The 123,288-nt window shown below is 40.5% G+C and overlaps 8 protein-coding genes across 9 annotated transcripts in view; 4 read left to right on the plus strand and 4 right to left on the minus strand.

Moving 5' to 3' along the window:
• adra1aa (adrenoceptor alpha 1Aa) overlaps positions 1-3,840 on the plus strand; it is an 11,273-nt gene extending 7,433 nt beyond the window's left edge. The window contains exon 3 of the mRNA XM_075468599.1: positions 2,493-3,840. Within this exon, the coding sequence (XP_075324714.1) occupies positions 2,493-3,034 (542 nt within the window). The 3' untranslated portion in view covers positions 3,035-3,840. The remainder of the gene's footprint in view (positions 1-2,492) is intronic.
• Positions 3,841-6,513: 2,673 nt separating this feature from the next.
• On the minus strand, positions 6,514-13,893 carry dpysl2a (dihydropyrimidinase like 2a). The gene is made up of 14 exons (XM_075468600.1): positions 13,562-13,893; positions 11,442-11,530; positions 11,166-11,350; positions 10,866-11,030; positions 10,635-10,696; positions 10,417-10,497; positions 10,268-10,336; positions 9,997-10,117; positions 9,762-9,918; positions 9,370-9,511; positions 9,070-9,240; positions 8,732-8,911; positions 8,430-8,622; positions 6,514-8,347 (listed from the first exon to the last, which is right to left on the minus strand). The coding sequence occupies exons 1-14, from the start codon at positions 13,601-13,603 to the stop codon at positions 8,256-8,258; spliced, it is 1,749 nt and encodes a 582-aa protein (XP_075324715.1). The 5' UTR covers positions 13,604-13,893; the 3' UTR covers positions 6,514-8,255.
• A 640-nt stretch (positions 13,894-14,533) lies between these two features.
• bnip3la (BCL2 interacting protein 3 like a) lies at positions 14,534-18,711 on the minus strand. The gene is made up of 6 exons (XM_075468601.1): positions 18,614-18,711; positions 17,335-17,602; positions 17,157-17,238; positions 16,967-17,073; positions 16,707-16,856; positions 14,534-16,343 (listed from the first exon to the last, which is right to left on the minus strand). Exons 1-6 carry the CDS (start codon positions 18,663-18,665, stop codon positions 16,295-16,297), a joined length of 708 nt encoding a protein of 235 aa, XP_075324716.1. The 5' UTR covers positions 18,666-18,711; the 3' UTR covers positions 14,534-16,294.
• Positions 18,712-19,263: 552 nt separating this feature from the next.
• On the minus strand, positions 19,264-30,516 carry ppp2r2aa (protein phosphatase 2, regulatory subunit B, alpha a). Its single transcript, XM_075468602.1, has 10 exons — positions 30,218-30,516; positions 29,767-29,844; positions 28,468-28,565; positions 28,126-28,291; positions 27,824-27,936; positions 27,263-27,445; positions 25,638-25,797; positions 24,877-25,046; positions 24,692-24,783; positions 19,264-23,767 (listed from the first exon to the last, which is right to left on the minus strand). Exons 1-10 carry the CDS (start codon positions 30,222-30,224, stop codon positions 23,488-23,490), a joined length of 1,347 nt encoding a protein of 448 aa, XP_075324717.1. The 5' UTR covers positions 30,225-30,516; the 3' UTR covers positions 19,264-23,487.
• A 3,956-nt stretch (positions 30,517-34,472) lies between these two features.
• Positions 34,473-40,343, minus strand: vps33a (VPS33A core subunit of CORVET and HOPS complexes). The gene is made up of 13 exons (XM_075469118.1): positions 40,223-40,343; positions 39,911-39,976; positions 39,634-39,761; positions 39,336-39,522; positions 39,010-39,126; positions 38,730-38,904; positions 38,249-38,442; positions 37,528-37,654; positions 37,124-37,191; positions 36,864-37,001; positions 36,602-36,739; positions 36,357-36,525; positions 34,473-35,198 (listed from the first exon to the last, which is right to left on the minus strand). The coding sequence occupies exons 1-13, from the start codon at positions 40,322-40,324 to the stop codon at positions 35,005-35,007; spliced, it is 1,803 nt and encodes a 600-aa protein (XP_075325233.1). The 5' UTR covers positions 40,325-40,343; the 3' UTR covers positions 34,473-35,004.
• Positions 40,344-41,478: 1,135 nt separating this feature from the next.
• Positions 41,479-60,163, plus strand: LOC142382579 (rabphilin-3A-like). 2 transcript variants are annotated; one of them, XM_075468603.1, is made up of 18 exons: positions 41,479-41,897; positions 50,764-50,853; positions 50,971-50,982; positions 51,205-51,330; positions 51,470-51,599; positions 51,706-51,789; positions 51,870-52,038; positions 53,652-53,834; positions 53,946-54,116; positions 56,248-56,327; positions 56,473-56,547; positions 56,796-56,905; positions 57,030-57,156; positions 57,244-57,300; positions 57,413-57,567; positions 57,661-57,742; positions 57,857-57,953; positions 58,050-60,163. In XM_075468603.1, exons 2-18 carry the CDS (start codon positions 50,780-50,782, stop codon positions 58,178-58,180), a joined length of 1,863 nt encoding a protein of 620 aa, XP_075324718.1. In that variant the 5' UTR covers positions 41,479-41,897; positions 50,764-50,779; the 3' UTR covers positions 58,181-60,163. The 2 variants fall into 2 exon arrangements, with proteins under 2 accessions (XP_075324718.1, XP_075324719.1); XM_075468604.1 differs by having other exon boundaries at positions 41,881-41,962.
• Positions 60,164-69,772: 9,609 nt separating this feature from the next.
• On the plus strand, positions 69,773-83,877 carry LOC142383048 (uncharacterized). Its single transcript, XM_075469165.1, has 7 exons — positions 69,773-69,947; positions 70,418-70,550; positions 77,404-77,538; positions 79,179-80,131; positions 82,048-82,177; positions 83,343-83,465; positions 83,590-83,877. Exons 1-7 carry the CDS (start codon positions 69,773-69,775, stop codon positions 83,768-83,770), a joined length of 1,830 nt encoding a protein of 609 aa, XP_075325280.1. The 3' UTR covers positions 83,771-83,877.
• Positions 83,878-85,378: 1,501 nt separating this feature from the next.
• Positions 85,379-121,120, plus strand: hectd4 (HECT domain E3 ubiquitin protein ligase 4). The gene is made up of 76 exons (XM_075468605.1): positions 85,379-86,057; positions 89,282-89,835; positions 91,323-91,412; positions 91,517-91,644; positions 92,271-92,379; positions 93,433-93,571; positions 93,914-94,084; positions 94,192-94,384; positions 94,507-94,668; positions 94,972-95,085; positions 95,192-95,332; positions 95,420-95,655; positions 95,763-95,905; positions 96,038-96,108; positions 96,197-96,302; positions 96,413-96,533; positions 96,642-96,770; positions 97,136-97,260; positions 97,502-97,655; positions 97,776-97,879; positions 98,093-98,291; positions 98,407-98,526; positions 98,604-98,708; positions 98,814-98,977; positions 99,150-99,395; positions 100,172-100,364; positions 100,690-100,794; positions 100,904-100,996; positions 101,078-101,246; positions 101,549-101,684; positions 101,768-101,912; positions 102,026-102,192; positions 102,352-102,498; positions 102,594-102,778; positions 102,889-103,042; positions 103,157-103,437; positions 103,614-103,800; positions 103,898-103,979; positions 104,097-104,299; positions 104,486-104,621; positions 104,780-104,962; positions 105,116-105,280; positions 105,381-105,550; positions 105,702-105,817; positions 105,904-106,007; positions 106,332-106,493; positions 106,584-106,732; positions 106,896-106,975; positions 107,199-107,362; positions 107,490-107,727; positions 107,853-107,989; positions 108,079-108,205; positions 108,609-108,746; positions 108,916-109,052; positions 109,129-109,289; positions 109,375-109,556; positions 109,662-109,867; positions 109,960-110,090; positions 110,196-110,401; positions 110,480-110,659; positions 111,417-112,810; positions 112,911-113,118; positions 113,211-113,434; positions 113,929-114,074; positions 114,182-114,285; positions 114,777-114,900; positions 115,116-115,306; positions 115,495-115,641; positions 115,771-115,890; positions 115,996-116,151; positions 116,252-116,355; positions 116,614-116,835; positions 117,680-117,846; positions 117,984-118,179; positions 118,409-118,631; positions 118,924-121,120. Exons 1-76 carry the CDS (start codon positions 85,911-85,913, stop codon positions 119,058-119,060), a joined length of 13,353 nt encoding a protein of 4,450 aa, XP_075324720.1. The 5' UTR covers positions 85,379-85,910; the 3' UTR covers positions 119,061-121,120.
• Positions 121,121-123,288: the final 2,168 nt, after the last annotated feature.

A 123,288-nucleotide genomic window follows, 5' to 3' on the forward strand; every position in this document is an offset into this window, starting at 1 on the left:
CAGAGGTTCCTCCTGAGGACCATTGGGAAGCATAAAGTGAGCTGTTGCTATTTATTTAATTTTTTTAAAGAAGCTTACTTTGGTGCCCTTATGGCATATCATATTAAAGCACTGATAGAGTTCACGTGTAGAGGCATGTGCATTGCCATCTAATGTTACTACTTCTGTCAAGGTCCTTGGTTTTGGCATATCCTGCTTTATATTGAAAAGTCACTTGCCTCATATGTTGTATACTTCATTCTGTATGATTACTTTCTGATGTGAGTGTAGGCTGTAATTGAGAGTGAGTCCATTGCTGTGACCTGTGCTTATAAAGAAATAACTTATTATGTTTCTCCAAATGCAAAGAAGGATTCTTTCCTTGCCTAAGAGGGGTGCAACTTGGAAGTACCGTTCCTACCAAGAAACAATCCTTGACTTTGAGAAGCAGCTACTGTGTGTCTTTCTTCACTTGTCATTAGGTCATCTGTGTTTGTACCTCCAGGCGGTTTGTCTGCCTCAGTACTGCATTTGTGCTCCTAATCCATATGAGTTAGGATGTTTAAAATATATATGTGTAATATATTTGAAAGTCATAGTGCTCAATGACCCTGTTGGTTTGTAGTAGAGAGGAGTGGGGTGAGGACATGGCAGCGTGAAGTGATAGATTTGTTTTTATTGTCCACACACCTCACGCTATCAGTGATGTTTACACAGCCTCTGTCAAGGGGTTACAACCTAAAGGCATCCAGAACACAGAAAGATGAGATGAAACAAGGAAAATACCGACACAGGAGAGTTTGTGCTTAAATGTCTCCTCAGACAAATACACTACAACAAGTAGGTGTTAAGAAATGATTGAGTGGGGTTGTTTAATTAGCTTGTAAGACCAGCATCCTACTGAATGAAAGAAAATCATATTAAACAAGACCATTCTCAATGCTCTGCACCAATCTCCTAGGTATCCAGAGGTTGCATAGCTACCACACAATATGACAACGCTAGCTTAGTGGCTTCAAATTCCCCGTGATGGCACTCAGAATGAGACAACAAACCATCAAATCCTTTCTGTCTGATACATTATGATGGTACAAAGGTGGAAATGAAAGACCAAGGTGATGCCAAGTAGATCTATTTCAGTGACACAGCCCTGTGTAGATGATGCCCTGTGAAGACTGGACAGAAACACTACTACATTTGCATGGTACTTTTCCACCATGTCTGCAGGACATGTTGAATATGACTTTAGAAAATCACCGTATGTCTGGGTTGCCAGTACCCTGAAGTAACAATCAAATAATCAATCAAATAATTCTGTTTAAAATCACTTTTCACGAAACAAGGTTCTCTTTTTATATTTGGCATTACAATGAATGCTGTTTCATTGTTCAACAAATCCCCTCCCTTTGTATTTTGTGTTTATCTCTCCGAGACAACATGTCTTTGTGGTTGCATGATTGAAATCTCAACGGCTATGACAAAAAGCCCTCGTGGCATAACAACCACATGTTATGCAACAGATTTTTAAGGGTCTCTCTCAGCTAAAACCTGTTGCTTTTTTGTGAAGGTTACACATAACTGGAGCTGGAAAGCTATGGATGCCTCATTGATTCTGAACTACAAAAGACATTTATCTAACAGATGCAATACCCTTGTTTTTTTTGTAAAAAACAAACAAAAAAGTATCTGACAGGGGCACTGGCAATAATGGAATTGTGTTTTGTGGTGCAGCTGGGGATAAAGTATATGAGCTGTACAGACAGGCTCAAAATTATTTGCTCTCAAGCTCTCCCTAGTTCTTCCATCCATCCATCTCTGTATCACCATCTCATTTTTCCAAAGCCCACGTTTTACCTTCTGCAACAGCTCGCCAAATAAAGCATTTCTCCCCTTCTACCTCTGAAAATAGATGACAGAGTGAAAGATATAGCACAAGAAGTCAGCCATTAAATTATTTTAATGTTTCACTGGCAGCCTCTAAATACGTGACGAGTCACCTACATTTACAGTGACTAACAGGCCTGCATGCAATGTGCCTGTTAAGCCATTACCTTTGCTTCTTCATTAAAGATCCCACTCACATTCATGAGTGCTTCCTCTAATCAAAAGGAGCACAGTTTATGGCTGCAATTTTATTCAAACCTCAAGAAGGGAGCAAGTACGAAACTCAGATTCAGGGGTTACTGGATAAATCATAAATAAAGTGTCTTTACCAGTCACTCTGTTGGGAAGCTTAATGATGTGTCTATCTATAGTTGCCTCTTCTTATTTCACAGAAATTCATCCTCATCCTGAAGGAGGCATGACAAAGAAATAATGAAGAACTAGAGTGCTAAAATTCAATCTAAATATCTTCATACAGGCTGACAGCATGTCTCATGGGACTAGTTACCACTTCAAATATAGAATCCGTCTAATTTGAGGTTCCACAGATTAAAGCCCAGCATGTTAGTATTTTCACTTGTGCAGATTATTGTTCATTCTGCTAAAATAAGTATCCATTGTCACTACAGGTTCCATTTTCCCTGCATATAGACCTTCAGACACTGTCTTCAAGATCACCTTCTGGCTCGGTTACTTCAACAGCTGCATCAACCCCATCATCTACCCATGCTCCAACCAGGAGTTTAAAAAAGCTTTTCAGAGTTTACTTGGAGTTCACTGTTTGAGAATGACTCCCAGACCACACCACCATCATCTGAGTGCGTGTCAAAGTCAAACACAAGGCCACAGCCAGGGCCTCACTCTCAGCCTTGACAGCAGGGGGGCTCCCTGCAGGCTCAGCCCCTCCTCCTCTGTAGCTCTGTCCAGAACTCCTTCCTCCAGGGACAGCAGGGAATGGAAGATCTTTTCTGGAGGACCCATAAACAGCGGACCTGGACCAGCTGAAACAAGCAGAACTAAAGTGGCCCAACTTTGCAATAAAAGCCTCCATCATAGCTGCTGTTGCATCATTAGTGCTGAAAGTCCCTCATCAGAGCCCCCACCTGTCGGAGAGCTTCCTACCATTAAAATCCACCAACTGTCTCTGTCAGAAAAAGGAGAGCCTGTATAACCACTGTAGTCATTCATGCATTATTTATGACTTTTCTGAGGTCAAAGATGAGAATATATTTCTTTTTGCTGTGATCGAACTGCGCCTGCTTTGAGGTTTAAATTTCTAACATTTCTAACAATTTCTCAGCTTGAATATCTTTCCCTTTTTTGTTTTTCCTTTCTGGATATAAGATTGTCACACACCTAGCTTCTACTAAAATGGCTTTTTGGCTTTTAAACTCTGTACTGCAGAATGCAGCTGTACAAAGGTGAAAATAAGGCAGCCGAGGTGGACCAACTGTTTTATGTACATATTTTATATATTGCAGAAGAGCAGATTAAATGTGTAAAAGTGTAAATAAGAAATATTCATCTATTGCTCGATCTCACAAATCATGTAGAAAAGTGCTGCTGCTCCTGTTGTCTCCAAAGTTTGTCTGATACTGCTCCTGTTGTGAAAATGATGTTTGTACATGGTTAAAACCAAGGGACCATGGGTACTTCTGTGTCACTTACAATAAATTTGTAGAGATATTCTCAAGAAAGGATTAACGAGGATATTTCTGGATTTCTCTTGTTGATTTTTTTGCTTTGTTTCCTGTTTTTGGATTGATTCATTAGATAAATTCCCCCCATCAAAACATGTTGTTCATCCACCCACATTCCCACCATTTCATGTACCTCTGAGTAGTGCCAGATGGATGTCTTAATATACTTCTGTGGAATTTTAACTGACCTTGTGGTTGCTGGCCTCAAGCCTCTTAAAAAATACGCCAGATTTAGAGATGTCAAGATAAGTCTACAGTCTCAGACATTCTTCTCTCAGGCTGCACTCCTCATTTTTGATAACCAACTACATTCATTGCCTCAGCCTTCATCAGCGAAGTCCAGAGGTGAGAAACTGAGAGAGTTTAGTGTGAGTTCGAGACTGCAAAGTGTCTCTGTTTACGCAGCAGCATCAAAGGGCAAGAGGACAACTGCTGCCAACTGTATCGATTTATTTTCTCCTGGCTACTCCCTCTGTAGCACCAGGATGCGCTCCCTTTCTGAGTGTGGGCGGAAAGATATGCAATCGGCATCGTTAAGTCAGCCTCCCCTTCTCCAGGTTAAGTTCAGTCATAGAAGTGGACTCGACAGCTTTCCCTGCAGGGAGGGACCTGGAAGAGCAGTGAGAGTGCATGCTAGTGTCCTCATTGTCATTGACTGGTATGTCTGTGAATCTGTAAATCATACCATCTGTGCGCAGATGCCATTAAGAGAGGAGCAACCGGCTCCAGCAATAAATTACAGATGGTACAGATTACCTAATTCATTCCCTGCCTTTATTATCTCTCTTTATAGAAAGTGGTGTGATTATGAATAAAACCCCACAAATACCTGTGTGCAGTGCTTTATAAAGATATGTAATGTGCTAAATGCAATAGCTGTAATGAATACTATGATTAGATGTGATGCTCCACCACAGTCTGAAATAGAGGGAATCAAAGCTGCAGCACCCCGCCTTTTATCTAGTAACATATTGTTACGTATCTATAATCTACATTTACAGTCATTCTTAAAGTGAATTTTAGCATTTTATAATGTTATATTACTTTGTAATTCCAAAGGTAATGTATTTAAAGCTTACAGTCTCATAACATGAAAGACTGTGTCATGACAGATCAATTGTGAGTGTATTCATGTGTGGTCTTACACAGCAGTTTCTGTGTTTCGCTGGACTGAAAGTATAGCAAGTGGTGCTGGTGAGTCATGTTTGCGCACTCCCAAGAGGCTTTAGCCTGGTAAAGCCTTATTGATGGGTTTTTTCTTTCTTTCTCTTTTTTCATAAGCTTTCATCAGTGAGATAAACAAGATAACATTGTAGGAATCCTATCTCTGGCTTAATAAGCGCACTCATGTGCTGTATCTTAATTGGGCAACTGTCAAACAGCCAAGAGGCTTCACTTAAGCTATTCGCAGAACTGTGCTGATGTGTGTGCTCAGTGCAACGTAGTGCATGTCTTGTTCTGTTCACTTCTCTGGCAGCTTCCCCGTGAGTGTAGCACACAAGAGCATCAAAATGCTGCTCTCTGTCAGAGATTCATCGCCACAACTCTCTGCCTCCACCTAGTGTCATTTCATCTACTTTACTCACAGCTGGGATCCAGAGTCACTGTTCAGTCAGTACGCTTGTAACTGATTATTCCAACTGATTCCTCATGAAACTAAATGAACATTTTAATCTCATAAGAGATAAGTGACACCTTTCCTTTAATGAAGGAAAGGTGTCACAAATATAGTCTGCTCTGTTTACCACAAAAATATTCTATTTGTGACCATGAAAATAGTTTATTTTTCATAGTAATTGTTTCTAATATTTGAAGAAAACGTACTTATTATGTGCCTCTGTGTGTGAGGTTTTTAAATTGCTCTTATGCGTCGAACGGTGACTGACAAGCCTATCATAGGTTCATTTTAGAGGTAAGCAATGAGAAACTGTAAGATGTGTGTGAAAATGACCATTTTATGTATCATTCATCACACATATAATTCCATCATTTTGCTCAGAAACTGTCTTTCTGCAAATCTAACAATACAGAACAAATAATTAATTTTAGAGGGAATCTCACCTGTGAAAGATATCCATCCACACCTTGCTCAGAGTTTATTACTTTAATGATCTGACAGAGATCATTAGTTATAACAAACTGGCCTGTTAGTGACCAAGTACTGGATTGTTAATGTACAATTATATATTCACAATTTTATATTTTCACTCAACAACAGTCATGGCCAAACAATGACAGTAATAATGCTATAAGTTAAATGTATTTTCCTTTGTTTAATGTGTTTTGTCTGTTCATGACAAATTAAATACACTCAAAAATACATGTGTGGGGAGGTGGACCGAGAGCCTCTCACCATAACTGACTAAAAGCATAACCTGCTAAAAGAGGAATGAACTGAAACATTATTACTCAAGGTATCATCATATTTATACTTTTGACTAAATGTATTTTTTATTTGAGCATCATGGTTATTGTCAATACCATAGACTGTATTCGAGTGGACTGTCTATCAATGTTTATGGCAAACTCCACAGAATGTGGTTGTGCATCATAAGAGAAAAGTGGGTCATCTAAACATGAAACATGTGATTACAGGCCAAGAACATAATTGAAAATGGGGAAACTAAGCTTCCAATGAGAAACATTTATCAGGGTTTAAATGGACCTCTGCTTTCCAGTCACGTAGAACAGCGCACACAGAATTTGTTGTGGAAAATCCTTAATGACTCCATTAAATCAATCCAACTTAGGGGTGTCAGGTTGCTATACCCACAGATAGGTGACAAATTGAAAAGAATTACAAAAAAAACAAAAACATACATGATATATAATATATAAGTTAGGTGTTGGGCACATGATGCCAGAACTTTCAAACTTCCCAATGCTTTAAACATGTGTTAATAATAATTCAACAGTTGATAAATGCTTTGAAAATAACCACAAAATTCAGAACAATACATTTGATTTTTATTATTTTAATCCACTGAAGTCAACACAGAAGGTCAAATGCTGACAGGACCAATGATTCCATTCAAAACTCTGGTATCCTATAAAACATACATGAGCAAGAATATCACAGAAGGTGGAAGAGGGCAAACAACAGTGCTCAACATTACAACTCAATTATAATTTCCAAGAATGCTCCCAAAATGTAAATCACTTCACATTATAGCCTTTGCATACAAAACCAACACTTGACAAGGCAATGAGGAAGAAATAATCCAGTGTTTTGCTGCATGGCTGCACAGTTGTGCATGACTGACAACCTGTTGTGTTTTTGGTGAGTACAGCGAGTACCTTAAGTGAATCTGGTGTAAATGAGAGTGAGCAAATAGAGGAGTAAGGGAACAATATACAGTATCTGGTACTTCATTCACAACACTAACACCAAGAACAGCGGACACATCATCAGCACACTGTCAGGGTTGTCATATACATACAGAAACTATTTTCATCAGGTCTCAAAAATCATCATGTCACTTCTTCAAAGAGCCTTCATAGATACAGTGTGCTATCAATATCTTACACAACAGGCAGGCAAGTAGTTCAACACATATCCAATATCCAATACAAACAAAAAGTTGCAAGCTCACATACACGTTTACCATTTGGATTGTTACTGGTGCAAAACAATTTCTGTCAAAACTGGGTAAATGGTGACTCTACCCTGGTTGCTATTATTACAAAGCTTACACGACTGTTTGAATGTGGACATCATCTGCTCATTTACAGCAAAGGTCAGATAGCACCAGGTGCAGAGAGGCTGTCAGCAGACCTCCTAAACTTCTTTGTAGTGTCGGTCCGTTTCCTGAACGACATACGTCGGTCTGATTATTGGAGGCTAGCTGCCCTGACAACCTTTCGAAACACACAAGGAAAAAACACGATGATGAAAGAAGGGAAAAGGGTCATGTTTCTCCAACAAAACGTCACGATTCAGCCAGTCTCTCCCCGGCAGTTTCAGGGCAAAGTTGAATGAGTGGCTTAATGCCAAAATACCCTTTCGTTCTCTTTCAGTACAGCAAGGGCTTTACCAAAACGACCCCGTGAAAAATAAAAGTTCAAACACAAAGAAGAAAGTGCAACTATAACATGAAAGGAAGACATGGGTGAATCGCTCAGCTTAATACAGTAACAGAGATCAAATACTGCAAACTTCAAATAAAATTCAAAGCTATTGAGAGATTAGAATATTCTGCTGTCTAATATTTCATGAGTAATTTGACGACTTAAATTAACAGCACAAGAAAAAAATAAAACTGTAAACAATTGCTGCTGCCAAAACATCACGAGACTGCCTTTTCTTCTGTTTCAGGTTTCTAATCCAAGAAGGACACCTAACAGTTTAAACATGTACAGTAACAGATATATATATATATATATATATATAAAAAAATGTAAACAAATGAGGTCATAAATAATCAAACTGGTTGAAAAAAAAAAAGAAGAGAAAAAGCTTCTTCCAATTCACTCGATCCTTCCTCAATACTGGAAAATGGCAGGAAGAATGAAACAACATGGAATAGTGCCTCTTATTTCTTGCATGAGGTGACATAGTGGTAGTGTGTGAATAGGAATGGACAGAAGGTGCAGGCAGAGTCAGAGGTGATGAGAAATGATGTGATGTGACATTGGTATTTGTGGGCTCTGTTCTCATGCTGCCCTGCACCGCGGCTCAGCCGAGGAAGTTGCTTAGCCAAGGCTGGTGATGTTGGCTTTCCCACCAGGGGGCGCCACTATGCGCTGAGTTGTGCGACGAGGAACATTGTCATCAACTTGGGCGCCTTAGAAAGAAAAAAAAACGGTCAAATAGAAATTAGATGAAAGAAACCAGCAGCTGGGAATGACATGGGTGCTGTTACTCACCAGAGAGGCTGAAGCCAGACTGGTGAAGGTTGCGCACAGGCTGGGGGGTTGATTGCTGTTGCTGCTGCTGCTGCTGCTGTTTGGCAGGGGAGGTCTTCACAGAGGAAACTGTGGACATCACCTTGGGAGTCACAGACACTTCGCATACTGGCCCATCATACTGGCCCCTGGGGACTCCTCGTAGCTCTGTGAGCTAAACAGAGAGGTCAACAGACCAAACTACATGAGACCAAAACTATTTTTTTTCAAATAAATAAATCACTTGGAGACAGCCAGCTCGGCAGCAGGCTATGACGACTCACCACGCTGCGAGCCTTTATCCTCTTGTACACTTGGTCCGGGAAGGGTTTGCGACTGATGTAGCGCCCACAGCCCTCTATGGTGTGAAGGTTGCCATCTTCCAACACAATCTTGCCCTGGCTGATCACCACCACAGGACCTCCGTGCACTTCTGTCCCCTCAAAGATGTTATACTCAACAGCCTGGGAGAAGAATAGATTTGATCAGCTACTGTTCCTCAGTTAGTAACAGAGCAGGTTTAGCATGACATGGGTGTACCAAGGCATCACCAACTCTCTCTCGAGAACTTGGTCTCAGTATGCACGATACATTGTGACGTAAAGACTAAGGAACTACTGACCAGGTTGTGGCTCTTAGCCGAGATGATCTTAGTCATATCAGGGTCCCACAGCACCAGGTCAGCATCAGAACCCACAGCGATGCGTCCTTTACGGGGATACAGGTTGAAGATTTTGGCAGCATTTGTGCTGGTCACTGCCACAAACTGGTTTTCATCCATCTTTCCAGTCACCTTTTGGAACAGCACACAAATCCTATGCTAGCAGCTACACACACAAAACGGTTTGCAAAGTAGCTTGCTCTAGGTACATACATTTCTGAATATTAGCAATGTGTTAAAAGAGGGTCGTGCAAAGCTCACCACACATTTGTCCCAGATCAGGGACATCCTCTCCTCAGTGCCGTTGGTGCCCTCTGGAATCATGGTGAAGTTATCTTTGCCCACTGCACGCTGAGAAGTCTGAAACGTGCAGTGAGCGCTACCAGTCACCTGCAAATCCCCACTAAGGAGGAACAAAAAGAAAGAGCACTCTTTTTCAGGAGGGGGATTTATTTTTGAATAATCCCAGCAATGACAACAGCATCATTTATTTGCCATGTGTAATACCTATGGCTTATGTGTCTGCAAAAGGTATTTCATAATGCATGTGGTAACAAAAAGAGATTTAGTTGGGTAAAAATAAAACGCAGCAGGAACACATGTCATGACACTGTGTTCCAGCCATCTTTAGGTGCTGGCCCCAGCACACCTACCACGACAGCAGAGAGTTGAGATAGTCCGGGGTGGTTGGATCAGGACTGAGCGGTGGAGAAGTGACAAAAGATGCCGCCTTGGCCCAGTTCTTACTCCAGTAATGGGTACCGTCTGTGCCCAAGCTGGCAGATATGGGCTCTCCATAAACCACAGCACCTACAGGGTCAGACAGGTAGATGTTAGTGAAAAGAAGAAGTATCAGAGTACTGGCATAGAAAAACTTTCTATTCTTACCCCTTTTCCTAGCGAGGGCAATGACATCAGCGGCGCTCTTGCTCATCACCTTGGTGATGTAGAGGGGACAGTTGGTCTGATTGGCTATAGTGACAGAGCGATTGACTGCCTCAGCCTCTACCTGCAGACAATGCCAGACAGGAACACAGCAAAGTCAAGCGCACACACACACACACACACACACACACAGGCCTGTCCTCTGTTGCACACAGTATTCTGGATATAAGGCATCGCCTCTACTTATTGTACAACAGCGCAGACTGAGTCTTACCTCTTCTGGACGGCTGAGCACATGGCCTTCAGGGCCAGTGATCCCCAGGTCTAATATACGTCTCTGCTCCTAAATACCCCCACGAGAACATTACATAAGAATATAGAAGAAGTATTGCCAGCAGAAACCTGACTCAGTGATTCTTTTACCTCTGCAATAATGTCTCCATTCTCGGCGTGCACCTGCGCAATGGCTCCAAGATCTCTGATGACACTGAACACCTCGTAGATCTGCAAGAATGTGATACACAGCGGTCAGCCTGCGGGGCAGTCATCTGAGCCGACGACATCCAACAGCCCAGAAAGAATATGCTATGACAGACGACTAAGCAGAGATCCCACTAATACTGACCACAAGCCAAGCATACCTGAGAGTCAGAAAGTTGGAAAACATCCTTATAAGCCAAAAAGACCAGGAAAGAGTTGACACCTGAAGATAGAAAACTTATGAGAGAAACTGGCCAAAGACGGAATAAAGAGAGCAAAGGAAGAAAGACCAGGAGCGAAGGAGAAAAGTAAAAACAAAAGAATAATAAAAACTGCCAAGCGGAAGCATTCGGTTCAGTTACACACATAAAATGACAAGGTTTCCAACATACCATGATCCTTCACAAGTGTCTCCATCTCTTCCTGGGTGTTTCTGTGCCACTCGGTGATGTCCACGTGCAGAGAGTAGTCACAGCAGGACTTGCTATCGGCCCACTCTCTCCACTGTTTGAAAGCAGCAATCAGGCCGACACCAGGCTCGGGCACCACATGGTCGACTAAAGGATTTGGGATGGTATACAGGTAAACTGTTTAATTTAATCATATGCTTGACAGCACGCGCATCTGCAAAGTTATAATCACCGCAACAGTTTGCTGTGAGTTAAGCCGGCTGAAAAACAAGTGCTGCGTACCGATCATGGTTGTGCCCCCAGCCAGGGCTGCCCGGGTGCCCTGGTAGAAGTCATCTGCTGCCACCATGCCTCGGTCGGGCATCTGGAATCGGGTGTGCACGTCAATACCCCCAGGCATCACCATTCTTCCATGGGCCTCTATGATCTTTACTCCGCCTGGAACAATGAGGTTGTCTCCTATTTGCCTGAAGGAAAAAAACATGAAGAAATTAATTGTGGACAAAAAATAATTACTTGTGAAAAGTTGGGTACTGTTTATTGTCAAGTTGACCCTACTTGATGACTCCATCTTCCATGTAGATATCAGCCAGTAAGGACTGGTCATCGTTGACTATCTTTGCTCCTTTGATGAGAAGACGATCACTCTGAAAGGAGGAGACATGACTTTAAATCACCCACTGGTTATGACTCTTCTCTGCACAAGATCAGCAGAAAAAGAAATCACTTAACCCAGTAACCAACGCAAATTTATCTAATTAAAAAGAAAAAAATAAGGCTTGGTTGAAAAGAAAAAAAGTTCTTGCACAACTCCAAACTTTACAGAGCTCTGTGTTTCTTCCACTTTATTCAGACACCTCTTCCTTCTACTAATGCACAAAGACGGCCACTGACTCTAAAATTACAAATGGTTATGCTATTGTTCAATCCAACCCACTTTATATCCTGTGGAAAATGTGATTAGGATTACTCAGCATGATTTCTTATCAAATAACACAGAATCTGAAGGGGGAGTAATCCTTGATCAAAACTCTAAAGTAACGGCACAGATTCCTGAGAGGCACAATTAGCTCCACCTGAATGAGATGAAAGGAGAGCGTACCAGGCTGGCCTATTTCTCCTAAAGCCTTTCTGGGGTCTCTGAGGACAGCAATGAGAGCCAAAGAAGAAGAAATATGGTATACTGCGGGGAAATACTTGTTTTTTTTAATATTCCAGAGTGGGTTGAAATGCACAGCCGGAATGCATTGTGTACAAGAGTCACGGACGTGCTGACATGATGGCACAGGCCACTGCTCTGCCATAAGTGGGTCATATAACCTAAGCCTTTTATGGGACTGAGTGGTAGGCAATGAGTGCACTGTGGTCGCACACCTTAACCTAAGTGCAATAAAGACTTAAACAGCCTCACTCTTTGAAGATATGCTGTCAGAATGTAAAGGACAGAGTATGTGGACCTCCTTCTGCTGTAAAAACTCCTGTGATTAATCCTATGATCTGCAGTCATTAAACTATGCAGATTACTATAAGCTGAATATACTCAGAGACGAGCCAACAGTCAAGCAGCGTAGTCTTATACTATAAATGTAAACTGGAACTGTTGGATTCAAAGAATCGTGCTTGATTTGATCACGTATGCATATCTGCAGTAATAATGCAGCAGTCCTGTAAGAAACCCTCCTTTCATGAAGATTCTAAAGTTGAGGCTTTTCCAAAACAGTGGTTAAGAGGAGATCCACATAAGCACATGACTTATGTGGAAAATACAGAAAGGTTCTTCTGATATAATAATTTAAAGACTATAAACATTACACCATTCACGCTTCACTCACACAGAGTCATCAAGGTTCAAAGCTCTGCAGAATAAAAGTATCTGCTTCATTTGGGACAAATAACAGTGTCTGACTGTGTGAGTCTGAAGGCCCGGGGCACTGCTGCAGACTTTCAGTTGTCTGCATGTTGTGTCTGGGATGTCTGTGCTGCACGTTCACAGCCATGCTTCCTGTGGTTAACCTGACAGCCACCTAGACTGTGTGTACTAAACTTAAAGCAGGTGCCATCTATGTGCCTCAGATCTATGACTCTGATTTGGGTTTAGGTGGGTGCTCTCTGCTCACCTACTTTATAAAAAGGTTTTGCTTCTGTACATATATTCACTTAAAGTTTTGCATGACACACCAACAATGACAGTATCAAGTCAACAATTGAACAGGGCTAAATCGCATCTGGAAGAACAAAAAAAGAAAACAACAACACAGGTGAGGAGCTTCCAGAGGACAGAAGGTGGGGAATGAAAGATGAGATGATGAAAGTGAAGGAACGTGTGTTTAAACCTGTTAAAAAGACCCTGGGCTGACGATGCTGATGAGGCGACTGAGGAGGAGAGATGATTGGGCAGCTTACACGAGCTAATCTTTTAGTGCATTTCAGAGAAAAAATATAAAAGGTCCAAATGATAACTTGTGAACGAGCTTGGAACAGACCGGGCGACTAGTTGTCATTGTTCATCTCTGATTATTAATGTGTGGAGCTGAAGCAGAGCTGCGGCTGCTGACAGCGTCAGTGTGGATGAAAGGTATACGGCAGCTAAGCGCTAGCTTTCATCTAATCCTGAGGCACGTTCACAAATCACTACGACTGAACAACAGATAACTGCACAATGACACAATAATACTCACCGTGATTCGTGGGATGTTCTTCTTTCCTTGATAACCGGACATTTTGAAGCTCCCTCTGACACAGCTGCCCCTGCCTTTTGGCTAAAGCTAGCTAGCTAGACTAGAAAACCTCAGCTGCCAATGAAAGGATGAATAGATGCTCTGCTTGATGGCCAGTCGACGCCCTGCTATAAAACAGTGCCCGTGTCTGAAAATTTCTGTCGATAGCAAGTTGAGTTTGCACACTGCAGCCAAACAAATGATGTAAAATGAGAGGTTATGTATTTGTCTAACAGTGATATCCTTGGATTTACTGCTGGAGCAGGTCTTTAGAGACCAGACAACCACCAAAAAGGGCCACAAAGAGGTATGGCGCATGCGCATTGCCCCGCCCTACTCAACCATAGATCCATAGCTTTTTGATGTTTCATTTTTCAGTTTGGATTGAATAAATCGAGAACGACTTGACTACCTCATTGTGCCAGGTCAGTTCTGGAGGATACCTGAACAGGTCCTCGGGGGATAAAGTTCAATTTAAAAAAAAAAAATAAATCCCAACTTCTGTCAGTATTCAGTTTATACACATATTACACTGTACTTGGGTTAAATCATTTGGGAAGTCTGTGCGATCATTATAACTATAAGTCGCATTTTTCTGCTTTCTGAAATGCAATAGTTTTTTCAGAAATGTCGCGCTCTGATACCCACCAAACCCCTACATCCTTTCCCCAGAGCAATAAACCTTGGCACTACACTGTCAATCAGCCGTACTTTGCGTTGCTTATGAATAAGAAATGTTTGATCTGTTAGGTCAAGAAAAGCAATCGATTACCCTGACATATCTGATGGAACATAGTAAGTGGAATAAAAAAAAAATCAAGAATTATTTTCAGTAAATGTGGCTCACAAAAAAATTCTTGCTCCTCATCTTTCAGGTTGCACACTCAGTTGCTTTGAGGGTTTCTTTCACACAAATAACCAAGCAACAAAAAATGTGTTTTAACTTAATTTTTTAATGTTAACATAGCTGGTTGTCACAGGAGTGTTGTTCCCAAATGTGATATATTGTATCTGAAAACCTACAGATATACAGCAATCACATTCTTTTGTACCTATGCTGTGCTGTTTCTTTGTTAAAACATGAAACAGCGTGTCAGTTAATATATTCATGTCTCAACCTGTGCTTTCAGTAGAATCCGGAGTTCACGAAGCCCACTGCTGGTAGCGATACAGAGGTCCATATGTGCCTCTCAATAATAATGAATGAAAATGGAGCTCTATTTGATCCTTCTGCATTTATATATAAGCCACTGTATACAGTGCAAACTTTATTCAAATAAAAAAAACACTATGTATTGCACACTGATTAACTGCACATAAGCCTGCTAGGACTACATGTACAGTTTATGAATCAATATGAATTACATCATGCATTAAATATAAAGCATAGATGAGTGATTTCAAACCAACACAGCCTGTACTGTACATTATAATTGATGGTTTTTCAAATTATCATAATGTCATCCATTTACAAACACTTTCAGAGATGTCATGCAAGCAGCATCAATGTACAGAAATGCATGCACTTTCCTCAGGAAATTATCTCTATCCTCATACTGGATGTTCAAGAGACACTGTACATTATTTGTCGTAATATATTGTGTAATATTATTGTACAGTGAAGCCTACGTTAAAGTCAGAAAACGTTCTTTAGAGAGACCCCAAACCCTCCTTTGTGGTGCTGGTTTCCATCACTGAAGCTTCAGTGAATAAGCTACAGCAAAGCGCATTACTAAAACTGCCACAATGCATCAGATATAATACGCATTATTATCAATGAATGAAGAAATCGTACAATGTTGAGAGGTGTCTATTACATGGGGCAGTTCACAGCTTAAATTATTTCTCACATCTACATTTTTAAGTACCAAAACATATGAGAAAACAAAAACAAACAAACAAAAAAACAGCCTAAGATAAATCACCAATGTGCAGTGGTGAAAGATAAAAATTTGGCACTTTGCTACTGCTGTTACATTAAATGTTAAAGAAGATATGTAGGCAAAAACACATAAAAATACCATATGGCCCGGTATATTGCCTTCTGCTCTTGGTTCCACTATTGTAATACACTCCCAACAGTCACATAGTGAAAATTCTGGACCTGCATACCAGATTAATGTTTAAGCTTCCCAACCTTCAAAAAATAAAAACAAAGCTCTTAATAGGAAACCTTTCGCAGTTAGCATGATGCCATTTCTATCCAGATAAATGTGCAGAATTTCAAAATTGTTTCAAGTGGGCAGAATCCTTCAGCCCTAACCCCATATTCACTGCACCTCAAATGTTAAGCTCAATATGTCGAGGCAATAAAAGTCCCTTCTGTTCCCAGAGCCTATTTAATCAGTTTACACTGCAGATATAGCAAAAACTACTGGGTCATATTTTCTGTCTTTTAAGACAACAGAGGAGAGATGCAGCTTGGGGTAAGAAGAAAAGGCCAGATATATGATACCTTACAGCAAGACAAAAGAAACTTCAACTCTCTGTTGAATATGTACAACAATATGGCCCCTATGTCAAAACTTTACGGAGAGCAACTACACAATGACTTTGACTACATCTACAATGTGACACCAGTTAACGTGGATTGAAAGGGAGATGAAGGTGTACGACAGATGCAGAGAGAGAGAGAGCCTGCAGGAAGATGGTTGAGAGACTTGGTGAACAGACAGGCACTGCTTAAATTTAAATTCAGTAGGAGCTGGTGGAGGCTGTGGCGATTCTCTTCCCAATGTACACCCTGAAACAAAAGGAGAAAGGCAGAAAATGCATGAAAGCTGAGCATTTAGGTGAATGCTAAACAGTTATCGATAAAAAGGAACCTCTGAATCTGATGTTATTCAACAAACTGTTCCAACTTGCAGGTGACCGTAGCCGCTCTATCAGCTGCTTGTTCCTAAATCCTCAGTACGGAGGGGTAGTTCTTTTTATTGCCCCAGTCAGAACGAACCAGAAAAAAAGAGTCTATGGACTGCTTTAAATGCACGTGATGATCAATTTACATAACAAACCGGTGCAAGCAGACAAAAAGCATCGATCCATCTTGAAAAAATATGGCATGAGGCTATGCAACACAGATTATACAGTATAAATTCTTACTTACCCAAGGCCAAGAGCCAGCATGTGTGAAATGAGCAAAGAAGGGATGAAAACTTTGAGGAATTCAGCAGAGAAGATGCCCCCTTTCTTCATGACCCCGCTCTTTCTCATACTCAGTGATACAGAGCGGCGGGGGTGCCTGAAGTGGAACTCCCTGTGTAGAATAACCACTCAACTGGTTAATGTGAAACTATTTTCAGAGGGCAATTGAGGGCGATCTTGTGATGTGCTAGTGAAAGATTCTGGAGGTGACGGTGTGCTTACTTTGGCGGAATGTTTTCAGGTCTGCTGGACCAGTCAGCAACCCAATCGATTTCTTTGTTCATCAAGATATCATCCTCTCTGTCCTTGTCTGCATAGTCAACCTCTGACTGGAAATATTAACACAAAAAAAATTAGATACAGCAAAAAACACGTCAGGGTTTGCTTTTCAAAGATATATGTGTAGCTTTACCTGACTACCTCTTGAGCTGGACATCTCCACATCAAACATAATTTGTCCCTCATCCTGCTCTGGACTTGGTGGCCTGTGAGGACTGAGTCAACACGTGGAGATAAAAATAAATATCTAATTTTAACAGTCAACCTTTCTGTCTAAGCTTTACAGAACAAACAATAGCCTTCACCCCTACCTATCACAGGTGGAGTTACTTGGGCTGGACTCATGCTGTGCATCCAGAAGAATCCTTTCCATGTCTCCATTATGGATAGAGGAGGATGATGGCACATGTTCTAGTCCCCCAATCAGGGTTTCATCAGTCTCAGCCACTTCCAAGGTCTGGATGGTTTGACTCATGCCTGTGTTTGCGTTCATTTGGTCTGCAGAGGGCGATGTCAGCTGATTGGTCTGGCTACCCTGGGCCCCTGTATTCCCATTCAGCTCCAGCTCTACCCAGGAGCCTTAATCAAGATTATGAAAAAAAGAGGAAATTAGCTTGTTGTGTTAAATAGAAACATAGTAGCTGTTTTAACACCACCACCACCACCCCCCTTTCATATTGAAACAGTTGACCTACATTGCCTGGACCACCGACACTTGGATTGAAATTAACTGGCTGGCTGTGCAGAGCATCCATTTCTTTGTGCCACTGCCCCACAAACAGAGTTATGTAATCTCCTAAAGCCCGTGGGGCCTGTGCGAGCGAATAATGGAAACCGCATGACAGCGTGAGACGTCCATTTCCTGATTTTGGCAGCAGACATTAAAATACGATCAATGTAGTTTTGTATCTTGGTCGAAAACGCATTTTCCCACATCGTTGCTCGCGTGGGGTCTTGCATAACTGACAATTTGCCCAGACATGTCGCTGTTCCAGCTGTGATGTTGTCAACCTACAAAGCGGGAAACGGCCCGCTTTTCGGTATGACCTCTCGTTAAGTAAACTGCATATTCAACCAGGTCTGAACATACAATTTGGTGTTTAAATTGATGTCTTCTGAGCCGTTTGTTAGCAGGCACAGTTATCAACATCCGACCTTAGGAATTGACTGTTTAAAAATGGCCTTTAAATCAAGAGACAGTTTGCCAACATATCGAGTTTGAGTGATACGTTTCATTATTGCACTATTTGAGCGAAAAACACTACGATCAGAAAAAATACCAATTTCATTCGCCTTTTGTCCCAAACTTGTTTTCATTTTGGATAGAGCCCACCCAACCCAGACTTTTAAGCGCAATTGGCTGCTGAGGTGTCGATCAAACATTTAGCACAATACAATTGGCTACATGGCGAATGACGTAAGACAACATCATCCTCCACCCCTCCCAAGACAAGGAAATTCCATCCCAGATGTAACTTTTACACTAAAACCTCCAGTACAACAATATTCTGAGCAATGCAGGTATTTATGAAGCACATATAAAGTGTTATTAGTAAGAAGGAGCGTGGACTAGCTTCCGGCCCGACGTACCTTGAAGCCCAGACTCTTCGTTATTGTTTTGAGGAGCTGCGGCGGTAGACATGTTGACTACAGCTCAAACGTTCAACATGACACGCAGACAAACTACGGTGTGCGCATGCGCATAGTCTGGATTCGAAGATTGACTAATTTTGGCAAGGGCATTTTCATTTAAATAAACTTATTCAAATCAAAATAATAATTTGTTGCTAATTAAATAAAAATAATAAAAAGATATAATAAAATGCAGGATTTAGCGCGATACTTAGCCAATGTATCCAAGTGTTTGCACGGCAAAATCTAGTTTAATTACAAATATCATAAAAAAATTGTGTTGTCATCATGCTGTTGAGTGACTGTAGTTGCAGCCTCTTTTGTTAGTGTAGGGCTGGTCCCTGTGACCCATCACTCACTCGGCACAGCCTTGTTGGACAGTCCTGGCTGGACTGGTTATTTGCAGCAAGGCACATCTATCAGCAGTGTTTATTGTGGAGAAGTAGAGTTCGAGTCTAAAATAGACATGGTGCAATCTTGAAAGCCTCGTTTTAAAGAAAAATAGTACAGTTCTTCAAGTCCATACCAGCAGCATTTTCTGAAGTGGGTCCAGATGTCAGGAGGGTTAGACAGTAACAAAAATATCATCATAGTTATAACATTCAGAGTTCAGATTTTTAAATTCTTTATTTCCTTTTATCTAAACTGTACTTTATTCCATTTGACAAACATTGCTGTACAATTAATCCTTCCCCCCCATCCAAACAGATCACCAAACCTCTATGTATGTGCCCCTTAAAATAGAAAACACTAAGAATGAATGAAATTCACAAAAGTAAAAGTGCATTTTGGTTTTAACTCCTGTGATACAAATGCTGCTGCAAGTGGAAAAACCTTATAACTCCAATTTAGATGCATTCCATGAAATTTGGTGATGCGTTCAATATATCAAGCTCAGTTGACCCAAAGGTTTAGTAGTCAAGCCATTACACAAATCTGGGTAGAAGAAAAAAAAAATTAAAAATAAAAATTATTACCTAGCAGTAAATTTATAGTTTTTGTTGGAGCCCTGAAAAGCTACTTTCTTGAAGGTATAAGGTTTAGATCACAGAGCAGCGTTAAATTCCCCTGAGCCGTCTCATGTCTGGTGCGTCACAAACTTTAAGAAACATAAGTGATTATCTTATTTCTTCTTAATACTGTTAGAAAGGCAACAGGGTTCTTCTGAGCATCTTTGTGGTTTAAACCATAGCGTAGAACAGCCAGTGTACAAACACAATATGAAGGGATAGTGGAAAAAGGTTGTTAGTTGTTTATTCAGCTATTAAACGAAGGTCAGTGACCGTTTTTCAGCAATCCCTACAAAATATTTGTAAATGCTGATGTACCACTATGATGCATGTATGCTCGATTGGGTACTAACTGATCAGAGTTTTGACAATTGAAGGGAACAAACAAATACAACGTTCATAAATCAATGACATGAGGCAAATGACATGACTGACTCTCATACAGTTTTGCATTGATTAGAAATTATCTTATTATTTTTTTTTAAAGGCTGCCAAAAAACAGTAACATAAAATAAAGTAAAGACAGTTTAGAAAAGTATCTCATCACTAAAAGACATAACCCAAAGCCCTGAGAGACTAACAATTGACAGTAGTTTACCACCATCAAAATGAGACGGGTGATTGTATTTGGAGTGACACTTTTTAGACAAATATGATCTTGTGAACCAACCGCGCCCCGATTTAAAGGTTTACACTTAAGAGTTTATGAAGCGGATAAGTGTGCAGTAATCACACCGTTTGCTCCAAAGGAGAACATACTTTCTTCACGGCAAACATCTTGATTTTTCGTAGAAAACATAAATCAGTTCCATCAAGACCTCCAGGATGACATGACATTGAGCCAGAATAGATTAAACCTGGAACTAGCTTGCATAAATGCAATGCAATGCGTTCTTTTTGGCACCCGCATCGTTCTTGTACAAAAAAATCCAAACTGTCTGCTCTGAGAAAGTTTTTTTTTGGTAGAATTTAACTGAAAGCACTGTTTCTTTTTCCTTAAGTTTTTGCCACCCTCAACAGACCTCCATATACAATCAGCTGCGCACTAAATGCTTCAGAGTCTCCTTTTTAAATAAACAAGTATGTGTAGGAGAGCTATACAGGTCAGATACGAGAAAACATTTCATAGTATTAAAAAAAACAACAACAAAAAAAAAAAACAGCCTTGTTAACCAACTTTTTTCAAAACAATACAAACTAATGAAAAAGCCTTCCCAATGCAGACCTACAAAGGCCCAGCCTTTCACAGAGAGCACAACTGTTCGTTAGCAAAACCATGGCACATAAAACAGGATGTTAAGATCCAAATGAGCTCTGAATCTAACCCTGAAGCCATAAAGTTCATTGGTCAAAAAAAAAAGAAAAATGAAAGAAAGAAAAAGTTCTAGTGCTTTGCAGGGGGCACTGAAAACGTTTCTTTGGACAACCCATGTCAGAAATTACACACTTCCTTCATGCCTACAAAAATCTATACCTGCCAGGATTAACTAAATGCCCCCAAAAAACAAAAAGGGATGCCTGACTTTCAAATAACCTTCTATCTAAAGTCAGTCAAAGACAGACAGCTAAAGAAGCTACAGTGATTAGACTGTAATCCTATTGCCTTAATTTATATAAAAATAAATTGGCTATAGCGATTATTATTTATCAGGTACAGTACAAAACATCATATGTATTTAAAAAAAAAAAAAAAGTCTGCAAACATAAACCAGATCCAGAGTGTAAAAGTAATCAGTCTGCAATAACATAACAAGCTTTGAGGGGGAGCTGGGAGCAGCACTCCGTTTCAGTGCCACAGACCACTGGAAAAGAAAATGGGGCCACCTCACATCCTTATGCCCTTTCACATATATATGCCTTTGTCCTGAGCTTTATATGGTTGTTCATGTGAGTGCAACGGTGACCAGCTGGACCAGAGGCGTGTTGTTTGTAAGACAGCTTTAAATAACTTCAGAGTGTACAGGACAGGTTACTTTGGCATGATTAGCCACCGTGTAACTCCCAAAACCAGAATACCTGACATACGTCTGCTGGTCATTCATCTGCTATATTAAAGGACTGCACTGACATTTATAATGCTTTTGCCCATTAACTAGAACTTACATATACATCAAAGCTGACCATTTTCCTCGACATTTGAATACAGTAAGACAAACATCTCGCAGGTATTGACAGTGCTGGAGGTAAGGAGTCTAGCTTAGTCAGATTCTGCTGGAACTGATCAAAAACTATTTAGAAAAATTCAAATGTCAAAGCTCTAGTGTTACAGATCTGATCTTTAGCGAGTCAAAAGATTTGCATCAAAAAAAGAAAAAGAAAAAAAAGACAACTGTAGAGAAACATAGATGCTAAAAGAGAAAGGTGAGTTTGTTTATGTATTGCATTAAAAAGGTTGATTCTGATAACTCGCTTTTATTATAAGACGTAAAAAAAAGCCCCATTGCAGACATACAGTACTTTCCATTAATCTGACGGCCACCAAACGTGTCAGCTTCCTGTCTTCAAGAGCTTCCTGTGAATTTTCTATGACGGATTGGGATGGTAATCTTACTAAGCCGGACCTAACAGATAGGCACATGCTTGCATTATTTTTGGCACATTATCAGCTTTTTTCAGAGGAGTCCTAACTTTCCTACAAACTTATTTTTCTACCAATATCAGTGTTTTTCACAATGCTTGAGCCCAATTAATGGGAAACAACTGCTGACAGCTGAATCGTATTTCAGGTCAAGAGCTGCAGCTGCTACGCGTCCGACACAGGACGCAGCGCAGTCAGCGGAGAGGCTGCGGTGGAGACAGTGAACCTGAGTCGAGGGAAAGATAGCATTTTCTAGAGTTGACAGTTGTAATAGTGCAATAAAAACCTGGCAAGAGAGAGGAATCTTATGTGAATGTACTGTCCAATTCCTTGATGACAAAATCTGGTTCTTTAACAGGCTGATGAATCCATTCATGTTATACATGCCGTGTCTGAATGTTTGAAATATAGTTTTCTGCAGTGCACCGTTACACCCAAACAATTACTTTGATATATCCAAATGCAACAAAAATTTAATGTCGATGGAGCATGTGTCAACTTCAAGTAAGCCGTCTTTCTTACTGTAGAGATTCATGTAAAAACAGTGGCTGCTATGAAGTCAAAAAAGTGATTAATTGATGAGATTTGTATACTGTGGATGATTATTAGCCGCAATGTCAGTTTTACACCATTTCTAGAGAATGATGTGAAACATCATATTAGTCCCTTAACAGCACAATCACACTGTACAGTAGGAAAGACGAGGTGAGAGAACTGGGCAACTTAATAGTTCCTAGGCAAGTATGGAGTGTTGACAGCGGGTATTAGCTGTGTTTTTAAAAAGATCTTGGTGACAGAAAGACATAAAACAATAAAAGTAACATCCTACTTAATCTATTAAAACATGGAAGCTACGAATACTTAATCACAGGTAGTCATGACGAATCATGTCACTATGGCACAACAGGATAACGAAAAATATCTTCCCTTTGGTTTGGGATGTAGTGGAGTCGCACATGGCAGCTCAGTGAAGGAGTGCTCCTAATGAGAAGCCAATGACACAAAATCCCAAAGTCTGGACTCGGAAGTAAAAACCCCTGCATGTTTATGTTTGTAATACCTGGCTGGATGTATTGAGTTAATGCCATCGTCTCTTGTTTACATGGTTAATCTAATCACATACTCCAAGGACAGATCTTATCAAGATTTATGGATTTAACAAAGAAAAAAAGAAAAAAACTGAACTTGTATATCAGAGCTATGGGGCTCAAGCAGAAACTGGGATCTGAGTGGTTCAACGAATGCTAGTTGAGCTTATCCTGGAATATGTACAGATTGTTGGTGGTGGCCACAGCAATGATGTTGTCCAGAGGATGCCAGGCAGTGTGGAGGATCTTCTTGTTAAAGTCCAGACTGTCTACACTGATCTCATCCTTTTTGCGCTTCCCACCTGTGCTTATTTTGCGAGGCTTCAGGACTGCTCGTGGCTTGCTGTTTTCCCGGGATGCCTCCAGAGTCACGTCCTGCCGGTAGCCTCTGTCAAACATCCTGAAGAAGTTGTTGTAGGAACCAGTCATCACAACACTGGGGAAAAGATATGAGTGAAAGAGGAGCAGTTTGAGCTTTCTTCTTAATATTAATCTCAAACACAATCCTGGGGAATGCACCCAGAGGCATGTGGAGAATTAGCCTGGGCGAAAGCTGACTGTTGACTCCGTCAAACAGTCTGGAAAAACCCAAGAGGAATCCGTTTCCATGGAGGGTGGGACCTTACTCAGCAACTTAAATTCATTGGAGTTCCCTTAACCAATCAGTAATGTTTAGAAAGGACGTAGGTTATGCGCCGAGGTTCATGCTTGCTCGCGAATCACGCTTCCCACATCCGCTTTCATTATACCGGTACCATTTCATAAATCAAACTTTTCCCAAAGCCAGTTGGAAGGAGAGCTACGACATCCTTGCCACTAACAAAATTGACGAGGCATTCCTCTTGCTCTCGTTTTAATTGTGTAATGCTCTCCAGAGTTGAGACAACTTCATGGATAGCTTCTAGCGTTCTTCCATCGCCATGTTTATTTCCGCTGCGGTTGAACTACAATTATATGGACTACAATGGACTCTGCGCATGAGTTCTGCGTCACCACTCGCAACTGTTTGCTGATTGGCAAAACACTGAGCGAACCGAGGTAGGGGGATTTGGCCAGACTATGTGCGGAGCCAAAATCTTTGGGCGGAAGTACGTAGGATGGCGTCGCCAGGCTAGTGGAGAATACCCCTCTGACGCCCGTATCGCGTGTGCTGCACTGAACAGATAACACAGCAGGCGATAAGGCCGCTGTTTTCTGGTGGTTCAGTGGAGGCTCTGACCAAAATATCAGCGTTGTGCATGCACGCATTTTGCATGTCAAAGAATGATGAATTTCATAGATGCAATTCAGTTGCGAATAGATTTATTATAACTGCACTAATTGGGGAAACTAAAAAACAAATAATACAGCAAATGCTCACCTGTCGTTCCCATTCCAACAGCATTCAAACTTGTCGAAGATGCAATCGTTCTCATAAAGTGAACACAATTTACTCCTGAGATATTCATGCACCTGTTCAAAGAAAGCAACGAGACATAACCAAGATTTTGAGTATGACCATAATCTCGTAAATAAATCCAAGGATGCTTGTTATCAGTTACAGACCTGATAGGTCTCTACTGGTCGGCTCTCCATGTTGAGATCCCAAATTTTCACAGACAGGTAGTCACGCGTCATCATGTATCGTCCACTGTGGCTGAACTTCACATCAGAGATGGAAGAGATGATTTCAGAAAAGAATGAACGGTTGTTTGGATCTTCTGGCTCCTCAAACACTTCAAAAGGAATAGGAAGCAGCTGTTAGTTTATCCTGTTTGCAGCTTCCATTTCAGTCAATTTACCAAAGATAAGTAGCAATTTATAGAACATAGGGATGGGAAGATTCACATGAGTTCATAATACAAGTTCTTCAACAAGGAAAAAAAAAGTGGACAGGGCACTATTGGAAGACTGTGGATGTATAGTTTATCTGCTTTGTTTCTAATTCTTTATTCAATAATTAACAGCAAAAACAAAATAAGAAAGCTAGTAAAGCCAAGCCCCAACCGAGTGTTAATGGCAAAGCACGCCCCTCCTTTTCTTTATAAGTACACAGTGTTTACTTTAATGCTGACCATCTTCCCCTCCCATAACAAACACCGTTCAAGAGGTATGACGACTAAGTTAAAGACAGAAAGGGGCGTTGTAATTGAAAGAATCGCTACAACATAATTACTATCATATTATACCTTAAAGGACTGACCTCATATTGCACATGAGCAGTAGACTCTTGAGACCATTTCACTTATTCTGGTTTCAGTAATATGACAGGCACGTCTCAAAATTTCAACAGCAGCATACAAATAGCATTAATGAAGTTGAGTTACATTTAGTGTGCCTGTCGCACAGTGCCGATGCCCTCATGTCGCACAAGCGGATGGTTCCCTTGCTGCTGCTGTAGACAAAAGTGTTGCACTGATTCGGGTGGAACTCTGCGGCTGTGATCACTTCTGTCAACTCCTCCATATTGGTCGGCTTTATGTCTACGATATCTGAAGAATTGTAGTTAAGGTCAAAACGGGTATGATCTTGACTTTAAAAGAAATCCTTCAGAAAACTTGGGTCACCACTGCAGTTCTTACATTGGCTCCATTTTGTACCTCTACGTACAATGAAAGACAACAAATGACAGCCTCAAATATAGCCTTATATTCTGCTTAAAAATAATTATTTATGTTAAAAATACATGAGCCCAACGGTCCTCAATAAACTTTTTAAGACAAACCCTTCTTCTCAATTCTGTTTATCAGTCCTCTGCTTCCTTCCTTCCACTTTAGATGTGACTGAATAAATCCTTTACACAAACTTTAAACTGAAATCAATCAATATAGCTAATGACACCATCTGTACGTTGCTCAGTTACAGCCCAACACTGTATTTCAAGATCTGTAAATCGATCATAAACAGTGTTCTACTAAGTATTGATTTAATTTCCATTTAATTTAATAAGCAGTGTAATGTGCCACATCCATTCTACATGTCAGAAGATTAATCCACAAAGCAACTCTGCATCCTCTTATAGGAATTGAGACGTCCTACAACATGTCCGCTGAGATCAATTTCCAGGTCACAGGCAAGAGGGTGGAGGAGAGGAGGTGCAAATTAGAGACATGAAGAGAGCCTTGAGTGTGTTCAAATGACTGACAGTCGAACTAAAAAGTCCTTTAGTTTGGCGACATCTGGTGGTGGTATAAAACATGACACTGTGCTTTAAAGCGATACAATGTAACTTCTCAAAAAGCCCACTCTGGAGCTCCCCCTACAGGCTTGGAGGTAATGTACGGTTACACTGTCGTAAATACAACACCCTTTCACTTTCACTTTTCACGTTTGTTGACGAACCGGCGAGGAGTTAGAAGGTGCAAGCTATGTCGACCAAGAAGGTAAGAGTGATCAAATGTACCTGGGAGCGTGAGAGGGGTCTATTTGTTTTTGCGGTAGGTGTGCCAGAAAGCAAGTCAAAGTACTTCCGCTCAGCTCCCGGGCCGCCACCGGGCCGCTCCAGCAAAGTTACATAGCGCAGTTTTTCCAACTCAGACCCCCGAAGGGCATAGGAGACAGGCCAATCGTAATATTAAAACTCATTCTAGCCACACAAATTTTTTCAAGCTGTTATTTTAAGGTAGAAATGTTACATAGTATTGCTTTAAGGCAGAGAGCAGTGCACACTTTTCTTTCTTGTTTCATCTGCCTTTAAAAACACAATATTTATCCATACAAAACCCCACAAACCTTTATATGTAGCATATAATCAATAGGAAGATTATATTCAATGGCCTCATTTGGAACAGAAATAGACATCCTAGCATGTAACAGAGGGACTGAAAGACACGCAGTCAGACTGATGTGGGATGTGTGGGTTAGAATTCTTGCAATGCAACGCAATGCATCAAACTGCAAGAATAGATATGATGAATTATGGCGATTATTTGGAGTTAAAAAACAGTAAAAGGATATTAAAGCTGCGGTCAGTGATCTCCAGATGCCAGAGGTTAATGCGTAGGTCATCAGCAGACAGATAGGTCTCACAATCACTGTTGACTGAGATGGAGTTGATATGGTAGGTGTGAGCATTTGCAAACACTCGCCTTGGACTGGCTTCCACCATCAAGTCCATGGGCTTCAATACTGGTACCTGAGGAGAGTTGCATGAATAGTGTCAGGAAAATGGGAGTCTTTCATTTTCATGATATGGGGTAAAAATGTCCCAAAGAAAGAACTCGTCAGTAAGCAGGCTAGTCTATTTTGCAGGATCCTTTGTGAAAACTGTTCAATAAATATAGATCTGTGCTTCCCAAACGAGAGAACGCACATGAATGAAGATGAGTTGAAGAGAAAACCAAAGCTGAACACTTTTCTCAGAGCCAACATTTTGAAATGTCAAACAAATAATATATGAAAAGTAACAACGTTAAAAGGGACTCATTCATTAAAGCACCAGCTGTTCTATTGAAACAAACCCCTTTCTTGACTCTTTTTCAAATGTATATTCGACAAAGTACTTCATACACACCCGTAGTGCTGTGACAGTATTGGGATCTCTGTATCGCCCATCTTCTTCCTTCAAATTGTAGCCCTCTGGTCTCTTGTCACGCTCACTAATTTTCCACAGTTTTATGGTTTTGTCTTAAAAGAGCAGAGCAGAGATCAGTCGTCTTCAATGACAGCAGAAACTGAACAGAAATCAAGATTACATTACAGTTTACTGGAGTCTCCACAGGGCAGATGAATAGCTCAGTTTAGCATAAGAAAACATCACAAATTCAGTCCTATTGCAGTGAATAAAATCCAATTAAACTGTAGTGGTTTACTAACCATTTGTAGACAGGAGGAACTGTGCGGCATTTTTCTGAGGTAACCATCGTATCTTGTTGATCTTCTCCTCAATCTCAAGACTTTTCAGGTAGTCAAACTCAGGCTCGTGGCTCTGGAAGGTGCTGTAAACATTGTACTCTCCTCGGCACTGTGGCTGATTCTTACTCTGAACAATGACAGACCATAAGTCAGACTTAGATTGAAGTAGTCATTCTTTAAATAAGACAAAAATTATAATAGACCTACGTGAGGAGCAAGTTTTTCCTCTTTAGAAAATTATGAACTTATCGGACATGGAAAACATGAGCATATGTAGTCAGATGACGTGTTACTTCAACAAACCTCTGGCTCCTGCTGAAAGATGACAACACGACCCCCCTTGTCCCCAGTGGCAAGTAATTCCCCAGAGTGGTTGAATTCGACAGTAGATATGATGTCAGCTGTCAACCAAGTAGAAGAATTTGGGGGAAAAGAGAAAATTAATTTTTAATAATGGGTCTTATTTGAGACTTTATTAGGGGTGTTGTGCATGTTTCAGGTTGTATTCAATAAAAAACTGTTTGATTTGAAAATCTTGTCTGGTTGAGCGATTGATTTACTATCAAAGATGCACACGATTACTGCAGTGCTACATATACGGTGTTTGCTACCCTTTCCTTCTCCTCAGAGGGGTGAAAACACATCAAAGCAGTGACATACATGTATATATACAGTACATACACCACGGAGTTCTAGTGCTGTGAAACTAATTGTATGCCGAGAGGAGACAATAACTTTCCACTCGTAACTATTCAGCCATTTTCAAAGACAATCATTCTAAACAAAAACCTCAGCAATCAATCCCTGTTTGCAGACTGGCGCTATTCTGGGCTGGTGCAATCCTTAATGTGGACAATGGGGTTATTCCAATCCTCACACAGTGCACAAAGTGCCTGACACGACCTGACTCCATACAAACTACCGTATGGAACAAAAGGAGGCAGAGTGAGGGATGATGCATTTGCAGAATTCTAACAGAACTCTAACACAACTTTGGTGTTGTGTGAAGTCTAAGTAGTACTGCAATGTACCGTCTCAAGGAGAGCCTCTCATTTAATCTTGCTCTTAGGAAAAGCTACTATAAACAACTCAAATATAAATGTCTGCTATTTACTGTGGAAACACACTTTAGTGCTCCATGTTTGGTGTCAGCATTAGATAATGTTTGGAAATCTTTTAAAATGCTGAAACTACCATGTGATGAGATCCTAAAAGATTATATTAGAGCAAAGTAGTACGATTTATCTATTTACTTGTCCTCTGAGAAACCGGTTTGAAGTTGAACTCCAGCTCTCATCTGCTGCTCAAAGTGAACAAACAGCATGAGAAACACAATTAACTCTCCAATTTGTCAAAAGCAACAATGCCAAATACAGAAAAGTGCAGTCAGTTTGTTAGAGAGCCAATTGGCTAAAAGACAGTAAGTGCAACCCCACCAACCTTTTGACTGCTGTGTAAACAGGTTAATGCTCCACGAGATTTTCCTGATATGTACACATAAAATAGAAAGTGGAGCAGTTGTACTGAAACGAACCAACGCACAAGCGTGTCCGGGATGTTAGAAAAACGCAGGTCGACTCAATGACCATCACATCAGCTTACCTTCAGCAACATCATCATCCATCGCTCCTTTGACTTGGGAAAAGCACCACTGCACATCGCTGCTCCCACCACCGGGCCCTGCACAAACACAAACCCAAGTTTTGACACACCACCATCACAGACAACTTCTCACGCGTTAGCCTGAAGCTAACTTAGCGCAAACCACTTACACGAATACAAGGCTGCACCTGACTTCATACAAACTGCTCCGTGTAACTGGCGGAGCAGAAACTCTCAGGCAAAAAGAGCTGAATTATGTTCCTTTTATGAAACGCTCGCTTTTTTTCACACTGTCAGGAATCAACACGGAGATCTCGTAGTATCCTAGCCTGCTAGCTAGGCTGCTCTGGGTTAACCAGAACAGGAGAAAAGCCACCGTCTGAACCGAATTGGAAGACAACTAAGATTGACTTTGAGACTGCATCTATATTCTGACAGTCTTTAGTTTTACCTGCCATGGTGAGGGACTCAGATGGGGGGGTTTCTGTAGCGGGCTCAGGCCCTGGACTGGAACAGTGCTGACCCGGATCGGCTACGAGGTTCTGATCGAGGTAAGGTGGAGGAATGGAGCTGGGTGTGCGGGTTAGAAACTCTGAAAAGTCCACGACCCCGCTGATAAAGGCACCACGGAACTGTTTTTGACCAAATAAACAAGCTTGCAACCTTCACTGCTGATTTGCAGACTTTGCACCCTACTTTGAGATTTCCCTCGCTCCAGCCTCTTCCAGCAGAACACTTTCAAAATGGCGCAGCGCGGGCGGCGTTCAGGGGGAATCAGAGAGCGGAGACGTTGCTCCGTGACATTCTTACCCCAACCATCAGAGAAGAAGACAGACCTTTAACGCAGCACAGACAACCCGCGGCTGAGTGATTTGTTGTGGTTCAATTTTCAGTGAAAAGAAATTAAGACTTTCTTTACAAAACCTAGTAAATGCATAGGTCCCGCCCGTGTGTATTGTTACAGTGAGTTAAATCAAACTAACCCACGCATCAGGATGAATGATGATTCTTAGCCAAGAATTCTTGTTTTCTTTTTAAACATTTCACAGCATTGTAGACTGAATGTAGCATATACTGTGTTTGGTCAAATTAAATAACATTAAAAAAAAAAACAGTTACACACACATGCAGCGTGTTTATTGTTTAGCTGTTTTTAATAAGAGTACTCTCCATTTTCAAAGCAAATAAAAAGAAGAAACGCTTCATTATCCACAATTCATTGTCGAAAAATGAAAACACAAGTTGGGACAAAATCAACAAAACTGGCAACCTAGAATGAATAAGCTCGGATAAACTTTGGTACATAAGCAGCTTTTAGCTACAGGTCTACTTTATTGTTTCATTTAAGTTTTGGTTGCCATATTTCAAACATTAAATTTGATTCACATATCCTTGACCATATTACTAAGAATATAAGATGGTTTTACGTGAAATCTGAGTTGATTATAGTTACTTATTTTTGTAAGGTGATAATGTAATCATGATTACATTATTTATTATTTATGAGCTGAATAAAAACAGAACTGGGCAAAAGAGGGATAAATATTCTCCAGGAGCAGGAATGCAGTGCAGATGGCACCTCCCACTCTTTCTTGCACCTACCAGGTATCAGTTTGTGAAAACGGCTCAATGAAAAGTTCAAGCTTATTGCAAACCAACGAGTTCAGAAATGATGGGAGATTGACTAATGACCAAAACATTGTAGCAGTCCGATACAGACCTTTTTGACAACATTTCATTTTGTGACAATGTGAGGCACAGCAGACATTCAGACTTTGTCGTTGCAGGATTATCACAGGTTAAACTAATTTGACTAATTATGATTCACCTCTATCAAATACGCTCTTAAGCAATGAAAAGTGGGTCCAAACACACACACAATTTAGGCCTTGGAACCAGCTCGCCTACATGGAGCAAAATCCTTCTTTTTTTTTCTGTTATAAGTTACACTTACAGTTTTTCTGCTATCATGAGTCAAAGGGAAAATTATGTAAAAAAATGACCCATTCTGTTTTAGATGTGCTATATCAGAATTTCTGTCATTGAATAGGCAAACCAAAACCCCATCTACTGCTTCTTCCTCTTGTCATTATTGTGTAGTATTTACCTTTTAAAGGCTGCACGGTGGTGTGGTGATTGGCACTGATGCCTCACATTAAGATGGTTCCTGTTTGGAATCACAGCTGGGGCCTCTCTGTGTTGAGTTAACATGCAAACGCTTTCTGGTTTTCTTTCCATCATCCAAAAACAGGCATGTCAAGTTATTTGGAGATCCTAAATTGCCTGTAGTCGTGAGTGTGAGTGTGTGTGGTTGTTTGCCTCTGTGTTAGCCCTGTGATGGACTGGCAACCTGTCAAGGATTTACCGTGCCACTGGCTCGATGGCAGCTGGAATAGGCCCACTGCTATCCCGTATTGGATAAATATGGAAAATGGATGGATGTGTTTACTTTAATATTTGCTGGTGGTATGCGATGTGATATCACCAGCAAAAGTCATGTAACAGAGATTCCAAACCAGATCTGAGGCAAGGACATCGCAGCACTTGGTTGGCATTGTAACAATTGTAACTTCAAGGACACTGTTAAGAAGTATTGAATAACGTATTAAAACAATCTTTCAGGGCCTCAAAATTATATAAAAATGGAGGTGTTGCCTGAAGTATTAAATGCTATTGTGTGCTTTGGTGGTGCATACAGGAGAAACAATCAAATTTCCACTTTATCAGTTTACCAAAAAAATATTTCCAACCCTGTAACAAGTAACTTTTCAAAGTAACATTTGATAAACTTGTATCTATTAAGAATATAAAGCATTGTTTGTTACAGAACACAAAAAAGTTTAATCAGCTTCTTTGGGGTCAAGTTGCAATGCACAGATTCTAAATTACATATGTAATCACAGTCTCAACAAACACGAGATACAAACTGGCTTGTTTTAGAGGAATTCAACTGAAGAATTATTCAAAATAACCTCTTTAGAGTAAAAAAAAAGAAAGAGAAAAGCACACGAAAGCCTTGAGCTCTAAAGGGAAATTTACATGACGTATCCTCTTGGCCTTATACTGTTCGTTCATAGGAACTGCATAGACCTTAAATCTCAAGATCTGTCTGAACTGGAGCTCTTAAAGTCAAAGAACAGGCTCACTCTCCAGATGTAATTTTCATTTTACTTTCCCACCATAAAATAAGTGGTCCACCTGGCGAGAAGCAAAGCACCGAACAGCACCGTGTAACTGAAGAGAACAAATTTGAGGATTTCCTTGAATGTCCGAAGGAAGCGGATGAACAGAGGCTCCACATCCAAATGCTCATGCTGTGTCTTCTGCCTTTGACCAGGCTGAATCAGGTGTCCCATGTCCTCACTTCGACCCATTCTAAAAACAAGCACCTGTCGGATTTCAGTGCAAGAGGTTAGAAAGCCGTTTTCATGTTCGAGAGACGAGGATGGTCAGGAAGTTCATTACACACGCACAGGACAAAGTAGAATACTCCAAGTAAGCAAATAAAGAACACTATGATCAAGATGGAAATATTTCAAATCAATGGGATGAATATTTCCATAATTTCTCTTGGTGCATTTCACATCAAATGTTTGTGCTAAAGAATTTATCCTTTCTCTCGTACAGGCTAAGTGAACTTAGACTGCTGTTAATAATTTATTCCTAAATGGCGCTAAATGGGTTCTGAATTGATCTGCTTTCTTGTGCACAGTCACAAAAATGTTCATCACAGTTCACAATGCTTTCTGCTCTCAGTCATTGTTATTAAAACATGCAAAAGTTGACCGATATGGAGCTATTTGTCGTGCTACAAAAGTCACTGCTAAGCTTATTTGAACAGTTTCAAAAATTAAAACAAAGGAGTAAGTGTCCTGTGGTCAGTACTCACATAGTCCTGAAATAAATTAATAAACAACATTTTCATATTTTGTAAGTACTGAACAAGTTCAAGATGTATTTTCTGTAGAACAAAAGAAAATTTGAAAAACATTCCTACCTTGATGTTGTTGGAGGTGGACAAGAGCTGATCAGAGGGTGGACTTCCGTGCCTCCAGCCGTGAAGTCCAAGTTGGTGTGTGCAGCGTTGGGCGTTTCAAGCACTTATTGCAGAGGAGGAGCCAAAAGCAAAAACTGATCACAAGGATCTAAATCTCCTGGGACTGATCTAATGGCAATTTTAAGTCTTTGGCGCACCTGCTCCTCAAAGAAAAAGAGGTGCAAGATTTTTGGGCATTTAGAAAAAACAAACATAAAATTCAAAGCAGATTCAAAGATTTCTAGCCAGTCAACATAGAGGAAATTAACATTGATCCTTCTAGGATTTACCAAAAATATCTGTCAGCAGGTCTCCCCGTGTATACAATGTCAGGCATAGAGAAAGTATTGACTGATACAAAGATCAAACACTCTCCTGCAGCACAGTTATCCTCTACCGGAACATGGAGCAAATGGCTTCCTAATTAAATCAGTGTCCTGCGCTGTCAAATCACGGGCTGCCAGGGCTGAGCTCTCCAGACAGCACAGGGCCATTATCGGCTGATCAGGAGGCCTGTTACTGTGCTAATTGCTCCTTCAGAGAGCTTGGCCACTGCTGACATATACACTGCTGTCCCTGACTTTCCAAAAATTAACCACTAAACAACAGGCAGAAAGGCTTATCACGTGACCAAGTAACACAAGACTAATTTTAGTTGATTACCATTTTATTTACCTATTTTTAACCACAGTAAAGGCAACATAATAAAAAAAGCAACAAAAGTTTTTAAAATGCAAATCAAAGTGCATCTTTTAATAATATATTGATGCATGAAGTCCTTTCAAATATCTCAAAGGTTTTATTAATACATACATATGTACAGTATCTCCATTGTAAAGCAGTAATGGGCAAATAACAATGGATAGGCAAAGGACAAACAACAGACTGTAGAATTAATCCAAATTAATATTCTAACCAAAGGTGCCAAGAGTAGATCACTAGTAACACTGTGGATAATGGTATCACAAGTTGAATGGCCAAAAAGATCCACAAAATGGGTCCTGGTCAGTAGACACTGCCTGTAACACACCTTTGTTGGGAAAAAAAAAAAAAAACCTAACTCCAGATGGCACCCTCCAAAGAGCCTGTTGCTATTTAACCATCACAAACATCAATAAAACACCTGATGTGGACGTAAAAACCGCAGCCGAGGGTCTCTGATGGATGGGTGTTTGATGTTGCCAGCTGTGCATGCAGGTGAATCAGGGCATCTGTGACTCAGGTCTGTCCATGAGGGATTTGATCCAAGTTGTGCCATTGATGAGTTTTGTAGTGGCTATAATGTACTCCATCCCGCTGTCTTCCATTTGCGAGAGGAAACGGAGAGCAGCTATTTCTGCATACGTCACTCCGCCGAGGAAGAACACCAGCGTTGTTCGATTTTCCCCCTGTTGGCCTGTAAAACAGTATCAGCAAACACATTTTAACAATAAAAGGGAATCATTTTGACATGGTCATTCAAATTTCTGCTGTCAATCAGGAAAAACAAACTAACTAAATAAAAAAAAAAACATCTGACTGTTAAAGATTGCAAAGGCCCTTCGGTTAAAATACGTGTTTAGCTGCATCCTCCCCCAGGATGAAAGTCCTCTATTATCACCTCTACAAACCAGTGCAAGGCAGACATGTAGCAACAAGTCAACTGTCTAACGCCCAAACTCACAGTTTGAATGAGCTCATTTAAAAAGTGTTTAATTAAATTTATTCTTCACAACTGCCAAAATAAACTGATGGTGGAAAACACTGGTTGTCACTCCCAAATCATGTTCTTATTCAGCCCTCTGAACAAGAACACACAGAGAAAACAAACACTGACAGTGGTTCTGTTGCATTGTCAGCTGTCAGCCATCAGTCTGCCATTGTTCAGCATTTGCCTTCACTGCAACAAAGCCCGTGTCTTATCTCCACAAGGCAGACAGGCGATTGTTTTTCTTCTGCAGAGAGCAGCAGGATAAACAGCAATCTTAGGGCCCGCAGTACGAAGCAGGATTACTGTCTCGGAGTAGTAACCTCATGTTCAACTCTGGGTTTAGTGTGGGAAAAAAAAAAAAAAAAAAAAAAAAGGCAGTTTGCTTCTTATCCGATTGGATCGCCACGGTAACTTGTGATGGACGGCACACATTCATGAGTAAGCACAGCCTCCAAAGCTAATCAATGCACATAAAAATTAGGCGAAAAAAAATAGATATGGTGTGATAATCACAAGAGATATTGCAGCAGAGGGAAATACTTACCTAACTGTTTTTGACATATTACTTCATAGATTGTAAACCTTTTAAGATTTGGAAGGATCACAAAACTATAATATGTCCTTGTAGTTCTGTTGTGCACCAGCTTCAGATGGTCTTTACCAACTTTAGATACCTCAATACATCAATCCACACCTATTCAGACTTGTAAAACCTTGGTTGACATACAGAGTTGATAATCAGCAACTTGATGCCATTTTATGTGATTGAGTTTTTTTTTTTTTTTTAGCCAAATAACCAAACGATACTTGGAATATGTTGAACCTGCTTTGTAGTACAGGCCTTTAGTTTTCACAGATCCTTACGTTTCTTGTGAAGTCCAGATGGAAGCTGTTGTCTCTCCTCAAAATGTGGACCTGGAAGCATCTTCAGCACCTCTTCGATGCTACGCCACCCAGGCCTCGCCAACACCTGAGTCAGTCGGATGCTTAGTGGAGCGTAGCCGCTGTACACGTAGGAGATGTCATTGGGGTTCTGTGGAAATTAACAGAAAAATAAAAATACAATTGTTCAACCCTCAAGATTCTTTCTTCCTTCACTAATCGCATACCTGCTCATTGGCGTCCTCCATCCACAGTTTAAGGGTTTTTCTAATAGTGGGGTAGTTGTTCCTTGAGCCTGTTTGCAGCTTCAAAAGACCTGCCTTCTCCAGGTTGTTCAGTGTTAGTATGTGTTCATAGCCATAGGTCTTCACAAAGACAAAGAAACAAAAAGGCAGTGTTAAAAAAAAAAAAAAGTGAGATTTAATACTTCTTTCAGCATAAGTGAACAATGCTCATAAACGTAACAATTCCCAGCAATGTTCACTCTACCTGGAGTACCTCCCTCTTGTAGTAGTCCAACACCTTCTGCTTGAGGCCATTGTTGCAGACTGACTGCATACACACCAAACGCAGAATCTTGATCAGTGGATCCTTCTGGGCAATGCAGTCTTCGATGTAAGTGTTCACCTGCGTAGTGAAGTTATTTTGGGATTACGGCGAGCTTTACTCAAATCAAGTGAAACCTCGAAGTTTGAGGACAACGCCGATAAAAGCTAAGAGCTGGAGAAACCATCGGTGATGAGAAATACCTTGTCTGTGTCGACACCCGTCATAAACTCCTGCTCCACTGTCAGGTTGTCAAAGAAGGCCTCAGACGCTGAAACATTAGAGGAGACATTAGTTTTGATCACACTTTCACAAATGAAAGAGGACACATTTAATATACAGTGCTGAGATACATTCTGCAGTCTTTAATGGGTCGTGTATTGCATGTAACCCTGTTTTAAACTGCTCAATAGCTGATGCAACATTGACATTTTTGTTTTTGGGCCGATTTATATTTCAACTACAGACTTCACACTGAGCTAGTGGACAACAACAGTTTTTTTTTATTTTAAATCAACTTTGTATTTCCACAAAATGTTATGAGAGATGTGTAAACAGAAAAACAGTTATTCGGTTTGAGGGAAAAATCAGGGAGTTTTCTACATACTCGTTATGTCCTTAATCAGCTCGGCAACAGATGTGTGATTAGCCAGCGAGCTTCGCGCTGCCTGCATGTGAGGCAACTGGGACACAAACTGCTTTATCTCTCCCACCGTTTTAGCATTATGGCGTTCCTGAAAGACAAAACAGGTCAGTTTAATTGCATTTTTTTTTTTTTTTTTACAGCAACACCATAAAACAAAATTGCAATAAAGGGTCACTTCAAACAGGCAAGAATATGGCAGAGCAACACCCCACCAAATGACAAATATTTACCACAAATAATTTCATCCTTGATTTTATCAATAAAGCACAACTCAGAATAAACTGATTCAAATAAAAATAAATCACAAAAACTATACACTCAATAAGTTATGTCTTTCTCTAGCAAAAATGTTTTCTTCAATTATAAGAAATGTCATTGTTTATTTCATTTCCCTTTATAAATCGTAAATATTTTAATGAATAAAGCCGAGCGCTCTGATCTGATGGGAGGGCAGAAAAATGTTTTATCTCGTTGAGTATTCTGCCTGATCAATTAGCACTTTCTCTTCTTAACCTCATAGATTTCTGTTACAACCTTTGCAGTAAAATGTCACAGAGATTACAATCAGATCCCATCAGCTGGGATTTCTCTAACCAATCAACCGGAGCTCACTGAAAAAGTACTGGGATTGCATTTTAAAACATTAGCGATCGTAGCTGGGTAGGGTTGAGGCAAGACCAACCTCGAAGGCAGCTGATATGATTTTGGCTTTTTTGCTGAGTGCTGCACCAACAGCATTGAAATTTTTGTCCCGGATTTCCGCATACAGTTCTTCTGCTGAATTGAGCTGCAACTTCTTGGGCTCCGTGGGTAAATCTTTACTGGCTTCACCTTGCTTCTTCTGCGCAAACTTCTCAGGAGGTAGCTTGACATATCCTGTAAAGCACAGAAAACAAAAACAGGATTGGGGGTTTAACAATATGGACTTAATACACAAAAAAAAAAAATGTATGGAAATCAGATGTGTGCGAACAACAGGACTTTAATTGTTAGATGAAAAACTTCATGGAGAATTCAATCTTCATTGTAAGAACACAAAATGATTAATATCTAAAATACATGTGAAAACAAGAGCATACTGCATCATTTTATTGCTTGGAAAAACAGTCAGAGAGAATATGTTGTTATCAGTGACAGTAATACAGAAAATGGTGTATTCTGACCGTTATTCATCCCATAAATCTCGTCAATGAGACCCTCGTAGGTGAGCTGTGTGGCCAGAGGGGTGAGTAGGTCAACATTACGGTCCAGGAGGAGAAGAGTATCAAACACGGGCAGAATCTGATTCTGAGTACCAGCAAACTCCCTCTTCATCCGCAACATCATATTGGCAACGTGCTGAGAAGCAGAGAGAGTCTTTGTCAAAACAACAGATTTACCCAGCTTTTGTCTATGCGCGATCTGCTTTGATACTGTACAGATGATCAAATACAAAATACTCACTCGTGCACTGTCTCCTTTCCCATATATTTGCGGGATGGTACCATAAAGTGCCTGTAATGTCATGAGGCCTTTGGCTGTATGGTACAGGCTTGTTTGGTCATTTTCCAGGTAGCATTCCTGAATGATACAAAAATGAGTTGAGTTAAGCTCATATGACAATTACAGACTGCATCTATCCATCTGAATATATCTGAAACCTTTAATTCAGAACATATTCCACAGGATATCCCCAAAGGCCCAGTGTCCATGCTCTGACAACTCAGAACTGTTTTAATGGCACGAGAAGGATAGCTAGTGTACATTTGGGATCTAATGCTTGAACACACCCTGAAAGCACTGTCATACTCCATGGAGAGCAGGTCACCATCATAAGGAATCAGGTCCAGGATGTACTCATCAATGTTGATAAAAGAGCCCAGCACGCCCTGCTCCTTCAACCGCTGTTCACACAGCATGCTCCGCCGAGGCACAAACAAAATATGGAAGTCCCGCGGTGGATGAACCTTATCTTCGCTGAAAGGAGCACAAACCAGGACACCAATGTTACATACCGTGACCATATTTGCAATGTGAGAGAAATATTTATTTTCTACCATTGCTGACAATGTGGACAGAGATACACACCTTAACACATTCTCAGCAATGATGTCCATAAGCTCCAGTCTGGGCCGCACGAAGAAGATGATATTTTTGACATCGGCAGAGGGGAGTCTGCCACTCTTGAGGGTAAACATCTTTTCAACTTCATGTTCCTGAAAAAACACATCCAACAGGAGCAGTGAATAAGAGTAGGTTACATTAGACATTATTGCTAGGAGACCTCCGATTTGATTTCTGAACTTAGCCTTGTCTGTTAGATTAATAATTATCTCTATGTATATTTTGCAGAGAAAGCGCTTACCTTAAGTAAAGAGTACTGAGCTATCAGTCCAAATGGCCCAGTCAGATACTCATCCCAAACTATGGCCTAAAGAGCAACAACACAAAACATTATGTAGCCAGACTTGAAACGTTACTTACTTAAAGTGAGGAACAGTTAAAATAACACGCAGGAAGGCCAGTGACTACATTGTTATATCTGTACTGTTTAAATGTTCCATTTCGTTGAGACTGGCATCTTCATGACAACGTTAAAGCTGAGGAGACAAGATTAGCTTTCCCATACAGTGTCTTAGCTGTTGCTGTTTCGGCCACTGATATGTTGATTTCCTACCTTGCTTCCTGCACATTTGTCCAAAAACTCTCGAAGCTCTTTGCGTGCCGCTTCTCTTAATATGTTTAAATTGACTCTACCGTACGACAGATGAGCAGCCATTTTTCCTTAATAGCAACATCAAATCAGGTGATTTGAGCGGTGAATCACGTGACCAAAGACACAACCGAAACAAGATAGTTCAGTTCAAAATACAACCGAAATAAAATAAAGACTATATGTAATTGCGACCAGCTTAACCGAGCGTCATTTCCACATGTCCACACTGTCTCATATATAGGTCTGACAACTTGAAGAATACATTCTAAACTGGGTAAGTATCCAACTTTGGATTTCAGACGTTAATTTGTGTCACGCATGCGCAAATTATACGCCAAATGCAAATCAATTTTACGGCTAAACGTTTTCCACAGGTGTCATTCAAATACGAGTATTGGTAGAGTTTTGTTTTAATGTGATCTAAATTGCATATTAGAGTAGACAAACAGCGTAACGCATTGTTTTTTCCCCACCCGGGACCTCTGGAGGATACAAACCAGGAAGTACGGCGGATGATATCTTGCTATCCTTTGAATCTGTATGTGGGTGTGGCAAACGTGTACACTGACCGATGAAAGCTCGGTCTCTGATGTAGTAAAAGCAAGTTATTTAAACAGGGAATTTGTTTTGCATTTGCAATATCGATTTAATCCAGGATAATAAAAATATTCTGTATGGAATTTATTAAATACATTTTTTAAATAAAAGCAAAGGGGTACATTTCCCACCTTTTTTTTGGTGCAGTTACTAGTTTTTCCTTTAGATGGCGCAATTGGATAATAAACCAACTGAACAAATACACTGTGCGCTCATATCACCGAGACCCTTAAATTAGAATTTCAGTGGTTATTTCTTGAATGTATTTATTTTTTTCGCCAGCAATATAGAACAAGAAAAACCCAGGTGAAAAAGGAGTGAAGTTTCAGTGAAGATTATCATCTCGGGTGGAACGCGAAGACATTTCCGAATTGGTTGAAAAAACCTAGGATAAGTCTGCACCCTCCATAGACATGAGGGATGAAATTTTGCTCAATATAAAAAGAAAGCGACTCAAAAGATAAAACAGAAAAGTAATCAAATCCAAGCAAAGCCTTAAAAAGTCAAATACCAATTAAACTTTGAAGACAAATGTGATATAATATCATTGTAGGCTATATGGGGGAAAATAGGCATAAAGCCTCGTTATAAATAACAGTAAGAAATGGCCCTACGTCATCATGTAAAAATGACAGTGATTTCTCAATTGGGCTGCCTGAATGGTGAGACAAATTTTGACTCTGATAGAGAAGACTGGATCAGATGATGACTGCCCACTTGAGCATCAGTGTTATCACTTCAGATCCAGGGGTTTCCTTCCCACGGTACCAAGGGCTATCCATCCTTCACGCAGGATAGAAGAGGACCATTTCCCACGCATCGTGGTGATCCGCTGTTCCTCTAGCAACAGACAACTCCTCCAGGCGAAAAAAGGAAAAAAAAAAAAAAAAAAAAGACAAGCACGGGTTTTGGTGACAGGCACCATGCGCAATGACTAACTCTGAGGTCGGACCAAAGCGCTGCACAGAAATCTAGTCCGCATCATTCCCTGACAGCATCCTGAGAGAGAGGCGAGAGAGAAGCGGGGCTGGATTCTCAGGTACGATCTACTCTCTCTTTGAAGGTTTCGTAAACATTGAATCTCAGCCCTAAAATTGCTTTGAGGTGAGTACGTTTGGCTGGTGACTCAGTGCATTATGATTGTCTCATATCCAAGTTGAATGAATGCAGCACTTCATTCAGAAGAGAGAGGCACTGTGAATCATCTCTTTGGAGGGAACATATTCATAGCTTGTATTCATTTGATTGAACACATTTCATTGTCTTTATGAGCCAGTGACTGATTCATCTGAGTGAAAAAGGAAAATTGGGGAATGTGTGCAATGCACTCAGTATGCATGAAGCTGCTGCTGATAAAACTCAAGTACGAATACTGTTAATAGTATTTGATTGATTCTCTTGTTTTAAGGAAAACATGTCTCACTGAAAGATTATCAGTCATACAGAGGTGGGGATAGATATTCCCTCCCTCTTTGGAATTGTTGCATTGATTTATTACAGTATGCTGTGGTGTTATAATTATAGACTAAGTTTAATCATAGGTCTCTGGTGATTAAAACTCCCTGTGCAGTTGGTTATGTTTTATTCCCCTTCAAGATGTTTAAAACATGACCAGAGGTTGGCTGCACTACTGCAGTAGCAGAGTTTCCTCGTTTCTCATCTGATATAAGAAAGCAGACTTGGTCAGTTATTTGGGAGATTGTGTTGTTGCAGTCCCTGGGCGTTGCTGCAGGATTTTTTTGACACGCATGCTGGGGCTTGATGTGCCTGCAGAACAGGAGGAAAAAATATCAGCGTTGCCCCCAAATGCTGATGTGGGCAGGGCAGCTCTTAACTCCAGCTGTGTCACTGGACAGGTGATTCACCTGCCTGCTTCAGATGTTATCAAGAGCCCTGGACTTACGAGGCTTCAACACTTGGAGAGTCAACCAAATGAAAGAGTGGACCAAATCAGTTCACTGTCTCCAATTTTTTTCTTTTTAAAAGAAGGAACAGAAAAAAAAAAGTGGGATACTGCCTCCCAGTTTCCCCAGCTCCAACTCCTCCTACAGACCTGAAGCATGGGGATTAAATGGGGGAGGGGAGAAAAGACTGAATGAACATTCTGAGAGATATCTGCAGCTGCCTCCTCTCACATGAGCAACCACACTATAGTGATTGGACGACCCCCTTATACTGCTACTCCTCTCTCTCTGTATTTCTTTGTGTCTAAGCGAGTCTGTCGTTGTTTCCTGTGTAGACAAAGAAAGAGAAAATGAGGGAGACAGTTTTATCAGGTCTGATCACATAAAACAAGTGAAAATGAGTCATGGAGAGCACTAGGAAGCATGGATGTGGTGGGAAAATGTGAAAAATGATGGAGGAATCAAGTAAGTGCTTTGCACACTAACTGCATTATTTAATGCTGGAGGATGCTAGGCGACTTTTCCCATAATCCCATGTCTTCAGCGTGTCTCCCTCTCTCACCGTACAATATTTTCAACTATGTCAGCTGCAACAATAACCTGCTCTGCCTGGGATTTGAAATTTGGTGCAGGTACTACAAACATGTGAATGGAAGACACATATGCGGGAACACATACATACACACAAAGCATTTAATCACTCTGATTCTCATCTTCTGGTTTTGCTGTTACCATGGCCACAGTTGGTGAAGGTGCATGACTCTATGTTCTTTGGTGCTCTACACAATCCATGAATGGATTGTTTAGCTAAATCACAGGTTATGCTCTAAATACCTGCAGGTTTTTTATTTATAGATTTGTTACGGCAGATGCGCTGTTCTGTCGCTCAGAAGGGTGTGGCTTCGTCTTTGAATTCTCATCAGATTGGTGGATGAAAATCGATTCACGAGCCTCTCCATAACTGGTGATTAGATCGGCCCAAGCGGTGTGGCATATTGGAAAAGACAGAAGTAATTAATGTGGCCTTTAAAGAAAGCCTCCCCAGGAGAGTAAAGAGTTAAATATCCAAAACAGAACTGGGATGAATCTATAAACATCAACTAATCTAGGAGCAACATTTTCCACCTTTCCACTACAATTTCTGTAACCTTACTGTTATATTTAGCTGATTATCACCTCTATGCATATCATCTAATTGCAGTAAGTCTGAGAGTGACAGTTAAACAAACATACTTTCCATTTCAAATTACGTTGCTGAGCTTCCACACAGGGCTTTTTATCTCAAAAGTTGCACCAAAGCTTATTTTAAGTCTTCCGCTGTTTCTGGAACAGAGCAGTTTGCCAACGGAGATGTGTTAAAAACACCCAAGGGCATTGTACCTCCTTGTTTATGGGTGGAACAAGAAGGATATCCCGCTGCTGAAATGTGCCAACAGAGCAGCAAAGAGACAGAACCATTGCCATCAAACTGCAACATTGATATTTAACTTGTTTCTTTATATGTTATAAACAATGTAGTATCACTGCAGACCACCTGCTCCAGGTTACTTAAAGTTAGGAAGGAACAGATGCTGAGAGTCTTTACAACCCACCTTTACTGCACTGATTTATTGTCTCTGTCTGGTGGTACTTGTTTCCTCAAGATGAGATGGGAAGGAATTGAAGGAGCACGACTGACCAATGCATCAGCAGCCAGTTCTTGAGGTCCCTCCTTTTACCTCTGGGGCAAATAGGGATGAATCACCATCAGCAAAGCAAATATGAGACTTGCTGCAGGCTTTTACTGGAGGGCAGTTGATTGAGTGCTTCATCTGCCATAGTGATTCCATATTGCCATTCTAAAGGAAGACTTGAACAAAAAAATATTCTCACAGTTTCATGAAAATGTCAGAGAAAATGTGAACCAGGGTACATTTTTTCAGCTAAATTCAAAGCTGATGACAGGGATTGGAGCCAGTTTTATGAGGATTGTATTTCCATGTGCACACAGTTGATTTAAGAATGAAAAACACAACATCCAACCTAAGCAGGTCTGCTGAACAGAGCCAACATTTATGGCAGGGTAACAGCACGAAAGCTTGTTGGTCACTGGATGGTCTTTCCTGTTTGTTCTCCAGCGAGGCGGGACCTGGAGCCGTGCCTGCCGAGAGGATGTAGTTGTGTGTATTCAAACCATTACAACACTCTTCACATTTAAGAGGTGAAGCGTCCTCACAGATGGTTTCACAGATGGTCCTCGTCGTTGCCATTGTCTGTGAGAAAACATTGATAATTTGTCAGTGCCACAGACCAAAAAGACCAACATCAATACTGTTTCTTTAAAAAGAGTTTCTCCATCTGTCTGACCTTCTGTGCCTTCCACTTACCTCCTTCTATCCACTGGTCTGTGCATAAGAATGATAAACTCATATGAATAGATGAATAAAGTATTTTTCTATTCTATTCTATTCTATAAGACGTGCACAAATGCCTTAAAGAGAGAACTTACAGAGTGAGAGGCAATGTGGCTGAGAGTTTTAAATAATTCAAAAACGCTGAGTGATGTATTCTTCCTGCCGCAGAGCATTTCATGTGGTGCAGAGCTTTACAATATAGCTCAGGTCCAAGCTTCAGTGTGTTGCCATGTTGGCATTTCACAACAATCTTTGAGGGTGGATGGAGTTGTGCCATGACACTGAGAGTGGGAGGCTTCCTCATGTTTTCTTGGTGCTTCCTACCCCGTGTACTTACTAATGCAGAGTGACTAAGGTGTAAGTGTTGGGGATCAGAAGCTGAATCTGTGAAATCACTCGAAAAGTCCAAATCGGTATAAGATTTGAGATCAGAGCGTAGATCCCTTGAATAAATGAATGTCTAAAAAAGATGTCATAATCTACTTCTTAGACGTTGAGAGATTATAGTGGATAAGTGAAAAAGTTTGATTCTGTTGAGATCGTCGCTGTCTTCGATGGCCATCCATCTAGTATTTGTCGAGATACCTTAGTCTGGATCAAAGTGTTGGACCACCTCTCTTGCAGAGAACTGTTGCCACTAAGGGCACCATGCTGGTAGATTGGCTTGAATTTAACACCCGGGCTCTCAAACCCCAATCTGCAGCTCTATAATTCCATAATGGGAGTGATTTAAATTCATAGGCACTTCTTCTTTACTTGGAACTGTAAGTCTTTATGCACACATCCGTTTTCCTGTAAGTGATTCATCATGGCTAAAGATGGAAACTTGATTACCACTCGTAACCGTCTCAGCGAGGCATACTCCACTCATCCAGTATATTACTTGTTTATAGTCTTGTCCGGTGTGAGGGTACCACTCAGATTTCAAGACTTCTAAACTGTCTATAAATAATGTGTGCACAGGCCTTGAATGTCCTCTAAGAACCAGTGCGCAGCAGGTGACTAATAACGGGCTTTGCTCTGACAATCGTCATTTTTAAGAACTTGATGTTGGGTTTTTAAATTTTTGATAATCTTTAGAACCTTATGCTTATGTTCATCAATAAGATCTTGATTATTAGGTTCCGACTGCAGCATGATTCATAATGATCTCAGCGACTAATGCTGTATATTGGGAACAAACTGCTGTAATAACAGCGCCTTCCCTTAGTCCAAAACATTTTTTATTTTGGTAGATTTAATCTCCGGAACGGCTCTCAAACAAGACTTTATTTATAGATGTGAATAAAGAAAAAACAAGCTGAGTAAGAGCCAAAATATGAGTGAAATTAAACACATGTTCCCTACCTTTCTTAAATTCTGTTTTATCATTACGACTGCAGTTTGAACATTCAACTAAAACATAGAGACTGTTTTTTATGGTATTCACCATGGTTGTATTTAGTATTGCTTAATTAATACAATGTTGCAGTAACTGTACTATATACATTTGCATCAGAAAGTGGTTTGCAAGAAAGCAGATGTGAGCCTGCTGGGACTGTGTTGGCCAGTTGTTGGGCTTTTGGTGAATGAGTTTTGGCTACAGCGGTGCTTTCAGGCAACTCCCAATATGCCTCAAGATACCCACAGAAGCCTGATGAGAGCTGAATTTAAGTGAAACCAATTGTTGGACTTTTCATCGATCTCCAATTCTCATTAACCTATTTTAGGAACGTCCTTCTTGAGGGTTAACGAGGGAATTGTTGCCCTGGAATTCAGTGTCATTATGTTCAATACAGTTCCAAGTAGGACATGTAGCGCTGTGTTAAAAATAACAAGACAAATGAGACAGTTGCCGGTTAAATATGTTCTATATCTATAGACATGGTCAACATAGTCACCGTCTTTTATCATTTGGGGTTTGTCTCAGAGACCTAAAGAATGGGTATGGCTCAGGTGGAAGGGCAGGTTGTCTATTTATTACAAGCTTGCCAGGTTGGGGCTGTAGCTCCTCCCTGTGTCTGCACATCCTTGGACAAGATGCTCAACCCCAGGATGCTACCAGTGGCATGGAGGCAGCCTGCATGGCACCGTGTAATGCACTTAGCTTGGCACTTGTAATGCATCTAGCTAACGTTCAAAGGTGGTTTGTAAGTGCAGAACAGTTTTCTTGTGAGCACTGTCCTTTTTCAGAAAGACAACATAAATTTTGGACATTGGTCTTGGTGGAATAAGTGCTCTCAGTGTGCCCTTCCAGATTTTAATTATTGATCTACCTGTCTACCTTTTTAGGATGAATATGAAAATGGCTGTAGTTTAGTATTTTTCTCCAAATGTCAATTGAGTAATTGACCATCTTTTAAAGCAGAAATTGTTTGATAAAAGACAGAGACACTGGAGTAAAATCTTGCTTTTGTTTTTGGCAGATGCAAATGAAATTACTTTTCTCCATCCCATCCCCCTTTAAACTCTATCCATAATGATCCATGTCGCATAGATCCATCAGTGCCCCCTGCCTTGTTGTCACTCTGCCTGCTTTCCTCAGTTCTCGTTTCCATAAGCAAGTACCTAAATCTTGAAAAAAGTGAACTGCCACAATAACAAGGGGATTTTTGTCCCGGTCCATATATTCCTGTTATATACTCTACAGTAATGAGTCATACACATGCTACAGAAAGTAATTTAAGAAAGTTAATCTGGGCAAATGCCTGGTAAGATTTGATGATTACACATGCTGTGAGTTCACATCATGTATCCAAGGAGATTGGATACCAGTGTTTCTAAAAATTGATGGAAAATATTTAGTATGTTCTCTGGGAGATGTGTCTGCATACACACCTAAAGATGTACAGATGTAAATTTGTATTGACTATTCCTTATTGGGCCCAGGGAGGACACAAAGGCTTCAAAATGAGTTCTCTCCACCCCCGTATGACATTCTGTACGGAGATCCTGCTGCGTGGAGGACTTGCAGTGATCAGGCAGAAGACTGTCTTGACTCGATGTTCTCTCTCTGGTCTTTCCTGTTGTCATCTTAACAACCCTACTCTCGGATGTGGACTGCTTGTGCAGCTGCCAGGTGTCACTTTCCAGCCCGTTTTGTCTGAAAGCGCCATCACAGAGGCTTTGTGACATTTTGAAAAAAAAAAGAAAAAGAAAGAAAACACAGGAGAATATCTGTTGCTCCCCAGAGTAGAATCCACCAACTGACTGAGTCATCTTTTACTGGAGGAAAACACATACAAGATGACTGTTATATTAAATTAGAGTCACAGATGACGCAGATTTGTTGTATTTATAAGATCAATAGAACTGTCTGATGGTCACAGTCTGTGGCTCAGCAGAATAACAAGGCCCAGTGTGACACGATGAGCAAGACAGTTCGTTATAATTGGGCTTTTCAACTAATGTAGTTGAACCCAAGCTGTCCATTCCAACGTCTGAAGCATTACACCACACACTGCCAGCTCTTTATGGTATAAGTGTGTATGAGCCTGGAGATTATCAGCCTTAAGACTTCCCCCTAAATGCTAACTGGCCCGTCTCCCAAATAAAATGTCGACTTTAATGCAGAAACATCTCTCCTCACTAGAGCACTCAGGCCAGTCCCTGCCCGACTCTGCATGCTGCCTCCCATCTGTCTTTCTCCATCACATTCACCAGGACAATAACATTAGACAAAAGTGGGATAATTCATTTTGGCAAGTAAAGGAGGGCCACGCTTCAGAGCCTCAGAGCCTCAGAGCAGTACTGTACAATCAGAGGAATGTGTGATCTGTCCGATTGCTGCTGAAAAAGGGGGAAAAAAAACTGCTCCCTGGTGACTGTGTAGCTGCTGATGGCTTTATGCAGCAGCAGCAGTGGAGGAAGCCCCCCCCCACAAATTTATTGCTTATCAATATATGCCATAGGCAGACAGAGAAAAGATTAGAAAAAAAGGTGCGTCCGTGGCATTACGCAGCATGATGTAGAGAGCTTAAGAAAGGAGACGGTGGTGCAACCCCTCCTTTTTGCTCCGTCTTTCACTTTCTAAGGTTTGATAGTGCCGGATTTTACTGCCGTGACAAGCGGAAGACAAGTAAAACATATGGAGTTTTGTCTTTCCTCAGTATTGTTAGATATAACTTTGTTTTTGCACTCTTATCCTTGCTAATGTAGTGTGAGCACTCTCGTCATCCTGCATCACAATTCCTGATATTTAATGCTCAAGAGAGGCTTTTAGGCCATCATGTCACTCCTCTTTTGGAGTCTGCTGGTCTTTGAATACCAGTACCTCGCTCCAGGGTACATGGTGGCTGCAGCATCCCTTCGCTTGGAGTCTGGCAGAGAGTTGAAGCAGCCTGATGTTAGTTGCTCAGGGGAAAACACACACACTCAGACAAACAGAAGGCTTGCCATTCAGTAGATCCTGTTGACGTCTTCGTATCATCCTTACTGCATCACTCTGAGATTGAATTACATTGTTGGTTATCAAATGCACAAAGCACTCACTGTATCTCGCTGTTATCATTAGCACCCTGCTCATCCCGTTCTCGCACTATGAACTCAAACGATTGCAGCGTCTTATCTTCTATTGTTTAATTTAAATACTGTTATGACTTCTTTGACCAGTCCTCAGCAATGCTCCAGTCCAATGCTGATTTGCCCACATGGAGCAACAATGACTTTCCAGTCAACCATGTTAATATCTGCCTCCTCCACCACCAAAACCCACATCCAGCTCCACCAACCTCCCTGGAAAAACGGTAACAGATAGAAACCGTCAGTCGGCACACAATGACTTCAGAAATACTGGAGACACACCATAAAGCCATAGTCTCTGTATCATAGCATAGTTGAGCCACTCCTGCTGTATCTGTCTCACAGCTGCTCAGTTAAATGACCATGCCACCCCAATTTGCTCAACCTTATCTTCACAGCCCTTACTGAAGGCGCATATAAATTCAAATGACATAAACCACCCACTTCAGCATCATTCCTCTCTGGGTACTAATGCACAGGGAAGCTTGCTATGTCAAAAGCATTGTTTCATTTGCTACAGGCACATTATATAACAGTACCCCTGTTATTAGAGCAACTATATGTAGGCATATTTTGGGCTGGTATTTTACAGATCGTGTTTGAGTATTTGCAATTTTTTCTGTGCCCATTTATGGCTCAAATATGTTTAGGAATTTGTTCAAACAGGCTTGGCAAGATTAGAAGGTACTGATTCAGCTGTAAATTTGGCACCCAGAATTGTGCTTATGCTCCTACCGAAAGCTGTGATATCTTTAAGGATCGGTATGCAAATTCGCAGACAACAGATGAACAGGGGAAAAGTTATAGTTCTTTTTCTGGAAATGACACTTGATTTTTTTGGCCGATTTCTAGAAATTGTCAGGTTATAGATGGTCATCGTTAGCTGTCGTTTGGTTGAGCCCATTACTGTGATATCTAGAGCTGAATTATGGCACTGAAGGGAAAAAACAGATTATTTGAAGATTGCTCAAAGTGTTGAAGAGCATGCTGCTCTAAATACAAAAAAGCTGTTTTAAAATGAAATCAGTTGGAGTTTGCTCAATTTCCATTAATGAATGTAGCTCTTCCATCTGTCTCTTACAGTATATTTCTGTCTGTCCACCTGCAGGCTTCAATTGGGCAGCATGACTGACACTGTGATGAGCGCTGGCTCGGGTCGCTGGGTGTCCAACGACAGGCAGAGGAGCACTCACTCCGGGTAAGTGTAATTGTCAAAAGATTTTTTGTCTCGGTAGAGCTTTCCAATGGCAACATCAGCACTTAACCTTGCCATCTTTTTTCCACCTGCGTCTTTGGCATGCGATCTGTGACACAGAGATAAAGAGCAGTAAGTAGATAAACTCCGCTCTGATCTGCATTGTGTGTTCCTGTGGTGGGAGTGTTCTGAAAGCAGCATAATGGGCTGATGGAGTAAATGCATGTTCAGTAATTCATTGTCTTTGCTCTGTTTGTTCAAACACTGAGTGTCAGGTTAGAGTGCGTGAAAATATGTGGTTAGAGTCGTAAAATTATAGAGTGGATCCTCAACTGGAGACTGTTTGGCTGACAGGGGCAGCTGGACCTTACAGCCGGGCCCTGGTCCTGGTCCAGACCTGACAGATGAAGAGAAAGAGATTATAAACAATGTAATAGCCCGTGCTGAGAAAATGGAGGCCATGGAACAGGAGAGAATTGGGTGAGAGTCGATCAAACATGCATGACTGCTATAATTGAAATCTAAAGTCAAAAGTCAAGGGGGGTGACATATGCACACTTTGGATCTGGGATAATTAACAATGACATTTAAAGTAAAATTCCAATCCATGCTGCTGCAGGCGCCTGATAAACAAACTTGACGACATTAAGAAGACTGTGTGTGGGGATGGAGTGTCCCGCTGTTTGCTGTGTGGGGAGCAGTTTGGCTCACCTGGGGTCAGCTCAGCGGTGTGCGAGGACTGCAAAAAGGTAGCAAATTACAATACGAGCACAAACAACCCACTCCTCTGCTGCAGTCCACACAAAACAGGATTGGTAATTGTCAATGAACTCTGTATTTGTATTTGTTGTGCAGAACATGTGTACTAAGTGTGGTACACAGTGCGGCAGCCGGCCACGTGCTGTGTGGCTGTGCAAGATTTGCAGAGAACAGCGAGAGGTGAGCGCTTAACACCATGACAAAATAAAAAAACAAATAGACTTTTGGAAAGCCTGTAACACAGATTATTTCCTTCTCAGGTCTGGAAGAGGTCTGGTGCCTGGTTCTTCAAAGGTTTTCCTAAACATTTCCTACCATCACCAATGCCATTATCTAAACCAACGGGGGCAGATGCCCAAGAGTCAGTGCAGCCTCAAAGGCCAGCAGCCTCTCAGCCCCGGGAGGCAGTAACCCAACCACAACAACCAGGTAGACACAGTCGAGCATTGCTTCAGCTTTAGTCTCCTCGTTCGCTCATTACACATTTTTCCACTAGACCTCATGTCTGTTTTCATTGTCTGTCTCAGGTCGAAGTCAGAGTCAGGCTCATGTGTCTGAGCAGCAAGTTTCAGGCATGTTTTCAATATCAGACATCTATAAAATTTGATCTACTTATCTACTCGAGCTTCCTCTGAGGTTTCCATTTCTCAGCAGCATTGCTTGTTTTTCTTTAAAGTGCCCATACCACACTCATTTACAAGTTCAGAATTGAATTTTCTATGCCTCCTAGAGGAGCATTAAGAAAAAGAAAAACAGATTGTACTTCTCATACTCTAGATTGTTGTCATCATCTGTTTGAAATATTCTACCTAAGCTTTTGCCTCTTTAAGGTCCAGTTTGCCCAAGGCAGTTGTGCTTACTCTGTTAGAGGTGTGGCAAATTAGCCGCTACGCAGCAAAGGTAGCACAGGGTGACACAGATGAGTAACATAAGAAAAGCCTTTAGGTAGTTGATGTACAGCATCATCTTTGCCAGGGAGACAGCAACTTTGAGAATGGTAACTTTCCCCACCTTTTATATGCTAAAACATGTAACTTACTAAAGGGAAGGGAAAAAACAGAAGAGTGCAACTGAAATTTTAAATTCCTGCTCGCTTTCTGTTGTTAGGTAAGAAACTATGAAGAGACCACATTAACCTCTGAGGGCCTTTTTCTGAAGGCCTGCATAAGAAACATAGTGCAAATTTACACGAGGTGCTATTGGCTGAAAGCCACAATAGTTGCACTGCTTGTCACTGCTGTTTCAGTGTGTGCTGACTCACTCTTAGCTGCTATAAATTACGATGTGGCGACAAAATATTATGCTGATTAAATTCAGCAGTTTTAACTGACAGAGAGTAATGCATGGAAACATCAAGATGCTACACTGCCATTTTTATCCGTATATCAAGATAAAACAATCGAATTACCAATACCAGCTTTGTCAGTAGGTACATTAAGACCCAGAAGTCCAAGAAGAGCTTATACTTATAATTACCACTTTACTATCTTTGTAGTATTATCTTTGTTTTATTGCTTTTTTTCTAGTCTCTACATCAGCTTTTTCATCATGCAACCCCACCTTCCATTCCTCTGTTCCGAACCGTCAAACCTTTTATGTACTTCTTTCTGCTTCCCAAATTTGGCAGTGCCGCCCACTGTTGCCCTGGAGGGGGATGAGGTCCTCAATGAAATAGTTGGAAGATGCATGCTGTGACATGGAATGAGCCTCCAGGTGGTGCTGGCATGATGGGTCGTATAGCTTAATTTCACACTTTCAGGGTGATTACCTGTGCTATGTGATTTCCCTATAAAAGAGGGGGGCTGCTCTGGCATGCAAACTACATGCTGCTGTACGTAGAGGCGCCGGCTGCCACGGCTTGTTGTAGTGTATGTAGGTCAATGCCTTTGCAATGGAATAGCTGCAACATCAAAAATACCCAGAGAAACTCGGCAGTATTATAGATTATACCGCAGTAAAGGCCTGAAGTGAGGGGGATTATGCATCTTTCCAGTTCACATCATGGGAGTCTCTGTGTTTAACTTATTCATGCTGAATTTTAGGGGCAGGGCAACAGGGCCGTGGTGGTTACCCACCTGTGGCCCCTAAACCGGCTATGCGAATGGCTGCGGGCGGGGCTGGCCCTGAAGAGGCGGGACATGGCAGTCCAGTTGGGATGAAGAAGATGGTGCCCGTCCAGAGCTCCAGACCACAGCCTGCTGCTTCCACAACCATGGCCCAGCAGGGTGAGAAACTGCTGGGACACATTTCTTTTGGAGAGTCCCAGTCATTAACCAAATATTGCGTTAACAGTGGTGTCATTTTGTACAGTCTCAAATGACTGAATGTGGTTGCAGGAGATGGAGGGGCTTACTCTTCTGGTGCAGCTCCTCCAGAGCAGAAAGCACCTCCTGCAGTAAGGGAAGAAAGGAGGCAGCCTGTTGCCTATAATACCCCTCCCCCCCGCCAGCAACCTCCCCCAGCTGAAGAGGAAGAAGAGGCCAATGACTATGACTCTGATGAAGCAAGTGAGTACACCATCTGCTCCCACTTTTTATTGAGAAAGGAAGCTAATATGTTTGGTTTGATTTCTTTTTGTGTGCAGTTTCTTTCCACTCATTACAGGTAAATAGCAAAATAAAGTTTTTATAAAAACATCTTTCCTTGCAGCTTGAAATTCTGGGTGCTGGTGTCCGTAATCTATCATCATATTTTTTCCCCTCAGGGATAGCGAGTCATATCGTTTTCATGCTTAATTTTTGCATTTTAATGTGCTTGTAATAATTCATCTGCAATTCATCCATAAATTACCCAGCAGCCCTTCTTAGAGGCAAATGAGGAATGTTAAGCACCATATGTAATCAAAACATGAAAATCCACATCATAGAACCTAAAGATGAGGAGAATACGAAGAACTAATTCCCTTATGATACACACATAACTTTTTTCCCCCATTAATCCCAATTAAATGGTGCCGATAGTACCATGCCATCCGTGTTTTTAGCCTCTAGTGCCAAATGGACTTCATTCTTTCGCAGGGGAATTGGGTTTAATTTATTTTTATTTAGGTCGGGGTCTTTGGAGCTGTGAAAATAATTTGAAATTTAACAGGGCTGACGAGTTATAGATTGTGTTGGATCCAATCCCTAGTCTAAAGTGGGAAAATGACAAAAATAGAAATAGTTTTATGTGCCAATGCTCTGTGGGGATGCGATGCGTGAGAAAAGTTAGGTCCTGGGGTGCTGATTTCAATAGCCCTCTTAATTACTGATGATTTAAATATCTTGGTTATTAAAACTTAATAACAGCCACATACATTAAATTCAAGGAGCAACTGCTTGACTTAATTTATGCTCATGTTAATTTGAAGTCTAATTAAGTGTACTTTCATGACACATGATATGTTAGAAATTAGATATACACTGCATAGCTAATAACTGAAGTAGTGGTGCTTGTTTTTGTCTTTGGTTACATAGCAGTGTTTGCCTGTTTGCGACTTGGACAGTTTGTTGAATGCCAGTTTGTCCTTCAAAACTATATATACATAGATGGTCTTCACATTTCTTTTCCAGAAAAAATCATCAATCGATTAGTTTATTTTATTGAATACTTTGGTTATGATTAAATATATGCAATAGAAGGTTTTTTGATGTGTTTTTTTTCATACAAATTAAATGAATTCTGTAGGGATTCATGATGATATCACAAAGCCATCTGTATCAGACAACAAGGGAAAAAAAAGTGTCATATTGGACATCTGAAAAATTCTAATGTTATTCAAGCCTGGTTTACATTTTATATAAAATGTTAGAAAAAAGTGAGGTATTTTCATGTAATTTGGTAGTGTCCATATTTTGACCAGTGAAATAATTGAATAATTGAAAAGCATTGTATTTTACTCTGATCCTTCTTCTCTTAATGGGCCGCGATGACAAGCGTAGGCCTGCTATGTAAAATCACAGAAACTTGATGGTGTCTGTCTTTAAGAGGAAAATATATGTGCTTATATTATTATTGTCATCTGCAATAAGCAAAACTACAATACTGTGCATTTTTAACTATGTAAGGTTTATTTTGCTCTCACACTCAACAGTAAACTGCATGTTAACACTGTCAAGATGATGTTGATATTTAGCTTAACACAATGCCTTGCTTTAACAAAGCCTCGTGGAGCTGCTATTGTGGCTATAGACTTTATTTCTTTATAAGGGGAACATTGTGTCTTTGGAATCACGGTTAATAGCCATATCAGAAAAATTAACACATGAAATTTGATTATTCTGTCCCCAAGCAGCTAGCTATACTTGGCAATACAGCTCCTCTGAAGAAAATCTGTGTGGGCAGGATCTTAATCTTTATTTTTCTGCTCTGAATGTCCTCCTTAGTGACTTGAGTGTTTATTGAATTCTTTTATATTATGTGCTCCTGCTTTGTAATAAGATTCCCCTACTGTTTACTCAAGGTAAACAGAACCTGTGAGTGTTTCAAGAGTGGAGGTTAAGATTTTCTGTCCATTCTGGTCTTATTCATTTTAATTCACAATATGAGACTTGTTCAACTACAAAAGAATCATTCCCTGCATTTGATGTTTAATTGCTGTACATCAGACTCGCTGTCTCCTAGTAATCTAATGCAGTGACTGTTCTGGGTTTCTTTCAGCCACACTGGGCTCTCTTGAGTTCAGTCTTCTCTTTGAGCAGGAAAGCAACAGCCTCCACTGTAGCATCCTCAAAGGAAAGGTATCACTGTTTCCCTCATTCTCTCACACAAAGGGGGCAATTTCAATCAAGTGGTTTATGTGAAAAAGCTCTTGAATGGCACTTTAGCTGAATTACTTTCTGCTGTTTGTGATCCGATGATCATTATGCTTTTTTTTCTCCTCAGGGACTGAAGCCAATGGATTCAAATGGACTGGCAGATCCTTATGTGAAGCTTCATCTGCTGCCAGGGGCTAGTAAGGTAAAAGTTACACCTGTCCTGCATTACATTAAGTTTTTATCTCTTTTAACAGATTCATTACCTTCATGTCCTGCTCTGCAAAAAAGGGTGGGTGATTTCAGACCCCTCTGGTGTGATGAGAAACCACTCTGCAAGCTCAAGCCTGACATCTTGTGGTGGTTTGAATTGACAAATTATGAACTTGGTATTTTGGATGATGACATCTAGCGAGTGAATTTCCTTGTTCTCATCTACCTGGCTTCCAACAGTCTAACAAGTTGCGCACAAAGACCCTGAGAAACACCCGCAACCCTGTGTGGAATGAGACGCTCACCTACCATGGCCTGACAGATGAGGACATGCAGCGCAAGACCCTCAGGTGGATAATATGTCTCAGACTGTCACACTTAGCAGGAACAACCCTGTTTTCATGTGTCAAACTTCTGCTGCTCTACGTTGACTTGTTAAAATATATAATTAGCACTTCTGTTTGATTTACGCAGACTCTCTGTCTGTGATGAAGACAAGTTTGGGCATAATGAGTTTATTGGGGAAACCCGAGTGGCACTGAAGAAACTGAAGATGAATCAGAAAAAAAACTTCAACGTCTGTCTAGAGAGGGTCGTCCCTGTGAGTAAACTTATTAAAAACAAAACAATTCTCTGTTCTGCTTGACTTAGTCTTGTCGGCCTGCTGTAATCTTGTACTTCTTCACAGACGAAGAGAACCGCAGCAGCCGGAGCGGCCAGAGGGATTGCACTCTACGAAGATGAGGCAATGCTTTTATTTCCAAGCATGTCTAAACGAGACAGATTCCTCCAAAAGTTCAGGCAACTGTTATCATCAGTCATGCTCAAATATTTCTTCCCCCTCCGCTCTGTTTCAGCCAGGGAAAGATGGCACAGAGGTAGAGGAGCGTGGTCGCATTTTGATGTCCCTCATGTACAACACCCAGCTGAATCGTCTCATTGTGGGTGTTGTGCGCTGTGTTCACTTGGCCGCAATGGATGCCAATGGCTACTCTGACCCATATGTCAAAATGTAGGTGGAGCAGATTACAAAGTACATAGTAGTCTGTAACTGGATGACTCCAGAGATTGTATAAATTACAGTGTATACATGTTGAATTTTCAGATGTCTGAAACCTGATATGGGGAAGAAGGGAAAGTGCAAAACACAAATAAAGAAGAGGACTTTAAACCCTGAGTTTAATGAGGTTTGCACAAAGTTCATGATGATGAAAATGGATATATTACAAATTAGATAAGCTGTTAATGAGTGTGTTTCATTAAGAGTTTCATTTAAACTGAATTTCTGGATCAAATTTCAGGAATTCAGCTATGACATTAAACACAGTGAACTGGCCAAGAAGAGCTTAGATATCTCTGTGTGGGATTATGATATTGGGAAGTCCAATGATTACATCGGTAAATATTAGATCAACATCCCCGCTTTCATACACTAACAATGAATTTATCACATGTTTACCACCTGCCTCTCACGTCTCCCTTCCTCTCTAACAGGTGGGTGTCAGCTGGGTATCACCGCCAAAGGGGAGAGGCTGAAGCACTGGTATGAGTGTTTGAAGAACAAGGACAAGAAGATTGAGCGTTGGCACACCTTGATCAACGAGAATCACGTTGCTAGTGATTAACCACAAAGCATGGGCTTAAACGCATCCACCCTGATCCATTTGCATTGTTATCTTGATGCACTTTTCATTTTGATCTATTATTCATGACCATCACACAGGCAATGCTCATGTTTGTCCCTTCCCCTGATTCAGCATGTCATTCATCTTCTCCCTTCGTTTTCGTATACGTAATTTCTTCGCCTGTGCTGACAATGAATTAGCCTCTGGCACATATACAGTACAAGTGAATTTGAAATTTCAATTAAAGTAACCAAGACATCTGTCATTGGACAGCTGCACAACGGCTCTTATGCCTGCCAGTGAGGTTATGAAGTGCGCTGAACTTGACACACTCTTCGCTAAAGAAAATTAAGTTTGGATTGCACTGGCACAGAAGAAGACAAGCAATATGTTACGGAGTCTAAGATCAGATCCATCATACAAGCTCACAAAAGACTTGATTGAGCCCATTTCTGAAATTCACTAGACTGTTAGGTAATTATTTGGGCTTTCTCATTACATCATGCTTTATGTAACATGTAGAACTCTATAAGCATGCCAGGCCACACACATAAAACAAAACACAGCTGCACCTTAGAATAATTCAGCTGTATGAACATGTTGTTTATTTTCATGAAGAAATGTTTACAAACTTATACATTGCTCAGGTTAGGATAAACATCTTAAATAGCAGATTATTCATAAGTGAGTGGACCATGAGCTAGCAAAATCTTTAATCAGCTGCTGTTAATTTGTGATTTGAAAATATTATAGCACAGCTATATGGTTTAACAAGAGTTTTTATGTATTGTTCTTCAAACTGTGAGTTTTTATTTTGTGAGAAATATAAAGTATGCATTTAGAGAAACTGAAAAGTAAACCGTAATGTTAATTTTTCATTTAATTTATTTGCTGTGTTGCAACCTGGCAGGAAAAAAAGAAAAAAAAGAATCCCTTCCTGCTACTTCAGCTCCTTCGAAGCTCGCGGTTCACTCTCACACCTCAGATGTTTTCTACTGCAGTGTTTACAATGAATGCATGCGGTCAGGTTTCTTACAGGTATCCCTAACAAATCTGGCTGCTCTGTTCAAAAGAAGGTGGAGAAGATTATGTAAAAGTATGTGCAGCTTTACCTGCATGCACTGTGCTTGTGACTCTCATGTGCCTGGGGCAATCATGGCCCGCTTTTACCCCACTTACTCTTTGCACAAAGCAGGGCCTTTTCCCCTCTGCCACGTCCTACTCATCCAGTGCTTCAGTGTGAGTTTGTTCACTAATCACAGCAAACCAAGGAAAGCACACCATACAAAGTGGAATGACCTCAATTTAGACAGCTGTCTGCAAGTTAATCCAATGTCAAAACAAAGATGAAAACAAAAAAAATCCTATGCATGAAATGTTTTGTGGTTCAAGATATATATACTTTACAAGACTTCAATGCTATTGTAATTTGATTCATGTTTACTCTTCTTCCCCATAACATTCCTATTGATATTTTATACACTGTACAAGAGGCCATACTCTGCATGACTATGATAACTGTGGTGTAATCTGAATAAACTGGTTTCTGAGCATCCACAGGGTTTACAAATAATCAACTGAGCACATCAACATTAAGAGCTGGTCCAACTCTATCGGTAGCAGACCAAGATTAAGAGGTCCTGTACATGCATATTCAAATCTTCCCCATGTCTTGTTTTCTCTGTAATGCCACTATGCCTCTGAGTGGCTGTTATTCAGACACCCACCTGTCCTATGCTGTGCTACATCAGCTACTGTGATCATTACACGATGATCATCAATTGTTGTTTAAAAAAAAGCCTTCTCTGAGCTAAACTCAAAGCTGTCTTCTACTTGATTCTGCCAGTTCAGTGGAATGTTCCTTAAGCTCTGTATTTGTACATAGATAGTGCATGCAGTTGAACTATGTGTGTTTGCAAATAACTTTGCATGTAAAGATTTTTGCAGAGTTTACACAGACCAATAAAATCTAATGAAAAATGACCCGCCTCCTATGTGTATTTTTTTTATATCCAACTATTATCAAGGATAATTCCCACAGAAGAAGAAATCATAAGAAAGAGGCAGAAAACCCTGGACTTTATGATCAAATCAAATTTATTTGTATAGCACATTTCATGTACAAAACAATTCAAAGTGTTTCACATGGCAAGGCAAGGCAAGTTTATTTGTATAGCACAATTCAACTACAAGGCGATTCAAAGTGCTTTACAGAGACATTAAAACAGTAGAAATAAAAAGCATTATTTAGAATTTTGAACAAAAAAGAAAGAAATAAGAACAATAGATAAAATCACATAAAATAAAATAAATGCATTGCAGTCGGGAGTGGAAGAAGCATTAAAAATACATAAAAGAATATAAAGAGAAACAAATAAAATAACCTAAATTAATTTAAAAACAAGCAACAGTCCAGATAAATTAAAAAATATCGTGCTGATTTCATGCATAGACACATGAGAACAGAAATGTTTTTAACCTGGATTTAATAATGTCTACATTTGGTGAAAGTTTAATCTCCACTGGCAGTTTGTTCCACTTGTTGGCAGCATAACAGCTAAATGCTGCTTCTCCATGTTTAGTCTGGACTCTGGACTGGACCAGCTGACCTGAGTCCTTGGATCTAAGAGCTCTGCTGGCTTTATATTCTCTGAACATATCACAGATGTATTTTGGGCCTAAACCGTTCTGGGATTTGTAAACCATCAGCAGGCTTTTAAAATCTATTCTGTGACTGACTGAATCAGAATCAGAATCAGAATGCCCTTATTGTCATTATACATAGTACAACGAAATTTAAAGCCTCCAAAAACAGTGCAAAGAGTGCGAATATAAAAAAATATATATATATATATATATATAAGTAATGTAAAAAAGGGAAGGATGTAAGATGCACAGTTTTTTACGGTAATAAAATAAATAAAATAAAATATGGTGTTAGTGGTAATAGAAAAAATAAGGTGTTAGTAGGTGGTTCAAGTATTTGGATATATTGCATATCGCAGTGTTTGGCCATAATTTTGAATATTGCACAAGAATAGGGATTGTCCAAAGGGATGATCAGTGTGTGTCAGAATTGAGACTGGTTATGGCTTTAGGGAAAAAGCTGTTTTTGAATCTGCTTGTCCTTGTCCTGATGTTCCTGTAGCGCCGCCCTGAGGGCAGCCAGTGTAAAGGACTGGAAGCCAGTGTAAAGATTTTAAAACTGCTGTGATGTGTTCAGATCTCTTAGTCCGGGTTAAAACTCTAGCAGCAGTGTTGTGGATGAGCTGCAGATGTTTAATGCTCTTTTTGGGAAGTCCAGTTAAAAGAGCGTTACAGTAATCGAGTCTACTGGAGATGAATGCATGGATGAGTTTCTCCTGGTCTTTTTGGTAGAGGAAACCTTTAATTCTGTTGATGTTTCTGAGATGGTAAAAAGCTGCCTTGGTGACAGCTTTGATGTGGCTGCTGAAAGTCAGATCTGAGTCTATCAACACTCCGAGGTTACGAACTTGGTCAGTGATTGTAAGGGCCCGAGTCTCAAGATATTTACCAACGCTGACCCTCTTCTCTTTGCTACCAAACAGAATGATCTCAGTTTTGTCTTCATTTAATTGTAGAAAATTCTCTCTCATCCAGGTGTTTACTTCCTCCAGACACTGACGCAGTACGTCTGCTGGGCTGCAGTCGTCCGGTGACAGACACACATAAAGTTGTGTATCGTCTGCATAACTGTGATAATTGATGTTAAAGTTCTGCAATATCTGACCCAAAAGGAGCATATACAAGTTAAACAGAAGAGGTCCAAGAATTGACCCCTGGGGGACTCCACTCCCTGGGGGATCAGGAAGTAAGATGCAGCTAAGTAAGAAGTAAAGGTAGGAAATGATGTAGGTTAGTGTACAGCCTTATCAACAATGGAGGAAAGTAAGTGCATTCACACAAATACTATAAAATACAACCAATTTTAAAACAATTTTTAAAACATAGAAAACATGAAATATTTCATGAAAAATGCATTTTTTTTGCAGATTGCTGAACCTCTGCCCAATTTTTTAATAGAAACTCTGCCTCTCTAAGGTGCTCTTTTTATATAAAAAATATTACTGACCTGTTGCAAATTAACCAAATTAGTTGCAACATGTTCCTCAAGCTTTTTTTTTAGAACCACTTACTTTTCAAGGCTTTTGTTGCCCTCATCCCAACCTTTTTGAGACGTTAGGCTGCCATAAAATTCAAGATGAGCTAATACTATCGATGATATAACCATTTATGAATAGTACAATGTGTAACTTTAAACATTTGAGATTTTTTTTTAAATTAAATTGTGAATAAAATGTTGGTACGTGAGATTTTCAAATCATTGCACTGTTTTTTTTGTTTCTTTAAAACATTTTACACAGCGTCCCAACTTTTTTTTAAATTGAAGTTGTGGAATTTTGAGGCGTTCTTGTTATTTGTGGCTATTTTTACCCACCAACTAAGCAAAGGATCTGAAAAATGAGGTTTTTCGACATATCCTAACCCTTAAATGCTTAAGTGGGGTCAAAAATGACCCCGAGGGTTGTTATTCTTCAAAATCTCTGACGTTAAAAGTTTTTACACTTCCATATTCCAGGTATTCCTCATAAAACATGTTTGTGACTTGAGGCCATTTGAATTTTGTAAAATGTTTTTATACATTTTAAGAAATTGCAGTTTTTGTGTCACTACCCCAGTTTTTCATAAGCGGGGTCAAAAATGACCACAAGCCTTTCCTATAGAATCTCAAGGGTTTGCTTTGGGGACCTTTGATTCTTACCAACTGTGAAAGGAAGATGCAAGAGTTTCTATGCTCTCTTTGTTACGTGGAGTAGAAGAGGTCAAAGAGGAAAGATAAAGAAAACATAGAAATAGAAATACTATCCTCAAGTTAAAATTCAGGGTCTGCATATAAAAAAGACAACCTGAGAGCAAGCAAGGAAACAATATGGCATTCAGATAAACTGACGTCAAAGAGGAAGGAGACAAGTCCTGCTGATATCTGACTGGCTCAGTCAAATTGGGGGCAGAGTCTGACTGTGGCTGAAACCTGATTGGCTCTAAACAAAAGTTAGAAGAAATGATAACGACTATCTAGATATAACAATGCAGTAAAATGAAACAAAATAAGAATAATCAGAAGGATAGAAATAAGAGGCTCCCTGCCTGGAAGAAAATATGCATACTCGTGTGAGGGAAATTCTGTATCTGAAGTGGCACACAAAACTAAAAAACAAAAAAAAATCTGAAGCGGCTCACAAAACTCTTATTATATCACACACTTGCATCCAAAACTTGTTTTTTTATGACATACCCTGAGACTGTACAGTCACGGTCAAAATTCTTGGCACACCCGATTTACAAGTGTGTAATTTAGACGTTCTTCAGAAATAGATGTAAACATTTCCCAGTTTTGTGTAATCAGAATAGTCTACTTATTAGGCCAAAGTACTTGCATGAAATATACCTCCGAAACAATTACACAGGCTGTTCATTAATATTTATTGGCTGAACTTTCTCTTCTTTTCTTTTTTCTTCAATCATATCTTTGAATATAAAATACTGTTGGATGGAAACACTGATAATTCAGTACTAAATCGTGTTTGATAGAAGGGGAAAACAGTCTGTGGAAAAAAGGTGAATATGATCAAATGCAATTGAAATATCAAATCAAATTACCTACAAATACACAAACAATGTTACATAAAACTCTTTCAAGAGCTCATATTTGTTATTAATTGACCAAAGATGACTGTAAAGCTGTACTGCGGTCAAGTGAGCAGACGTTTGTTTTTTCGTGGTCAAGTGAGCAGACGTTCGTCTTTTCCTGATTTAAAGTGCGCCCGTATTACAGAAATTATGGCAAATGCAGGAAGTCCATGATACGGAGCGTGCAAATAATTTACTCAACTGTAAAATCCTTTTGATCCATAATTTCTGACAAAGGTTGATACACTTGAACTCAGGACCATCCTGACTGTTCACTCATTCAGTATCAAACATATTCACTGTATAATTTTGGAGAAATTCAGTCTCAAAGTTCATTATTTTGAAGTGAAAAAGGCATTATTTGCAATATTTATGCTACTGTAAAATCCCTTTCATCCATAATTTCTGAAAAAGGTTGATACACTTGAACTCAGGACCATACTGACTGTTCACTCACTCATTATCAAACATATTCACAGTATCATTTTGGAGAAATTCAGTCTCAAAGTTCATTATTTTAAAGTGAAAAAGGCATTATTTGCAATATTTATGCTACTGTAAAATTCTGACAAAGGCGTGTATACTTGAACTCAGGAACATCCTGACTGTTTAGTAATTCAGCCTCAAAGTTCACATTTTTAGTTTGTAAAGGGAGATTATTTATTTTAATATTGGTTTTGTTTATTTGTTCAAAATAAGAATGAAGCTGAACAAATCAAGAGGATTACACTCCAAACAGAGGGAAAACTAAACAACTCAGCTGAAAACATCATTACAAACCCTCCATGCCTCAGCTCCACATTTGGGAAAGAAATAACATCATTCACTAGTAAAATGTGGATGTGTGAGCAGGAAGTGACTATAAACTGTAGATATAGTCTGAAATCATTGTTGAAGTTGTTTATTCATTGTTCACAAATCACACAATTCCATTCACTACTCTCTGCCTGCTGAAATGTTTCAGAGTCCATGTCGATGCACTCAACATGGAACCACCTGCAACAGATGTCACACTGAATCTGTAAAAGGGCAAAGGCGAGAAATGTTTTGGATTTCTTCATGGAAATCATTAAGTAATTATGTTCTACAACCTTTTGATGACTATCTTCATTTGATTATTCTCCAGATCAAAATGTTGTCATTGTTGAAATCTCAATCTAATGCACACTTTTTTTTTGGAATTCTTGATAGGAAAACATGCATATCCCTATGGCTGAGGAGTGAACCTCTGATTGTCCTAGCACAGATGATTGGGTGTCATTTCTCATCATTTTAGGCTCTTGCTTGCCGTCATCCACTTTAAAACAAGGCATGCAAAATGTGCGGAGAAAACCTTTTAAACAACTTACCCATGTAGCGTTACCGGGTATTTATATACCTATTAAATATAAGGATTTATGAGATGTTCTTACAGTCTCAAATAAACCTTACCTCGAATTCAGGGCACCACCCACCTAGGTTTTAACTTAATTTAAGTCACAGTCAGGTAGGAAAACTGTTTGAAATCTTACGATCCTGGTGTTAAATTAATTAATAATTAATATTCAATTAATATTCAGTCTCATATCTCGCTACTTTCGTGAAGTTCTCGTTTGGTTGGACAGACATTACGTAAAGAAAGCATACGACACAATCTGTGATTATAACATATATATATAGATATATGAGCTGTTTATTACAATGATATGATCTTAGACATGAACCTTTAAACAAACAGGAGATGCATGGAATATGGGTGATTAGTATATAAAAACACTTAGTGAATATAAAATAAAATATGGGAATGGGGAGTTACTGGATTTATTCAAATAGTTTGGGTTGGCTGACTATTTGACGCTAAATACTGACATTTCGGATTAATGTATCATTCTGTGAAAGCCTCGAGACATCCATCAAACCCACTTTAAGGTGAAAACGGGTCGGTCTTACTGTGCTTAGCCGGTTCGGACCACGGCAGCGGCCACGCGGGGTCCGAGGGGATTTCTCTTCCGCTCTCTGGGCCTTCCTGGCTGTGGTTGCTGACTTTAGCGGACTTCTCAGTTGCTTCTTTCACCGGGAAACCGAAACGATGGTGCCGAGGACTGTGGTTAGCTGATCGAATCTTTTGAGTGTCAGTGGGTCCGTTGCTTCTCTGATGAAGTGAACTTAAGTTCACAGAAGATTAATAAAAGGTTGCTTGGAGTTGGCTTTCTTGGTAGGAAAAGGTGATGATGGCGTGAAACAGCGGAGGTTAGGACGTGCGACGTAGAAGGACGTGGATGGCGAGGGACGAACAAAAACACGTAAAACGTGCATCTTCAGAGTATTTCAATCTGTTTCTTTGTTCGGGTCTTCTTCGTCTTTCTTTGGGTCCTGCTCCGTCCTTCTCCTTCCTCCCCTCCGTCGTCTTCTCCACGGCTCATACTCTCATCTTTCCGTGCTCTTCAAATCTCTCTGAGCAACTCATCTGATCAATTCTCCATTGTTCTTCTCTGACCTGTTCTCCCTCTGAAAACAAGAGCGTGCTTCTGGAAAACAACAAGAGGCAAGAAACGAGAGAGGCAAGAAGGCAAGAGAGAGCGTGTGTTTTCCGCGGTTCCGGGTTTTGACTCTCGGAGGCGGGGCTTACACTACTTTTTCAGCCAATGACATGCTTGAACTGTGTGCATGTCTCTGTAAGGTGATCTGTGCTATAGGGGGATTTCTGGATGAGACAAAGAACTCTGTGTTTCTCCATTACTCCCATCTCATAGAACATTTGTCTCGGTGATTCTGAAAACACCACATCTTGTTAAGATATGCAGATTAAAGATATAACATAGACTTGTAATATAAAGACATCAAAATAACACACATGATAAAGACAATTATGACTTTCAAAATTCAGATGAATATCTATGAAATCGTGACGTATGAATAGTGAGTCACACAATGCTAATTCTAACAATGGGGACACTAAACAAATACCAAATAGATACCGAAGGGACATCGTTAAAAGTTAATAGTTGCATATACATTGTCCATTTTACTGAGTCCTCTGGGATTTAAATGTTCAACTAATCAACACTGCAGACCACTAGGGGGCAATGTGGTTCCATCAGGCAGGTTGGGCGTTTTCCACCAAAATCAGTTCTTTGTCAATATTTAAGCCAGAATCGTACAAATTGTCTCTATATGCGTCTTGTGATCAAGCTGGAAACCTGAAAGAAATTGTACACGGTTATCAAACACATTTAATATAGTTTTAAGATTTGACTAAAAATGAGTCTTCTCAGTTCATGTGTAGCCATCTGGTCGGTTTGCTGGTGAAAAGGGGTGTTAAAGTGTCAACTTTCGAGTTATGGTCTAGATAAGATAGTAAGTGTCCCACTTTTCCAAGAGTGAGTTCGACTCCCCAAAAGCTCTTAAGGGTGTTGTAAATTAGGCAGTTTCTGTCTCTTTTTCCTTTGTGGAAAGAAAATGAAGATCTGGTTTATATCCACATACGTAAACATCCCCCACAGGAATGTTGGTTTTGTCAAAGTTTGAAAAACTCTTAATCCACACGGCACTGTGACTGCTACACCCAGTTTGTTAAGTCAGGCCCTTTAAGTGGTGGTTTGACTGCTGAGCACATGGCACAGCTGGTCTCTGTGTTAATCACTAACAGAAAGTTGAAAATATTAGATTTACCAGTACTGCCACCACTAACAATTGTTCTTATAATAAATAAAATAATGATTTACTTGTTTTAGCGTATAGAGAATAGGTTTACAAAGTGGTTTTTTAGAAAAAATTCACTAACCGAGTCAATCAGTCAAAGTTTCTGTCATGACTTTGAATTTTGCCTTCTTCAGAAATAGAACAAAATTATTTGAGAAGTTTTAAAAGAATTAAACTGCAGTGACAGTGTTTGATATAGAATCAGTTCTTGCAAACCTGGCTGATGTAATGCGCATAATGCCCTTTTCACTTCAAAATAATGAAATTTGAGGTTGAATTTCTCCAAAATAATACAGTGAATGAGCTTGATACTGAATGAATGAATAGTCAGGATGGTCCTGAGTTCAAGTGTACATGCCTTTGTCAGAAATTATGGATGAAAGGAATTTTACAGTAGCATAAATATTGCAAATAATTCCTTTTTCACTTCAAAATAATGAACTTTGAGACTGAATTTCTCCAAAATGATACAGTGAATATGTTTGATACTGAGTGAGTGAACAGTCAGGATGGTCCTGAGTTCAAGTGTATCAACCTTTTTCAGAAATTAGGGATCAAAGGGATTTTACAGTAGCATAAATATTGCAAATAATGCCTTTTTCACTTCAAAATAATGAACTTTGAGACTGAATATCTCCAAAATGATACAGTTAATGAGCTTGATACTGAGTGAATGAACAGTCAGGATGTTCCTGAGTTCAAGTGAACCTTTGTCAGAAATTATGGATGAAATGGATTTTACAGTAGCATAAATATTGCAAATAATGCCTTTTTCACTTCAAAATAATGAACTTTCAGACTGAATTTCTCCAAAATGATACAGTTAATGAGCTTGATACTGAGTGAGTGAACAGTCAGGATGGTCCTGAGTTCAAGTGTACACACCTTTGTCAGAAATTATGGATGAAAGGGATTTTACAGTAGCATAAATATTGCAAATAATGCCTTTTTCACTTCAAAATAATGAACTTTGAGACTGAATTGCTCCAAAATGATACAGTTAATGAGCTTGATACTGAATGAGTGAACAGTCAGGATGGTCCTGAGTTCAAGTGTATCAACCTTTTTCAGAAATTATGGATCAAAGGGATTTTACAGTAGCATAAATATCGCGCATAAGGCATTTTTCACTTAAAAATAATGAACTTTGAGGCTGAATTTCTCCAAAATGATACAGTGAATATGTTTGATACTGAGTGAGTGAACAGTCAGGATGGTCCTGAGTTCAAGTGTATCAACCTTTGTCAGAAATTATGGATCAAAAGGATTTTACAGTTGAGTAAATTATTTGCACGCTCCGTATCATGGACTTCCTGCATTTGCCATAATTTCTGTAATACGGGCGCATTTTAAATCAGGAAAAGACGAACGTCTGCTCACTTGACCGCAGTAAAGCTGTCATCAGGTATTCCATCATGTCAGTTTCATTTCTATTAATTTCTTGTTATACCATTGGCTTATTTCTAATCATTTTTGAAGATTTTTGATGCTATTTCTTGTAAAAAAAAAAAAAAGTTTAATTCCCCAAATATCCACAAGTCCAAACATCAAAATCTGATTTTACAACCATTTTGGTCACAAGAAAACTGTTAGACCTAACAACCACCGACTATTGCGTTCCCGGTGCCCACTTGTATGCCTTGTGTAAAGACTAGGTCACACATCCACAGAAACGTGTGTAAAATTGAGTGTCAAATTTCTCCATGCCGGTAGAGCAATAAGATGACATTTCAATCTGAAGTTTTCCTCAAAGGCAGTGACTACGTCAGAGACGGGCGCATTTAAGCCGGCCGCTGCAGAAATACACAAATGTCCCAATTAATGTGGAATCATTTACTCATTTAACTCTTCAACGGGTCCTTAACCGATTGGCTACATCTATACATTACGATGGATAGCGGATGTCTACTTCAAGCAGCTTTCGTTTTATGGACGCTGAGTTTATCAAAAGCACAAGATGTGGCCGGACCAGGTCTCACCTGTCTCAGATCTAGTTCTGCCGACGGTCAGACGCGCGTCACGTTTCTGCGCGAAGACACGGCCGGTGCACTCTCCCTGTTCCTCACCATGTGGTCAGAAGATATGCGACTGGTAACGTGCCTAATATACACCAATTCACGAACTACGGAAGGATATCGCGCGCACTGCAAGACAAGAAAAAGCCAGCATCGAGAAATTATGCAGAAGTTTGATATGAGTATGGTGCTGGCTCCTGATGCCCCATGCGTGCTTGCTTCTTCTCGGACGCCAGAGTTCACCAACCGGACAAGAGGAGATGGAGCAGAGCGGAAAGCCCGGAGGAAACGCTCCTGGATTTTTCCAGGCACCTTGTGGTGCGGCAGTGGAAGCAAAGCAGTCGGATACGAACAATTAGGTGAGGGTGTTAAATTATGTTGGGGCATTTGTTGTTGTTGTTTTTTCTTTACTGTGGTCTTTTTGGGGGAGGGGGTCAGTCGTGTCAGACGTGAAGCCTAAAGTTATAGGAGAGCTGAAAGATATCTCATGATCTTTTATAGGCTACCACTACAGCTTATAGTGCTTAGGTGAAAATGTTTCACATTCACCATACAGTGACTATGAAGTTAGAGTGATATGGACATCATGTCTAATGGGTATTGCTATTCAAACAAACAAAATGAGAACCACTGAAGTTGATATCACACTTCAGTGTCCTCATTATGTTTTTACTAGTTACATCAAAAAGATATGCCACAGTACTATCTCTCTTACTTATCTTCAAACCAAGCATGCTTGATTTAAAATCAGGTGTTCTTACCTTAAAGAGAATTTCATGTGAATGGCATTTGGTTTGTAAACAAGTCTAAATTGTACTCATGTGGACAGGTATGTTTGAGGGTGCAGACAGATGCTGCCGTGAGCACGACCACTGTCCGCACATCATCCCAGCTTTCACTGTGAATTACGGAGTCTTCAACTCCAACTTCTTCACCGTCTCACACTGTGAGTGTGACCAAAGGTGAGTCTCCCACCAGAATACACCCACTGGGCATCCAATGCAGAGTCAGAATTCCAAGTATTCATTGCCTCCAGGGACACCTCAGCAAGCAGTAATTCACATCCTCCAATACTACTCTGTCTCTCATGGGCAGTCAAGTGAAAACAGATTTACTCTTATACATTATATCATTTTAGTAAGGCAATGGCATTATTTTAGAATCCATCTTTTAACTAAGAAGAAGCCAGTGTAGTGACTTTAGAGCTGGAGTGCTGTGATCCACCTTTCTGGGCTTAGTGAGGACTCGAGCAGTAGAGACCTGAGTCAGCTGCAGCTGTCTGTGATTTGGGCAGGCCAGTAAATACACTGTTACAGTAATCAATTCTTTCAAAAAATAAAACACATGGACCAGCTTTTCAAAATCACTTTGACACATTAGCCCTTTACACCTGTCAATATTCTTCAGGGGTTAGTATGAAATGACTAAAATTGCAAAATGTCAGTGATACAGCATCTCAGCAGAAAGCAGCCAGTCTGCACGTCCAGTTCACAAAGCCGTGCCACTGTGTGGAGTGGTATTTCTTCTCCTTCACAGGGCAACCTCACCAAGCCTTTCCCTGTGCATTTGTCAGCAACAAGGTGATATAAACTTGCTCACAAGTTCTCCGGACCAACAATTTTTTCGAAAGAAATAAAAAGAATGATAGTGAATTAGATAAACTGTGGCTAAATTCCATTGAAGTGTTGTAAGAACTGCCCCACTGAACGTAAGCACTCTGTTTTCTGTCCATAAGAGCAGCTTCAGACTGTAAACTTTGCCTGTGAACTACAATTCTCTGCGTTATTTCATACAGATGTACAGAACACAGACTCTGTAAAAGGCGATTTTATCAGACAAACTAACATTTGTAAAATAAGTGGTTAAGATGTAGCCTCAACTGGTGTTATTTTAGTTGCTATTTCTGACTCATAGAGGTCTCCGGTGTGTAACTGAAAAAAATGTAAATAATTGGTCTTATTAAGAATGAAATAATATTAAAAGACATTATATGAGATTAGAGGTAAGAGAGAAGCCAACAGCTGTTAACTGTTGACACCGCTTGATATTAAGTAGAACACAAATACTTTGTGCTTTATAGTACTATTATCAGTATTAAAAGAGTAGAACAGAAACAGCTGTTATATATACCGTATCCCATTTTTTCTGAAAACACAGGTTTTAATTAGTTAGGTATTTGTTGCTGTTTTTTTCTCTTTTGAATAGTTATTACTAATTAATAAAGCAAAAAAAAAATCTTATCCGATTGCTCAATGAATCAATGGAATAATTTGATAGAATACTCAATTATGATAGCAATAAATGGCTGCAGCCCTAAAATCTGCATCTCTGCTTCCGGGTTGGGAATGAAGTAGCTCTCCCCCAAGCTTTCTGCTGCTTGGTGTCATCTCCACCCTCTGTTCTAAATCAGCTTGCATCTTGTCCTTGGCAGAGTGAGCAGATGAGTGACAAAGGAAATAAAACAAGTTGGAGGTGAAAAGTCCCAACTTGTCCAGGCAAGTTCCATCTGCTTTGAATGTGTCTGCGGTCCATGAAAATGGGGAAATTGTCAATGAAATGGATTGAACAGGTGATCCAGGCAATTTAAAGCTATCCAGCTGAATCTTTGAACCACTGCTTTGACTGGTGGTAGGTGTTTCAAATATCAGAGCCTTCACAGACCACACCGGTGGGTTTCAGGAGTATTTCAGTCTGTTGTTTTATTGCTCTGTATTTGCAACTGATCTGCACGGTGGTTTCTAACGTCTATGTTTAGGTTCTTTGCCATCAGGGAGATAACATTCTTTACAAAGTGTGTCTTTTCAGGTATTTCAAATCTAGGAATTATTTATTTTACCTTCTTTTGCTACTGAGAGTGCATCTGCTTGTGCACATGGAAATATTTCAACCCATTTGGTAAAAACATCTATTATCACCAGGCAGAATTGTTTCCCCTCACATTTATTTAGTTGAATGAAATCCATACAAATGTGTTAAAAAAGGGTACTCTGGCTCAGGGAATTGTTCTTGTTTTTGGTCTTAGGTTGCCCTGTGGATTGTGTTTTGCATATATTTGACATGTTAGACAAACATTTGTTTGAGTAATTAGTAAAGCCATATGTTGTAAAAACCTTTTATTATCGCTACCAACCCTCCTGTTGAGACATGACATGGCCCATGGCGCAATACTGCAGCATATTTAAACAAGCTTTTTGGCAATATGGGTTTTCCTTCAGGTCATTCCTACAAGTCTGACTGTGCGTTGTAAGTAGCACCTTTATTCTGCCACATCTGTCTTTCTGTTTAAATAATCTGGTAACCCTAGAACAGCTGAACTGACCAATAGTTGTTTTATCCAAACAAATGCCTTGTCAGCTTCTAGTGTCTGCACTAATGCACCTGTGTTACACAGAAAAGTTACTTCCGTTCCATACACGCTCAATGTAATTTCTGGTCTGTACTCATACTGCAACATAAGCTCAAATCCCTCTAAGGCTACGTGCCCACGACAACGGTAACGACAGATAAACGCAGAACATTTCGACAGATGTGCCTATCTTGCACACGGCGACGGCGTTTTTAGGAGTTCAAAACGGAGAAAACGCAAACGCCCTCCAGAGTGGAGATCTTGAAAACGATCCAACCTCTCGTCCCCGTAGACAGATATCCACCCCAAGACGCTCGTGAGAACGCAGATAAATTGTGGAGGAAAAAAACGGACATCTGCGTTTATGCTTCAGAGCGTTGTCGTGGGCACGTAGCCTAGGTTCAACACTTCCTCTGGCTCTTCTTTTTCTATTCTGGTTACATGCTTAGTTTCCGTTTTTCTCTCACTTAGTCATAACTGACCTGCCTCATCTTCTTGAGACTGTCTGTCTTTCCTCTGCCTGCATTTCTTTGCCCAATGTCCTGTCATTCCACACACAAACAATGCACCATCTCTTCCTGATCTGCCTCTTTTTCCTCCTCTATCGCCTCTGCCTCTGTCTGTGTCTCTGCTCTCTTTCATCACATACACAGTTCCTTCATCACATTCCACTATAAAGTTTTGTCCCCTCTTGCTTTTCTTTTTGCTTTTAAAATGCTGCTCTGCATGTCTAGACCAATCCATTAGATTAGTTAACCTGGCAGTACGGTGATCTACCATGTGCTTGGTCACAAAGCTGCTTATCTGTGGCAAACAGCCCTCCAGAGAGGCATTCCTCAACTGCTTTCACTAATTTTATGCATTCTTCTACACTGAGATTTCCTTCAAAACCAAACTTCTTTTCCCATCTGTCTAAGTATTCAATATTACCTGGGTCCCGTTGAAACATGTATTTAACATTCCTACTTAAAACCCTGTTTGCGTTAAAACAAGTACTCCCCATTTTCTATCCGCTAACCAGTTTGTTTGGAGTACACCCGAGCAACTGGTCCGATCAGTGAAACACTGCTTTTGTTGTCACCGTTAGGGTTCCATAGCCAGACCGTTTGTTGTCACCACGAGGTTCCCCCCGTCTGTTGTTTCACTGAGATACTACTGAATAACTACCACCCAACACAGTTTATACACACATAACATTCATACAAACAAACAAACATTTATTGCGATTTCTCTTCGTTAAACACAGTTTTATCAACTTCCCTGGTTTAAACACAGTTTTATTCAACTTCACTGGTTTTACAGCTCTTAGTTAAACAGTTTTATTTAACTTCCCTGGTTTAAACACAGTTTTATTCAACTTCACTGGTTTTACAGCTCTTAGTTAAATACAGTTTTATTTAACTTCCCTGGTTTAAACACAGCTTTATTTAACTTCACTGGCTTTACAGCTCTTAGTTAAACAGTTTTATTTAACTTCCCTGGTTTAAACACAGTTTTATTCAACTTCGCTGGTTTTACAGCTCTTAGTTAAACAGTTTTATTTAACTTCACTGGTTTTACAGCTCTTAGTTAAACAGTTTTATTTAACTTCACTGGTTTAAACACAGCTTTATTTAACTTCACTGGCTTTACAGCTCTTAGTTAAACAGTTTTATTTAACTTCCCTGGTTTAAACACAGTTTTATTCAACTTCGCTGGTTTTACAGCTCTTAGTTAAACAGTTTTATTTAACTTCCCTGGCTTTACAGCTCTTAGTTAAATACAGTTTTATTTAACTTCACTGGTTTAAACACAGTTTTATTTAACTTCACTGGCTTTACAGTTCTTAGTTAAATACAGTTTTATTTAACTTCACTGGTTTAAACACAGCTTTATTTAACTTCACTGGCTTTACAGCTCTTAGTTAAATACAGTTTTATTTAACTTCACTGGTTTAAACACGTTTTATTTAACTTCACTGGCTTTACAGCTCTTAGTTAAATACAGTTTTATTTAACTTCACTGGTTTAAACACAGTTTTATTTAACTTCACTGGCTTTACAGCTCTTAGTTAAATACAGTTTTATTTAACTTCACTGGTTTAAACACAGCTTTACAGCTCTTAGTTAAACAGTTTTATTTAACTTCCCTGGTTTAAACACAGCTTTATTTAACTTCACTGGTTTTACAGCTCTTAGTTAAACAGTTTTATTTAACTTCCCTGGTTTAAACACAGCTTTATTTAACTTCACTGGTTTTACAGCTCTTAGTTAAATACAGTTTTATTTAACTTCACTGGCTTTACAGCTCTTAGTTAAATACAGTTTTATTTAACTTCACTGGCTTTACAGCTCTTAGTTAAATACAGTTTTATTTAACTTCACTGGTTTAAACACAGCTTTATTTAACTTCACTGGCTTTACAGCTCTTAGTTAAATACAGTTTTATTTAACTTCCCTGGTTTAAACACAGCTTTATTTAACTTCACTGGCTTTACAGCTCTTAGTTAAATACAGTTTTATTTAACTTCACTGGTTTAAACACAGTTTTATTTAACTTCACTGGCTTTACAGTTCTTAGTTAAATACAGTTTTATTTAACTTCACTGGTTTAAACACAGCTTTATTTAACTTCACTGGCTTTACAGTTCTTAGTTAAACAGTTTTATTTAACTTCCCTGGCTTTACAGTTCTTAGTTAAATACAGTTTTATTTAACTTCACTGGTTTAAACACATCTTTATTTAACTTCACTGGCTTTACAGTTCTTAGTTAAATACAGTTTTATTTAACTTCCCTGGTTTAAACACAGCTTTATTTAACTTCACTGGCTTTACAGCTCTTAGTTAAATACAGTTTTATTTAACTTCACTGGTTTAAACACAGTTTTATTTAACTTCACTGGCTTTACAGTTCTTAGTTAAATACAGTTTTATTTAACTTCACTGGTTTAAACACAGTTTTATTTAACTTCACTGGCTTTACAGTTCTTAGTTAAATACAGTTTTATTTAACTTCCCTGGTTTAAACACAGCTTTACAGCTCTTAGTTAAACAGTTTTATTTAACTTCACTGGCTTTACAGTTCTTAGTTAAACAGTTTTATTTAACTTCACTGGCTTTACAGCTCTTAGTTAAACAGTTTTATTTAACTTCACTGGCTTTACAGCTCTTAGTTAAACAGTTTTATTTAACTTCACTGGCTTTACAGCTCTTAGTTAAACAGTTTTATTTAACTTCACTGGCTTTACAGCTCTTAGTTAAACAGTTTTATTTAATTTCACTGGTTTTACAGCTAATTCAAAAATACGATCTCGTCACCTTTGCCCCTTCCAGTGGAAGCTGGCCTCTGAATAACATCAATCCAGCTGGAGGTCTTTTGTTAGGAGTCCTGGACTCCCCCGTGCACAATTTCAGCTCCGACCCTGGACAGCGGAAAGGATGTTGAGATCCGGCTCGAAGGACCGAGTTGTTACGAAAATTCTCCCAATGTGGCTCAGAGTCGCTGGAGTCAGTTAACAAAAAGGTTTAATTTTGCAGCAAGGAGATAAGTCTGGGCAACATATCCCAAAGTTCACACAGGGTTGTCTGAGTTCTAAAATGATACTTCTGCTATTTATGCTTTCTACTACAAAAACATTACCCACACCTGGTTATGAGACATTCCTGTAGTTCCCTCCTATCTTTATTAGATGAGTACAGTGTAGTTAATATCACAACGTCATTTGAGACTTCTTTGTTCATAGATAGAAGGCCTTCTTCAGCATCCAAGTTTAAACTAACAAGATTGGAGGGGGAGGCCTCCTCCAGCAGATAGTGCCCCTGAATCTTCAAAACACCTGAAAAAAACATTCTTGCACACAGTACTTCTTTTCTTATAGTATAACCTCATGATATTTTTCCAACAGCAGCACAATACATTTCCCAGTTAGACGAGCAGTTACTATATCCAGAATTCGGTGTGACAAGACCGTGACCAGTAAAAGTGTTCTCCTCTCTGGAATACAAGTTTCTAAGATTTGTCTTTGGCCTACTTTGAGAAGGACAACCTGGGACCATGTGATAAAACTGTTCATCCACGATTGCCGATTATAGTATGAATTCTTCACTGCAATGAGCAACGAGCCCTGCAAAAATCTTTGCTGTTCAGAGTGAACTCCCTGCTATTTTTTGTTTTTGCTGTGTACTTCACGTCTCCCACACAATCCATTATTATAACTGAGGTCTATGTTTTACTCTGACTTTGCATCATATGCTGGCAGATGCATGCATGCTACATTTGCCCTCGAATTTTTGGTGTTCATCCACAAGTAACACACAGTGACACACATTTGAGCTCAACTACCATCTCACAGATTATACGTGGCTGTAAAATTTTGGGAATTAAAAGTAGTTGTTAACAAAACAAGGCAGGATTCAAGAACATTTTCTCAGTGTTTGTGTGATAGGTTTGTTCCTTAACCTTTGCCTACTCTCACTTTACCTCTCACCAGGTTTCGGCAGTGCCTTCTGGCCACGAATAACAGCATTTCTCATATGGTCGGCTACAGTTTCTTCAACTTCCTGCAGGTTTCTTGCTTTGAGCTCAAACAGCTGAAGCGCTGCACAGAGATGTACTGGTTTGGAATGTAAGTGACAGAAACACACTGACATTGTTGCTGGAAGCATTGATTGGATATTGTTAGACATACCGTTCGCTGTAAGCTATAGATGAAGATAAATGAATAATAGATAAAGACAGGGCCGGAGGGGGACTCATTTTCAGCCCTGGAGTTTCATGCCTCAGACCAGCCCACTTTAGATCACAACCTATTATTAAAATCATGTCATTCTAACCTTACATTTGATATGAAAAACACATTTTGACTTAACCAATTAAGATATTTTCAATGGCAAAATATGCAGGTTTATTTCATATTACTTTTATCCTATTCTCTTTCAATTGTGGGCTTTGTGTATTTACTATCTTACGTTTAATGATAAAAAATATAATGGGTCACTACTATCGTTTGGGCACAGAAAGTGGTTATTTTGGAACGAATGCTTGCTTGCTCACACATGCAGTCCCCTCATCGCTACTGGCTCCTGGCTCTGCTTCTGACACTAAATCATATTTTTAAAATGGTCATAATTCTCAGCACAAATCTCCCATTTTTACAAAGCCTTCTGATCAACTCAGATCAATTTCATTAATGTAGTGCTGAATCATCAAGCATCTCAGGGCACTTTTCATAGAGCAGGTCTACACCATACTTTTCATTATATTAATTCTAATAATATTCACTCAATTAGTAATCCTACGTGCTCTGGACTTGTGGGCTCATGGCTGGTGCTTGGTGCTGTATCTTGCTTCTGACTCTGAGGGGCTACAAGACAAAGTTTCCCAGTTATGTGCCGTCGCATCATACGATTATTTAAATTATATAACGTCATGTTATATGCCACAGAGCCACACAATTCATTGACTTGATAATTAATTAACGGTAGTTTGCAGGCAGAGTTCAACATATTGCCTTACCCGTTTCATCGTCCTCGTTTGACGTTACAAACCGCGCGCTCTTTTATAGTGAAAAAGTTTCCAATTTTTGCATATTTAGCTGCGTCTGTTTCCAGAGCTTTCCTCTTTTTAATTCTAGCCTTCTCTGCGCCACCCTTGCTCTTTCCACTTTCCATCTTTCAAACACCACTGACCGAGTGAACGGACTTGTTACGTCAGGGTGCGTCTGCAAAAAAACAAACAAAAAAAATCAAATGAAAAAAAGGGAGCTGCCAGTGGAGGCAGCCAGTGTTACGGCAGCGGTAAAATCGCACGTAATCGACCCACTGCCATGACTGAGCACCGGCCCAAAAAAGAGAGCACCGGCCTTTGCGGCCCCAACATCAGACCGGCTCACTAGGAATTGTCCCAGTCCGCCCAATTAGCCAACATCAGACCGGCTCACTAGGAATTGTCCCAGTCCGCCCAATTAGCCACAGAGAGATGAGAGGGAGCTGATGCTGCATATGGTCCCTTTTTAGGCAGATATTTCTGCTACTGCAGTTACTCTTGTCAACTATGTTAATTTTGTGGTTATATTAAAATGTCTTTTCTTCAACTTCCAAAAATTTTGATTTGAGGGGGCAAATAAATGCCCTTACTGATCTTATCCTAACTGGAAATATAAAGCACACCTCTCACTGGTCGAGTAAACATATACTGAGAGTTGTCTGTATGTGATCTGGTTTTGTATTCTTTTGCTTGGTTTTAATGCATGTTTACTCTCTATAGGTGCAAAGTAGCCAAAGAGGCCCCATATGCTGTTTTCAAAAGCCCCCTACCTTACAACAATTCTGATGGCACAAGTAAATATGCAGAAACTGACAGAAACAGTTTAAGTAGAGAAAGGCAGAATTTAACCAAAAGTGCCATGAACAACCCTCAGAGGAAGTCATCCAACCCTGAAAGTAAATGCCTCAAAGACCCACCAAGAGGAGACACTTTCCACCGCAAAAGGACAAAGGGGAGAGGATGTAAAAAGCACCAGAAACTATCTGGAGCAGCAACCACACAAGTGCCCAATTTATCAAGGGACCATGCCACAACTCTGTCCATGAAAATGGGTTATTCTAAAAGTAGAATACTGATGTCAAATAAAAAAACTGCTGGGAAAAGAAAGAGTATCAGAAAGGGCTTGTCAGGCCTTGAACAGAGAGGCCATGTCCCTATAAGTGTTACCACAAACAATCAATCGACGTCAACAACACCTTCAAGTATCCCACCTTTAACACAGGGGTTAAAACTTCAGCCAGACCCAACAACAGCATTCAGAAGAGTGACTAAAACCTCCAAAAGTAAAAAAAAAGTGCCAAAGCAAAGTCACTGCTGTGGATCCAGCATGCCTTTAAGAGGTGACACTTTTCAGCTACATTGTAAACGCTGTCTGAAACCAGAAGCAGCTTCTTACACAACTGTTACACCAGCAAGAACAGCAACAAGTGGATTATCAACAAAACAGAGGAGACGGCATCCCAAAAAGACAACAGAAAGACCCAACCAGGACACTTCGGCAACTTTGTGGGGAACAGTTACTTTTTCAGCACCCGTCATAACAAAACTAAGGACAACGACCTCTCTTCCTCAGTGGAACAATACAAGCCAAGGGCACTTTGGTCCTACCATAGCCCAAAGCATCCATGCAGAGAAAAGCCTAAAACCAAACAGTGCACTGCAACATATTACAGGTGGGTCAATGTAATTGCTACCTCCAGTCCTTAATCTGACGTCTTTAGAAGAAAAAGAAGCTCACAGTTCACAACACCGCGATATCAAGGATCAGTAGGAGTTTAATAATATGCACTAAGAAGATTGACTTTACAAAGGCTGTTACAATCTAAAACTGATTGTAACTGGTGGGATAAGTACTTTTTACCCAGACATGTTGAAAAAACTGCTATTGAAATCCTAATTTAATGTAGAATATTCAAAGTAAGGAGGGAGGATTACACAAAATGTAAGCTACATTCTTTAAGCTAACCGCAGGTCAAAGAATCTTCTAAACTGGGATCAGGTGTGTTATCCATTGAACCATACGCCCTACACAGCCAGTTTTTAGGTTGTTGTTGCGGTACCAGCAGTCAGGTAATTGGTCAAGACTGGTTGATAAGGTGATGACATGAGATATTTTAAATTCAGCTGAAAGCAGCATCTTAATAGCACATTCTGAAAGATTTCCTTTCATGGGCAGTTGCCATTGGGACACACAGTAAGAAGATCTGGAAAGGACAACACATAAGCTAAGTGTTTTGAAGGCACTAGATCAGCTATGGTTGTAATTGGTAAACATGTGTTGAGAAACTCATCAACTGACTTCAATTGATCGGAGCCAGTCAGTTGAGACTGTATTCCTCTTTGTGGCTGTCTTTGTATCCACTTGAATCCACATCTTTGTATCCACAAAAAGATAGTTGTATATTTATAACCTTTATTTAGCTACTAAAAGGTTAATTGAGATCAAAGATCTAATTTGCAAGACAGCAGCAACAACACAGTTACAACACACATACAGACATTTGACAAAAGCGTGAAAGTCATACAAAGTTTATATAAAAAAAGTGAAATGAGAATGCTTTAATGGTTCATAAAACAAGATAAAAAAAAAGAATAATAAGATAATTTCCTTGCAGCTTGCTAAAACGTTCCTATCATTGAAGGGATAATGTATTAGAAATTAAACTAACCCACAACATACTTTTTTACTCAGATACTTGGAAATGTACTAAATGACCCAACTAAACTGTCTCAGGGTACGTTGAGGCAAGTCAAACAAAATCCATCCACTCATTTGCCCAATTTTTTCCTTCGGGTCTGTGAAATGATTTATTGGCTTTCTGGAATCCAATGATTGTACAACATTTTTTCTGTCTTATAGCTGCTAGCTCACTGATGACTGCTTGGTGTTATGTTGTTCAAGTGAAAACAGAATAAGTACAGACTGGTTAGTAGGTCCAGGTCCAGGGCTTGGCGACGCAAATAGATATTTGGATAAGAATATTTGCAGCATGTGGATTCAGTAACATTATTCTGCAACATTATTTATAGAAACTAGTGCTTCATGATTCTAAATTAAAAAGTGAATTCTCCCTTCTTGGAGTATGTGAGCTTTGTGTCCATTTAGCACTAACTAAGAAATTATTGGTTTAATCCATCAATGTACTTCTTTTTTTTCATTTGAATTTTGCAGTTACTATAAAAAGCAAATTTATAAAGATTAATTCCAGGCATTTTTTTTTAGCTTATGTGAATGTGCTTATGAACTTTAACTACTCACTAGTTACATTTATGAGAGCAAGAATGAAGGGAAAGCTTGGTTGCAGCCTGAAAATGCAACAAAAATTCCACACTATATTGCCTTTAAAAACATGGCCCAGGGCATTTTTCCATTATGGAGGTTTTAAAGGGGGTTATTTATCTATGATCCATGCAGGTGGGAATGATAGGCAACTTTCACAAGTGATGCTTTCTAAATCCACGTGGAAGTAAAAAGGAGTGTTAATTTCTAGAACACTACCAAAAAGCAAATAATTACTCAATCATCTAAAGAAAAGTGAGTACATTGAGATCATTTGTGAGATTACTAACGTTAGTTTTGTTCCCCCAGATAATCAACTCCAGTGTCGCAGTCTCAAACATCTGGATGAGTGTGAATTCCAAATTCCTCCACTGGAGAAGAAATATAATCTACACAACTTGGAGTCCATGACTGTCTACCACTGTGATTGCACCAGCCGGTAACATTACAGCACTTATAACATTTGTCAGCTTTTCTTCATATTGTACATTCACATGTGCAACCATGCAAGGACATTGTTGATGACTAAGGATGAAACAAAGAGAAAACAGTTTAGAATAATTTAGATGTCTCAAAGGAAGGGGATATGTGTATTTAATAAGCCCTGTAAAATGTACTTTTTGATAGTTCAAGTTTAAGATTCGGGATAGATATGAATAATGAAGATTAAGCCTTTTGATAGTGTTAGATTCTAAGAGAATATCTTCACTTCACAGTTTAGGACTGTTTTTCTTTCTTTCTTATGTATTTTAATAACCATAGAGCCAAGAACCAAGTAGTTGGTAGCATTAATCTCACCCCCCAGGAAAAAACTTTACAATATACTTTATTGGGGCTGAGGAAATCTTACACAGATTTTTAACTTTTTCAGATTACAAACAATCACACAATTATATTTGTATTCCTGAGTTTGAGCTACTTCTAGGTTCCACCTCCAGATTACATTGAGATAAAGTAACCAGAGTAACTGTTGAATTGAGCAAAAAAGATTTGGGGATTTGTGATGCTTTCAACACACAGATGACAGATCTTAACAGGACATGTCATGCAGGTGCTGCTTATAATGTAAATGATGTCTTTATTTCATTTAGATATGCCAGTTCAAAGTTTTAGATTTACTCCTTCCTCGTGGTTGGCATATGTGTAACTATGAATATTAACATCTGAGTGTTCCACTAAAGCAGCATTAATCTATATCTCTCTGGTCACACAGAGAGTGTGTTAAAATCCTGAGTTTTCCCCAAATGGAATATCATTTAGACAATATTTCATTAAAAATGGAACAGTTGACAATATAAACATACCCATGAAAGGAATAAATATGATTTTTTTTTTTAAAGTCCTTAAATTAATGAATGAATTAAATATCAATTATATGTTATGCAAATAATGTAGTAACACAAATGTATTCTTTTATTAAGGAAAAAAATCAGTCCCTTGATATAAAAACTATTTAGAAATAAAAACATTTACATTGAAGTATCTCTACTTAATGTTTATCAAAGTGGTATTCCATATTATCTTCACCCTCTTTTGATGCTCATGAAGTTCTAATCTCTTATAGATTGATGATTTTGTCACATGTCTTTTTGTCAATTTTACAGCTTGGCATTTCAGATTGAAAGCTTGCGACAACTTCCGAGTATTTCCAGCTCAGTCTTGGTTGAGTTCGTCTCTCAGCAGTGCTTCACTCTGCCAAAGGGAGGAAAATGCCATCACAAAAAGAGGTGTTAAGCTCTGCTATGATCATTCATTCTAAAGCTCAGATACTTTTTGGTGGCAGAACAGCCAATCACTTGTCTAATGGGTTTACTCTTACTTTACTTTATTTCCATGTCTCTCTTTTTTTAGATGTTCTACAGGCTTCACTAAAGCCTTTGACCTACATCGAGCACTTAAGAAGATGGGAGAGAAAGGCACTGCTGACGTGAGAATTTCAGCCATTTACAGAAAACGACGGTTTCCTGCTAGCCTTTATAAGAGATGCCTGAAGCTAGAGAAGAGAGCTGATACTATGGCTCACCTCAAATGACGGAAAACTGAGCTGCTATGTCCAGCAGCAAGGGATTTTCAGTTTCTATTTAACAGGGAAAATGATGACATCCATAATATTTAATCCCTTGAACACTATTATTCATTTTAAAGTATGTCCATACATTTTTAAACAAGAACATTAAGTTATGAAGACTTGTACTACAAAGCTGCAAGTATAAGTTTACTGAAAATAAATGTATTTAAATCATTTCTTTTTTAAAAGTCTGTCTGGATTTAGCAATTTGAATAAAATGGGATTTTAAAATCTTTTAAATCTGTATAAAAACACAAATCAGCTCATAACATGCAAAATATATTAATTCTATATGTAATAGTATGTTTTTAACCAGTCATCATAACAATAACCCATTCAACAAGCTTCCATCTGTCTTTCTATTCAGTTGTTCGCATTCTATACATGCATGAGATGTATCTCATCTGCCAGGTGAGAGGTGGGGTGTATCAATTACAGATCACCAGTTCATCACATGGCCAACACAGAGACAAACAAGGCAACCATACACACTCACATACCTGCGGTCAATTTAGAATCACAAAATAACCTAACATGGATGTTTTTGTACTATGAGGAAGCCAGAGTGCCATAAAAAAAAAACTTTTACTGTGAGGAAACAGTGCAAACTACCACACCGCCACTGGCTACAACATAAGCCTTAAGCATGATTGTCCTGACGCCATGCTTAATAATTGAAGAGGGACTCATCTCATGTAATTCAGTAAACCCTTTTTTATTTATTTTTTGTAATATTTGTAATTATCAATCCACAGGACTTTTTTCTGGAGTGCACAGAGTTGTTTAGATGTTAAGTTACATAGCTCAGTCAAAGAGTTTTGTTATTAGGAGACGGGCATTTTCTTTCCTTTTGTTTGGTTGATTGCATAAGTAAGTCTTCCTGAAGGGGTTTCAGTTGTCAAGACAGAGTTTTGATTTTTCTTACTAACAAATTAAAATGACAAATTATCTTGTGACCTATGATAAACTCTCTGAAACTTGTCTTGGTCTTTCAGACACCATTTCTGTTATTCTGTTTTCTGTCATTTATTTTATTATTTATTTTGTTCTTTGGGTACAGAGGAAACTGCTTCCAGGACAAAATAGTAATGAGATACTTGACAAGCTTGAATTATTGTAAGGAGTGTTTCAGTTAGTTTTTGATAATTAAAAACAACAAAATTTTGACAAGAGATGCCCTAACTTTTGAAGGTCATCAGAGGCCACACAATTTTCTTCATAACCTGAGCGTTTTGCACTTCACAAATATTCTATTTTACTTACATATTTGTTTACTTTAAAAGCAATAAATTCCTAATCACATTATGTCTGACATAACGTCTAAGGAGAATAGTTTTATGATGTAAAGTTAAGGTATCTTCGAATCAGGTGACTGCAATCCTAAAACTAAGCTTCTCTTTGGTTTTATGAAAACTCTAAAAATATGGAATCTAAATTACATGCTAACTGTGACGTTTTCTTATAATTACAAAAATAAGTTGTTGTGTTAGATACCAAAATAAACTCATGAATTTTTGACAGCTTCTCTTGTGGCGCGCGGTGCATGCTGGGAACAGTTAGTTGGCCTTGGAAACATGGCGTCGCACTGATAGCCTGGTGACTCCCGTTATCTTTTCCAGGCACTGACACAGCGGCTGGGACGCTATCGGAGCTATCTTCATTTAAATTTCAACCATGAAGTGGGATCTCTAGAAATTCAGACTTCGTCCTAAGAGCACTGTCTTTTAAACGGTGCGACGTAATAACGGGTTTAGTACCGCTGTCACGCCCACTCTGCTCGGTAACGTTAAAACGATACCGTACGGTAAGTTAGCTCCGCTTAAGCTAACCAAGCCAGCCAGCTAGCAGCCACTGATAGCATGACAGTAATGTATTATGAGGAGGACCTGCCCCTACTGCTCGTTTACTGTCTGGCTGTCGTTTGTTAGCTTGCAAACTAGCTCTACAGTCTGCTAAGTCAGACCCCATCGTGAGATAGGACCGCGACATTAACAGCAGTTATGTTATTGTAGAACGCTATCTAGTTGACTAGGGCGTTTCTGTCATTCTGTCTCTGAATTTTTAATGTTCGACCCTTTTGGAATCGCTGTTGGAGGAGAGAGCGATGGGCTCCGGGGCTGTGGATTCGTCCCAGTGGCTTTCAGTAAAGGAGGAGACTATATTTCTCCACGACGGACTCATTCGGGTCACAGACTTGGCCGAGCTGCCCAGTGAAATTGGAGTGTCAGAACAGAGGGACACCGAGCAAGAGGTGGGTGAAAGCCATCTCTCACACATGCAAATAGTTGTATACAGCACCACGATCAGGGCATGGTTTTATTTATTTGTTATGTGAAAATATATTTTCACTGTACCCTGCAAAAAAAAAAAAAAAATGTAATAATCTCAACGATAACAGCAGCTCAAATGTTTGCAAGTTTCCAGGTCTGCCTGGTATTTACTCACCGTCAAATAGTCCACTGTTACCAAGCGTGTTCCTGTTGCGTACTTCAAAATAAGGCGTCTTAAATACCGACTTGTTTTGCTGTTAATATAATATTCAAGTGGGCCATATGATTGGAGCATTGAGCACCAAGTTTCCCAGCTTTATATCATGTAGAATCACATGCAGTAAATATGTTATTTGAACAACAACAAAAAAGTGTGACCACAATTCTTTCAAAATGTACTTTTTTCAGAAATGTTCATGTGACATAGTTCTTGTTGTATTTTAGTATCTTGTTTGATTTACTTTACCATGCACTGTACTTAATCAGTGAAAAAAAAAGATAAATAGTTGTCATACCTTCAATTTTTTTTCCCCCTAAACATCTAGAAACACTTTTATTTCTGGCTGTGAATGCTGAGTGCATGATTTGCATACATTGCATAACTTCAGGGTCGACTGTTTTCCGATCTTACAGATATGAGATACCCTCTGAACTAAAGTCGTTTTAACAAATTCATGTTTGGGATTTCGGAGTGCTTATTCAAATCGTTAGGGAAAATGTGTCGTCCACAAACCGACTTTAATTCTGAAAGCACGGAGATGAAACCGGAAGTGTCCTTTATTTTAGATTGGGTTCATTTTACAATATGCTGAAAGAAACTTCGAGCGAACAATGTACATTTACAACCTCGATATTTCGGTACAGTGCCTTGTTTAGGAGTTACTGCCAGTGGCTATCATTTTGTAGAGAACATACTCCTGTCACATGTTCATGCGCTAATGCAGGGCCTATGTATGCATCCTATGTTTTGAACGAGCTCAATCCTATGTGTGGATGTGGTGAACATGAAGCCTTTTGAAACAAACTAGAGGTTCTGTGTACAATCCTTAATACCCAATCAGTGAGGTCCTAATTTAACTAGGTATGAGACTGAACACGATCTTATAACAAAAGTCAATATTTGTTTGACAATAAATTGATGCTAAATAGGTTTATGTTTCATGTACATGGACTGTGTCAGATTTTTGTACACATAAGCAAACAGCCCATCTCGTTTTAGATGTTTTTTCTGAACTGTGCTGTACAAGTGTCTATCTGAAGCTTCAAATGACTAGTTTGTCACACGTCTCCCTTGATTTAAACTTATTACTTTGTTCACATTTAGTGCCACAGTAGTATAAGAAGTGGCAATTGGTTGTGTTCTTTGCTATGTTCTTACTTGCGTTAAATAGCAATAGCTGAAGAATTCTGTTTAGGTGTTCAGCCATCAGCTTTCCAAGTGGGGAAACATACAAGCTGCTCTGCTAATTTGTTAAGCAGCATACATGAATTGACTGTTCAGTGCTTTTATGGTCTGATCATAGCCAGCAGTATTTTTTTACAGATAATGTTACTATGCCAATCACAGTGGTCTACAACAAGGTCCACATGCTAGATGAAAACACCATGATGCTAAAACTATGGAGATTATGTTGCATTTTGTTATTCAGCATTTATACAGCATACGTTACATGAATTTGAGGTACATGTACTGAATGCAGAGTATGACTGCGTAAGAGTTGGGCTAGTTTATTGTTAAAATGAATAATAAGAGCATGTCTTAGGGTGAAATTCATTTGGCTGATGCATAAATTCAAGCCTTTTTGAAACAGTTATACTGTAACTGATCACATACGAAACAGAAATAGCATTTCATCTTTTTGTAAGAAAAGTAGGACATTATCTTTTTCTTTTTTAAGGGAAAGCTTAGATAGTAAACATTTTATATGGTTTGGAGATCTTTTGAATGCTACATGGCTCTTATCTTACTCCTCCTCTGTCACGCCCATGGGATTTCTCCCCATGTTTTTAGTTTGGTGTTTTTGTCATTTGTTGGTCATGTCTTGGTTTTTGGGTGCATGTTTAGTTAAGTTTTGCCATGTTTTAGTGTTGTCATTGTTTTTCCCTCAGTCCCCATGTTCTAATCATTAGTTCATTCACTTCACCTGTTTTTCCCCTCAGGTGCACTCACTCACCTATCACTCAGTCCCTATTTAGTTTCCAGGCTCCCCTGTTTCTTTGCCAGATCCTACCCCGTCAATGTCCCCTCATGCCACGCTACGTCTCCACGGTAAAGTTAAAGTCCGCATCCGTGTCCTACCTCACCACCCAAACCTGACATCCTCCAAACCAAACAAAAAAAAACACTGATAAAAATCCCTCTGTTTGTCCTTTTACTCTTAGTCATTTTCAGGTTCTTCATATTTCTGGATATCCTTGTCCAGGTTTAAGACTGACTGGGTAAGTCAGTGCTGTTTTCGTAGGTGTCGTGATGCTAACTATTTTTGTCCGCTGGCAGCAATCTTTTTCAGAGCAAGGTGGAGAATGCCCAGCATACAGTTAAGGGGTGTTACTGTAACATAAGTAGCATTTATGAAGTTGAATCAATATGAATTGTGCCTACTAAATGGTATAATGTTTTGTTTTTTTCTCTGATCCATGATCTGTGGGCTTCAGAGTGTAATCAATATCTGAAATGCTGCCTAAGTGCACACCAGGCACATTGTTTCACTTGTGATATGCTATTCCTAATGTGCATTGCTTTCTCTGACCATTAGTCCAAAGACGTGTACGAATGAGTTTATTCTGTTAGAATACCTCATAGCCTCTCCCATTTCTGTAAGATATATTGATGAGTAAGTAGGCATATTAGTAAGTAAAAGAGTTGGCATATTACAAATAATCGCCTTCATATAAAATAGCCAAGTGTTTGTGAAATTATAGTCAACAAAAGTAGAACAGAGATGCATTTTAAGACTCAAAATTGAAAGAATATCAAAAGGTGAAACTCTCCTCCTTTCTGCTTCGCTCCTATATTTGACCTAATTTTCTTTGATTAAATCCTATGTCAGATTTGGAAGATCAAATTGAAATTAACCAAATACTGCAAGGAAAATAAGTTGTCAAGCTGGTCTGTTATGTTTTTCTGAAAATGTGGTTGACAACTGTTAATGTAAACTTTTTTCTTCTTTCATGTCTTCATCACACTTTTATCTGTGCCCTTCAGATTCTTACATTTGAGACAAAGAACCCCATAGAGCTTGCTGAGCGTCTGCGTGCTGTCTGTGGGAATCAGAGCAACGCGTACGCTCGTCTGCTGGAGTACCGCCTCAATGCCCTGCGTGGCCTGTGGGGGGCGCAACGGCAGCTGGCCTTGGAGGAGCAGCAGGACAGAGAAGGGACCGGAGGGGCTGATGAGGAGACCTTGGCCTTGCTCAAAAGACAGGGTCTGCTCCAGCAACCCGAGCAGGCACCCTTCACTTCCCGGGTCGGTCTGCTGCTGGTCTTTCCCCTTTTGCAGTCCCAGACTCGCAGTGACCCGGCACTCTGTGGTGTAACTGCAGAGGTACTGCTAGCCTGCCTCCGGGACTGCCAGCCGCTCAGCCTCAGCAAAGAGCCTGCCGACTGCCTCAATGGCTTGGAGGGGCTGTTGTGCTCCTGGTTGGAAGATGGCACCCAGGAGTCAGGCCCGCCTCAGGAGCAGTGTCGGTCACAGATTCTACACTCTCAGAGACAGAGGGAAAATGCTGCTGCTGCACTTGTGGCGCTAGCATGTGCCAGGTGAGGCCATGCCTTCTGTCTTTGCGGTGACATTTTTACACTTCTTAGGATATTTCTGATGGCTCTTGTAGATGATGTGTTAAATTAATATTATTTACACTAATCATAAAAGCCCTTTCTTGAAGGTGTGTTGTTACTAAGTAACTAACAAGAATTAATTGAGGTGTAAAAGCAGTAAAAATGATGTGTTGATTGAGAAAGTCTGAAGTAAAAATACTTCTAGATAAATATCTTGGTAGCTTTACTTGGAAGATATAGACAAGACTCTATATTTGTGCTTAGGTGTATTCTTATTTAATTTGATCTTTTTATACAGAAGAGCAGAAGGTACTTGATTATTTTCATATTTGTGCCTGAACACTGGCTTCTGTAGGTAACAGCTGATCTTGCTTTGTCAGAACCAGAACTCTCAGTTCTTTGTTTAGCCTCAGTTGAGGTTGAGAGCTCTTTTGTTATGGGGAACCATCCAGCTGTGGTGCCTTTGCCCCACAATGGGAGGTAATCAAAGGGCTATCAGCTTTACTCCCGAGACCTCTGACAGCATTGGTTAGGAAGTCACTGTGTAAAATGGTTAAGTAACTAAATGAACTGCTTTGCCATGTGCTTCTATATCAGCTGTCGATAAGCTTTCTTACATAGCAAGCCATAAAGAAGGTCACATGCTTGAGGCTGACACATTTATCTGTTTGTTTGTGGAGCTTCAAAACAGTGAAACAGTCCATTCTAGTCCATTATATGACAGGATCTTTGTAGATTGTGCCAGTAGCACTGTCATAGTACTCACAAGTCAAAATTCTGTCGTTATGCCACTTTATTGCTACACATTTGATATGATATGTAGGGACTGGATAGTGTAGTGGTAAGATTGCCTTTCATGTAAGTGACCTGGGTTCAAATCCCCTTCATGAAAGGTACTACCTCCAGTAGGGGTCCTTAGGCAAGACGCCCTTACCCTACCTGTAAGTCACTTTGGATAAAAGCATCTGCCAAATGCATAAACATAAACATGATGGGCTGTAAAAATATGTTACCATATGGTAGCCATTCTTACCATGCTTTTATCGATCCTTGCTTTTGGGATTTAAAGCTGCAGTTCCACATCTCAGCTGCTTGTGCAGCAGACAATGCTAGAATAACACTAAAGTTAGTTCTTGTGTTTACCTTGAATGCCTTTGTACATATATTCTTGTGAAATACAAAACCACAAGAAGGTATTCAACTAATTAAGTTCAGTGACTGATCTGTATTTTCTCAAAGTATTTCAGATTCAGAGAGTTGTGGGGTAACGCAATATCTGCATTGCATTCTAATGAAAAAGATTCTTGTATTTTGGGTTACAAACATTTGAATTTTTAATTTAAAGTCTCATCAATAGACATTTGATCTCTCCCATTGTTCAAGCAGAGTTATCCTTCCTCTTGCAGGTTCAGAAGTGAGCTTTCACGCACATCTCATACTTCCTGATTAATCTCCCAAACTGTTTTTAGGGGTTCCCTGAAGACCCTCATCCACACAGTCCACCTGTTACAGAAACAAACCGACCTGGGCCAGCTCCCTGTGTCAGATGTCCTGTACAGGTGAGGAAAACGATTTGGTTTATCAACTATATCTGTTGCTCTTTAACAAGACAGTGTACTATGTTACCTCAACAAGAAACCACTTTGTGTCTCTCCTGTGGAAGACTTTTGCTCCTCGAAGGAGGCCCTGGCTCCCCATCCTGCCTCTTGGGGGGCAAACACAGTGTGTCCTGGGGTTTTGAGGACATGCTGCCCACACCTGATAATTCTGCTGGAGGAGTAGAGAGTAAAGGTAAAAAAAAAAAATTCAAATCAATTTGTATGATTTTCTTTAAAAAAAAAAAAAAACAAGAAAAAAACCCATAAAAGTTATACGGCAGGTTAGAGAGAGTATTACCATGATTGTCATTATAATGCTTCCCTAATTCCTAGTTTGTTAATTAGCCTCTAGTTTGTTTATAATTCCATTCGTTTAGAGTGCATCTGGTATCTCAGCCATAATGAAGGGTGTTGAGGACATTGTCACATTTTCGAGTAATCTGACTGCATTTACCCAGAAATAAGCAGATATTTTGTGAAGCTGTCAATGTTGGGTAAAACTAAAGAAAGGAGTTGTGACTGTGATTGGCTTAGGAGGCAAAGCAGAAGAGGCAACTGTGATGTCTCAGTCTCCAGCAATCGATCAGCTGACCTTGTAGAGAGGTGGAAGCTATTCAGGGCATACATCCATGCATAGTTACAGTTTAAGCTCGCTTTATCGCCTTCATCTATTCTCAGTTCTTTGATCGGATTTCTGAAGATATCACAATTCTTGCATTTGAAACAGTGGTCATAGGGTAGGAGGTGCTACATCTTTTAGCATCCTGATTTTTATTCACTTGGTTTTTAATGTGTTATTTTTGTGTGTTTGTCTTGCAGACACAGACCTAGGGCGCTGTCTCGCTACAGATGGGCTGTATCTATATACCACAAATTCCTCTGGGAGAGGGCTCAGCAAGCTTGGCTCTGGTTTACATGGGACACTGAGGTAATGTGACACTAACAGGTGTATGTTTAACGTGCATGTCTTCATTTGCAGTACTCAGTGAAAAGCAAGAGACAAAAACAAAAGAGGCAGTGAAACACTAAAAATATCTCTTCTTCAGTTATAAATTTAAAGGCAGCAGTGGGGTCAAACCTATATCTGCAGTACACAGTTGCATCCTCTACTGTTTTGATTGACTTCAAAAGGACAAAAATACAGTGTGCGCTCTGCATTTTAAATCCATGCTATGGTAGCAAATTACTCGGACTGCAAACAGAACACAGCTTTCTTCCACAAGGTGTTTTGGAAAAGTAATAATCTGTGGAGAATTAGACGCATATGAGGATGAAGCCTCGCTTTTCCTCTGCGGCCTCACAGCCGCGAATAACTGCATACCAAACCCATACCAACCCATGCTGATCACTTCCCTTGTGTTCTACTGATTGTGAGTGTTCACAGTATGACTCGGCATGACAAGTAGCTTGCTGACGCTTCTATTTGAGGACATACTGTCAGTAGTTTGTCATAGTCTGCTCTCATTTAGATGAATGCAGTGGTTACGTCTGTGGATTTGATCCTACAGACACCACAGAATTAAAAGCATTTAAGTATTAAAAGTATTTAATACCATGACAAGTCAATTTAAAGTGAGAGGAGATAGAAGGACTTAAATAGAGGACCTGTGATAAGAATTCCCTCAATATCAAAAGGTGTAGCAAACGGACAGCTGAAAGTAGATATAACTTTATTTCAGCAAGGCAGAATATTTCGAAATTATTGTTTAGCAGATCGCTACTCTCTGTTTTTGAAAGTGAAAGCAGTTTGAGTCATTTCTCCATACCAGTTTTAAGACTACAGAGCCATCCAAACTCCTCCCTTTGTAGCTAGACTTTGTCTTGCAACACAAAAACATGGACTTTTAAAGCTCAGTAACTATATTTATGGAGTTTTAAAATGAGAAATTAGGAATAATGCTGGCTTGTTGCTGCATTTCCACTTTATTAAGTCAGATAATTCTGATCAGAGCAGTAAAATGAATGTTCTGTGTTTGTGTAGGGGTTTTGTGTATTGTCGAAATGAAGAGTTGGAGCCTGGTTGGGTGGTGTTCAGCAGCGGCCGCCTCCTTCACCGTCCCTCCTCTTTTGATGCCAAGCCTCATCAACTGTGCCAGGTCGTTGACCCCTTCACCCTCCAGGTACTGTCTACTTTCAGTCGTTTATTAGAAATTGGTTCTGGCATTGTTTTCAAAATCCTACAAAATGGCTCCCACAGAATTTTTATAAGCTAGTCATTTGGATGTTTTATTACGTTATAATGCAACATTGAAATGTTAGGGAATTTATCTTGTAATATGAATGAATTTTTTATAAAAACAAAGGGCATAGCTGAACATGCAGCATGGAGGTTTGTATCTGTTGTAAAATGTGTGTTATGTTCAGTGTAAGAGGTAGTTTCGTTAAATCCATTTGGCATAAAGGGTGTATGAAATACCAAGTGTACTTAAAGCCAACAATAATGTTCGCCTTTATGTGTTCAGGTGTGCCAGATTGTGCCCATGCCAGCCCACCACTTCCCTGTGGGCAGCAGCATGACCACGCTGCACCTCTGCTCAGATGGAACCTACCTGTACTGGGTCTGGTCCCCTGCAAGTCTCAACGAGAAGACACAGAAGGGACACTCTGTCTTCATGGATGTCTTTCACCTGTCGGTGAGTACCATGTATCCCCCAGTACGGTCTCAACTGTGCACAGTTTTTCTGTGTCGCTGCTTGATCGTAGCCATGTTTTTTTTCTCTCTCTCTTCTCCATGGCGCAGACACAGACAGGGTTGTGTGTTGCGGACGTCTTGCAGGAAAGGGTTATCCTTACTCGCAAAGAGGGCGAGTCTTCCAAATGCTTGAATGAACTTCTCTTGAGTCGAATGTCACGCTTTCGAGCCTCCCATTCTGCCACATTGGCTGCTCTCACAGGCTCTGCAATCACCAACACTGTCAAAGAGGAACAGTCTGGTAATGGTAGAAAACTTTAGATAGTCTGAGAACAATATACACGTTGTAATGTGCTGTAAGTTTTGATGGCATTGCTTTAATCATATTTCCTCGTGACACTTTGGTGTTTAATTCTTTCACAGCTGTCAACACTAGCTGTGGACTGCCTCTGAAGACGCTGAGAAAGACCCCGATGTATGTGTGTGGAACCTATCTTGTAATGCTGGTTTCACCTCCTGGTGTCTCTGGGAGCTCTGCCACACGCTCCTTATTCGGAGGCACCAGCAGCCTATCCTCTCTTAAAAGTAGGTACACATAAACCGCTTAATCTTCAGCTTTGTTGTCATGCTATGATATTTTCTTTTTTCTTTTTAAGATTAGAAAAATGAAAAAGGTTAACCGAGCACTTTGCATATTTTGTAGCCGGTTGTACATGTTCTGTAGAAAGTAAGTCTCATTGAAATACGATGTCTTCAGTAAAGGTTAGGGATTGTTACAGCTATGTTGAATTGTGTAAAAGAAAGAAAGAAAATTAAAATGCAAAATTTTGTAATTTGATAAAATGTTTGTATGAAATGGGAGAATCCCTACTGCTTTTTTTGGTTCAGTTTTAGCCTCCAGCCTGGACTTTAACCTGGCTGATGGTCAGTTCAGCAGCCGCGCAGACCTCATTGATGCTCCTGGCAGTTCTCTTGGCAGAGGAGCCCAGGTGGCAGGGCTAGGTGAGCTCAAATTGACCTCATTTACCCATTTTGAATTCACAGACAGTCGTCTCAAGCGGATAGTCCACTTTACTGACATTCATCTGTGTAATCTTTGACTTCAAAGGGGCATGTTATGATGCACTGAACAACTTGATCTGGACCTGCTCCAGTGATTACATAGATCAGTGGTGCAATCCGGGGAACCAAGCCTTTCATCATGTGTGCCATAGGCTGGGTGTTAGCCATGTCATCAAAGAACCCAAAGGTAGACGCAAACAGCACGGACACCACAAGTTGCTCTTCATTTGCTGAAGTCAGATGTTTTACCTTCCGCAAAACTTGTCATTCACAGAGGAAACGGTGGCCACTGGCGAGGTGATCAACCAGGTACTTCATCATGTAGGTGCTATGTGTATCCACCAGCTCAACCTGTTGGCAGCCAGCAGTAACAGCTTGCCCCTGGGAGCCCTGCTGGGTAAACAACATCCCATTGAAGCCCGTCTCTTAAGCAGCATCTGTGATATTATGGAGAAGGCCATGGTGAACGGAGACACTTGCATCATCCGCTGCATCTTGGTGGTGTTCCAGGTCAGTTTCAGATGTAGCTGGGTTAATTTGGGCAAAACTGACTCATTATTTACATAAATTTTTCAATTTATTAATTTGATCGTTTATTTTTTGTCTGTCTTAACCAGGTGGTGTTTAGGTTTTTCAATCCTCAGTCGGAGCAGAATAGGGAGAGCGTGCGTCGTTCAGGTCTACTCCTGTGGCAGTTACTCATGGCTCCGGTGGATCAGATAGGGACAGAGATTCAAAGAGAGGTGTGCCTGGCCATCAGGTATGTCATGAATTGCAAATAAGCACAGTACACTATTTGTATGGAAAACTAGTTACGATAAAATGTTTTTATCTGTACTAAATGATCTTAGTTATGTTTTCATGGATCTCAACCTGTTCTCTGTCTCTGTAGCTCAGGCCTGAATACTTTGTATCAGGGGGAGACTGAACTCAACAAACTACTAAAACTGGTTCTAACTGAAGGTGAGGCTAAAAGGCTAAAACAAACTTCCCTTGTTCCGTAACTGTTTTTATTTTTATTTTCATGGTATGTTTTGTGTGGGATACTTAGGTGAAAGAAACAGCGGCTTGTCTCAGCTTCGGGACGTCATCCTTACCAACTTTGCAGACCACCTGCAGAAGAATAGATTTGGGAGTGAAGAAGATGACCACTACATGTAAGTGACAGCCCCGTCCCAAAAATATCACCTCTTAGTTTAAAAAAACCTTTTGCTTCGTTTAGATATGCACCTGTTGAAAGAGTTAAAAAGTATCCCTCTTTTTACAGATTAAATGATGAGCTACTGCGCTATGTCCTTAAGACTGTTGTCCGGGAATCATGCCTCCTCATCACCAAATGTCAGACTGTTGCCAGGGATGACTTCCAGAAGCTGCTCTCCACTGTGCCAGTACGAATATCACCTCAGCAGCACTTAAATGTCATATATGCTGACCAAGATCAAATGCTTTGATAGATTTCCCTCTTACCAACTTTGAATGGTTTCCCCTCTCTTAAGGTGGTCTCACCTAGTCTGCGCTACCTCATGGCTGTTCAAAATCACCTCCTCAGTAACACCATTCTTATCCGTCCAGATGATAATGATGACAGTGACAGCTCCCTACAAGGGGAAACATTGAAGGTACAGGTAAACACCCCCTTTAACTACCCCTACCTTTGTGTGCATGTGCAGTCTGTGTGTCTGTTTATGACCAACTGACTCATCAAACAAATCAAGGGGTTGTGAAAGTTCTGCAAGGGTATTGCTTACCTTTTATTGCATATCACAGATTTAATGTTACCAGTTAGCACTGCTGTGTCTAATTAAGCGTTCATTAATGCTGCTGATCATGGTTACTGGATGAAAACAGAGCATCTAATGTGTTAAACAACAGCTAAAACTTCTAATCTGTTGACGTAAAAATAAAATGATGTTCCTACACTTTCCGTGTTGCACTTGGAAAATCATGGAGGCAGTGTTGCGTAAGTGTGGGCCTATTCTCTTGTCTTCAGGAACTGCAGAGCAGCATCCTGTCCCTAGCAACAAAAATCCTGGTGGGATGTGATGAAGTACTGGAGACCCTGCAACAGGTCACCACAGCTCTGATTAACAGCGACATACTTGACAGAGAGACCAGGTGAACTTTTCATTTATTCTTTTCTTTAAGTACTTAACTTAGTTTACAGTGTTAGATGATCAGAGCCAATCTTCTGTGTCGACTGCATTGTCGGAAAACCTTACCTGAACTGACAAAAAGAAAAACTTTTATTCAGCGAGCACGAGAAATGTGTGGTGGTGGGTTTTAAAATCCCTTTGGCAGATTCTATATGACACATTATGTTAACGACTTTCCTTTTCCTTTTTCTACTCTCCTTTAGGTTAAAGGGTTTGGAACAGATCACTAAGGCTACTATGCTTGGGCACCTGCTGCCTGTGTTGCTCACCTCTCTGATGCACCCCAACCTGCAGACACTAACCCTCGCGGATGCCCTCATGCCTCAGTTGGTCCAGCTGGTGCTCTATACAAGCCAGGTCTGATATATTTATTTATTTTTTTCCTATCGAAAAGCCAGTTCTTGCAATGAATCAGACAGACATACTAGAGAAAGAAAAGATGTTTTGATATATTTATTTCTACTCTTTGTTTTCCAGACTGCCCTTTTACTAAAGACTCAGTCTCCGCTTTTCACTGAAGAGCCTCCACCTGTGAGTGGCTCTTTAGGGCAAGGAGTGAAGCTATGCGCTGCTGATGACAAGTGAGTTTTCCAAAGACTACCACTGGAATGTTACAAATAGATTCACAATGTATATATATATATTTTTAATCTTTTTGCTGCGTAGTTTACCAATTTGATGAGGAATTATTATTTTTACGTGACTCTGGAACATTATATGGCAGCTTTACTGTAAGGGTCTGTCACAAGCTCACTGTTTAAAATCTAGTTATTCATTTGTATCCTTGAAATAAGAATCCTCGATGAACGTGAAGAGCCAGGTTTCCTGACTGGACTTAAGATTCCTGCTCCGTGGGCTGCTGGGAAAACAGTAGAGACGGTGCATCCTGTGAGGGATAACTACAAATTCAAGGAAACGGTACACATCCCAGGAGCCCGCTGCTTATACCTCCGCTTTGATTCTCGCTGTTCCTCTCAGTATGACTATGACAAGGTAACCACAGGGCCCCCTTCTTTGTGTTTCTTCTACAATATTTGTGCTATTTCCCAAACATAGGTACTTCTGGTTTGGTTTATATATATATTTTTTTTATTGTGTGTTATTTTAGTTGGTTATCTATGCTGGGCCCAACACCAATAGTCGTAAAGTAGCAGAGTATGGAGGCAACACACTGGGGTATGGCAGTCGCAGTGTGTTGGGGACAGGATGGCCCAAAGATCTTGTTAAGGTAATGGAAAATGTTGAGCAAAAGTGTACATTTCCTCGCTTAAAGTCCCATAAGTACATTTTAATTTTTTTTTACAGGTTGAAGGGGACACTGTTACTTTTTCTTTTGAGATGCGAAGTGGACGTGAGCACAACACTCCTGATAAAGCCATGTGGGGGTTCTCCTGCACTGTCAGAGCTCAGGTAAAAAGTGGATGCACCAGCACGTCGCTAACATCTGCTTTCAGAGTTTGCTTACTGGCGGTATGAATGCTAATTTTCTAATACGTGCCTGTTTTTGGATGTCAGGAGTCCTCTGAGGATGTCTCTGGAGGCCTCCCCTTTCTTGCAGATCTCGCACTGGGTCTGTCAGTGCTGGCTTGCTCAATGCTCCGCATTCTGTACAACGGGCCAGAGGTGACTAGAGAGGAGGACGCGTGCCACGACTTGCTCTGCTCAAAGCTGCTGCAAAGGTGACGCAGCTAAATAGAAATGCCATAAATGTCCCCCAGCCATATGAACAATTCAAGTGATAAATATACTGTAAAAATGTCATATTCTTTTAATGGTGGGTAGCTGAGCTCAGCAAAGCTGCTGGCTACTAAGATGACCAGTTGGTGACAGGTTTTCCTTCTTCTTCTCTAGGTGTCAGTGGCAGGTGGAAGCAAATGGTGCCATATCTCCTGCTCTCACTCCAAGCCCTTCACCCCTGCCACTCACAATAGAAGAGGATCGGGAGTTCACCTACCCTGTTGATGTGCTCATTCCCCCGCCAGGCCTTATGCCTGGGACCTACTTTGACTTGCCTCGTATCCGTCTTCCACCAGGGATCATGAGTAGGCTGAGAGAAGTGTCTGGGAGGGCTCGACCACAGTTTCGTCCCAGTATCAAGTAAGAGATTCATTCTGTCACATTTATAGAAAGTATGCATATACAGTATATATCCATTTTATACATGAACATGGTCGTTTACCCTGGGGAGAGAAATTTATGGGATTTCTGGCATTCTGATTTTTACAGACTGCTTAAGGAGCTAAAGCACACTAAAGCACTACTCTCTAAGAGGAAATATAACTTTAAATTACAAACACTTCAAGTCCTAATGATTTTTACAAGGCGGACATTGTATGCTTTCAAAATAGTACTAGAGTAGTAAGCTTTTCTATAGCTTGAAGCTTTGTTGATATTGTACATTTTCAGTTCTTGTGCTGTATTAGCACTTTGTTAGGTTTGTATTGGTGCTTTGTCTCAAAGGGAAACGTCAACCCAAATCAAATGAACAGATTTTTCCTCAGGCCTGAAGGGACATTTATCCATCTAGATGGTTTTGGTATGAGTTGCAGAGTTTTGAGATATTGGTTGTAAAGAAGTATTTAAGGACAGTTCAGTTTTTCTTCTGTGTAGTCTTGTACAGTTGACTTTGCTTATAGCCTGACATTTCCATCTTGTTGGGACTAGTTTATAGCTAATGTTACAACTCAGTCAAAGAGGACAACGTTATTGTTTACATCTTGTCATGCTGTCACAAGCAAAAGCCTTTCTTCTATCACTATCACTTTCCCAATGATATACTACCCCATAATTGGTTGATCTTGTTGCTATTGATATTAAAGCTTTCCATTCAAAACAATTCTATAACCTTTATACTCCACCTTGTTCTATGTAAGGGAGGTGATCCGGCCAGATGTTATGGAAGAGGTTATAGTGTCCTGCGTCATAAAACATCTGAGTCTGGTGGATTCCCTTCAGTCTCTTGTCAACTACCAGTACCGTGAAGATCACACAGAGGAGTATGATCTGGTTTGTAAGATTATGGCTGAGACATTCAAGAAGATCAATGCAATGGAGCGTCAGTTGCAAGTAAGCCTCTGATATGCTGCTAGGTTTTAAAAAGCAGTATGCTTTCAATTGGAATTGCTTCCCACCAATTGCAGAAACACAATGCATCTTGGACACTTTCAGTTTTAATAATGTTATTAAAGAAAGTTATTAATGTAATGTTATTACAGTACCTAAAGCTTATGATTGACCAGATAGCCATTTTTATATTAATCTATTAATTAATTAAGTTATTATTGTCTTTTTTTTCTTTTTGCCTTGGAAAAAAAGGAAATGAGGCTACCAACATGAACATGGCCAGTGGAAGACTAACTCTGTGTCTAATTATCTCCCGTGTTGCTTTCAGAGTGTGGCAGAATTGGAGCAGAAGTGGCAGAATGAGGTAGAGGAGGCCCAGCAAGGAAAACTGGAGAACAACACTCCCTTCTTTCACGATTACCACTTCTTTGAGGTACACTGCCCAATATTCAGTATTTACATCTTTACTTATGAGATTAGATCATTTGTGATATAATTTTTTTATTTATGTTTCATATAAGTACTCTCCTCTTTTGTACCAGAACAAAATGAAGGAGCTGGAGTTACTCTGCTCCCTGAAGGAGGTCCCATTTGATTTTAGTGACTTGGAAAACGTTGTCCTGGCACTGAGGCAAGTCATCTAAAAGTCATCGTTTTGTTAAAAACATCTCGGGTTAGTCTGTGCTCTAATGTAATGTATCTGCACTATCAGGGAGAAGTTCTTTCACGAGGTGAACACGTCACACACTAGAAGCAGCATCCCACTTGCCAAAACAAAAACACTGGTGAAAAGTCTGATGAACCGCTCTGAGCTGCTGCTCCATGTTACCATCGCTCCACATTGCAGAAGCCTAGCAGACACACCTGCTGGAACATCAGGTCCAGGTACACATGCATCTTTTTTCTTATTTGGAAAACTTTCTGGTCAGCATGACAGGACTTCTAACAGACTTCTACCTTCAGACATTCAGGAGTGTTTTGTCATACCTCTACACCACTTTGAACGAATGTCCTCATTAAACCTATATAGTTATTGTAACTCACTCAAAAGTCTGACTTAAAAAGGTTTTCTGAAGTATGTTCTGTAACCAATTTTCATTTGCCAGTTATTAATTCCTGAATGATTAGGAGAAAGGTACTCAGTGTTTATATTAATTTTCTCCCACTGTCCCAATTTTTTGTGTCAGCCTCTAAGTCCGTGTCAGATGCCAAGACAGTGATCCCCATGGTCAAGCAGCCCGTCTTCTTACGCAGCATGTCTGCACCTTCTGATTTGGAGATGATTGCTAACCAGGACTTGGAGTTTACACATGCTCCACAGAGGTATTTATTTCTGTTTGATAGATTGAATTTTGATGAATCACAGGAATGACTGGAGATTTACTTGCTTTCTTGTTTAATTCTAGAAGGCGACAGCACCCAACCAGTCACCGCAGCAGTTCATTTACCCTGCTGCAGTCTCTGGCCATAGAGGACACCCGAGACAAGCCAACATACAGCGTGTTGCTGGGACAACTCTTCGCCTTCATCGGGACTACACCTGATCAGGCTGTTAGTCGTCTACCGTAGACATGACTCCCTGGCTTTTTTTATAGAATTATTTGTTTGCACAGCTGCATGAGAATGAGCTGATACTGAGATATCATAACCTGTTATGCCTGTAGGTGTCGAGCAGCAGTTTCTTGTCGGCTGCACAGACACGTTGGAGACGAGGCAGCACACGGAAGCAGGCACTTGTTCACATGAGGGAGTTGCTCACTGCTGCTGTTAGAGTGGGTGGGGTCACGCATCTAGTGGGGCCTGTCACTATGGTGCTACAAGGTGGTCCAAGGTAAGAGAAGAGTATAACCCGAATAGATAGCCCAAACCATAAATGCGTAGGTTTTAATTACTCATTAACTTTTTGGATTGTAGTCATCATATTTGAATACAGCAAACGTTACATAAAGTGGGCCCAGTACATACCTGTACTTTCCTGCTATCTGTGCAGGATTGACGAGCTAACCTGTGGTGGAATGGTAGAACAAGTGCAGGAGGCCTTTGGAGAGACCATGACGTCTGTAGTGTCACTATGTGCTCGCTACCCCATTGCCTGTGCCAACAGTATTGGCTTGCTTTGCACTATCCCCTACACCAGGCAAGTGAATCCATATTGAGTTATCTATCCCGTGATGTTCCTGTAGTATTAGAACCCTGGTTGCTTATTCTCATTTGTTTCCTGTGTTATCATAGGAGTGAGGAGCAGTGCCTTGTTCGGAGTGGTCTCGTTCAGCTTTTGGATAGCTTGTGTAGTTTAAGCGGCCAAAGAGAATGCAGCTCTAATGAGAAGCAGACCAAGAAGCAGAGGGTAGCCACCATGGCTTGGGCGGCCTTTCAGGTGCTGGCCAACCGGTGCATTGAGTGGGAGAAGGTGGAAGGTATGAAAAATCTGTAGCTCCTCACTCTGAATATGTGTGAATTGTTCCTGTTTTTTTTACATAATGCCAAATCACAACAAATAAATCTTCCCTGATATTTGTCTTTGAAGGTGGCTCTACAGATGCAGTTCATTCTGGTCTGGCAAGACAGGTATCCAGTCTGCTGACCAATCACCTGGCCAGAGCAACAGAGTGCTGTGGGAATCAGGCAGCTGGCAATGATGCTTTACAGGATGTGCTCAGTCTGCTAAATGATCTTTCCAGGTAAAGTTTGTAATCTTTTATATAATCAAGTCATGTTTGTATTCTTGCCAAGTCCGTGTACATACATGTTTCTTTTTGCTATATATTTATGTGTCCCTTTGTTCTGCATCCCAGGAGCCACATAGGGAAAGCTATCCTGAGCCAGCCTGCCTGTGTTTCTAAGCTCTTGTCTCTGCTGCTTGACCAGAGGCCATCTCCAAAGCTAGTACTTATCATTCTGCAACTATGTCGAGCTGCGCTGCCTCTCATGAGTGTGGAGGACTGTGGTAATGTGGCTTTGCCCTCGTGGAGCTACTCTATAAACACCCTTGATGCCGAGCAACAGGATGCCAGTGACCCAGCCTCAAGAATTGCTGCTTTGCTGTTAGCAAAGCTAGCAGACTATGTTGTACCAGGTTTGTCTTTCCTGCCAAGTAATAAAATATAAATATATCTATGTGTAGGCTTGTTTATAAAAAGTGTAAATGCAAAAAAACATGCTAAGCTGGATAGTCATAAGGTTAAGTTCTCCTGTTGATTTTTTATTTTTTTTTTAATGTTAATAAGATTTTTTCTGACTGTCTGGCCTCAGGCTGTCAGACCCTTCTCTCCCCCAGCGCCTCTGAGCCAGACACAAGTCTGTCTCATGCCAGTTCCAAAGGAGCTCTCAAGTCTGATGATGCTGGGGAGGAGGCAGAGGCAGTTGATGGCAAGCTGTCAATTTTTATCCACAAGAGAGAGGATCAGTCATCTCATGAAGTCCTGCAACCACTTCTGAGGTACGATTTCCCCAAATATTTTAGTTTTAATTATGTTTTTGCAAGATAATTTGTATTTCACTGACTGGCGTGTTCTTCCACTCTCTGCACAATGTAGCAGCTCTGAGGGACGTCCCTTTCGACTTGGAACAGGAGCAAATATGGAAAAGGTGGTAAAGATGGACCGGGACATGACAAAAGTAAGAGTTTTAATATGAATGACAAATACACAAGAACTCAGTAGAGTTTATTCTCAGTATGAAAAGTATTGTTCATGCAGCTGCCATTCACTCTGTCCTATTTTAAACCTTCCCCAGAATGGAAACTGTGAGGTGATCACAGAAGAGGCATCTGCTGCCCTGAGGAAGGCCAACAAATGGGCCCAGTCTGGTCTGATAGTGAGTGTTGGTCCACCTGTCGAGATTTTGGCCCAAGAGACTGCAGGTGGCATTACCACTGGTGATAAGAAGAAAACTGCTCAGACGGCTGTTTGCAGGGACAGGAATGCTGAGTTGGCCAGGTGCTGCTTCCTTGATTTTAGTGATTTGATACGCAGATTAACATTTCAGTATTTAAAGTACTCCTCTCTCAGTCCTCATTTATGCAACAAACAGAAAATGCCATATTTGGTAAATGTATATGATAGGCAGCCATCTTGACTGTGGTTGTAACATTCTAACTCTATTTTTAAATCTGCCTTGGATAGGTCAGACCCTGTCCGACCATTCATCAGTGGCCATGTTGCCAACAGTATGGCAGCTGAGGTTATTGCCTTGCTGCATAGTCTGCTCACTGCTCCAGAGTCCAACACTGCACAGATCTGGACGAGCACTGTGGAAAAAGTAAAGTATTAACATGGTCCTTACTTCATAGCAGTTATCATGCTTTGTGTCAGTGGCTGACACAGTAACTTTCTGCAGATGTTTCTAAAAGCTGGCATCTGTGTGACCATTTATGAGCTTTGCCATTAGCCTAATGCTTTCTTTCCCCTTGGTGTTAGGTGCTCTCCCATGCACTGATGTTTATCCCTCAGCTTGGGAAGTATGCTGAGAGCATCTTGGAGAATGGGAGCAGCAGTGGCAGAAAACTGGCTAAACTGCAGGCTATTGGCAGACAGGCTGTTGCTGCACTATGTGCACTTGGGGGCTTCAAAGAAACTATAAAGATTGGTTCTGAAGTTCAGGTTAGTGCAACTAGACAAAAAAACATACCCTGCTTGTGTATTAACATGTGCTGTGCTACAGTTTCCATTATTGATAGAATACTTCATTGTGGAGTAATCTTTTCCATCAATAGCGTTGACTGGCTTATTTACTGTGATACATCTGCTTTACAGGTAATAGGTAGAGGAGTGCTGGGGAGTGTGGGCATAGTTATGTCCATAAATGAACAAGAGGGCATTGCTACTGTCAAGTTTCCTTCCTGTGAGTACAGGAGAACTTGCAAAGCCTCAGACATCCTCGCAGTACCAATATCACGCCTCTGCACTCCAAGATCTGAGGTAAGAATTTCAGTTACATTCAGCTACAGATTCCTTATTTTTTGGGAAAACAGAAACCTCATGCTCACTCTGTTCCACTCTTGCCTCCCATCCCTAACAGGCCCTACCTCTGTATAAGCTCTCTATCACAGAGAAGGTGGTACAGGCAGTGCAGTCTATGCTCCTGCCACAGGAGGGCAGTCTCTCCATTCACACTTCTCTACCAGCTACTGGAGACGGCTCCAGCCCGGTCATGGCGGCGGTGCGGTTGCTCGCTGAAATCAGAACTAGGTTTGTAAACCCCACTGTGGAAAACCTTTTTTTTGGGGGGGGGAATATCTTTTAAATTTATATAATACGTGCAGTTGATCCTTCTGTGGAGACTCTGATTATGTGATTTAAGTTTACAAGTCCACAATTTTTATTTTTTTTTATTTTTCAGGGCTTGCCTGGTGATGGCACAGCTATTGGAGGATAGCTCGTTTTGTGAGGAGTTTATTCAGCAGTGTCCAGCTGCCGTTGAGGTTCTCAACCTGGTTGCCCAGGAGTGCAGCCCTGGTGAGCATGTTAGATCATATCAGCAACCAAAACTTCTCCGCACTGTACCGCGTGCGTCTAACAGTTTTTAAAAAAATCTTCTGCAGGAGAGCGTGTCAGCATGGTTGAGGCTCAATGTGAAAGAGTAAGGATGTTGTACCGGGATTGTGCTCGGCCACCACCTCCACCACTGCAAACAGACAGGCGGCAGGTGGGAGTTTACTTACTTACTTCTGGATTCAGTTTTGGTTTCATCTCTTACATTTTTGCATGAACCTGCCAAATGGTAGGAAAACAATTCGTCAGTTTGAATGCAGTGCCTGAAAAGTGTTAATTAACATTGACCATTATCAAAACAAGACCTAAGTTAAGTCTCACAAAAGGATTGAGATCAGTATTGAAAATCTTTTGATTGACTAATGGCTAAAGACATTTACGTTGTACTCTATTTCTACAAGCCGTAGTTCATTCAGTAATTACCTTTTTTTTTTATTCTGTTTCTTTTCTTATTCCCTTGATGTGCTTGTCATCCCAGCCCAAAGAAATCACCTGGTGTCCATCTAGAGTGTTCCCTCCTGTCCGTGCCTGCATGTTCTCATCCCGTCTCACCTCTGTCACCTTCCTGGCTGATCCAAGTGCTGGAGGAGGGCTGCCCCGTGGGACTTTCATTTATGCCACCTCTCCTGTACCAGTTCAGGTGGGCATGTTGAAGTGGAATCAACCTCTGCATTTATGCTGGCCATCTCAATTTATTGAGCAAGTTTTCAGCTCTTCTTTGACCCCACAGGCACCATCCTTTTACTGGGAGATAGAAGTTGTCTCCTATGGAGACTCTGAGGAGGACAGTGGCCCAATTGTGTCCTTTGGTTTTGCAACTGAGGCAGAGAAGAGAGATGGGGCATGGACCAACCCTGTTGGCACATGTTTGTTCCATAAGTATGTACCACTATATACTGAATATAGGAAACTCCAAAGTGCTCCTATGCTTAATCTCTGACTTCATTGCTAACTGCCATTATCTTTCTGTCTGTCGTTCTTTCTGTGCGTCTGTCTCTTCTCTGTCTGTGTGTGTGTGTGTGTGTGTGTGTGTGTGTGTCAGTAATGGTCGAGCGGTGCATTATAATGGTTCCAGTTTACTGCAGTGGAAGAGTGTCAGGCTGGATGTGGCTTTGCTACCTGGTAAGATATTATATATGATAGACAAACATAGATAAATATGCTTTTTTTCAAATACAGTCTGATATGTTCATTGTTAATTAGTCATCATAGAGATTATATAGAAATGCCTGCTATGTATTTGAAAACAGTTATCTGGCTTCAAGCATATCCTACTTCCAAGCTGTATTCTGTGTGGTTTACATTTAGTCATTATTTATACATGATTACCTTCCATTTGCTTCAGGTGATGTGGCAGGAATTGGCTGGGAGCGTTCTGAGGGTACTCCTCCACCTCCCGGTCAGGCCCCTAAAGGCAGGGTCTACTTTACCTACTGTGGCCAGCGGCTCAGCCCTATTCTGGATGATGTATCCGGTGGAATGTGGCCCCTGGTTCACATTCAAAAGAAGGTCGGTTTCTGCTCAACTAAATGACATTAGATTATGTTTGAACAAAGTTTGAGCTGCCGGTTAATTGTATTATCTGTTATTTGTAATATGTGTCATGTCTCTTTTGTTTTCTTCCATTTCTTTGTAGAATTCAAAGATCCGTGCTAACTTTGGAAGCCGGCCTTTTGCATACGCAGAAGGCCAAGCACACAGGAATGCAGCTGACCTGTGTGTAGACCTTGCAGAGGAAATAAGTGCAAATTTTGAAGCACTTCCCTTTGCTATGGCTTCAGACAGCGATAATGATGCAGGTGCAAGTGTTACTTCAGACTCTGGCTCCCATGGACCGCCTTGTCGGATTGCTGCTGTTGCAGTTGCTCAGCAACGTAAATTTTTCATGTTCATCTCAATTTTTATCCAAATTCTACAAGGTTTTCCTTATTTGCACGTGCTGCAAGTAGGTAACCTTTGTTTATTCCAAATTTCTCTTTGACTTTTGTGGTTGGCACAGAGTACAACAGTGACCTGTCATGCAACTACAAGGTGGAACTTAGTTACGAGAACCTTGTCACTTCTGGGCCTGACCCACATCCTCCACCAATCGCGGATGATGAGAGTGACGATGAGGACGATGACGATGTCCCGAGGGTTAGTGAAATCTCTCCTGCTCCAAGCCGAGTACAAAAAGGGTTTTACTGTGTATTTCATTATTAACATTGATTTGGGTTTGACATTAGGAGGATCACTATGCTCTTCTGGTGAAGGCCTGGGAGACAAAAGTGTTCCCTACAATTCGTAGGCGGTTCCGGAATGAGGCAGAGAGGAAATCTGGCCTGGACCAAATCAAGGGAGCTCTGCAGCTGGGTAAAGAATGAAAATGTATAATTGTAACATAATTAGAAGGTGTAGTATAACAGCAAATTACAATAACAAAACATTTAGTCTACAATGTCAATATCATTCGATTGAACTAAGAATAAACAGTTTCACAAAGTTTAATGTTACTGGCACCCCCACTGTGACATTACTTATAATTAGTAGAAAAGTTTTTTTTAATTAAAAAATAATGAATAGATATGGAGAATATAAAATTGTATGGCTTAAATGCCTATCTCTCAACAAATCAGACAATAACCAAAATAAGTGCTGGGGTCAAGTATTCAATTAATTGAAAACCTAATTTAGATAAACTTGTCAATGTCCATTCAAAAGCTTGTTTGGGTTTTTCTTTTTATCTGTGACACTGGTGGGTTTTCCCTGAAAACAGGCATGGTTGACATTGCAAGACAGACAGTGGAGTTCCTATATGAAGAGAATGGTGGCATTCCTCGTGATCTCTACCTCCCTACTATCGAGGACATTAAGGATGAGGCCAACAAGTTCACTACTGACAAAGTTCGCAAAGGTAAGGTTTGAAAATGTTGTAACTGGATGAAATGCTGTAAACATATAACACTGAACATACTTTTTTTTCTAAAAGGATTGCATTCTTTTAATGTAAGTAAAATCTGCTAAATGAATGTAGTATGATGTATTTCAGCTGACCTTGATGATAACATACTTTTTAAACACAGGGTTGACTGTGGTCATCCGCTGCCCTGACAGCAACAATACCAGCAGCACTACAGGGGGAACAGCACTGCCCAAATTTGCCATCCGTGGCATGTTAAAGACTTTTTGTTTGCATGGTGTGGTGCTGGATGTAGACTCTGTAAGTACAATCATTTGTAGTTCTATGTTTTATTACCTTCACAGTATATTTATTTTGAACATGTTTGTTTGTTAAGGCGAATGAACTGGTGCAGGTGGAGACATACCTGCGCAGTGAGGGTGTGCTGGTGAGATACTGGTACCCTATTGAGATGCTTGAACGTCCACCTGCCGGATCTCGACGCACTGCGGCTAATGGCTTAGTCTCATTGGACAGTAGCAACATTCAGATTCATAGGTAGCATGGATTCAGTGTGTATTAGTGTGTTATATCAGAAGCCTTCACCTGAACTCAGAATATATGTTTTACTGCTTTGCTTTAGGGAGCTTCTTCGCTGTGAGAGCGCGCTGGCCCGATTGTACTGCCGCATGGCCTTGCTGAACATCTTTGCCCCCAAAAATCCCCACACGTTCACTCGTCTCTTCCACATACCTGCTATCCGTGACATCACCTTGGAACACCTGCAGCTTCTGTCAAATCAGTTGCTGGCTCCACCCTTACCTGGTGAGTGCAAATAAATCTTGTACACAAGTGCATCTCTCATTATCATACAGCATTTCTCCTATGCTATTTCCTATGCTAAATATACCATTTTTGTTCTTCCTGCAGATGGCACCATTAGTTCTAGTTCTATTCTGTTGGCCCAGTCGGTGCTTCACAACCTTGAGGGCCAAAGCTGCTCTCCCACAGACCTGTTTTATCAGGGCAATGCTCAGCCCATCCGGGAATGGTTGACAGTGGCTATCACCCGTGCCTTGCATCAAGGAGAGGAAAGTTTACTGGAGCTCACAAAGCAGATCTGCTGCTTCCTACAGGTCAGCTCTGCCAGCCAGTGCATGATGCGATGCAGTCTGCCTACATACCCACCAGCTGATAAACCATTCTTGTAATTTGGTAACTTTTACAGAATGCACCTGAACAGTTTACATCTGAGGAGTTCCCTGTGACAGAGTCCAAGGTTAGCATGGACGTCAGTTTTCCAGGCGCCGCATTTGTGATCGTGTCTTGCAAAGAAAGTCAGCTTGGCTGCCGGAAAGAGTGAGTTACATTTGATGAGTAAAGATCATGAATTATCAATTCATTTGTGTTATATTTTTCTATTTTTTTTTTCATTTTGATATTCTTTCTTTTCAACTCCAATAGCTCAAGCCTTTACAAGGCCCCCTGGGCTCGAGTCATGGTGTATGGCCTGGGTCACAAAGTGCGTAGAAATGGTCAGCTAAATCTGATGGAGGCTGTGTGTTATCCTCTGGATGCCTCTCCTACCAACACAGGCCTTACTCCCCCTCCCACTACCAACCAGTACCCCTCTGTTATCATCCCCACTGATAAAGTGCACATCAAACTGGGTGAGTATTTTGGTCTCAAAAGAAAATTCATAGTAACTATGTCAGATTTTCTTACTTGAGCCGCTGTCTTGATTGTAGGGGTGTCGCCCCCTCCTGGTGCTGTAGTGGTGCTACACTCCTTGCCACTAGAGTTTCCTCTGGCCATGGCATTTGCTGAACAACTGTTGACATGGAAGCTTGGGGAGAGCAGTGACCGATCAGAGGATGAGCTGGACACTGTGCCCTCATCAGTGCTGCTGCAGGTTGTAGAGCTGCTAGGTAGGATGCACACCCTTTATTCATAAAATTTGTATATAAATATGCTTTATGTTTATTTAACCACAGTAAAATATTACTCAATAATCTAACAAGCGGTTTGAATATTACCGATTATTATTGAAGCACTTTTTTTCAATGCAATCTTTGAATATAAAAAAGTTTTTTTTTTTTTTTTTAGATTAAAAAAATAACAGATTGTGAGCCAATTAAACTCACTTGTAAATAATTCTTAAAGCGATACAATGTAACTTCTCAAAAATCCCACTATGGAGCTCCCCCTACAGGCTTGGAGGTAATGTACGGTTACACTGTCGTAAATACAACACCCTTTCACTTTCACGTTTCACGTTTGTTGACGAACCGGCGAGGAGTCAGAAGGTGCAAGCTATGTCGACCGAGAAGGTAAGAGTAATCAAATGTACCTGGGAGCGTGAGAGGGGTCTATTTGTTTTTGCGGTAGGTGTGCCAGAAAGCAAGTCGAAGTACTTCCGCTCAGCTCCCGGGCCGGTCCAGAAAAGTTACATAGCGCAGTTTTTCCAACTCAGACCCCCGAAGGGCATAGGAGACAGGCCAATCTTAATATTAAAACTCATTCTAGCCGCACAATTTTTTTCAAGCTGTTATTTTAAGGTAGAAATGTTACATAGTATTGCTTTAACCACTATATCTGCCAAATATTGAATTTACCATACATGAAGAGAACTTTCCCAAGATTCAAAATTTTCTGAGATTTTCTTATTTTTACTTATGTTCTCAGGTGGTTTGCTTTGGACCACCGATCTGGCTCCCTCCATCAAAGAACTCGTCTTTCACTTGTTAGCTGAACTTTTGCGGAAGATCCACCACTTGGAGCAACGCAAGAGCCCTGCAGGCCTTTCCAGCTCCATTGCTCTTCTACTGAACCCCTGCCTCGCAGTGCTCATGGCCCTGCAGACAGAACTCCGCAAATTATATGACCGAGAAACTCAGGGATGGACTGCTGGAGGGGCTGGAGCAGGGGGATCTTCATCTGGAGGTGTTGCGTTGGGACTGGGGGCGGAGCAGAGCCGGTTCTCCACCTACTTCCACGCCCTAATGGAGGCGTGTCTGGCTGTGGCAGAGGTCACGCTTCCCCTCAATGTTGGCAGCTCGTCAATGGGAGCTCTGTCCTCAACCAGTGCCCCTAACCTTAGTGACTCTTCTTCATCCTCTTCATCGTCCCCAGGCCAGACACCACAAAGCCCCAGTCTGTTATCTAAACGTAAGAAAGTGAAGATGAAGCGTGAGAGAGCTGCAGCAGCGGTAGCAGCAGTAGTCTCTGGGAAACGGGGGAGTGGAGGTGCAAGGCTGTCAGAGAGTGACAGTGCTCTGCTGAACATGGCAGGTAGTAAACCTGAGGATATGCTGTGGTTCCACCGCTGTCTCACTCTCCTCATGATTTTGAGACACCTCGCCAACAAGGACCCGCAGGGCTTAAGTGTAACCAGCGATGCAGTGACAGATGCCTGCCAAGCGCTGGTGGGTCCCACTGCCCATAGTCGCCTCCTGGTGCTCTCAGGTATCCCCACACACCTGGAGGAGGCTGTGGTTCGAAATGCTATCCGCAGGGCGTGCAATGCACATGGAGGGCTCTTCAAAGATGAAGTCTTCATCCCTCTGCAGGACGAAGACCCCAAGAAGAAAACAGGAGCTGGGGTTTCGAGCCCCCAGGATGGCAAAGTGGGTCCAGAACCCGAACGAACCTTCGCCAACAATGCAGGTCCAGAGAGTCCTGACAGCTCCAGCAGTGTCACTCCAGCTATGAGTGTGAGCGCGTCAGCTTCTACCAGCCAGACCTCCATTTGCAGCTCATCTCAAGGGGTCTCCCGCACTGCCAGTGAACTGTCTGTTGATCAGGAGCTTTTAGCTGTTCCACCTCTCACCCCTGCTGCTGCTTCTGCTGTTCCATACCCTCAACAGGGCCCCCAAGACCCTCAGACGGTTTCTAGTCAGGAAAGTCTAGATACTTCCCTGTGTAGCACAGGAAGCCTAGGGAGTCTAGGCAGCTTTGGAGAGCCTCTCGACAGTGCAGAAACACCATCTGTGTCGGAAGGGGGCTCAATGCACACAGTCACTTCCTTGGAGAGCAATGCAGTCGAGGCCAGGCCCATCAAAGGCTATGCTGTCATTGAGGTAGGTTGATTTGGATAATTGTTAAGATTCAGTCTGTTTTATTTTGTTTTTTTGGAGTTTAGTCAATAAACTGGTTACATTTATTTTTTGTGAAAAATAGGTTCGCTCTCGGGCGAAGGTGGAGAAGATTCGTGCTAGTCTTTTCAACAGCAGTGACCTGATTGGCTTGTCCAGTCTGGAAGGTGAGGAGGAGCTGATGGAGCTGACCAATGAGGAGATCCTCACTGCTTCTAGTGTCAACCAAAGCCTCTTCGACACACAGGGAAGCTCTGCACTTGAAGACTACTTCCTGGACAAGTCAATCAAAGGTTCATTTTGGACTCAGATACTTACAGCTTTTACTCAGTGTCCTTATTTCTGCTAAACTAAAATCTAAAATGATGTATCTCTGTCCACCAAGGTGACAAGCTTGTGCCTGGAGCGCGAGATGTCCTCACAGATATTTTTAAGAGTTGTGTGCACTCGGAGCAGATGCTGAGCCTCACACCAGCCAAGCCTGTTAAAGTGTCTGAAATTTACCTCAGCAAAGAGCAGATAAACTCTCAGACACCGGGCAACCTACTCCATACTTTCTTCACCAATGTTCGTGCTCCCAAGAAAGTGCTCGAAGACCAACTTACTCAGGTATGTAACAAGTGGTGAACAGTAAGGCCGGGCCTTCTTTCATTCACTTTGGTCCCCTGCCCTCTACTCCATTCATTTGCTTCTACTCATGAAATTGCTTTATTCTCATCAGTGGTGATGTTGAACTTTGAACACTGACTGTGATCAATAGTTTTGGAGACTAATCTGCTTGTCCTCCTTTGCAGTCAGTTTTAAAACAATATCTCAAATGTCAAACCTTAAATCTGTTCTTGCTTCACATATACATTACAAAGAATAATGAATACTAATGTACTAAAATAATAATACTGTTAATACTGTACATTTCAGATACCTTATACATTTTTTTATTTATTTTTTTATTCTTATTTTATATTTTTTATTCATTTTTATTCATATTTAATTTTAATTATCTTTTTATTGGTAGCTGGACAAGGAAGGATTTCACTGCACATTGTACTGTGTATGATTGTGTATGTGACAAATAAAACTATCTTGAATCTGTTTCCACTCAGATTCTTAGAAAGTATGGAACTCCCAAGTCAAACAAGAACAAGTACAGCAAGGCAGGAAAAGAACAGCATCAAGCCAAGGTAGTGAGCACAAAGAGACCCATTACCAAGCCTCCCACCAAGGAAAAGTCTGTGCTCAACAGTGTCAGGTGAGTCATTTCCCGCACGTTACTTAAGACGTAGGCATGTTTGTTGGGGGCGTAAGCACACGGACACGATAACTGAATTTATTTTGCTCGTCTATTCTCTTCACCAGAACTGCACTGAGTGAGAAGAAGACCGTCTTGAAGCCAAAATCCCCAGAGAAATCTAGACCAGATGAGAAGGATGTGGAAAAATCTCCTGCTAAAAAAACTGAAGGTTGTCAAAGAAAAATCACACACACTTTGGCACGCATCATTGAATGCATTTGTTGATATGTTTTCAAAATGTCACCAAAAAAAGGTTCAAAGTGCCAAATAGCAAAGTAATAGTAGTAGTAAAGTGTTGGCTATTTGTGTTGCCTTTTAAATGAAACCATGTGAAACATTGAGAGGTGAAGCTGACCGTTAACGCCTTATTCTCAATTCCCTTTACAGTTACTCAATAACTTTAGTCTTAAAATGGAGACAATCACTTTTAAAAGATATTTCTATACTTTTAAGAGCTTTAATGTCTAAACCTGACCTTAAATTAGGATGTGAATGCCCTCAGAATAAAGCTGTGAGGTTGCACTTTGATATTCATATATATACAGCGAAATCTTGAATGTGTTTTGGTAAACAGTTAAAATAACAAAGTGTCAAAATATTTCAGTTTTGTTGTGACACTGTGTCTGGGAATCGCCTCACTCTCTGTTTTGTTTTCCTTAGTCCCAGAGGAGAAGTACCTTACACTGGAAGGCTTTCATAAGTTTGCTGTTGACCGTGCAAAGCAGGATGTCCGCAGCCTCTGGAGGGCCATTTTGGCTTGTGGTTATGACCTTCACTTTGACAGGTGAGACTTTGAGAGTCGTACCCTAAAGAAGAGTACCTGTAAAGAGTCTACTTTGACCCTCAAAAAGTAAAAATCAATTGAAAACTCAATGGTATTACCTGCATGACAGCACTCCTATATTTATCAGCTATCATATTTATGTTTTTTATATAGTGATTGTATAAACTGTAAAAGTTGGAGCCCTTTATCTAACAGCACCTGTGTCTCCTCACTAGGTGCACGTGTATAGACACTCGTCACGCCCAAAAGGCCTGTAGAAAGTGGAGCTTGGAAATGGATGTGGCATTGGTACAGTATATCAACAGGTTGTGTCGTCACCTGGCTATCACACCTGCAAGACTCCACCCCCATGAAGCGTATCTGGACCCCAGTGATGCTGCTGATCCTCGCGTGGCCCCTCTGCTCAGTAAGTGCACGGACTGCGGGCACAAGAAGAATGCATTTACCATGATTGATTCAAGAAGACCCCTCCCTCTTCTGCAGTGATGCGATTGTCTGAATTGATTCGACGCTGTCATCTGTAATGTGCTGCATATTTTCTCCCTGGATTTATTAGTCATCGATAACTTTTTATGTATTAACGGATTCTTTCAGATGTACCTGTGGAGAGCCTGCGTTTGCGCTTCGCTTTGCTGCAGTCCCTCAACAACACTCTGGAGAGTTTCTTCCTTCCACTAGTGGAGCTGAGACAGACATTTACATATCAGAACAGTATTGCTGCGCTGTTGTGTGAGGCTAAAGGTAAGCAGGACCTCGACACATGCAAAGTCGTGACAAAGCCACCTGTGTACATTAGAACTGCATAACTATGTAATTGTTTTCTCTTATTTTAGAATCTTGTGTTAATCTTGTTTTCTACACTGGTAATAGGTTTGATCTTCTACGACACAAAGGTCACCATAATGAACAGAGTGCTGAATGCCACGGTGCAGCGAACAGCTGACCATGCTGCTCCAGAGATTACACTGGACCCTCTGGAAATTGTTGGAGGTAGGCTTTCTTGTCAACCGTCCATCTCCCGTCCACCCCCACCCCAATTTTCTCTGCTTCTCACATTGCAACATTCTTTTTGTGCATCTGGCATTTGTCCCTCAGGTGAGATCAGATCATCAGAGAACACATATTTCTGCCAGGCAGCACGCCAGCTATCTTGTGTGCCGTCATCCCAACTGTGTGTGAAACTCGCCAGTGGAGGAGACCCAACCTATGCCTTCAACATCCGCTTCACTGGAGAGGAAGTTCATGGCACAAGTTAGAATTTCTTCATGTTTTTTGCTTAACTTCAAGGTATTCAATTATTTATTTACTTACAAACCTTACTGTACCTGCTATGAATATGTTGTCATTTCAGGTGGCTCGTTTAGACACTTCCTGTGGCAGGTGTGTAAGGAGTTACAGAGCTCTGCGCTCTCCCTGTTGCTCCCCTGTCCCAGTGCTGCAGCCAATCGCAACAAGGTAACATTTTCACCGTGATCTGTTTTTGCTATGTTTGTTCTTCTCAACAAGGCATACTGTGCATGAAATCGAGTTGAGATCAGCCTGTTAATGCATGAAATGTCAGTGTTCTCTCCCAGGTTTTAAAATGCAACCGTGCATGTTTTTTTAAATTATAAAAGTCACATTTAGCTGGCAGGAAATATTTATTATTAATTGTGCCGTCTCCTATGTTCATTTTTTGTTTTTTTCCCCTTTTTTTCTCATTGCTGTTCTTAGGGGAAGTACATCCTGACTCCCTGCCCTATCAGCTATGCAGAAGAACAGCTGTTGCACTTCTTTGGTCAGCTACTGGGCATAGCCATTCGTGCAGATGTGCCACTTCCTTTGGACTTGTTAGGCTCCTTTTGGAAGGGCCTGGTGGGCGAACCTCTTGACCCAGAGCAGGACTTGCAGGAAGCTGACATGCTCACTTACAACTATGTCAAGAAATTTGAAAATGTAAGGGACTATCCCTGTGTGTCAATGCAGTTGCTTAGTGTGCTAATTTGTTTTTGTTGAGCTAGTGTTGTTTCAAATGTAATATGGCAATAAGTGTGACTGTTGCACTATGTGAATATTTACAGCTCCCTAGGGTTCGAGCTTAGTACACAGGTAATACCACAGTGATGTTGACAATTAAGTGTAAACCCCATACAAAGCAACTAAAGCAACATCAGCACTTTAAAAAAATGTCTAGTTTTAGCTTATCTATCATTAGATCGCACTTATTAACTCATTGGCTGCCAGCCATTTTCAGTTCAGAGACACCCATACTGCCAAGTGTTTTACAGTATTTTGACTGATTTTCCAAGACCCACAGAAAAGTGTGTCTTATGACTATGTACACACCGAAATTACCAAACGAAAGAGTAGACTCTCTTCTTTCATCAGGAAAAAAAAGTTTGTTTCTACCATTTTCAGTCCTTTAGTAATAGACAGTAGAACATAGGTTGGTTTCACCAAAAACAGCTGTTTGACCCAAAAAACGGAGAAAACACGCTTTTTCTTTTTTTGTGCAAAGTGGCACTGCTGCCACCTTGCGGGTAATTTTGCCAGTATATTCTCTGTTTAGTGTTTACAAGCCTAAGATTTAGTGGCGAACTCCGCTAGATTGTCCCCCAAAAAACGCAATTGACGTCTATAGACGTCTTTGGCAGTCAGCGTTTTTTTTAAATTGACGTCTATAGACGTCAATGGCACCGAAAGAGTTAACTCAAAATGGCAAGTGTAAGTGTGTGTTTTCAAGCAAAACCTCTGTCCTTCCCTTTCATTATTATTGATCTAGTGTTCTCTAACTTTGCAGGTGACTGATGAGAGTGAGCTTGAGGCCCTGTGTGCCGAAATCTCCTCCCAGCACCATTCAGGTGAAAGCCCAGACTCCCCAAGCCGGCCCTGCTGCACTTTTACGTACGTCACTATGACTGGTGAAGAGGTGGAGCTTTGTCAGGGAGGGCACAGCCTCACTGTCAGGTACACTCCAGCTCAGCTGATTAGTACCGTTTATGTTCTTGTTGATGCTATCTTTATGCAGTGAACATTACCTGAAAGCCACAGCACATTACAATGTGTTTTCATTGTCTACATTTCCCGTGTGTGTGTGTGTTAAGCTGGGAGAACAAGGATGTGTATGCACGGGCAGTGCGGAGCCTCCGTCTGAGGGAGCTGCAGAATGTGGAGTGTATGACCGCCGTGCGTGCAGGGCTCAGTTCCATCATTCCTCTGCAGCTGCTCACCATGCTCAGCCCCCTAGAGATCGAGCTGCGCACCTGTGGTTTGCCTTACATCAACCTGGAGTTCCTCAAGGTGAAGATTATATTTGTGTAATAGTGTGTCCTGAAATCAAAGCATGTATTACAGAAAGCATGTATAAACATCTCTTATCCCCTCAAATGAACCTGCTCTAGGTGAGTATCTTGCAGCTATGCCAGCGGAAGTTGTGCGTGTAGCCAACATAGTTTTACTATTTAATGCTGTCACCTGATATTATTAGACGTTAGACATTCCTAATTCCAGCCACTCTCTCCCTGTGCAGGCTCACACAATGTATCAAGTTGGTCTGATGGAGACAGACCAGCACATAGAGTTCTTTTGGACCGCCTTGGAGATGTTCACTCAGGAAGAGCTCTGCAAGTTCATCAAGTTTGCGTGCAACCAGGAGCGCATCCCGTTCACTTGCCCCTGCAAGGACGGGGGGCCAGACACCGCCCACGTTCCCCCGTACCCCATGAAGATCGCCCCTCCTGACGGAGCTGCAGGTAATGGCTAACAAGCTCTCAACAGGGCTCTGATTGAGCTTGAGGACGGCTATCTATCTGTTGGTGTACAAAGTACTATTGGGGATTACAGAGCAGCTCATCTTGCATTCTAACTTGATACAGACTTGAGTTGATAAATGTACCACGGATAAGATTGCTCAACACCCTTCCTTTTTTTTCACAGGGACAAACCTCTAATTGCTAGGAGTCGTTACACAGAAACTCATTGGCCTTCTGCAGTTCCATGGACATTTCCTGTGGATTTTGTTAAATTATTCTGTTTCCTCTCCAGGTCAGCCAGACTCGCGCTACATTCGAGTGGAGACTTGTATGTTCATGGTGAAACTGCCCCAGTACACTTCTTTGGATGCGATGCTGGAGAAACTGCGCTACGCCATCCACTACCGCGAAGACCCTCTGAGCGGCTAAGAAGACTTGACAACCCAACATTCCCAGGCTTATGTACCTAACATGTCACCCTTACGTTTAACCTCTTCCACCCTTTGTCCCCACTCTCCTGGACCTTCCTCTTAAACAGGCCACCACATGCTGTTCTGCAACAACAAGCCAGAAAGTAAATGAAATGGCATTTTGTTATCCGGTGGCATAATGTTTTGTTCATCTCTGCATTTTGTTGCAGTTTACACAGTCCTGCATTTCATGCTTATGCTTGACAGATATTCTTTCAGGGAATTCAGGGACGACGAGTTGATTCAGGACAGACGTTGCTAATAAGTCTGATCCAGTTGCACTGAGTTTGAGGCATTTAAGTGATACAACTGTGAGACTTTTTTGTTAACCTTTTCTTTCCCCTTCCTAACCCTTTTAAACAGAGGGTTTCGGTATGTGAATATAACAACTTAATGGGATAACTTCAGATCAGCACTTTGCAGTTGCATGTTCAATTGCTTAACGTTTGGCACTTTAGGAGTGGTTTCTGCAAATCTAGCTCTTCTCTGAGTTGCTGGAGTTGGCATTGCCATAAAGGTAAAAATCAAACCTTTCCACTCCTAATGCTTAACCCAGCTGCCTCCCTCTGTTCTCTCTTTATGGGGGTCGTTGGTTCTGAACCATGCCTTTGCTGTAGGGGCTCTCTATTGAGAGGATTTTGCTGGTTGTCTGAAATAGGAAAACCCAAATGATTTTCAAAGAAAAATCTTACCTTTGAGACGGAGGTACAATTACTCAAACGAGAAAGGAAATGCGTGGTAATGCCTGCTTTTGATCGCATTAGCTAGAAGCAGGCAGAAGATGTGAACAAGTGCTGTACACGATATTATGTAGTTTTACTGCCTGTTTGAAAAAAAGAAAAAACAATGACCTAATGGACAGACTAACCTATGCCTATGTAATCTGAGTACAATTTATTAAAGTCTCTGAAGGGAGAATATTTAAGAAATGTAAAAATTCATATTAATCTATCAGTTTATGAAGTTTCTCTTCATTCTTTTGATATCTGAGAAGCAGCATGATAGGTGAGGTGGACTGAATGATAACTGAGGCCTGCTGGTTCAGATATTACTTGCATTTCAGATTTGTGAAACCTGTGTGGCTTTCTTAAAATGGGATGGAGATCTCATGAGCTGCTCTCCCACATTGTTTGTGTGCTACTGAATGTGCATCAAGCTTCCCTCTGCTCCCCATGACATACAATCTACACACGTACACTGGGGGAGTGGTGGTGGACTATCTTGAGTTCTGCCTTTTCATAGTTTACCTGAACAAAAGATGAACAGAAGTCTGCTTCTTTTTTTTTCTTTTTTTTCATTTGACCCATAACCAAATCTTTAGCTGTGTAAAAATTAGCTAGAAGAAAATGTAAATAGACTGAAGTTATGTTTGATGGCAGTTTTTAAACTTGCTTCTCACTTCACCTTATGGTTTTGTTTTTTGGTTTGCACTACTCTTCCAAGAAAAATTCTAAAATGAGCAAACTAGGTGATGTCTGTTGGATATCCAGTTTGTTGTGGTGTTATTTTTTATGAATTTTGGAAAATACCAATAATCTTATCACCTTTGTCTCGTTCTCAGATGGATTCAATTTCTTCTACTCATGGTGAAACATGTTTTCTTGTGTGGGTAAAATTGCCATTTTTCTTGGATAGAACTGATAAAACACGACAGAATTGACATTTATTGAATTGGATTAATGAATTGCTTGCAAGTTTTTGGTTTTGGTTCAGTTCTTTTGAAGGGTGATATACCGCTGCTAACGGGGATGCTCTCTCTTTGACTTCCTCCTCCTCAAGGGGGGTACATAAGGTTATAAAAAGGACATATCCATTAAAAGAGGCGTTGCGATAAAATGTGTGCTGTACATTTACTTGATATTTATTACAATTATTTATGGTTGCATTAACTTAACTTTTACTGTCTTACCTCTGCACATCAGAAACGTAACATATCTAAAAATGGATTATACAGATGTAAAGAATCAAATGGCATTTGAGATTTCTGTGTCATAATAAAGAAATGTCTTCATGTACAAATTTTGTTTGTCCGTATATCTTTTTTACTTTGACCAAGACATGTTCCTATTTTTTGTCAGATTGCTCATATGAGTTGCTGAGAAAAGCAAACTTTTATGGGATGTCTGACACAAATGGGGAGGTTGCATGTTTGACCACACTTGACTTAAATAGACGACATGTCTGTCGCATGCCTGCATAGACAATGAATGTTTACCATGACTGATCACTGAAGCATGTTTTGACTCCTATAGAACATGCTTTTCATGTAAGGCCCCGTGAGTGTGTGGTTATATCACTGACTAAACCAGACACCTTCAGGGAACAGCAAGTGCCTGGCCAGGCCAGTTCTAACTGGATCTGTAGTCATGCTCTTCACAGACGTGACTTGTTTTCCTCAGTCTTTGTATGCTACATTCAAAGGAAACCATCTACAAGCTGTGAGGAGTGTTGGTGTTTTCTGTATATTGCTCTTACCCTTGAGAAACTACAATGAATTAGCAGAGCTGTGACGAATGTAACTAATGCTCAGGAAAAACTTAAAGGCGGGGTAGGGGATCTTTTTCTGGAACATTTTTTTACATATTGCTTGAAATACTCTTCACACCCCCATTGCAACCAATTAATTAAAAGTTTTGACACAAATATGAAAAGTTTTAGTGGCCTCTAGAACGTACAATCTAGGAAAAACAGTATCCAATCATTGTGAACGGACCGTTCACAATGATTGGATTCTGATGCCATCTGTCAAACTGCAATCTGCTCCTCCCTACCAAACAGAATGATCTCAGTTTTGTCTTCATTTAATTGTAGAAAATTCTCTCTCATCCAGGTGTTTACTTCCTCCAGACACTGACACAGTACGTCTGCTGGGCTGCAGTCGTCCGGTGACAGAGACACATAAAGTTGTGTATCGTCTGCATAACTGTGATAATTGATGTTAAAATTCTGCAATATCTGACCCAAAGGGAGCATATACAAGTTAAACAGAAGAGGTCCAAGAATTGACCCCTGGGGGACTCCACAAGTCATGGCCACTCGCTCAGATTCATAGCTGCCAATAGTAACAAAATAACTCCGGCCTTCTAAGTAGGACCTGAACCAGTTAAGGACCGCTCCAGAAAGTCCAACCCAGTTTTCCAGCCTGTGCAACAGGATTCTGTGATCTACAGTATCAAACGCAGCGCTAAGGTCCAACAGAACCAGGACTGAAACATTACCAGAATCAGTATTCAACCTGATGTCGTTTAACACTTTGACCAGAGCTGTTTCAGTGCTGTGATGACGTCTGAAGCCTGATTGAAACTTATCAAGACTTCCACTTTCATTCAGAAAGTCGTTGAGCTGGTTAAATACAACTTTCTCAATAATCTTGGATATAAAAGAGAGGTTAGAGACAGGTCTGTAGTTGTTCATCATAGAGGCGTCTAGAGTTCTCTTCTTTAGGAGTGGCTTAATGGCAGCTGTCTTTAGTGACTTGGGAAAAATGCCTGATGCCAGTGAGCTGTTAACTATTCGTAGGAGATCACTTTCTACTGAGGTAAAAACAGTTTTTAAAAAGTCGGATGGTATTATGTCCAGAGAACAAGTTGTTGATTTCAGCTGCCGAACTGTTTCCTCTAGGATTTTTAAATCAACATTATTAAATTGTGACATAACGTCAGAGTTATTTCTAGGTTTTAGACACAGATTAGTTTTCTTGTTTGTCTGTGTTGCGTGAATGTTTTGTCTAATTGTTTTGATTTTTCGGCTAAAAAAGTGGGCAAATTCGTTGCATTTCTCAGTGGAGAGGAGGTCTGGGTTTGACTGTTTAGGAGGATTTGTGAGTTTTTCAACCATAGCAAACAGAGTTCGAGAATTGTTGACATTCTTATTAATCATTTCAGATAAATGCAGCTGTCTGGCCTTGCACAGCTCATTGTTATAACTACGCAGGCTTTCTTTATATAGCTCATAGTGAATCTGAAGCTTTGTTTTCCTCCATTTACGTTCAGCTTTCCTGCATTCTCTTTTCAGATTTTTGACCGTAGTGGTGTTTCTCCATGGGGTTTTCTGTTTGATCAAGGTGCTCTTGATTCTTATCGGTGCAACAGCTTCCATTACATTAAAAATTTTCAAGTTAAAATGATCCAGCATTCCTTCAACCGACTCTGCGCTCATTGTTGGTAACATAACTATGGCCTCCCTAA

Source organism: Odontesthes bonariensis, chromosome 6, assembly GCF_027942865.1.
Source record: "Odontesthes bonariensis isolate fOdoBon6 chromosome 6, fOdoBon6.hap1, whole genome shotgun sequence".
Taxonomy (NCBI): Eukaryota; Metazoa; Chordata; class Actinopteri; order Atheriniformes; family Atherinopsidae; genus Odontesthes; species Odontesthes bonariensis.

Excerpts from the sequence above, each read along its gene's own strand:
- dpysl2a (XM_075468600.1), bottom strand. The coding sequence starts at position 13,603 with ATGTCCGGTTATCAAGGAAAGAAGAACATCCCACGAATCACG. Across the intron at positions 11,031-11,165 it reads TGGGGGCACAACCATGATCG|TCGACCATGTGGTGCCCGAG; the intron begins GTACGCAGCACT and ends CAAATCCTTTAG. Across the intron at positions 9,512-9,761 it reads CTCAACTCTCTGCTGTCGTG|TGGGGATTTGCAGGTGACTG; the intron begins GTAGGTGTGCTG and ends GTTCCTCCTTAG.
- bnip3la (XM_075468601.1), bottom strand. The coding sequence starts at position 18,665 with ATGTCTACCGCCGCAGCTCCTCAAAACAATAACGAAGAGTCTGGGCTT. Across the intron at positions 17,239-17,334 it reads AGTAACTCCACCTGTGATAG|TCCTCACAGGCCACCAAGTC; the intron begins GTAGGGGTGAAG and ends GTGTTGACTCAG. Across the intron at positions 16,857-16,966 it reads CCTGAAAACATTCCGCCAAA|GGAGTTCCACTTCAGGCACC; the intron begins GTAAGCACACCG and ends TATTCTACACAG.
- ppp2r2aa (XM_075468602.1), bottom strand. Across the intron at positions 28,566-29,766 it reads GGATGATGATGTTGCTGAAG|CTGACATCATATCTACTGTC; the intron begins GTAAGCTGATGT and ends CTTGGTTGACAG. Across the intron at positions 24,784-24,876 it reads GACCAGTAGAGACCTATCAG|GTGCATGAATATCTCAGGAG; the intron begins GTCTGTAACTGA and ends TTCTTTGAACAG.
- vps33a (XM_075469118.1), bottom strand. The coding sequence starts at position 40,324 with ATGGCTGCTCATCTGTCGTACGGTAGAGTCAATTTAAACATATTAAGA. Across the intron at positions 39,523-39,633 it reads ATTGCTGAGAATGTGTTAAG|CGAAGATAAGGTTCATCCAC; the intron begins GTGTGTATCTCT and ends TGCTCCTTTCAG. Across the intron at positions 37,002-37,123 it reads CGGGTGTCGACACAGACAAG|GTGAACACTTACATCGAAGA; the intron begins GTATTTCTCATC and ends TTCACTACGCAG.
- LOC142382579 (XM_075468603.1), top strand. The coding sequence starts at position 50,780 with ATGACTGACACTGTGATGAGCGCTGGCTCGGGTCGCTGGGTGTCCAAC. Across the intron at positions 56,548-56,795 it reads TGCTGCCAGGGGCTAGTAAG|TCTAACAAGTTGCGCACAAA; the intron begins GTAAAAGTTACA and ends GGCTTCCAACAG. Across the intron at positions 57,157-57,243 it reads GTCTAGAGAGGGTCGTCCCT|ACGAAGAGAACCGCAGCAGC; the intron begins GTGAGTAAACTT and ends ACTTCTTCACAG.
- LOC142383048 (XM_075469165.1), top strand. The coding sequence starts at position 69,773 with ATGGTGCTGGCTCCTGATGCCCCATGCGTGCTTGCTTCTTCTCGGACG. Across the intron at positions 77,539-79,178 it reads GAGATGTACTGGTTTGGAAT|GTGCAAAGTAGCCAAAGAGG; the intron begins GTAAGTGACAGA and ends TACTCTCTATAG. Across the intron at positions 82,178-83,342 it reads CACTGTGATTGCACCAGCCG|CTTGGCATTTCAGATTGAAA; the intron begins GTAACATTACAG and ends TCAATTTTACAG.
- hectd4 (XM_075468605.1), top strand. The coding sequence starts at position 85,911 with ATGGGCTCCGGGGCTGTGGATTCGTCCCAGTGGCTTTCAGTAAAGGAG. Across the intron at positions 86,058-89,281 it reads AGAGGGACACCGAGCAAGAG|ATTCTTACATTTGAGACAAA; the intron begins GTGGGTGAAAGC and ends TGTGCCCTTCAG. Across the intron at positions 116,152-116,251 it reads AGAGGAAGTTCATGGCACAA|GTGGCTCGTTTAGACACTTC; the intron begins GTTAGAATTTCT and ends TTGTCATTTCAG.